The 144,179-nt window shown below is 38.1% G+C and overlaps 1 protein-coding gene and 1 pseudogene across 1 annotated transcript; both read right to left on the bottom strand.

Moving 5' to 3' along the window:
• Positions 1-39,603: 39,603 nt before the first annotated feature.
• Positions 39,604-139,739, bottom strand: LOC113714091 (flotillin-like protein 3; annotated as a pseudogene).
• LOC140016227 (protein DMP6-like) lies at positions 99,366-100,340 on the bottom strand. Its single transcript, XM_072069695.1, has one exon. The coding sequence runs from the start codon at positions 100,173-100,175 to the stop codon at positions 99,504-99,506; it is 672 nt and encodes a 223-aa protein (XP_071925796.1). The 5' UTR covers positions 100,176-100,340; the 3' UTR covers positions 99,366-99,503.
• Positions 139,740-144,179: the final 4,440 nt, after the last annotated feature.

Here is a 144,179-nt window from a genome sequence, read left to right as displayed (position 1 = left end):
CCAAGCAGCACTCGGTCAAGCCAGGACGTTTTACTATCCCTCAGGACAACCCTCACAGAGCTACACTCATGAAAGATTCACTCACAAATGAAAAACTTACAATGAACCTCACACCACTAAGACTACAAATATTCTTTTTGGAGTATTTTCTCACTAAAATCTCTCTAGATCTTTTGTATCTTCAGTGTGCCAAAGTTATATGAAATATCTGATCAACCACTATTTATATAGGACCAAGAAAGAGCCTCATTAAAGCTTCCAACGGATAGAAAGTAGCTGAAGAGTCAACTAGCCGTTGGAGTGTCGGACGTCCGATAGCCCTGTTTTATGCGTCCGACAGCAGGCAGTGAGTTTCAGAGATTTTCTTCAATTCTTTCGGACGTCCGGTGCAAGCTCTTTATGCGTCCGACAGCAAACAAACAGATTTGAGAAATTATCTTGTTTCTATCGGACGTCCGGTAGAGACATATTCAGCGCCCGATAGGTCCGATAGTTTCATCGACTTCGAAGGATCCTATCGGACGTCCGAAGCATGCGTCCGAAGTTGTGCAATGATTATCGGACGTCCGATCCTGACATCTTGAGCGTCCGACTGTTTCAGCATACTTTGTCATCTTTCAATTGTACTTGATCATGGAATCAAATAACTTCATAACTGAAAATATATCTTGAAGAAATATTAGTATCATCCATTTGTTTTGTAAACATCAAAATATAGGGATCAAGATCAACATTAGGCATGATATTTTTCTTAGCTTAGTTTCTTTTTCATTTGAAGAATATAATTTCTACTGTACATCAATGCACATTGCATGTTAACATGTGATTATTTTCCAAATTTTAGAAAGTCACTACAAGAAAATTGGTCTTCAATGACGACTTTTTTTAGTGACGATAGAAAGTCATCAAAAAAGGTGAGACTTTACTCATGACATCCCACCTCATCTTAATTGTCTGATTGATCCAACTAGTTAGTGACAACTTCAATATGTTGTCACAAGTGTATTCCTGCAAACAAACACTTGGAACATGGGAGAATACAATAGTGACAATGTGCTAAACCTCATCACTATTGGTAGTAGTATTCTATGACGACTTTTCTGGATTGTCAATGATGTTTATCAGTGACAACATACTATCGTCATTATAAAACACTGCAAGAAAATTGGTCATTAGTGACAACATTTCATAGTGACATCATAAAAGTCATCACTGATTGGGATCCTTTAGTCACAACATTGCAAGTCGTCACAACTGCCTTGTGGGAGTTTAGTCATCAGGGACAACTGTGGATTGTTTTCGATAACTAATTCCCACCAGTTGACTTTGAAAAGCGCGAGAACAATTAGGGAAAACAACAGTGACAACTAAGTTGTCACTATTTTCTATGTCTTTTCTTTGACAACTTTGCCTTGTCATGGCTATATTCGTGTACCCTCGGCACTAACAACTCTAAGTTGTCACTATAGCAATGTGTTGTAGATAGTGACAAAATTAGTCATCATCGAATTGTCTTAAATTTCATACTTTTCACTCACAATTTCTCTTGATCTTTTGTCTAATGATATTATTTCATTGTCGTATGATTACGAGCCTTATAATTAAGTTAATTTTCTTAATTTGGCAATTTAATAAGTTTCATTAAACTAGTCATAGAAATACAATTGAATAAACTTATTAGTTAAATTTAACTCGACATAAGCAAGAGTTTCCAAATTGGGAAGTGAGTGAAATAATTTATTGTATTGGTGTATTTATACATTTTTTTGGTTATTTTAAGGTGATGATTTAAGTATGAAGTTTTGTCTTGAATCCAATTAAATAAATTCTTTTAAAAATAAATATTTTTCTTATCTTATTCATTTGACTATTCAATACTTATTGCATACATTACAAATATTGGATACAGTTATTTTTATGATGTTTAAATTAGTTTAACTTATAAATTGATTAACAAAATAAGGACTATTGGGCATTAATTATTAGAACTTGCAAAATGAATGTTGATTTACAAAAGATCCAAGGTAATGCATGTTTCCCTTACAAATTAGTACTACTACTATATGCAAAATTGACAATTAACATGCATGAGTCATCAGAAATAAAATAACTAAAATAACTAAAATAACATGCATGACAATTAACATGTTGTTAAGAATTAACAGTATAAAATAACTAAAATGTACATTACTATGAGCTAAAAACAATACAATTTTCCTTCGTCCAAATTAATCAGATACGAGTGAGATATAAAATAAATACAATTCTAAACAAACTTATGTGAAAAAGATTAAGGTGTAGTGATGTGTTGCATTAGATTTGTAATTTCGGAAACTAATATATAGTTTTAATAGCAATATGAACTATTAGAACATGAACAGAAATACTTTTGCCACTTGTATTAATTTAACAAAAACTTACCACCCATCATGAAAAATTTTCGCAAAAAATGCTATTTTTTTTGGCTAACCCCGTATATGGGGGGGGCGCCACTCCAAAATTTATTTAGAAATCCAAAAGTTTGCGGTGGGCGAGGCTGACAATCTGCCAGTAACATAACAGCACTACGCAACCTATGCCAAACGTACATAAGGCATCTGTAACTTATCTAGGCGGGCTAACCCCTTTATATATTCCGGGATTTGAGAAGGAGAAAATCTCTGACAAGTATGCGTGGAACTTGCTAGATTTGCAAGGGCATCCGCAACTGCGTTTGCTTCCCTATAGGTGTGAGTAAAAATAATCTGCCGGCCTAGGGCTATGGTTTTGATGCGCGAGATAGTATTCCATAGTTTCCAAGGAACGCTTCCATTGCCAGTGACCATGTGCACCAAGACTTGAGAATCCATTTCGACGTGCAAACAGGGAAATGCAGCAGAGATGCATATGCCCTCTAGCAGCGCCAAGGCCTCTGCTTCCATATTTGTCATTGCTCCCAAAAACATTGAGAAACCGCTGAGGATGGTACCATCTGAATCACGTAGCACCCCTCCAGCTCCTGACGGTCCGGGATTTCCTAGGGACGAGCCATCAATATTGAGCTTCACACACCCGCTTGGCGGCATGACCCATGTGATCCTGCGCGGGAGCCTCTGTCTCCTCCGTGCCTTGCTAAGCAACAACCCCGATTGCACCAACTCCTTGTCGTCGTGCGCCATCTGGACGAAAGGGTGGGACTGGGAAATGCTGAGTAGCAAAACCTGTATATTCTGACAAACCTGTGTTGACGTCAACCTAACACCCTCGTACATTGCCACGTTCCTAGCCTTCCACAGTCCCCAACTGATGAGTGATGGCAGTACCCTACAAAATTCACCCCGAGCGGTACTTTGAGATTTGTAAAGCCACCATTGCTGCAAACGGCAGACGACACCATTGGAAGGCTGAATAGGTATTTGAAGGACCCTGGAGAAGAAATTCCGCACCTCTGTTGCAAGCGAGCAATCGGACAAGATGTGATCTTGAGACTCTTCGGTGGGCAGAACTGACCTTTGGAAGGGAGTTGGAAGCCAAACCTACGCAATGCTTCAGGGAAAGGCAAGTAGTTATTGAGCAGCTTCCACATGAAAATGGAAATTTTGCAAGGGTGCCAACAATCCCATATACACCTCCTTGAACCAAGGTACGCCCGCTGAGGCCGAATAGCATCCCATGCCGAGGAGACGGTAAACTCTCCGGAGGTTGTAAGGACCCAGGCTCGCCGAACTGTGTCATCTAACTCTGTAACCTGCGTGAATTGGTCCACCGTGTCGCGAACAGCCAGCATTCGTCTCCAGACTCTGGATCCTACCTGCTGCGCCCCGATGTGCATACTATATCTGGATCTCATGAAATCGGCCCATAGGGATGTGGAATTGCAATACCGCCACCACAGTTTACAGCTAAAAGCCCCCTGTATGTTCTCAAAGCAACGTAGCCCAAGCCCGTCCTCAGCTGTGGGGTAGCACAAGTGCTTCCAGGAGCACCAGTGGTGTTTTGGCCCGAACTCCGACTGGCCCCAAAAGAAGCCGGCCATTAGCCGTTCTAGGCTTTGGATCACCGCTTTGGGAGGATCCATGACCGCCAGGACATGCAAGGGAATGGCGGACAAAACATGCTTAATTAGGATCGAGCGACCTCCTTGTGTGAGAAGCTTCTTCTGCCAACCCGCCAACTTAGCAACAAACTTCTAAATCAAAAAGTGGAAGAACTCCCTTTTCCGACGACCAGCGTAGAGGTTGCACCCCAAATAAGAAAAAGGAAAGGAGCCATGCTTGAACCCTATTAGATACTGGATTTGGTGAATTTGGCCAGTGCCACACCGCTTTGACACTATAAAGAAACTCTTTTGCACATTGACCCATTGCCCCGCTCCATTCTAATAGAGCGTTAAGAAACGGAGCAGATTGGCCACTGATCTCCTATCTCCACGAGCAAATATGACAATATCGTCCGCGAAAGCCAAGTGTGTGATACTAGTGCAGCCTCTCGGCATTGCATAAGGAGCGACACTACCACCTGCCACCAGTGCATTTAAACCCCTACTAAGAGCCTCAGATGCCAAAATAAACAGAAGAGGGGACAGGGGGTCACCTTGCTTGATCCCGCGTGATGCCTGAAAAAAACCCCTCGACCTGCCATTTACCAAGACAGAAAACCAGCTTTGAGAGCGATTATTCAAAACGAGCGAAATAAATATATAATCGAAACCAAATTTTTGGAGGAGCCGCCGCAGAAATCCCCAGGACACTCTGTCGAAGGCCTTCATCATATCTAATTTGAAAATGCAATTGTGACCTCGAGCCTTCCGATTGATGGATGCCACCAGTTCTTGTGCTAGGAGGACATTTTCGGCTATATCCCGGCCTGGACAGAAAGCGGATTGTTCCTGAGAAATAATGCTTGGAAGGATGGCCCGCAATCTATTAGCTAACACCTTCGTAAAAATCTTGCTGACGAAGGTGCATAAGCTAATGGGACGAAAATCTGCAAACGTAGATGGGTTAGGCTTCTTTGGAAGCAAAACAATCAGTGTACTAGCAATGCCTTTCGGGATCGGTGTGCCAGCCATAAAGTCTCTAGCCGCTGCCCAAACATCAAACACCACAATATCCCAGCAGTGTCTGAAGAAGGCGCCTGTGTAGCCATCCGTACCTGGAGCACTATCCTTGTCGAGCTCGAAAACAACCCTTTTTACCTCCTCCATTGTTACCTCCCTTAGCAATTCCACATTCTGGTCTACGGTAACAAGCTCAGGGACATCGATTAGCAAATCGTCTATCCCCCCCACTTCTTCGGCTGTTAAGAGCCGTTGAAAAAAATCAACTGCCTCACGCGCAATTTGTTCCTCATCGTCAACCCATGCCCCCTCCCCATCTTTAATGCAGTGAATTGCAAGCTTCGTTCTTTTCTCCCGGTCAGAGGCATGGAAGAATTGTGCGTTATAGTCACCATCCTTCAACCATCGGAGACGCGTCTTTTGGCACCAGTATTCCTCTTGAACGCGTAAGCTTTGCAGTCGACGGCCTTGTGCGCAGTGAAGGGCCTCCCTCGCCTCTTCCGTTGGATTGGCTTCATATAGGACCTCCTTTTGCTGAACTTCAATCTCGTGTTGTCGAGCAGCTTGAAATATATCTCCAAATTGGTGTTTGCTCCAGTGCCTTAGCCATGTTTTCAACCTCTTTAGCATGAACGCCAAACGGTACATACCATACCCTTGTGTCGGCAGCTCCCAGTTACTGTGTACCGTTGATATTAACCCGGGGTTCGAAATCCAAAATGTTTGAAATTTGAATGGTTTTGGTACACTGGCACTGGCAGGCCGCATGCTCACTAACAATGGCGAGTGGTCGGAGCTGGTACGGTTGAGGTGCTGAACAGAAGTATTCGGCAAGAAGTCTAGCCACTGTTGGTTGACTAGCGTCCTGTCCAGTCGCTTCCAGATTCGAGTCCCTGCTCTAATACCGGACCATGTATAGGAGCTGCCGGTGAAAGGCAGTTCTTGTAGGCGGCAGTTAGAAATGACTATGTTAAAATCAGAGATTGCCCCAAGACCTTGAGGAGCCCTACCCGTGTATTCAACCAGTGTACTGATAACGTTAAAATCCCCTCCCACTAACCACGGCCGTGTGATCGATCTCGTGATAGAGCTTAATTTGGACCATAAGGTCTGCCTTTCGGCCCTGGTACACTTGGCATATATAAATGATGCATTAACAGTCTCGGTCCAGTTGTCATGCCCCGCCATAACATGGAGAAGTTGCTCCGAATTATATAACACAGTAAAATGAAAACCAGATCGCCAGAGCATCCAGATCTTATTCGATGAATTAAATAAGCAAAAATCGAAAGATAACTTTGCGCGCAAAACTTCTATATTAGATGCCTCGGCAAGAGGCTCCAAGAGTACTAAAACAACAATTTTATGAAGTTGGATTAACGCTCGCAAGCGACGGACAGAAGCGGTGTTTGCCGCTCCCCGACTGTTCCAAATGAGCATATTATGCATTAATGAGAGGGTGATGCGGTACCTCGATGGCCCTAGAAGCTTGCCGTGTTAGAATCTGTCGGGGCAGCAGAACATAGGCCCGCCTCTTCCTCGTCTTCCGTGAAAGCACCATGGTAAAACCCTCCTCATCGCGATCAACCCCTGGTTGGGGCAGCCTCGGCCTCAAGGCAGTGCTAAATTGCTTGAGGGAGTGAACCAAAGTTTCTCTATCAAGCGCAGCTGCTCCTGGCACGTCCTCTCCATCAGAGAGGGATCCATGGGCCAACGTCTTCTCTTGCTCATTTATCTTGAGCTGCGTATCGTCACAAATACCACCCAAGGCTGGTAGGATGTCAGTAACTTTCCATAATGCAGCCTCGGGCTCTTGCTGCTGCAGCACTGCCCTTTAGGCCACTGTTTGGGCAATTGTCGCCTCCAGCTCGCCCCACTTGCGCTGCGCATCAGTACACAGAAGCCCCAACTCTGGTGTGGCACCCATCTCAGGGCTTTGCTGCCTGATAGCGGCATGTGAAGCCTGTGTGTGGGTGATGGTAGCCCTCACCTCCTCCTGGCAGTGCCCGCCTACCCTGGGCTCAGTAGCACGCTGTCGCTGGTCAGGTTGCCCAGCCATGGCATCCCCCTTTGCTACTAGGCCAGCGGTAATTGCTGGACAGGCTTGCGCCCGCTTGCCACGCCAACAACCTGAGGAAGGGTGACCCTGTCGATGGCAAACGGAGCAATAAGACGGCAAGTTCTCGTAAGTTACCTTCTGCCAGAAACCATGGCTGCCTGCTGCAATCCAAACGCGCCCAGGCAGGTCCCTGGAGACATCCAAATCAACATAGATGGGAGCCACATTGGGACGGGCCAAGGTTGCCGTCGCCGAATCGACCTTCAGAGGGCTGCCAATTGCACTAGCAATGGAGAACAGCGCAACCTTGTTGAAGAAGTGAACAGGCAATTGTTCCAAAGCAATCCATACAGGTGCGTGGGAGGATTCACTGGCAAGCTGAAAGTCAGGAGCCCACTTGAAAACGCGCATGGGGAAATCAGCAATGTTTTAGAGGCCTTTCATCCAACACCGCAGGTAGTCTTCCTCCATCTCAAAGCGGATGAGGACATGCCGCTGGTCCAGAAGGCCGATGCTGAAACTGGACTGGAATCCAGTTGTTGAGAAGGATTTGCGCATAGCATCAAGGCTTGGCCGCCCATGAGAAAACTTCCCAACGATGGCGAACTTCAAGGGCGCAGCCATCTTAGCAATATCCTCCTCCGAGAACAGAATTGCTGGCTCCCCTTGGAACTGAGAGAGAGGTCTGATCTTGCACGGCGACAACGACGGCTGATCCTGAAGGACTTCAGCAAAGGACTTCTGTGACAGCCCCCTGTTAGCAGTATGCCCTAGAGCATTAATAATTATTGTCTTGATTAAAATAAAATGGCACTTCTTGATTCAATTATTCTTGGTTTAGAATTGATTGAATGTTGTCCATTATTATTTGTTAAGGTTCCATTCTCATGTGATGAGAATATGAGTGACGGAAAAACTTGGTACAAATAATATTAAATTGTTCCTAATCATAGGATTATTAATTGGGCAAGTTTAATCCAGAAGATTAGTCTCATATTTATTTTCTATGATTAATATGAGATATTAATGATAATAGAATGGCGAGTCTCATACCATTAAGTATGTGATACTAGAACAAATATGAGAGGCACTTGTGTGACAAGTCGGCTTGAACACTGACTAATTTAAATAATGAATCATTAGCTTATTAATGGCAATGATTCATTATTGATTGCAATGGTGCAAGTGATCCTCAGACCTGAGATGACACGGTTGGCTCATTCATGGGTGGTTAAAGTCTATCAATGCAGAAAATACTTGTTCTAATCACGGATGAGTATTGGCATATGGTACCTCTAATTAGTTATGCATGGAGCCAAGTGTTTATGCAAAATGGGATCTATTATTCCATCATGAATGGTTTGATATCTTATGAAATCTATCAATCTTAACTAAAGGAGTTCTTGGCCAAGACAAATTGATTCATGTGGATGATCAATTTTATAGTCAAGTAATTTGATAGATTAAGTCATACGATTGAGTTTTAGAGTTTGACATTATTACTAAACTGAACTCAATAGGGATATAGTAATAGAAGGATTTTTATGCAAAACAATTGCAGTCAAGGTTCACATAAAAGGATTCCAATCTTTTCATCACCGGTTGGGTGTCATGATATGCTGCTAGGCATCACTCATGAACTATGTTAACTTGAGGTATGTTTGGAGAACTTCTCAAGTGTTAGAAATGTTCTAACTAACGTTAATAGGCTAACGTTTATTACATTGCTAACTGGGTAATGGATCTAGATAGTCACACACAAAAGGATTTGAACTAATAGGGAAGTTGATTAGAATGGGTTTAGACTTTGATAAGGATGCTAGCACATCTTGAAACCCAAGCTAGACGGAATTTGGAGTTGGTATTTGAGTATGACTCAAATATTATAAAGATGAAAATAATAGTTAATATAATTATATTAATTGTGTTTATATTTTGATGTGATCAAAACTAAAACATGAATTAAATAATTGTATTCTGTTTTTTATTTGATCAAGATAAGAATAAAAAATATGAATTGGTTGTTATGATTTGATCAAGATGATATAAGATATTGATCTAATCAAAACAACTGTATAAATAAGCCTTATTGACAAAGAGTTGTTAAGGGGTCTACTAGGGTGAAAAACAATCACGATTGTTTTGGAAAAGAAAGAAAGCAACATTGTTGTTTCTTCACCACCGAAACAAAACTCCAAAATTCTGTTACCTATTAGTTTGAGTCTGTGTGGACGAACTAGAGGCCTGACGTGTGGAAGGCTTATTGCTGGAATTCAAACATCTACATCAGGCATCGCATATTCGTCTGAACAAGTAAGTACTTATTTGTTTTGAAATATCAAGGCCTGAATCAAATTGCAACTTCAAGCAAGAAGAACAAAACAAAACTGTTTGCTCATTCCGCTGCGCAAATAATTTTTCTTTCAGTGGTATCAGAGCCACCTTGCTTCGAGTTTGCGATTGATTATATTGGTTTCATTGGAAAATTGTTTAAACGAGAAAGAAAGGAAAAGAAACTAAACGACAATGTGCAGCACCTTTGCATGATGCCACAAAGGCTTCATATTGTTTCAGTTTTGGGCTTATCTTAAATGGGTTAAGATTACATTTCAAAAGGTTTCCTTCTAGTAAATAAGTATTCTTAAAATGTTAAGAATCTTAATTATTGAAACAAAATTGATTTCCTAAATGTTAGTAATTTAATTTTGAAAGGCAATGAAATTAAACGATTATCATTAAATGGAATAGTTTCGATAAATGTTAGCATGCCTTATTTAATATGAAATATTTAATTTTCATTTTTTGATATATGGCATGAAGGATAATCATGGGCTCAGGAAGACTAATTCAGTTGTTTTGTTGGGTTGTAATTATTCATTTAATTAACCATGATTATCTGAGTTTATTTATTTGCTTTTGATATATATATGTGATGCGTGTTCATCAAAAGATATTAATGAAAGAAAACCCACCTGTTTTTGATATTGTATCATGGCTTTCCACTGGATTAAGATCTAAAGAATATTTTACAATTTGTACTATTGGCTATGGACACATAGGGATAGTATAAATATGTAAGGGATATTCTTGTAGATTTTATAAAGCATGTGATGTTGTGGGTAGGATAATATATTAATTATCAAGATAGGAAACACCTGAGGTAATTGATATTCAAATTATCTTGCCTACTGTCTAGTGGATTTAATTTAACTAATATGATGGGCCAAGATTGGATACGCCTGAGGTCTTAAGTATTAGGAGCCAAGTCTCGGTTGGGGTATACATGAGATGTATTGACAAAGAGTTGTCACTTACAAAATATTATTATACCAATATAGGAATCACCTGAGGTATATTGAATATTTTATAAGAATCCCATCTCCCACTAGAGATCTTTTCAATAAAGATTTCTGTTTATCATTTTGGAAGTATGACATTCGAAAAAATTTAGTGGGAGGACCAGTTTGTTTTAAAGGCCAAAAACAAATTGGATCTATCAGGATAATTGCTAATCAATTTTGTTATTTTCTGCAGTTTCTAATATTTGGATATTATGGCACCCATGAACCCTCTCTCAACTATCCTAGAAAAAATACACTCACTGCGCCCAATTTCACTGATTGGCTGAGGAATCTAAGAATTGTTCTTAATTCCGAAAAAATTGGGTATATTTTAGAGACTCCAGTTCCTAATCCCTTGCCTGAAGGGGCGACTGAGCCGCAACAAACCACTTTTAGAAAGTGGGAGGAGGATGACATGCAAACTAGGTGCTACATGCTAGCGTCTATGAACAATGAATTGCAAAGGCAGCATGAAAAGATGGGGACTGCAAAAGATATTTTGCTTCACCTACAAGAATTGTATGGTGAACTGTCGCGTCTCATTTTTTGATAAATAAATAAATGGTTTAAAAAAAATGTATTTTTTGATTCGATTTTTGGTTGGAAAATGAATTTTGATTTAAAAGAAAAGTGGGCCTCAATGGGGGTTTTGAGAATGCGACGATTTGACCCAAAATTATAGTTTAAAAAGGGTTTTTTGAAATAAAAAATCAGAGTCGCCACTTGGTAATGAGTTAAGGTGTACCAAGTCACCTAAAAATGAATTTTTAAAGAAAAATAGGAAAAAGTAGTAAGAAACCCCTTTTAAACGACTCCTAGTCTACGTAAACCAACGAAAAAGATTCGAGAGTCACATTTGACGAAGGGGAAGGCAAGGATACAATCCAAGGCACCCCTTTGACCTAGCGAAGGCTAGTTGCGTGATTTAATCAAAGATTTTCTTGTTTTAACCAAAGAATTTATTACATTTGGATGTACTACATGAATGCAAACCCTAGACCTAGGGGTATTGGGGGGTAAAATTTCTCTCCAAAACTTGAGTGGTGCCAATCACATTAATTGTGAAGCCCAATGATGATCCTTTGGAGAGGTCACACATAATCCTAAATGACGTAAAAATGAGTGAAATGAATGCATGCCATGTGAAAATGTGAGTTTGTGTGAAGTGAAAAAGTAATAAAAAACAAGAGTGTGTAAGTGGAAGTGTGCAAATGGATGTACAAGATAAGGTGAGTAAAGTAATAATGTTAAAATGTATGTGAGATAACATAAAGTGCATGTGTGCGAGTGATATTATAAAGTGTAAGTAGTTGAGTGAAAACGTGCAAAATTTAAAGTAGTGTGAAGTGACAATGTGGAAAAAGGGTTAGAATATAAAGTAGAAGTGTATGTGATAGTGAATGAGTAGAATGCAGGAATCCTATAGGAATGCATCAAGACGGGAACGGGGAGTCCTAACTTTGTGACTTTAATTTTTCCTTTTGATTAGAAGGGAGAACTAGCGTGCTAAGACTATTTTGTAGCCACACTCGCTCGTTTCCCTTATCGAAAGGGGACTCTTCAAGCAAATGTACCCTATAACTAGCATGAGGTGCAAAAATCCTAAAATGAGGGGAAAAGGGGTTCGAGTAGCATGCCAAATGATATAAACTAGGAAAAATGCATGAAATGAAGTGAAACATGCAAGTATGGACTCACGAAAGGGGAATGGCCTATTGGGTCTAGCGTTGGACTAGCCCTTTCTATGAATTCCTAACGAAATAATGAGCCACAACTAGCATTGGGCTAGTGTGGTGACGTACATTCATCCATCACATTCATCCATGGCTATAGAAAGCAAGTAGACACGCCAAACACTCATAAACACGTAGCACATAACACTTAGCATGCTCGACTAGATGCAAGAACCTAATAAAGCAAATTAACACATAGCAACAAAAGCAAGCAATCAAGCTAATGAACCTATTACATTTGCTAGCTAGGCACACATTTTCAATAGGTCTTCATCAAGTGCTTTCCAAGCCCTATCTATTACAAGCCAAGAGGTGTACACATACCCCATAAATAAAAGAATGACTTAATAAAAAGCAAGAGTAAATGAAATAAAGGAATTAAAGAAAGGTAAGGAAAGCAAATTAGACATGCAATTCTCACTTAGCACGTTGGATCACATAGGAGAGACAAAAAAGGATAAAAAAAATTATACCTCCCTTGGAATGGTGTCCACATGAAAGAAAAAATGGCTTCAAAACAATAAAGAGGTCAAGGTACCACTTTAATTAAGAAAAATTAAAAAAATGTGCAAAACAAAGCTCACTTGATCGTAAAGCCCCTAAAGTTATGACTTAAGTGCAATTGAAACAAAGCATAGTAGTTAATTGAAGCCAACAAGCAATGAAGCTGTAAAATTAAAACTACCAAGGGCCAAATTGAGAAGTTTATTCAATTGATTGGGTCATAGCAGCATGAGTTAGAAGCCAAAGGGTCAAAATGTAATTTTGGAATACATTTGCATGCATGCAGTCAGCAATTTTCGGCCAAAAAAAACTGAAACCATTCCTTCAGCCATTTCTGCTATGGCCAGCATGCACAAACTTCAGCAACCCCAAGCAAACTTTCGGCAAAACATACAATTCATGCAGAACTTGGAATCGGCTCCACTCAACCATGTTAATCACCTCTCAAAATCACTTCAAATAAGTAGTTCAAACAATCAAAAAAATTTCAGCAAACCGAAGGTGAAACCTGCTGCATTTTTTCAAGCTCATGTCCCAGACAAATATTAAGCCATTAGTGTAACTAGATAATGCAAGACCTGAATCTTAACACAAGATCATGCAGCCAAAAGAACCTCTATTTCTACAAACCAAATCTTGCAGCCAAAAGAAAAACTTAAACAAAGCCGAAGTAGCTAAGTGGCAGCAAACTTATATCATGACTCACCATTCAATCACAAGACAGATCTCAGACAACCAATGCAAGCCGAAACAATCTCAAACAGGGTTTTAAGCAATTAACAAAACTCCTCCGAAACGCAAGTAATAGCTACTTGAGCCAAATGAACAAACAGGAACAAAGGTTTGCGGCAGCAGGCATAACAAAAGGCAGGCACCAAACGCAGTAGGCAATGGTGAGGATTTTTAGCAACTCTTCATACCAGAAATCAGAAGATGATTTAATGCATTTAAAATGCAAGCACATGAAACCAGGGAGAGGAAAAGTTCCAACAATCTTCCGAACACAAAAATGCAATAAAGGGACCTGACCATTTGCTCAACTTCAAACCAAAATTGCAGCAGAAAAACCAAGCAACGAAACAATGCAGAAAACTGTTCGTGAAGGGAAGCTAATGATTTTGTCCATGAACTCTCATCAAAAAGATTATAAACACAGGTTGATATCAATCCACAGGACTTAACATGACAAACCGTGGGAGAAAGAATCAGAAGAAATGCTAGGACTCAACTTGTTTTGAAATTCTGGTTTGACAAACTCTTGCAAAAGAAGAAACCACTTCAATCACCCTCCCATCATCCGACGCCAAAAGTTAAAGGAGACAGGATGCACATATTGAATGAAACTGCACCTAGAACTACTGTTAATGAGCATAAAATTCCATCTACTACTTCCAAATTGCAGCAAGCACGCGCAAGAGATAGCATCGAACAACAAGCAAGAAAATCCAAATGGGAAACAAACCATTCCAGCCACTTCAGCAACCCAAAAGACCGAAGCTTTTTCAGAAATGTTGTAACAAACCAGAAAACGACAAGCTTGTTGCAGCAGAAATTATTCTACGCTTATCCAATATTTGCAAAGTGCGACAACTATGAAAAATGCAGGAAAGATGTAAAGGAAGGAATCCACGGCAAGCATGCACATGATGCTCCATCAAATAACCAGCAATCCCAACACTTCAAACAACTAAAACAAAAACCAGCAGCCAAAGAGAGACAAAACTGTCCATGCGGCTGCAACAAGTTGAAAGATTCAATCTTGTTGCAGCAGAAACTCAAATCTAAGGATATCTAACTGGAAAGAGATAAGAATATTACCCTAATGACGAAATGAAACGTGAGATGACCCAGGAAAAAGGCTCAGATGGATCTGCCGGATCTTCGAAGGTGCGCCTGTGAGCTTTGGGGCTGCGGTGATGGCAGTGGTGATGGAGTCTCGACTTCAATGGCTGCTGCAGCTTCCTGAAGTTTTGAATTTGAATTCGGATGAAAGATGGAGAGAAAGTGGAAGCTTCGTCCCTCCGCCGCCGCTGGAATTCTCTCTTGCTGCTACCGAAAGTTCCCTTTTCCTCTCATTATTTCTTTCTGCCCAGAAACTCTATCTCTCTCTACTTTCCAATATCTCTTCCTCTCAGACATCCAGCCGTCCCTTCCTCACTCTATTTTCTTTCTTTAGCCGTAAACTTGCCCCCCTTTTCGCTCTCTCTCGTGCCGACTCCTCTGTTTCTTTCTTTTCTCTCCTGCAACCCCAGCCGTCATCCAAATCCCTTTGATGTTTTTCTATCTTAAACCCTCGCTGTTACCTTCACTCTCCCCCCCCCTCAACTCTCCCTTGCGGCTGCCTTTCTTTTTATATGGGACACTCAACCCTAAAACCTCAGCCATCTTTCCCAAATTTGCAGCCAAGGGGCTGACCAAGCCATCCTTTGCAAGCTGCGACACTATGCAGCTTGCATGCCGCGTATCTTCTCTTCTCCCTTTTTTTTTTAAAAACTTAAATAACAAAATTGAAAATAATAAAAATTAAAAACAAAAACAATTTAATTAACATTAGAAACAACAAAATGCAAATCCAATTTTCCCTTTTTTTCATTTTCCATCTTCATCGTTTTTTCTCGTTTTTCTCTTTTTTCTTTTTTCTTTTTTTTTATTTTCAAATTTTATGTTAGAAACTTAAAAATAAAAACTAAAAAACTAAAAAACTAAAAAGTGAATAAAACTTAACACGACAAATAAAACTAAGAAATAAATAGTAAATGAAATTACGCTAAAAATTTGGTGTCTACATGAACAATCCAGAACTGCCAGATATGAGATATCTAAGGAGTTGTTTAGAACTCGTCTGACTGAAGGAGCTGATGTGTCAGTTCATGTTCTCAAGATTATCAATATGATTGAGCATCTTGAAAACTTGGGTTTTTCCATGGATGCTAACCTTCAGACAGACTTGATTTTGCAGTCTCTACCAGATTCCTTTGCCCAATTCATTGTAAATTTTCACTTGAACAAGATTGAGGTATCACTTTCAGAACTTCATAACCATCTTGTTACTGCTCAGTCTACAATGAAAGGAAACGGAAAGGAAGCGGCTTTAATGATTGCTTCTTCTTCTGGAGAGTCCAAAAAGAAGAAGAAGAAATCAATTAAGTCTTCTCATCCTAAGCCTACAGGAGGTGTCTCTAAAAAGAAGGGCAACTTCAAGGTTGGTGCAAAATGTTTCCACTGCCAAATGGAAGGACATTGGAAGAGGAATTGTTCTAAGTACCTTGAGTCGATAAAGGACAAGGGAAAAGGAAAGACAAATGAAGGTAGAACCATTTCATGTTTCCTCAATCCTCTGTGTACAGTTAGCTCTCATACTACTTCTTGGGTTCTTGACTCAGGTGCATCATATCATGTTTGTGCATCTTTGCAGGAACTAACCAAAAGTAGAGTCCTTGGGAAGGACGAGGTGATCCTAAAGATTGGAAATGGAGCAACAGTTGCCGCTACTGCTATAGGATCTACTTCTTTAGCTTTATCTTCAGGACATGTTTTATTTCTAAATAATGTTTTATGTCTGCCAAACACCTTTACGAATATTATTTCTATTTCGGTTTTGACTGATGTAGGATATGAATTTTTATTCAAAGGTAATATTTGTAGGATTTATTACAATAATGATTGTATTGGTTTGGCGTACAAGAAAAATGGTTTATACCACATGTCTGATGATAAAGATGGAACTAATTTTGAAAATTTAAACGTCGTGACTAAATTTAACCTCAATCAAAAACATCTTTGGCATCTTAGACTGGGTCACATCGCGGGAGACAGAATTTCAAAGATGGAGAAAATGGGATTACTAAAACCCATGGGTTCTGAACCTTATCCAACTTGTGAACCTTGTATTCAAGGCAAAATGACTCGGTTGCCTTTTGCGGGACAAAGTATAAGAGCCAATGATATTCTAGAAATCATACATAGTGATGTATGTGGGCCATTTACCAAAGTGGCTAGAGGTGGATTTATTTATTTCATAACTTTTACTGACGATTACTCTCGGTATGGTTATGTGTACTTAATGAAGTACAAGCATGAATGCTTTGAAAAATTCAAAGAGTTCAAGGCTGAAGTAGAAAATCAGCTTGGTAAGAGTATTAAAACTCTCCGATCAGATTGAGGAGATGAATACTTAGACACTGGTTTCAGAGAATACCTTAAAGATCAAGGTATTATTTCTCAACTTACTCCTCCAAGAATGCCACAATTGAATGGCGTATCTGAAAGGAGGAACCGTACCTATATGGACATGGTTCGTTCCATGATGAGCTATACTGATATCCCTATTTCATTTTGGAATTATGCACTTCTTACAGCATGTTATATACTCAATAGAGTACCATCTAAGTCTGTCCCTACCACTCCTTATGAGATGTGGACTAGAAGAAAGCCAAGCCTTAATCATGTTAAAATTTTTGGTTGTCCTGCTCATATCAGGAAACTAAAGACAGACAAGTTGGAATCAAGATCTGTCAAAGGTCATTTTATTGGATATCCAAAGGATTGTATTGGATATCAATTTTATCTTCTAGATGAACAAATTGTTGTCATCAGTAGAGATGCTACCTTTCTTGAAAAAGAATTTATTCAAGAAGGTGGTGCGGGAAGGAGGATAGAGCTTGATGAAATTTCACGTGAGCAACAAAATGATCAGGAAAAGAATGATGTGCTTGGTAAAGAGCCAATGTCCATTGATAATAATGTCACAACACAAGAGCCTCGACGATCTAGTAGAGTGTCTCTTCCTACTCAAAGGTACGGGTATCTCCATGAGAATATGCAAGAATTATTCATACATGGAGACACTGATCATACAGATGATCCTACTACTTACGAAGAAGCTATATCTGATATAGATTCTTCAAAATGGCTAGAAGCTATGAAATCTGAAATGGATTCGATGTACACAAACCATGTGAAGACTCATAAAAACTATTATTTTATGCCTAATTTATGGCTTAATAAATTATTTAATTGGGTTTTATTTCCAAGGAATATTTTCTAGTCTTATTAGACCTAAATACATGGTAATGTAACTTCGTTATATTTTTAAAATGATTCGTTTCAAAAATTAATTTCCTAGAGCGCGTTTCGTAAAAATAGTGAATAGTGCTTGGAGATTTTATCCGCGTAGTAGCACAATAAGCTTGGAATATTGGAGACTTGTACTATGGTCCTAAAATAGGTAATTTTATGAATAAATATTCAAGTGATAGTTAGTAGTGCAATCGTTATAAGAATTTTTCGAAAGTTTCGCGTTATAGCGGTAAAATTGACGGTACGCGTTTTCACACGCGCGACTTCATTTGAGGGACTTTAGACCCTTATTTCGGGACAATTAAGAGTGAATAATATTTACATGAATATATATGCATTGGAGGTTTAGTGCACTAGCGAACCAAACGCGCGAGAAAAATCGAGTCCAAACGCATCCTAATTGCACTATTTCAAGTTGACTTTGAGATGGGTTTTGCACCACACAATGAATCTTACTTAGGAAGCCACAATTGAACCAACACCTTCTCTCTCCTCACTTCATTTGGCCGTGCAACAAGAAAGGAGAAGAGCTCTCCATTGTTCTTCATTTTTCATCTTCAATCCATGCACCAAAATTCATCCAAATCACACCAAACTTGGAGACCACTTAGCAAACCACTTGGAGACTATATCTAGCTAAGGAAGAGGGGAGCTTTCACGGTTTCTTGGAGCTTCAAGAGGGCCGAAAATTCTGACCTTGCAAACCAAAGGAGTAGGTAATGATCAACCCATGGATTCTTATCTTTTGGAGATTATATGGCAAGATTAAGCTCATGCATGCACTTAGTTACTTGATTATGGTGTAAAAATGTGATTGTGGGCTCTTGGAATTCCCACACTTGGGTTGTTGTTGCTGATGTGATAATTAATGGTGATTATATTGTTGGTTTAGTGATTATAATGATGCATTAGTGGTGGGTAATTAGTAGGAACTTCATTGGGTGCAAGAAGCAAAAACTTCCGATTCTACCCCTGTTTTATTCGGCCATTTTAAGGCCAGTTTTTAATGAACTAATGGCTTGAACTCGATGCTTATATGATGTATTAGAGGTGTGGAAAATTTCATTGAAAAATAACGAGGTTTGAATGGGCAAATGAATTTTTTTTAGAAACCAGCAAATCTGGAAACTGATTCGCGTATGACTCCGACCAGCAGTAGTATTTTGACTATAACTCTGTCCTCGGATGTCGAAATCATGTGCCGTCGGTGGCGTTTGAAACTAGACATTCCTAGATTTAATTTGGTATAAAATGCACGTTCTGATTCTTTGTGAGCAACCCGAACCAAATGTTTCAAGTTCGCTGTCCTGTTGCTCTGTTCGTCTGGAATGAAGTGGTCAGGCAGCAACTTGATGCCCGAATTTGAACCAGTTGGGTGCCGAATTTGGAAATGATTTCTTCTGTGATATTTTATTCCTATGAATGTATTTTCCAACGGCATAAGCCATGCTCAATTTCGAGCTATATTGACTGATTTGTGACTGAAACAAGTGGACTGCTCTGTTTTGGAAAACCCTAATGTTTGGACTGGTTTGGAACCAAATCTTGGAGTGAACTTGTTAGTTGATGTTTTTGATATTAAACACTTACCAAAGATATTATGGGTGTATCTTAGACCCTTATTTCACAAATGAACCATGGTTGGATAACTTTCTTGGTTAGACGATTGGAAATTGGGAAATGCAAGTCAAAGGCAGATTGCCTTAGGATTTTTCTTGAACTTTGGTGGGCTAATTAACTACCTTGCCGAAGGTATTTTTCCTCGAAATTTGATAGAGAGATACTTTCCATATAGTATTGGAATACTGCCAATTTTGGTACCAATTCGAGTTCGTTTCGATACCCAATTAAATTACTAAAGTTAGAGGTTCAAATCTGGAAAATTCTCATCCAGTCTTGAATTTGCTCAACTTTGAACTACCGTATCTCGGTACTCGAAACTCCGATTCTTGATCCGCTTGTTTTGTTATAAACTTCACTTGCAACACTAATTGAGCTGAAAATTTCAGAGGCCGGTTTGCAACGTGTGAATCGTGCCGAATTTCCAAAGTTGGCCGAAATCCAACTTAATTCTGCCATGAAAACCAACCCTGCGTCTTCAAGCTCATTTTTGACCACTTTTCACTTCGATTCATGGAAAAGTGTCTTCTAGGAACTTATAGTACTCTCTAAGAGGTTTCCAACGGTATAAAGTTTTCCAATTCTCAACTTATACCGAGCGAGTTATGATTTTTCAAAGATTCATCATAAAACTGAAAAATTTTCCAATTCCAAAGAAATAGAGTTTTTCAAAAACTCTTTGTTCTTTTGATATTCTTAAACGTTTTGCTTACGATTTTCAAGATAAAAACTCAAATATTATTGTACATAATAAAAGGCAAGTTGAACCTCGATTTACGTGTAATTGAGGTTCCTTTTTGCGAAATAATCCTTATATTGTACTAATGTACAATCTTCTTGATAAGTGTGAGGACCCGCAAATTTTCTACATTTTTTCCTCAAAAATGCCTTTTATTTGAAAATTATTATTTATTAAACCTCTACTATCTAATTGTTCAACTATAAGTGCAGATGAACCTAGAAAATAGGGTTTTCCGCTTCGGTTTCATGACTTGAGCAAAATTAGGGTTTTTCGATTTTTCCGCCGGATGAATTTTCGGTACTGGCCGAGGATCAATTTGATGATTAAAAGTGACTTTTAAATGAGAAATAATATGTGAGTAGTAGCCATGAGATAAGGTTAGTAAATGGAAAGTAAAAACCCTAGTACGTGAGTTTTAAGAAAAACGGCGCGAACCGGCGGGTCCCACGGACTACCGATTGAACCACCACTTGATCACCACTTTCTTGCCATACAAGTTTATCATTAATGGAGCAAAATATCTTCCCCCTCTTAGCCCTCCTATTGGCCGAAAATTAGAGGTTAGAAATGCAACAAGAGAGAGAAAAATTTGTGGTCAAGATTAGTCCAAGTGTTAGCCAAACTTGTGGCTAGAATTAATCCTTAGCTTTCCAACCTTCTTATAACACAAGCTTAGCTTAATTTCCTTCATTAATTCTGCATCTTGGCCGAAATAAGAGAGAGAGAGAGAGAGACAAAGAGAGTTCATCTCATTCTCCTTCATTTCTTCTCCAAATCTTGAAAAGTTTCTTCTATTCGCGCAAATCTACTCCGATTAAGTTGTTATCTAGCACAAAGGCTACCTACCGGTGTAATTTTCTTGAGGAACAAAGGCCTTGAACACTTGTTTCTAGTCTCCTTGGAAAGGTATACATGCTGGAACCTTGACTCTCCAATTAAATTCACGATTAGTTGCTAAATATGTCACATATGGTTGAATTATTGAGGTATGTGGTGAAATAGAGGCTTGGGTCATGATTTTCCATTTTATTGGAATATTTTTCAGCTTTCCTATGATTTTTCTAGTGCTTAAAATTTGGGGCTTTGATGTTTAAAGTTTAATATGGGAAGTTAAGATGGTGAAGCAAGCCAAAAACAAAGAAGTTAGCAATTGATTATAAGAATTCCAGATTTCTGGAATTTCATGTTTCACTTCTGTCCGGTTTTGTAGCCTTATCTTAGAGGCCGAATTGGCCTTAGGTCAAAGAAGGAAAGTTGTAGAGAATGGTATTTTATAGGTGCCTATATAATTTCAGCTCAATCGGAGCAACGTAGGATGTGAAAAGTCCAAAATACCCTCACTATTTTAAAAATTTCCCAGCAGTCCGTTTCATCAGTTAAGTCCAGTTTATCACGTTTTTTGACTAGTATTCATTCTGATTTAGCTTTTTGCCAAAACATGAAAGTTGTAGTATTCTGAATTATCTTTCAAATGCCTCTAAGAAAACCTGATTCGGACTTGTGTACTCTGAGATATGTCCATTACAGTGTAATGCATTTGAACAGCCGACGAATTGATTTCTGGTTTAGTAATTTGATAATTTGACCAAGTTAAATTAGAAAATGGACTAAGTGACCTTCATGAACATTGTAGCCCTGTGTCTTATCTTCGAAACGGCATAAGTTGCGTCTTAATCCAATAAGCGTAGCCTCGGATAAGTTATTTCCGCTTTCATACGTCAAATCTGTCTTTTGCTAAATTGAATTTCTGCACTTGTTATTTCTGTATTTCTTATTCTTATGATATTGTGAGCCTATGGAACGGCTCTTGACTTGAATTGCTTATGTGTGATGTTGGGTTGTGGTTGAGGAAAAATAATGAAGCCAAAATGGCTGGAAAATTAGGTAAACACAAAGGGCATGCTGCCCAAATTTTCGCCCGAAAGCTAAGGTTTATTTGAACTTGTAAAATACTATGACCGTTTTTCCATCTTAAAAACATGATCCTTCTTCAATTGGAAACTCCAAATGTTTACTTACTCTTACCAAATAAAGAGGAGTAGTTTAGGATTTTCTTGAGTATTTTGTCCTCTCTTTTTCATGAATTTCATTAAAACAATTAGTCTATAATATCTACTTGAATATAAGATAAGTTTCAACCACATAAACGATTCCGAAAATGGTATTTCCTAGTCTATCTAGTTGGATTTTGATTTGTCTTTAGTTCAAGTGTTTCCATTAGAAAATTTTATAACCCTTTTGAGTTGGTTTTATGTGTGGTCTATGAAACCCTAGTTATTTTTATCCACGAGTCCAAATGTCCACGTTCCACTTTAAAGTCTTTTTATACGTTCTACTCATCATGCGACGAGTCTCTTTGATTGCACCTAATTGGTTGTGACAAATGAGTGGTAATATTCTTTTCATTTAATCTTAGGTTTTCTCGGTGACTAAAGATAATATCCGGAAGGATATTTTGCACGTTGTTGTGCGTAAATAGGTGAGTGTTCTATATACGTTTTGTTCCTATGACTATGTGGATTGTTGGATCTATGTGGTTATTTGTGACTATTTGATTACATGTTACTTGTTTTCTATGATTTTTAAAATGAACTTTTGCTAGGTGTGCGTGTACTTTATCGCACTCGACCTAAATAAATATGAAATTTTCGGTGATTAAATGTTGAAATACTAGTTGCGCATGAATGTAAGCCTTTTGGCTGAACTGGGCCCTTGCCCTTGTTACCGATCGTCTCGAGCCAGAAGCGGACTTGGTCGAGCGATTAGGAACCTGGGTGAATTTGGTATACTCGAGTATTACCTTGTAGACCGGCCATGTCCGGGTAGGTGGAGTCCGGCCAACGTCCGGATGGGTGGAGTCCGGAAAGGGATGAATGAACGAACGCAGGCACGAGGGTTTTACTTCTCAAAAAGGAAATTTTCAAATAATTGGAGGAATAAGGGGAAATGTCAGGGGAACGAACGAACGAACAAAGAGCTCCTTGGGAGCCCGTATCCTTTTAATGAATGCATTATCATTGCTTTATATTGGACATGTTTTCTGGATTAATTGTTATTACATGACTACTGTTCCTTGTTTAATTACTTGTTTATATATATAGAACCTCACTGGGCTTTTTAGCTCATACCACGTCAATTGTTTTCCTTAGCAGGGGAAGGCGAGCAAGGACGAGCGTTCGGTATAGTCTAGTTGATCTAGTTCTTTGGCCTTGTAATGGTTCTCGCCCTAGTGCTTGGCACGGGCTGGTTGTATGAGGAATGAGAACCCTTGTATATTCGATGGTTGTACTTGAATGGTAAAAACTTTGAAGACTTCTGGTGTGTAGAAGTTTCTTATCTTTTACTTGAGCATCTATTGTCTATGGATGTATATACATGATTCGAGTTCCATAGTGAGTGAGTCCTGGCGAGAGCTGGGCAGGCGATCCGCCGAACCCTTTGGTACGCCTTAGGGGGAGGTGGGGTCGTCACAGGTGGTATCGGAGCTTAGGCTTCAAATCTTTGTAGTTTATCCTAGGCTGATGTTTAGGATACCAAACTGTGGGACCGGCTTGAAAGTTAAATGATTGCTTATAGCGATGTAATTTAGAGTCACTTCACGTGGTCTCTACAAAGGAGCAAGATAGGGCCAAGTGGTGTTATGGTCCTTACTATGTGATTGAGTAAAGACTTAAGTGCCCTTCTAGAAATGTAAGTTGTGAATCATGAATGTTATAAGTTGTATAACCTTTATCTTAATAATTGGAGGAAATTTGATATGTATGTTGGGTAGGAATCTCGAATGTGGTGATTTACTCTTGGGACCGGCCGGCTCGAGTTGTGAATTACCTACTTTGGATTCTCGTGCCCGAGTACTTCAGAGTTGAGGCGATGCTAGCTACTAGGTACTTGAGACTTGTATTTTGGAACATGAACAGGCTTTGTCCGACTAAAATGAATATAAGAAATCTACGGACATCTAGTGACTAGGAAGTGACGTGAGAGACCGGACGGGGTCATCTTAGCTGAGTCTGGAAAATATTGTAACCCAAAAGATTCTTGTGGTGAGATTGAAATGATTCTTAGTACATGATCAACTTTTGAGAACTATTTTTGATCTGATTAGTGCGAGTTGGAATTTCGAGGTCGAAATTCTTTTAAGGGGGAGAGGGTGTGAGGACCCGCAAATTTTCTACATTTTTTCCTCAAAAATGCCTTTTATTTGAAAATTATTATTTATTAAACCTCTACTATCTAATTGTTCAACTATAAGTGCAGATGAACCTAGAAAATAGGGTTTTCCGCTTCGGTTTCATGACTTGAGCAAAATTAGGGTTTTTCGATTTTTCCGCCGGATGAATTTTCGGTACTGGCCGAGGATCAATTTGATGATTAAAAGTGACTTTTAAATGAGAAATAATATGTGAGTAGTAGCCATGAGATAAGGTTAGTAAATGGAAAGTAAAAACCCTAGTACGTGAGTTTTAAGAAAAACGGCGCGAACCGGCGGGTCCCGCGCACTACCGATTGAACCACCACTTGATCACCACTTTCTTGCCATACAAGTTTATCGTTAATGGAGCAAAATATCTTCCCCCTCTTAGCCCTCCTATTGGCCGAAAATTAGAGGTTAGAAATGCAACAAGAGAGAGAAAAATTTGTGGTCAAGATTAGTCCAAGTGTTAGCCAAACTTGTGGCTAGAATTAATCCTTAGCTTTCCAACCTTCTTATAACACAAGCTTAGCTTAATTTCCTTCATTAATTCTGCATCTTGGCCGAAATAAGAGAGAGAGAGAGAGACAAAGAGAGTTCATCTCATTCTCCTTCATTTCTTCTCCAAATCTTGAAAAGTTTCTTCTATTCGCGCAAATCTACTCCGATTAAGTTGTTATCTAGCACAAAGGCTACCTACCGGTGTAATTTCCTTGAGGAACAAAGGCCTTGAACACTTGTTTCTAGTCTCCTTGGAAAGGTATACATGCTGGAACCTTGACTCTCCGATTAAATTCACGATTAGTTGCTAAATATGTCACATATGGTTGAATTATTGAGGTATGTGGTGAAATAGAGGCTTGGGTCATGATTTTCCATTTTATTGGAATATTTTTCAGCTTTCCTATGATTTTTCTAGTGCTTAAAATTTGGGGCTTTGATGTTTAAAGTTTAATATGGGAAGTTAAGATGGTGAAGCAAGCCAAAAACAAAGAAGTTAGCAATTGATTATAAGAATTCCAGATTTCTGGAATTTCATGTTTCACTTCTGTCCGGTTTTGTAGCCTTATCTTATAGGCCGAATTGGCCTTAGGTCAAAGAAGGAAAGTTGTATAGAATGGTATTTTATAGGTGTCTATATAATTTCAGCTCAATCGGAGCAACGTAGGATGTGAAAAGTCCAAAATACCCTCACTGTTTTAAAAATTTCCCAGCAGTCCGTTTCATCAGTTAAGTCCAGTTTATCACGCTTTTTGACTAGTATTCATTCTGATTTAGCTTTTTGCCAAAACATGAAAGTTGTAGTATTCTGAATTATCTTTCAAATGCCTCTAAGAAAACCTGATTCGGACTTGTGTACTCTGAGATATGTCCATTACAGTGTAATGCATTTGAACAGCCGACGAATTGATTTCTGGTTTAGTAATTTGATAATTTGACCAAGTTAAATTAGAAAATGGACTAAGTGACCTTCATGAACATTGTAGCCCTGTGTCTTAGCTTCGAAACGGCATAAGTTGCGTCTTAATCCGATAAGCGTAGCCTCGGATAAGTTATTTCCGCTTTCATACATCAAATCTGTCTTTTGCTAAATTGAATTTCTGCACTTGTTATTTCTGTATTTCTTATTCTTATGATATTGTGAGCCTATGGAACGGCTCTTGACTTGAATTGCTTATGTGTGATGTTGGGTTGTGGTTGAGGAAAAATAATGAAGCCAAAATGGCTGGAAAATTAGGTAAACACAAAGGGCATGCTGCCCAAATTTTCGCCCGAAAGCTAAGGTTTATTTGAACTTGTAAAATACTATGACCGTTTTTCCATCTTAAAAACATGATCCTTCTTCAATTGGAAACTCCAAATGTTTACTTACTCTTACCAAATAAAGAGGAGTAGTTTAGGATTTTCTTGAGTATTTTGTCCTCTCTTTTTCATGAATTTCATTAAAACAATTAGTCTATAATATCTACTTGAATATAAGATAAGTTTCAACCACATAAACGATTCCGAAAATGGTATTTCCTAGTCTATCTAGTTGGATTTTGATTTGTCTTTAGTTCAAGTGTTTCCATTAGAAAATTTTATAACCCTTTTGAGTTGGTTTTATGTGTGGTCTATGAAACCCTAGTTATTTTTATCCACGAGTCCAAATGTCCACGTTCCACTTTAAAGTCTTTTTATACGTTCTACTCATCATGCGACGAGTCTCTTTGATTGCACCTAATTGGTTGTGACAAATGAGTGGTAATATTCTTTTCATTTAATCTTAGGTTTTCTCGGTGACTAAAGATAATATCCGGAAGGATATTTTGCACGTTGTTGTGCGTAAATAGGTGAGTGTTCTATATACGTTTTGTTCCTATGACTATGTGGATTGTTGGATCTATGTGGTTATTTGTGACTATTTGATTACATGTTACTTGTTTTCTATGATTTTTAAAATGAACTTTTGCTAGGTGAGTGTGTACTTTATCGCACTCGACCTAAATAAATATGAAATTTTCGGTGATTAAATGTTGAAATACTAGTTGCGCATGAATGTAAGCCTTTTGGCTGAACTGGGCCCTTGCCCTTGTTACCGATCGTCTCGAGCCAGAAGCGGACTCGGTCGAGCGATTAGGAACCTGGGTGAATTTGGTATACTCGAGTATTACCTTGTAGACCGGCCATGTCCGGGTAGGTGGAGTCCGGCCAACGTCCGGATGGGTGGAGTCCGGAAAGGGATGAATGAACGAACGCAGGCACGAGGGTTTTACTTCTCAAAAAGGAAATTTTCAAATAATTGGAGGAATAAGGGGAAATGTCAGGGGAACGAACGAACGAACAAAGAGCTCCTTGGGAGCCTGTATCCTTTTAATGAATGCATTATCATTGCTTTATATTGGACATGTTTTCTGGATTAATTGTTATTACATGACTACTGTTCCTTGTTTAATTACTTGTTTATATATATAGAACCTCACTGGGCTTTTTAGCTCATACCACGTCAATTGTTTTCCTTAGCAGGGGAAGGCGAGCAAGGACGAGCGTTCGGTATAGTCTAGTTGATCTAGTTCTTTGGCCTTGTAATGGTTCTCGCCCTAGTGCTTGGCACGGGCTGGTTGTATGAGGAATGAGAACCCTTGTATATTCGATGGTTGTACTTGAATGGTAAAAACTTTGAAGACTTCTGGTGTGTAGAAGTTTCTTATCTTTTACTTGAGCATCTATTGTCTATGGATGTATATACATGATTCGAGTTCCATAGTGAGTGAGTCCTGGCGAGAGCTGGGCAGGCGATCCGCCGAACCCTTTGGTACGCCTTAGGGGGAGGTGGGGTCGTCACAATAAGTGGGTTAATTGTATGATTATTCGCTATTAAATTGCCAGGCGCGCAAGGAGACCTTCAAGAGGATCTCACCGCGGACACTTGAACTCCCAAAAAATAATTCTTATTGAATTGCTCGGTGAGTGTCAAGTGTGTGAATTTTGATACTTGTTTGATTGTGGTATTTGTTGAAAGTTTTAAAAATAAGGGCGGGTGCGTACTTTATCGCACTCGTTCTAATTTCAAATGAATGAATGGAATGTATTGAATGAATGAATGAAATGCAATGTTATGTCATGAATGCTTGTGTCGTTGGAGTGAACCTCCTCGACCTTCAAATGAATGGGGGACGCCCAAACTCATAGGCCAACCTTAGACTCGAGCCGGTAATGGGCTTGGTCGGGGACTGGGGCGAGCCATGAGATACACATAAGCTCGACCTAATAAGAGGTCTTGCTTGGCATACTCGTAGAGTATCGCCCAATAATAGACTTGTGGGCCCTTGGGGTGTACGGTGGACGGAGGAAAGTAAGTGGTGATCTACGGAAATGGAAATACCGACCCGGTTGACAGGAGGGTCAATGCGGGAAGGTATACGAATGATATCGGCAGATCGAGTGGAACTTAGCTCCTGAGAGCTACTATATCCTTGAATTGTTTCTGATTACTTTTCCTGTTTGAATGATTGATTATTGAAAAGACATGGCTTTATTTATTAAATTTGGATTTGTTATTTGACTAAGTGCTTGCTTGTGTGTTCTTGGCCTCACGAGCGTTTAGCTCACCCTATAGTTTTGTTTTCCTTAACAGGACCGAATCTTGGAGAAATATGAAGGAACCATCCGTTGTAATTTTGTTAAGACTCCTGTTATAAATTTTGACTAGGCCCTGATTTGGGTTGTACTTTTGGAAATTGTAAACTTGAAAAGTTTGGGGCCCTGATGTGTACTTTGAATTTAAGTCGTTTCATGATTATCCGATGTACTGGTTATACATTAAGTGACTTATTAAGCTTGAACGCTTCCGCATTATTGTATTCATGTTACTCTCATCGAAGTGTTTAGTTCGGTTTGAAATTGAATGGAATTGCTTGAGTCCTGGCGTGAGCTGGGCAGGCATCCGCGGATACCCTTTGGTCCGCCTTAGGGAGATGTGGGGCGTCACAAACCAAGTCTGGGAACTTGTGGAGCCACCCGAAAGTATAGTACCTATAGGGAACAAATGGGTCTATAAGAGAAAGATTGGTTCTGATGGCAAGGTCGAAACCTTCAAAGCTAGGCTAGTGGCGAAAGGGTATCGCCAAAGGCAGGGAATTGACTATAAGGAGACTTTCTCGCCTGTAGCCATGCTCAAATCCATTAGGATTTTATTAGCCATAGCAGCGTACCTTGATTATGAAATCTGGCAGATGGACGTCAAGACAGCTTTTCTTAATGGTTACATTGAGGAAAACGTTTATATGGATCAGCCCAAAGGTTTTGTATCTAAGGGTGAGCAACATAAAGTGTGCAAGCTTAAGAGATCTATCTATGGTCTTAAGCAAGCTTCGAGGAATTGCAATATCCGATTTGATGATGCAATCAAAACGTTTGGCTTCATTAGAAATGAGGATGAACCGTGTGTTTACAAAAAGGTCAGTGGGAATGCAGTCACTTTCCTAATTTTGTATGTTGATGACATCTTATTATTGGGCAATGACATAGGGATGCTTAGTTCTGTAAAATTATGGTTGTCAAACACCTTCTCTATGAAGGATTTGGGAGAAGCGACCTTTATTCTAGGAATTCGTCTCTATAGAGATAGAGCGAAAAGAACTATAGGGTTATCCCAGAGTCTTTATATAAACAAGATATTGAAAAAATTCAATATGCTTGAATCAAAGAAAGGACTGTTACCTGCTAGACATGGCATTCACCTATCGAAAAAGATGTCACCTCAGACATCTGAAGATAGAGAAAGAATGGCTAAGATACCATATGCTTCGGCAATTGGAAGTCTAATGTATGCAATGTTGTGTACAAGACCAGACATAGCTTACGCTGTTAGCATTACTAGTAGGTTTCAGTCTAATCCAGGTTTAGAACACTGGGTTGCAGTCAAGGCAATCTTTAAGTACTTAAGAAGGACTAAAGATATGATCTTGACTTATGGAGGAGGTGATTTAAGACTAGATGGTTTTACAGATTCTGATTTTCAATCAGATGTAGATGATAGAAAATCTATCTCTGGGTTCATTTTTCTCTGTAATGGAGGAGCAGTGAGTTGGAAAAGTTCCAAACAAGATATGACTGCTGATTCTTCTACGGAAGCTGAGTATATTGCTGCATCAAATGCAGCAAAGGAAGCTGTTTGGATGAGAAAGTTCGTCACAGAACTAGGAGTGGTTCCTACCATTGAATTGCCGGTACCTCTCTACTGTGACAATAATGGTGCAATAGCTCAGGCTAAGGAACCGAGGTCTCACTAGAAGTCCAAACATATTGAGCGTCGTTTCCATATTATCCAAGAGATAGTCGGAAGAGGTGATGTCACCGTGCACAAGATAGCTTCAGCTGGTAATGTAGCTGATCCGCTTACTAAGGCCATGACACAACGACAGTTAGATCACCATCTTGAGAAGATGGGACTCAAATATTGTATTGAATGGCTCTAGTGCAAGTGGGAGACTGTTAGCAGTATGCCCTAGAGCATTAATAATTATTGTCTTGATTAAAATAAAATGGCACTTCTTGATTCAATTATTCTTGGTTTAGAATTGATTGAATGTTGTCCATTATTATTTGTTAAGGTTCCATTCTCATGTGATGAGAATATGAGTGACGGAAAAACATGGTACAAATAATATTAAATTGTTCCTAATCATAGGATTATAATTGGGCAAGTTTAATCCAGAAGATTAGTCTCATATTTATTTTCTATGATTAATATGAGATATTAATGATAATAGAATGGCGAGTCTGTGACGACCCCACCTCCCCCTAAGGCGTACCAAAGGGTTCGGCAGACCGCCTGCCCAGCTCTCGCCAGGACTCACTCCCTATCTCAAACGAGTCATGTACACACATCCATGAACCATCAATAACATTCCCAATTCAAGCTTATAATTTACATTGATAGAAATCGAGGTACAAAGTCTCAATACACCAAACTAGTTCAAAACGAATACAATCCAAGTACAACATGTTCCATCCGAGGAATAGCGCGAGTACAAGTCAAAAATCAAACAACTAGTCTATGCTAGACTTTACATAACTCACACCTCGCTCGTACCCCTGAAAGGAAAACAAATGGAGTGGAATGAGCTAAAAGCCCAGTGAGGTTCCAAATAGCAAATTGACCATTATTTATAAGTACAAGTTTTTGATATAGCAAAGTAACGAGCATGAAGAGTTCATAAATGTGAGCAATAACACGTCAAGTAACAATCTTAAAATGAGCGAGTGTAGAAGTTTTTCAAAAGAAACAATAATCCAATAAACAATAATCACCCCAAAGTATAAGGATACGGATGGCTCTCAGGAGACAAGTTCCCATTCATCATCAGGAGCTTGATCACGTAGTAGTTGACACTCCGTCAACTTTCAAGTAAGTAACCAATCCAGTAGAACACCACTTACACGACTCTCCGTCCACCATTCACACCCCCTATTGGGCCCAAAATCCTCAATAAACACGGGTGGTAATACTCGAGTATACCGATTAGTCGAGGAGATATCACTCCACTCGACAATACAAGAGACCCAGGGTTCGTTACCCAATCGACCAAGCCCTTGCCGGCTCGACTAGAGTAACTCGCTACAGGGTTTCTGGAATTCCAGGAAGTGCGCGCATCATAAACAAGTATATCAAGTCAATTGCAACAATAAACAAGTATATCACGTAAGGGCAAGTGCGATAAAGTACACTCTTGCCCTTACAATTCACGTATATAACATGTAATCAGCTTGGTCACGTATCAAGTTCAAGTATCAAGTTCAATTCGGTATTTGAAAGCACTCACCAAAAGATATAGTGCCTTTACTGGTCACTTTCAGGTTATACTCCGGGTTCGGAGTCCAAATCTGCGATAAAACTCAGTTTGAGAACTTTGAAACATGACTTAGATTCGAAACTTAAACGTTTCGTTCAATAAAATTCAAGAAATTGGAATTCACTTGGATCGTAGTCGTGAAACACTTGCTCACTTTTTAAACGGTAAAACTTTGTAACTTTTATACTTGAAATCGTCATGCGAGTGGAAAATACAAGGAAAACATACTTCGAGCAATCATTATTTCATTTCTCAAGGGTACAAGTTCGGCCAAGTCCTTCCTTATATACCCCGAAACAAAAATACTCAAGTACCCTAGATGGTTCAAGTACTATTCATATCAATTCGACCCAAGTCGCAAGTGTATTTATATAGTCCTCGAGCGTAAATTCGGGCAGCATGCCCTTTGTGTTTACCTAATTTTCCAGCCATTTAGGCTTCATTATTTTTCTCAACCACAACCCAACATCACATATGTCAACAATTCATGTCCAGAGCCGTTCCATAGGCTCACAATATCATAATAACAAGAATCACAACAATGACAAGTGCAGAAATTCAACTTAGCACAAGACAGATTTGACGTACGAATGCGGAAATAACATATCCGAGGCTACGCTTATTGGATTGAGGTGTAACCTATGCCGTTTCAAAGCTAAGATATAGGGCTGCAATGTTTATGAAGGTCACTTAGTCCAGTTCCTAATGTAGCTTAGTCAAATCCTCAAATTACTAAACCAGAAACCAATTCGTCGGCTATATAACCGCATTACCCTGTAATGGTCATATCTCAGAGTACAAAAGTCCGAATCAGGTGTTCTTAGAGGCATTTGAAAGCTAAGTCAGAATACTACAACTTTCATGTTTTTGTAAAAAGCTAAATCAGTACGGAATCTAGTGAAAAAACGTAATAAACTGGACAAACGGAAGAAACAGACTGCTGAGGAAAAACTTAAAACAGTAAGGGTATTTTGGACTTTTCATGACCTACATTGCTCCGATTGAGTTGAAATTTTATAGGCACCTATAAAACACCATTCTCTACAACTTTCCTTCTTTGACCAAAGGCAATTCGGCCTCTAACATACAGATACAATTTCGGACAGAATGCTTGGGAAATTTTCCAGAAATCTGGAATTTTTAGCTCTAAGTGTAGTTTCCTCAAATTTCTGGTTCCAATCACCACTAAACAACCTTATATAACTTTAATTGCAACATTCATGCATCATACATCAACTTGAGCAGAAAATCAGGAACCCTAGTTCATCAAATAAATTGGGGAAAACCACTAAAACATGCTAATCATCCATAATCTCACCCTAAAATCAAGTTGCCCATCTTAATTTAACCAAATTAAAAGCAAAACTTGGAGAGATAATCTCTCTTACCTTGAGTAGAGGTCACTAAGAGTAGCACAAGCTCTCCCCTTCAAGAATCACACCACAACTCACTAGCTAGTCACTCAAGAACAAGTTTAATCGGTTTATTTTGTTTATTTTCTCACTAAGTTGTTGGATTTGAAGATGAAATGGAAGGTTTGCTCTCTTGTTTTTCCTCTCTCTCACTCACGGTTCTTCAGCAGCAAAATGAAGAGGAATGAAGCTAAGTGTTGGTCTTATAAGAAGGTTGGAAAGATAAGAAGTAATTCTAGCCACAAGTTTGTCTAACACTTGGTTGAATTACAACCACAAAATTTTCTCTTTCTTTCCTTGCATTTTAACCACTAAATTTCGGCCAATAGGAGAGCTAAGAGGGGGAAGATATTTTGCTCCATTAATGATAAACTTGTATGGCAAGAAAGTGGTGGTCAAGTGGTGCGTTCAATCGGTAGTGCGCGGGACCCGCCGGTTCGCGCCGTTTTTCTTAAAAACACACGTATTAGGGTTTTTACTTCCCATTCACTAACCTTATATCATTGCTACTAATCACATATTATTTCTCACTTAAAAGTCACTTTTAATCATCAAATTGATCCTCGGCCAGTACCGAAAATTCATCCGGCGGAAAAATTGCGAAACCCTAATTTTGCTCAAATCTTGAAACCGAAGCGGAAAACCCTATTTTCTAGGTTCATCTGCACTTATTGTTGAACAATTGGGTAGAAGGGCTTTAATAAATAATAATTTTCAAATAAAAGGAAATTTTTAAGAAAACGTGAGGAATTTTCCAATTCCAGTAATTAAAATTAGGGTTTCAATTAAAATAGGAGAGATTTAGGAAAATCGGTTAGTCACAAGTAAACTAGGGTTTTTGGCTACAATATTAGGGTTTCTAGTCTTTTAAACCAAAATAAGGTTTTAAATCAACCCAAAGAAATACACTTTAATATTTTCTTCACAAACAACCTCCTAATATTCGGGATGTTACAGAGTCTCATACCATTAAGTATGTGATACTAGAACAAATATGAGAGGCACTTGTGTGACAAGTCGGCTTGAACACTGACTAATTTAAATAATGAATCATTAGCTTATTAATGGCAATGATTCATTATTGATTGCAAGGGTGCATGTGATCCTCAGACCTGAGATGACACGGTTGGCTCATTCATGGGTGGTTAAAGTCTATCAATGCAGAAAATACTTGTTCTAATCACGGATGAGTATTGGCATATGGTACCTCTAATTAGTTATGCATGGAGCCAAGTGTTTATGCAAAATGGGATCTATTATTCCATCATGAATGGTTTGATATCTTATGAAATCTATCAATCTTGACTAAAGGAGTTCTTGGCCAAGACAAATTGATTCATGTGGATGATCAATTTTATAGTCAAGTAATTTGATAGATTAAGTCATACGATTGAGTTTTAGAGTTTGACATTATTACTAAACTGAACTCAATAGGGATATAGTAATAGAAGGATTTTTATGCAAAACAATTGCAGTCAAGGTTCACATAAAAGGATTCCAATCTTTTCATCACCGGTTGGGTGTCATGATATGCTGCTAGGCATCACTCATGAACTATGTTAACTTGAGGTATGTTTGGAGAACTTCTCAAGTGTTAGAAATGTTCTAACTAACGTTAATAGGCTAACGTTTATTACATTGCTAACTGGGTAATGGACCTAGATAGTCACACACAAAAGGATTTGAACTAATAGGGAAGTTGATTAGAATGGGTTTAGACTTTGATAAGGATGCTAGCACATCTTGAAACCCAAGCTAGACGGAATTTGGAGTTGGTATTTGAGTATGACTCAAATATTATAAAGATGAAAATAATAGTTAATATAATTATATTAATTGTGTTTATATTTTGATGTGATCAAAACTAAAACATGAATTAAATAATTGTATTCTGTTTTTTATTTGATCAAGATAAGAATAAAAAATATGAATTGGTTGTTATGATTTGATCAAGATGATATAAGATATTGATCTAATCAAAACAACTGTATAAATAAGCCTTATTGACAAAGAGTTGTTAAGGGGTCTACTAGGGTGAAAAACAATCACGATTATTTTGGAAAAGAAAGAAAGCAACATTGTTGTTTCTTCACCACCGAAACAAAACTCCAAAATTCTGTTACCTATTAGTTTGAGTCTGTGTGGACGAACTAGAGGCCTGACGTGTGGAAGGCTTATTGCTGGAATTCAAACATCTACATCAGGCATCGCATATTCGTCTGAACAAGTAAGTACTTATTTGTTTTGAAATATCAAGGCCTGAATCAAATTGCAACTTCAAGCAAGAAGAACAAAACAAAACTGTTTGCTCATTCCGCTGCGCAAATAATTTTTCTTTCAAACCCCACCTCCCCCTAGGGCGAACCAAAGGGTTCGGCGGACCGCCTGCCCAACTCTCGCCGGGGTTCAGTCGATCAAAGTACTAATAACTCAAATGAAGCAGAGGATATATCGTCCATTGTTTGGAGCGTAACCCTAAATAAAGCATAATCACTTCACCAACAATCCAAAAGCTTAGTATACATATAGCCAAATGTCAACTTACCACTCCACACATAAACTTACATAACATGAGTCGAACTTACAGGTTTAAGCTTACAGGAGTCAAAAGTAAGGTCTACTTAAGCAAAATGTTAGAATCTCAAATACCAGTCCAAAACAATGTAAAGCTAAGAAATCTCTTGATCAAATCCATCTCCGATCTGTTAAGGAAAACAAAGGGAATGGGGTGAGCTAAAGCTCAGTGAGGTTCCAAGTAAAACAAGTAAGCACATAGCCAAATAAGAGCACAAAAATAATCAAATAAATATCACACAGTAGGATAACAGTTTAATCACAGTTCGATTCAAGGATACGGGTGGCTTTCAAAAGCCAAAAATCCACTTGAGCTTGATCATAACTACCTCCTGTTGACACTCCGACAACATTTGTATGCACAGTATAAAAGGGTCCGTAGGACACCATTTTCACCAGTCTCCGTCCACCAATCAATCCCCTACCGGGCCCACACTTCATAACAGTAGTTTGGTAATACTCGAGTATACCGGTTTCAGTGAACAATAAACAGTCCTCAAGGTTTATCGGCATTCTCGACCAAACCCTTGCTGGCTCGATACAACCAACTCACCTATGAGGTTGGGTACCCAAACAGCAACAGTAGTTGAAGGGATATCACCCTAACAACTCATTCACAGTCACAAATAAAATTTCACATCACAGTGTAACAATATATAAAGCCTTAGTGGAAATCAAAGAAGGTCGAGTGTGATAAAGTACACACTCGCCTCCAACTTTAATTAAAACAGTGTTTGGCTCAGTCAATAGCACATCAAGGTTTTCACATATACAAGTATCCCACATAACAAGTAGCAGGTCGTGGAACACTCACCTGTCAAACAAAAGTCATTATCAACTTCAATTGATTCAGTTACAGTCACCTCCGTTTCCCGATCCTAGGGCAACGAATGAAAACGATAACAATAAGATTCGTCTCTCACTAAATTACAGGTTCATGAAGAAGCTAAGTAACTAAGGTAAGCTACTTAATCCTTCATGTAAATGAGGTCCAAAGTATAGTAAAAGTTCATGAAAATACATGTTTAGTGTTCATATGATTGCTTGGTAAGGAAAGGTTTCATTTAAATTCAAAGGTTTCATTTTCGGTTTGAACAGTGTCGGCCGGCCAGTCTCGGGAAAATGGTCACCGCTCATTGTAGGAGAGTCGGAATTAGGTTTCGTTAGTTGTGTTGGAAACTAGGTTTATAAGGCTAAATTTGTCTAGAAGAAACCATTACCAAAATCCCAACATAAGTGGCTCCAAATTAAGAAACCAAATGAAATTTCTGGACTGCCACGGATGAACAGTACCGCCCAGGCAGCCAACTTCCACGACTCGCCACGGATCGCTCAAGGCAAACCAGAAAATGAGCTTGGTACCATTTTAAAACTCTAAGCGTCTACTTTCAAATGCCGCAAATGGCACTCAAATCCGATCAGTGAGTAAAACGTTATGGCCTTTACAAGATTGCTGGACAGAAAATTCTGGACCTTGTCCAGTTTTGTTCCTTTGCTTGTAACTCAAAATTTACTCAACCAAATTGGCTAATTTTTTGTAGATAACCTACACACACATAACCCAACATATATCACTCACTTTTGTAGCCAAAATATGCATGAAACATCAAGGCAAAAACCGGACAGCAACCCCTAAATTTCGGTCTGCACACTTGAAATTTTCCAACTTTCACTCTTCTCATTATTTTCACCTTTTGCACATATCAAGTATTAAATCTAACTAAATAGGGCTTTAAAACATATCAATACTTCATAAATACACATGAATAAGGGCTGGACATTTCATCAAACACTTGGTGTGCATAATAACAATCCATCCACTACTTGTTTAATTCAAGGGGTTAACTTCCAATTCCAACCACAACAACTTGAAATTCATGATTAGAGCTTATAATAGATGATCTAACACATTTTAAAGAGTACTTACCTTACTTGCAAGGTGCTGAAATCACCAAGAAATCCACCAAAGTAGAGGCTTCAAGGTTTGATTCACCATTAGAACCAAAGAGAGTTTGTTTACAAACCCTAAATTTCTCTCTTTTGGATTTTGCCCTTGATTTGTTTAGGTAAGAAAACCTTGTTTATGGAGCTCTCTCTCTCTCTCTCTTGGCTAAGGGTTCGCCACTCTAAGGGAAAAAAAAGGTTTGTTTAGCTTTTATTTTGTCCCTTAATCCTTAGTCATCAAGCTCATGGTCAAGGTTTTGCCACATGGCTTCATTAATAGCCTAACCTTTCTTACCCTTTGACTAATGGTCTTCTTAACTTTCCAAATGTACCAATAATTGTTAAACATCTCTAATCCCTCACAAAAAAAATCTCTACTACTTAAAACAAGAAGACTTGGACAAATTCAAGTGGTGCATTAACTTAAACTAACTCAAGAAAATATTTTACTCCAAGTAAAATAAAATGGAATGTTATGCATGGAAATTATTATAGTATATAGAAAATGTATTGTAAGGGTATGTAATAAATGGTTTAGATCTTATAATAAGGCATGTAAATAAGAGAATTGTGTTTTCAAGGGAGGGTCAATACAAGGGATTTGTTGTAACACATTGTAAAATATAATGCTAGGCATATAAGAGGTGGTTTAAATCTTGATGCAAGGCATGTAGTTTGGGGAAATTGCACTTTAAAATGAGGGTTCTCACAACTTCAACTAGTAATTATACTCTAAGGTTGAAGTTCTAGAAATTACAAGTTTTGAATTCAAATCCCTTTTTGCCTTCCCCACTTCTTAGATCCAACCCACTCTTGCTAGAAAAATTTTCTTTTTTAAAAATTATACTTCAAAATTAAATCTGAAAACTTGATAGATATTCTAGTACTGGATGACTAATAGGGAGTCAATTAGGCCTGTTTTTGTTTGTTCAAAAAAAAATTAAAAAATATAGTGCGGGTCAATTAGGAAAACTATTCTTTTGTTGAGAATAGAAAAGCTCTCGCTCCACTCCTTTCTCGAACTTGCTCTCTCTCTCTCTCTCTCTCTCTCTCTCTCTCTCTCTCTCTCTACCTCTTTCTTTCACACTCCATAGAAAAGAAATAGAAAACAAGGATTCACTTTCCATTGATTCAAGAGTGCCTCTTGGGTGCTAAACATGAACCTTTCTTCATCAACTCTTTGCAACAAAAGGTAGGTTCTCTCATGCCTCTCCTTTTTTTCTCCCTAATTTTCCCCAATGTTGCTGTCCTAATTCCTTTGGCAAAAATTTGTGCCCAACTTTTTTGGGTATTATTTGAGTTATGGGTGAAATCACCTTCTTTTTCGCAAATTGTTGAGTTATCCATTCACATACCTCATCTCGCCTAATTCAGATGGTGATTTTTCTCACAATTTATTCCCTAATTTTCCCAACTTTCTGATTGTGTAATTACCCCTTTTTTCTCGCTAATTTCCCCCAATTGTCTTGCCCTAATTCCTTTGGCTGAAATTTCTGCCCAACTTTTTGGATGTTTGAGTTACATGTATTCTCGGATACAATAGAATTGTTTATAATCTAGTCAATTGGACATGTTGCTTTTGGTGTCTCCAGTGTAACATCATGGCTAGTCAATCTTTCTAAAAGTTATAAGGTTGACTGGTCATGATGCTACACATCTTTTCATATTTGGGTGGTTTGCTGTGGAAAATTCTAATACCCCTTGGAAAATTAGGTTATTAAGTAGAACTTTGTTGGTTTGTTCTTGGAAAATCAGGTTATTAAGTATGTTAGTTTGATTTGCCCAAATTATAGGATAAGGTTACCTTGTGGGATGATTGTTATGTACTTAGAGAAAAAAATGAGGACGAAAGGTTTTTCTTCCATTGGTTTATGTACTGAGTTAACTATAGTTTCTAGGGTGCTCGAATCTAGTTAGCTAGTTATGGAATTGTGTACTTCGCTGGTTTGTTCCATAGGTACTCTTCCAATACTTCAACAAGGAAACATGATACTTAGAGATTTATTTACTGATGGGAAATAATATTATTTACTGATAAATAGATGCTATCTCTTTGATGGCTGCATTTTCAGTTCTAGCTCCATCTAAGGCTCGTCCGCTACCAATTGACCAAATGTTGATCTTTGGTTGCGGTCCTTTAATAGCTTCAGCATTAATTTTGGCAATGTCTTTGAACATGCCTCTATTGATCATCAGATAATCTCTCAGAGCATGGTAGTTTCCACCTACTGAGTTCAACAGAGTGCTGATATAGACTCCTTGTGTCTTGCAAGAACCTTTAGTCCTTCAGCTTCTTTACATTTTGCACAGAGTTCTGCATCTATAGCTTTCTGCCTTGCATAACATTCAACTTGTGCTCCCACTCTTTGAGCCTCTGCAGCTTTAGCTTGCTGGTACAACACTGCCTCTGCTTCCTTTGCTTCTTGTAGAGCTTTGAATTTGTCTCTTGAACCTTAATCTCATAATCAATAGTAGCCTGGTTGAGTTCTTCAACCTTTAGCAGCTCAATCTTGGCCAACGCATTCATCCTCTCAACTTCCTTTTGCAATTCTGCCTTCCAAATAGCAACTACTTTTTGAGCCTCCACTTCTGCCATCTTTGCTTGCTCAGCCCACTTGGACTTCTTCGTATTGAGTTCAGCATTTGCTTCAGCAACTTCAGCTACCCTTTGATTCTCATAAATTTGCACTTCGGATTTCACCTTGATCTCCTATTTCTTCCCCTCACCTTCCCTTTGTATGGACAGTATCTTTTGTCTCAACATCAATCTTCGCAACATTTTGAAGTGTTAGTCCTGCCCTTTCCTTAGCACCGATCCCTCTCCTCATCTTTGCCTCAGCAACATCAACTTTTGCCTGATTTGCTGCCTCCATTTCAGTTTTTTGCCCAAGGTGTGAGAAATACTCGTGCCCTTGAACATCAACTAGTTGCTTAATGTTGGAATTATAGATCAAAAATCCAAATTGGTTGAGCTCAAGTTGGACCTTCTCAAGAACTTCCCTCTTGAAATCTTTTGTGCCTTAGAAGATCTCTTCCATGGTCATAGCAGCAGCAATAACATGCACTTCTTCCTCGATGATACCTTGAACAAACTCCTTAACATTCTGGGAATCACTCTTGTGATCGGACAACAGTTTTGCATACTTGACGAGGCTTTCATGGTGTGACAGCCCCACCTCCCCCTAAGGCGAACCAGAGGGTTCGGTGGGCCGCCTGCCCAGCTCTCGCCGGGACTCAGTCGATCACTACAATCCTCAAATGAATTACAATATAAATCTCAAATATACATCACATGGTCCACAAACATACATCCAAGTCTCCAATAATTACATGTCACAAATGCAGCGGAAACTGATTCCAATCGTGGAATGTATACTTACATCCATATCAATTTCAAATATTTATACAAGACCAACTCGTACATAAAATAGATCCAAACTTAAACTGTACACGATATAAGCCATCCAGTCACGTGAATAAGCACAACAAGCCCTTCCTTCGCCTTGAGCCCTGTGGGGGGGAATAAAACATTTTTGGGGTGAGCTAAAAGCCCAGTGAGTAACCAGTAAAATCAGTAATCAAATAGTTTTCACAAAAATTCATTTCATTGATGTCATGGTTCAGAAATCAGATGTACGTATTTTTGCTCTCGTGAGCCAGTGAAATCATTGTAATGTTTTAGAAGTTCAATAAGTAACCGGGGGTAAAAATGTAATTTTGTTACAGGTCAACATTTGCACAGTGAGAGTAAAACAAAAGCAGAAAATGACACCACATGGTAATTCCACAAAGCTCAATGAGCTAAAATCTCAATAAGGTTCCGAACATGAAATTTCATAACAAAGCCAACACATTAACCATCAATAATCAATAATTCAAGAAACATTTACAATGGAAAGCGATAGTAACATATTCATTAAAAGGATACCGCTCACATGGAGCTATTCATTTGTTCGTTCCCCTGACATTTCCCCTTATTCCTCCAATTATTTGAAAATTTCATTTTTATAAATAAACCCTCGTTCATCTTTTTATTCGTTCATCCCCTTTTCCGGACGTTGACCGGACTCCACCCATCCGACGTTGGCCGGACTCCACCCATCCGGACGTAGCCGGACTACAAGGTAATACTCGAGTATACCAAATTCACCCAGGGTCACCATATCGCCCGACCGAGTCCGCTTCTGGCTCGAGTCGATCGGTAACGAAGGGCAGTGGCCAGTTCAGCCAAAAGGCTTACATCATGCGCAACTAGCATTTAATCATTAATCATTGAAAATTCATATTTATTTAGGTCGAGTGCGATAAAATACACACTCGCCTAGAAAACTCGTTTTAACAATCATCGAAAGTACTTAACACATTTTCAATTAATAATGACAAGCCAATAAGTCAAGAATTACAGCAACCAAGGGACACTCATATGCAAGTACGCATGATATGCAAGGAAACAGTTCAAAAGTAACTTTTGGAAACAGTTTAAAAGTAAATAATGCAGGAAACGGTTCATAAAGAACTTCAGAAATAGTTTGAGGTCACTCACCTCAATGGCTCAGAAATCATCCATCATGTATCATTGCCTTGCTCAAACCCAAGTCTTAGATCACAAACTCAATGCAAACAAATCCTTTAAAAGTTCGGACAGCACTTCCCCTACATTTGCTAACTTTTCCAGCCATCATGGCTTCATTATTTCCTCAGCCAGTCCCAAAGGTACACACACAACAACAAGTTCATCCATAGCCATTCAGCAAGCTCCAAGTAATACTAGTGCAAGTCAAGCTAGGGGGAAAAAAATCCGGAAATGAAACTTAAGCTCAAAACCAGAAAAACAGTTTTGACGTCATTTTACGGTAATGGTACCAAAGGCGTTATGATTGGCGGAAGAAGGTCCAAGACCCACCGTTTCGAAGATAAGAGATAGGTCTACAACAATGTAGAAGGCCACTCAGTCCAAATCCTAGCACAACTAGGTCAAATGTGCCAAATACTCAACCGGAAACACCAAAAACAGGTTTACAAATCACATAATGCTGTAATTACTATAACTCAGTCTATACAGGTCCAAATGCTGAAATTCCAAAGGCATATGGTAGCTAAGACATCCAGCTACATTTCATCAGAAGACACCAACACCTAAATCCAAAGCAATTCCAGTCAAAATGGCCAAATACAGGTGCAGTTTTCGCATTCTGATCAACCCAGAACAGCAACAGTAAAATCGGCATATCTCACTCTACACTAATCCAAATGACCTGAAATTTTACAGGCACTTCAAACTCATCAATAACTACAACTTTCATGTTTTGAGCAAAGTCCAATTCGGCCTCTAACATGGTGAAATAAATTCGGGCAGAATGAAGAACTACAAAACCTAATTTTCTGAAATTTCTTCCAAAACAGAAATTGATTGCACTTAATCACTTTTTCCACCTCCTAGAGTCATTAAACATCATTTCCAATCATCATACATAACCACCCAATCATATCCCTATGAAAACAGAAAAATCCCCAAAAATAATAAAACTTCACCAATTCAACCAAACTCAAGAAATAATCCATGAAATTGCATCTTATAACACCACTAATCATGAATTGAACATCATTAGAGGAAGGAGAGGTGTTCATCCACCACTTACCTTAGCAAAACAAGAGGGAGAGCTACTTGTCACCTTAAGCTTCCAAACAACTTCACCAAACAACTCACTATCACTAAAAGAAGAGGTTTTATGGAGTAGAAACTAGATCAAGCAAGTGTTTTGGAGGATTTGAGCTAGATAATTGCCAAACTTTGAAGAGGTTTTTTCTTCCTTCTTTGCTAGAGAGAGAATCAGCCAAGAGGTTGAAGACAAGAATGAATTTTGTGTGATTTTTAATATATTTAAGCAATTGGTCAAAAAGTCGAGAAAATGAATAGTAAGTCATAAGCTATTTCCAATACAATGGTGACACTTGTCACCTCCATAAATGCAATCTTATCTTTTCTTTTTCCTCTCACATCAATCAATTCACATCCTCTACTTATCCCTTAACACCCGATAAATTTTACACAGTATCCGGAATTTAACCTAATTGGCCGAATTTTTCCGAACTTTTCGCACTTGTGGGTCCCACGTCCGTTATATATTCTTAATTTTCTAAAAACTCTCCAATACTAGGAAAATCATTTTTAAACTATTTTTGCTCATAAACTTTATCTGGGGAATTTTTCTAATCAAGAAAATGTAGAAAAACGGGCGATTAAAAAAAATAAACCCTAGAAAATTACAAAATTTCCGGGTTCTCAAACTCATTTTTTTTTCGGGGCGTCACAATCTCCCCTCCTTAAAAGAATGTCGTCCTCGACATTCTCACTTGTACCAATCAAGTTAAGACATCCCGCACAAATCTCTCAAGAGTCAAATCAAACCCACAGTCCGGCATCCTAAACTTCAAGCCTAGGATACACTACAAAGATCTGAAGCCTAGGCTCTGATACCAACTGTGACGGCCCCACCTCCCCCTAAGGCAAACCAGAGGGTTCGGTGGGCCGCCTGCCCAGCTCTCGCCGGGACTCAGTCGATCACTACAATCCTCAAATGAATTACAATATAAATCTCAAATATACATCACATGGTCCACAAACATACATCCAAGTCTCCAATAATTACATGTCACAAATGCAGCGGAAACTGATTCCAATCGTGGAATGTATACTTACATCCATACCAATTTCAAATATTTATACAAGACCAACTCGTACATAAAATAGATCCAAACTTAAACTGTACACGATATAAGCCATCCAGTCACGTGAATAAGCACAACAAGCCCTTCCTTCGCCTTGAGCCCTGTGGGGGGGGGAAATAAAACATTTTTGGGGTGAGCTAAAAGCCCAGTGAGTAACCAGTAAAATCAGTAATCAAATAGTTTTCACAAAAATTCATTTCATTGATGTCATGGTTCAGAAATCAGATGTACGTATTTTTGCTCTCGTGAGCCAGTGAAATCATTGTAATGTTTTAGAAGTTCAATAAGTAACCGGGGGTAAAAATGTAATTTTGTTACAGGTCAACATTTGCACAGTGAGAATAAAACAAAAGCAGAAAATGACACCACATGGTAATTCCACAAAGCTCAATGAGCTAAAATCTCAATAAGGTTCCGAACATGAAATTTCATAACAAAGCCAACACATTAACCATCAATAATCAATAATTCAAGAAACATTTACAATGGAAAGCGATAGTAACATATTCATTAAAAGGATACCGCTCACATGGAGCTATTCATTTGTTCGTTCCCCTGACATTTCCCCTTATTCCTCCAATTATTTGAAAATTTCATTTTTATAAATAAACCCTCGTTCATCTTTTTATTCGTTCATCCCCTTTTCCGGACGTTGACCGGACTCCACCCATCCGACGTTGGCCGGACTCCACCCATCCGGACGTAGCCGGACTACAAGGTAATACTCGAGTATACCAAATTCACCCAGGGTCACCATATCGCCCGACCGAGTCCGCTTCTGGCTCGAGTCGATCGGTAACGAAGGGCAGTGGCCAGTTCAGCCAAAAGGCTTACATCATGCGCAACTAGCATTTAATCATTAATCATTGAAAATTCATATTTATTTAGGTCGAGTGCGATAAAGTACACACTCGCCTAGAAAACTCGTTTTAACAATCATCGAAAGTACTTAACACATTTTCAATTAATAATGACAAGCCAATAAGTCAAGAATTACAGCAACCAAGGGACACTCATATGCAAGTACGCATGATATGCAAGAAAACAGTTCAAAAGTAACTTTTGGAAACAGTTTAAAAGTAAATAATGCAGGAAACGGTTCATAAAGAACTTCAGAAATAGTTTGAGGTCACTCACCTCAATGGCTCAGAAATCATCCATCATGTATCATTGCCTTGCTCAAACCCAAGTCTTAGATCACAAACTCAATGCAAACAAATCCTTTAAAAGTTCGGACAGCACTTCCCCTACATTTGCTAACTTTTCCAGCCATCATGGCTTCATTATTTCCTCAGCCAGTCCCAAAGGTACACACACAACAACAAGTTCATCCATAGCCATTCAGCAAGCTCCAAGTAATACTAGTGCAAGTCAAGCTAGGGGGAAAAAAAATCCGGAAATGAAACTTAAGCTCAAAACCAGAAAAACAGTTTTGACGTCATTTTGCGGTAATGGTACCAAAGGCGTTATGATTGGCGGAAGAAGGTCCAAGACCCACCGTTTCAAAGATAAGAGATAGGTCTACAACAATGTAGAAGGCCACTCAGTCCAAATCCTAGCACAACTAGGTCAAATGTGCCAAATACTCAACCGGAAACACCAAAAACAGGTTTACAAATCACATAATGCTGTAATTACTATAACTCAGTCTATACAGGTCCAAATGCTGAAATTCCAAAGGCATATGGTAGCTAAGACATCCAGCTACATTTCATCAGAAGACACCAACACCTAAATCCAAAGCAATTCCAGTCAAAATGGCCAAATACAAGTGCAGTTTTCGCATTCTGATCAACCCAGAACAGCAACAGTAAAATCGGCATATCTCACTCTACACTAATCCAAATGACCTGAAATTTTACAGGCACTTCAAACTCATCAATACCTACAACTTTCATGTTTTGAGCAAAGTCCAATTCGGCCTCTAACATGGTGAAATAAATTCGGGCAGAATGAAGAACTACAAAACCTAATTTTCTGAAATTTCTTCCAAAACAGAAATTGATTGCACTTAATCACTTTTTCCACCTCCTAGAGTCATTAAACATCATTTCCAATCATCATACATGACCACCCAATCATATCCCTATGAAAACAGAAAAATCCCCAAAAATAATAAAACTTCACCAATTCAACCAAACTCAAGAAATAATCCATGAAATTGCATCTTATAACACCACTAATCATGAATTGAACATCATTAGAGGAAGGAGAGGTGTTCATCCACCACTTACCTTAGCAAAACAAGAGGGAGAGCTACTTGTCACCTTAAGCTTCCAAACAACTTCACCAAACAACTCACTATCACTAAAAGAAGAGGTTTTATGGAGTAGAAACTAGATCAAGCAAGTGTTTTGGAGGATTTGAGCTAGATAATTGCCAAACTTTGAAGAGGTTTTTTCTTCCTTCTTTGCTAGAGAGAGAATCAGCCAAGAGGTTGAAGACAAGAATGAATTTTGTGTGATTTTTAATATATTTAAGCAATTGGTCAAAAAGTCAAGAAAATGAATAGTAAGTCATAAGCTATTTCCAATACAATGGTGACACTTGTCACCTCCATAAATGCAATCTTATCTTTTCTTTTTCCTCTCACATCAATCAATTCACATCCTCTACTTATCCCTTAACACCCGATAAATTTTACACAGTATCCGGAATTTAACCTAATTGGCCGAATTTTTCCGAACTTTTCGCACTTGTGGGTCCCACGTCCGTTATATATTCTTAATTTTCTAAAAACTCTCCAATACTAGGAAAATCATTTTTAAACTATTTTTGCTCATAAACTTTATCTGGGGAATTTTTCTAATCAAGAAAATGTAGAAAAACGGGCGATTAAAAAAAATAAACCCTAGAAAATTACAAAATTTCCGGGTTCTCAAACTCATTTTTTTTTCGGGGCGTCACAATCTCCCCTCCTTAAAAGAATGTCGTCCTCGACATTCTCACTTGTACCAATCAAGTTAAGACATCCCGCACAAATCTCTCAAGAGTCAAATCAAACCCACAGTCCGGCATCCTAAACTTCAAGCCTAGGATACACTACAAAGATCTGAAGCCTAGGCTCTGATACCAACTGTGACGGCCCCACCTCCCCCTAAGGCAAACCAGAGGGTTCGGTGGGCCGCCTGCCCATCTCTCGCCGGGACTCAGTCGATCACTACAATCCTCAAATGAATTACAATATAAATCTCAAATATACATCACATGGTCCACAAACATACATCCAAGTCTCCAATAATTACATGTCACAAATGCAGCGGAAACTGATTCCAATCGTGGAATGTATACTTACATCCATATCAATTTCAAATATTTATACAAGACCAACTCGTACATAAAATAGATCCAAACTTAAACTGTACACGATATAAGCCATCCAGTCACGTGAATAAGCACAACAAGCCCTTCCTTCGCCTTGAGCCCTGTGGGGGGGAATAAAACATTTTTGGGGTGAGCTAAAAGCCCAGTGAGTAACCAGTAAAATCAGTAATCAAATAGTTTTCACAAAAATTCATTTCATTGATGTCATGGTTCAGAAATCAGATGTACGTATTTTTGCTCTCGTGAGCCAGTGAAATCATTGTAATGTTTTAGAAGTTCAATAAGTAACCGGGGGTAAAAATGTAATTTTGTTACAGGTCAACATTTGCACAGTGAGAGTAAAACAAAAGCAGAAAATGACACCACATGGTAATTCCACAAAGCTCAATGAGCTAAAATCTCAATAAGGTTCCGAACATGAAATTTCATAACAAAGCCAACACATTAACCATCAATAATCAATAATTCAAGAAACATTTACAATGGAAAGCGATAGTAACATATTCATTAAAAGGATACCGCTCACATGGAGCTATTCATTTGTTCGTTCCCCTGACATTTCCCCTTATTCCTCCAATTATTTGAAAATTTCATTTTTATAAATAAACCCTCGTTCATCTTTTTATTCGTTCATCCCCTTTTCCGGACGTTGACCGGACTCCACCCATCCGACGTTGGCCGGACTCCACCCATCCGGACGTAGCCGGACTACAAGGTAATACTCGAGTATACCAAATTCACCCAGGGTCACCATATCGCCCGACCGAGTCCGCTTCTGGCTCGAGTCGATCGGTAACGAAGGGCAGTGGCCAGTTCAGCCAAAAGGCTTACATCATGCGCAACTAGCATTTAATCATTAATCATTGAAAATTCATATTTATTTAGGTCGAGTGCGATAAAGTACACACTCGCCTAGAAAACTCGTTTTAACAATCATCGAAAGTACTTAACACATTTTCAATTAATAATGACAAGCCAATAAGTCAAGAATTACAGCAACCAAGGGACACTCATATGCAAGTACGCATGATATGCAAGAAAACAGTTCAAAAGTAACTTTTGGAAACAGTTTAAAAGTAAATAATGCAGGAAACGGTTCATAAAGAACTTCAGAAATAGTTTGAGGTCACTCACCTCAATGGCTCAGAAATCATCCATCATGTATCATTGCCTTGCTCAAACCCAAGTCTTAGATCACAAACTCAATGCAAACAAATCCTTTAAAAGTTCGGACAGCACTTCCCCTACATTTGCTAACTTTTCCAGCCATCATGGCTTCATTATTTCCTCAGCCAGTCCCAAAGGTACACACACAACAACAAGTTCATCCATAGCCATTCAGCAAGCTCCAAGTAATACTAGTGCAAGTCAAGCTAGGGGGAAAAAAAATCCGGAAATGAAACTTAAGCTCAAAACCAGAAAAACAGTTTTGACGTCATTTTGCGGTAATGGTACCAAAGGCGTTATGATTGGCGGAAGAAGGTCCAAGACCCACCGTTTCGAAGATAAGAGATAGGTCTACAACAATGTAGAAGGCCACTCAGTCCAAATCCTAGCACAACTAGGTCAAATGTGCCAAATACTCAACCGGAAACACCAAAAACAGGTTTACAAATCACATAATGCTGTAATTACTATAACTCAGTCTATACAGGTCCAAATGCTGAAATTCCAAAGGCATATGGTAGCTAAGACATCCAGCTACATTTCATCAGAAGACACCAACACCTAAATCCAAAGCAATTCCAGTCAAAATGGCCAAATACAAGTGCAGTTTTCGCATTCTGATCAACCCAGAACAGCAACAGTAAAATCGGCATATCTCACTCTACACTAATCCAAATGACCTGAAATTTTACAGGCACTTCAAACTCATCAATACCTACAACTTTCATGTTTTGAGCAAAGTCCAATTCGGCCTCTAACATGGTGAAATAAATTCGGGCAGAATGAAGAACTACAAAACCTAATTTTCTGAAATTTCTTCCAAAACAGAAATTGATTGCACTTAATCACTTTTTCCACCTCCTAGAGTCATTAAACATCATTTCCAATCATCATACATGACCACCCAATCATATCCCTATGAAAACAGAAAAATCCCCAAAAATAATAAAACTTCACCAATTCAACCAAACTCAAGAAATAATCCATGAAATTGCATCTTATAACACCACTAATCATGAATTGAACATCATTAGAGGAAGGAGAGGTGTTCATCCACCACTTACCTTAGCAAAACAAGAGGGAGAGCTACTTGTCACCTTAAGCTTCCAAACAACTTCACCAAACAACTCACTATCACTAAAAGAAGAGGTTTTATGGAGTAGAAACTAGATCAAGCAAGTGTTTTGGAGGATTTGAGCTAGATAATTGCCAAACTTTGAAGAGGTTTTTTCTTCCTTCTTTGCTAGAGAGAGAATCAGCCAAGAGGTTGAAGACAAGAATGAATTTTGTGTGATTTTTAATATATTTAAGCAATTGGTCAAAAAGTCAAGAAAATGAATAGTAAGTCATAAGCTATTTCCAATACAATGGTGACACTTGTCACCTCCATAAATGCAATCTTATCTTTTCTTTTTCCTCTCACATCAATCAATTCACATCCTCTACTTATCCCTTAACACCCGATAAATTTTACACAGTATCCGGAATTTAACCTAATTGGCCGAATTTTTCCGAACTTTTCGCACTTGTGGGTCCCACGTCCGTTATATATTCTTAATTTTCTAAAAACTCTCCAATACTAGGAAAATCATTTTTAAACTATTTTTGCTCATAAACTTTATCTGGGGAATTTTTCTAATCAAGAAAATGTAGAAAAACGGGCGATTAAAAAAAATAAACCCTAGAAAATTACAAAATTTCCGGGTTCTCAAACTCATTTTTTTTTCGGGGCGTCACAATCTCCCCTCCTTAAAAGAATGTCGTCCTCGACATTCTCACTTGTACCAATCAAGTTAAGACATCCCGCACAAATCTCTCAAGAGTCAAATCAAACCCACAGTCCGGCATCCTAAACTTCAAGCCTAGGATACACTACAAAGATCTGAAGCCTAGGCTCTGATACCAACTGTGACGGCCCCACCTCCCCCTAAGGCAAACCAGAGGGTTCGGTGGGCCGCCTGCCCATCTCTCGCCGGGACTCAGTCGATCACTACAATCCTCAAATGAATTACAATATAAATCTCAAATATACATCACATGGTCCACAAACATACATCCAAGTCTCCAATAATTACATGTCACAAATGCAGCGGAAACTGATTCCAATCGTGGAATGTATACTTACATCCATATCAATTTCAAATATTTATACAAGACCAACTCGTACATAAAATAGATCCAAACTTAAACTGTACACGATATAAGCCATCCAGTCACGTGAATAAGCACAACAAGCCCTTCCTTCGCCTTGAGCCCTGTGGGGGGGAATAAAACATTTTTGGGGTGAGCTAAAAGCCCAGTGAGTAACCAGTAAAATCAGTAATCAAATAGTTTTCACAAAAATTCATTTCATTGATGTCATGGTTCAGAAATCAGATGTACGTATTTTTGCTCTCGTGAGCCAGTGAAATCATTGTAATGTTTTAGAAGTTCAATAAGTAACCGGGGGTAAAAATGTAATTTTGTTACAGGTCAACATTTGCACAGTGAGAGTAAAACAAAAGCAGAAAATGACACCACATGGTAATTCCACAAAGCTCAATGAGCTAAAATCTCAATAAGGTTCCGAACATGAAATTTCATAACAAAGCCAACACATTAACCATCAATAATCAATAATTCAAGAAACATTTACAATGGAAAGCGATAGTAACATATTCATTAAAAGGATACCGCTCACATGGAGCTATTCATTTGTTCGTTCCCCTGACATTTCCCCTTATTCCTCCAATTATTTGAAATTTTCATTTTTATAAATAAACCCTCGTTCATCTTTTTATTCGTTCATCCCCTTTTCCGGACGTTGACCGGACTCCACCCATCCGACGTTGGCCGGACTCCACCCATCCGGACGTAGCCGGACTACAAGGTAATACTCGAGTATACCAAATTCACCCAGGGTCACCATATCGCCCGACCGAGTCCGCTTCTGGCTCGAGTCGATCGGTAACGAAGGGCAGTGGCCAGTTCAGCCAAAAGGCTTACATCATGCGCAACTAGCATTTAATCATTAATCATTGAAAATTCATATTTATTTAGGTCGAGTGCGATAAAGTACACACTCGCCTAGAAAACTCGTTTTAACAATCATCGAAAGTACTTAACACATTTTCAATTAATAATGACAAGCCAATAAGTCAAGAATTACAGCAACCAAGGGACACTCATATGCAAGTACGCATGATATGCAAGAAAACAGTTCAAAAGTAACTTTTGGAAACAGTTTAAAAGTAAATAATGCAGGAAACGGTTCATAAAGAACTTCAGAAATAGTTTGAGGTCACTCACCTCAATGGCTCAGAAATCATCCATCATGTATCATTGCCTTGCTCAAACCCAAGTCTTAGATCACAAACTCAATGCAAACAAATCCTTTAAAAGTTCGGACAGCACTTCCCCTACATTTGCTAACTTTTCCAGCCATCATGGCTTCATTATTTCCTCAGCCAGTCCCAAAGGTACACACACAACAACAAGTTCATCCATAGCCATTCAGCAAGCTCCAAGTAATACTAGTGCAAGTCAAGCTAGGGGGAAAAAAAATCCGGAAATGAAACTTAAGCTCAAAACCAGAAAAACAGTTTTGACGTCATTTTGCGGTAATGGTACCAAAGGCGTTATGATTGGCGGAAGAAGGTCCAAGACCCACCGTTTCGAAGATAAGAGATAGGTCTACAACAATGTAGAAGGCCACTCAGTCCAAATCCTAGCACAACTAGGTCAAATGTGCCAAATACTCAACCGGAAACACCAAAAACAGGTTTACAAATCACATAATGCTGTAATTACTATAACTCAGTCTATACAGGTCCAAATGCTGAAATTCCAAAGGCATATGGTAGCTAAGACATCCAGCTACATTTCATCAGAAGACACCAACACCTAAATCCAAAGCAATTCCAGTCAAAATGGCCAAATACAAGTGCAGTTTTCGCATTCTGATCAACCCAGAACAGCAACAGTAAAATCGGCATATCTCACTCTACACTAATCCAAATGACCTGAAATTTTACAGGCACTTCAAACTCATCAATACCTACAACTTTCATGTTTTGAGCAAAGTCCAATTCGGCCTCTAACATGGTGAAATAAATTCGGGCAGAATGAAGAACTACAAAACCTAATTTTCTGAAATTTCTTCCAAAACAGAAATTGATTGCACTTAATCACTTTTTCCACCTCCTAGAGTCATTAAACATCATTTCCAATCATCATACATGACCACCCAATCATATCCCTATGAAAACAGAAAAATCCCCAAAAATAATAAAACTTCACCAATTCAACCAAACTCAAGAAATAATCCATGAAATTGCATCTTATAACACCACTAATCATGAATTGAACATCATTAGAGGAAGGAGAGGTGTTCATCCACCACTTACCTTAGCAAAACAAGAGGGAGAGCTACTTGTCACCTTAAGCTTCCAAACAACTTCACCAAACAACTCACTATCACTAAAAGAAGAGGTTTTATGGAGTAGAAACTAGATCAAGCAAGTGTTTTGGAGGATTTGAGCTAGATAATTGCCAAACTTTGAAGAGGTTTTTTCTTCCTTCTTTGCTAGAGAGAGAATCAGCCAAGAGGTTGAAGACAAGAATGAATTTTGTGTGATTTTTAATATATTTAAGCAATTGGTCAAAAAGTCAAGAAAATGAATAGTAAGTCATAAGCTATTTCCAATACAATGGTGACACTTGTCACCTCCATAAATGCAATCTTATCTTTTCTTTTTCCTCTCACATCAATCAATTCACATCCTCTACTTATCCCTTAACACCCGATAAATTTTACACAGTATCCGGAATTTAACCTAATTGGCCGAATTTTTCCGAACTTTTCGCACTTGTGGGTCCCACGTCCGTTATATATTCTTAATTTTCTAAAAACTCTCCAATACTAGGAAAATCATTTTTAAACTATTTTTGCTCATAAACTTTATCTGGGGAATTTTTCTAATCAAGAAAATGTAGAAAAACGGGCGATTAAAAAAAATAAACCCTAGAAAATTACAAAATTTCCGGGTTCTCAAACTCATTTTTTTTTCGGGGCGTCACAATCTCCCCTCCTTAAAAGAATGTCGTCCTCGACATTCTCACTTGTACCAATCAAGTTAAGACATCCCGCACAAATCTCTCAAGAGTCAAATCAAACCCACAGTCCGGCATCCTAAACTTCAAGCCTAGGATACACTACAAAGATCTGAAGCCTAGGCTCTGATACCAACTGTGACGGCCCCACCTCCCCCTAAGGCAAACCAGAGGGTTCGGTGGGCCGCCTGCCCATCTCTCGCCGGGACTCAGTCGATCACTACAATCCTCAAATGAATTACAATATAAATCTCAAATATACATCACATGGTCCACAAACATACATCCAAGTCTCCAATAATTACATGTCACAAATGCAGCGGAAACTGATTCCAATCGTGGAATGTATACTTACATCCATATCAATTTCAAATATTTATACAAGACCAACTCGTACATAAAATAGATCAAAACTTAAACTGTACACGATATAAGCCATCCAGTCACGTGAATAAGCACAACAAGCCCTTCCTTCGCCTTGAGCCCTGTGGGGGGGAATAAAACATTTTTGGGGTGAGCTAAAAGCCCAGTGAGTAACCAGTAAAATCAGTAATCAAATAGTTTTCACAAAAATTCATTTCATTGATGTCATGGTTCAGAAATCAGATGTACGTATTTTTGCTCTCGTGAGCCAGTGAAATCATTGTAATGTTTTAGAAGTTCAATAAGTAACCGGGGGTAAAAATGTAATTTTGTTACAGGTCAACATTTGCACAGTGAGAGTAAAACAAAAGCAGAAAATGACACCACATGGTAATTCCACAAAGCTCAATGAGCTAAAATCTCAATAAGGTTCCGAACATGAAATTTCATAACAAAGCCAACACATTAACCATCAATAATCAATAATTCAAGAAACATTTACAATGGAAAGCGATAGTAACATATTCATTAAAAGGATACCGCTCACATGGAGCTATTCATTTGTTCGTTCCCCTGACATTTCCCCTTATTCCTCCAATTATTTGAAAATTTCATTTTTATAAATAAACCCTCGTTCATCTTTTTATTCGTTCATCCCCTTTTCCGGACGTTGACCGGACTCCACCCATCCGACGTTGGCCGGACTCCACCCATCCGGACGTAGCCGGACTACAAGGTAATACTCGAGTATACCAAATTCACCCAGGGTCACCATATCGCCCGACCGAGTCCGCTTCTGGCTCGAGTCGATCGGTAACGAAGGGCAGTGGCCAGTTCAGCCAAAAGGCTTACATCATGCGCAACTAGCATTTAATCATTAATCATTGAAAATTCATATTTATTTAGGTCGAGTGCGATAAAGTACACACTCGCCTAGAAAACTCGTTTTAACAATCATCGAAAGTACTTAACACATTTTCAATTAATAATGACAAGCCAATAAGTCAAGAATTACAGCAACCAAGGGACACTCATATGCAAGTACGCATGATATGCAAGAAAACAGTTCAAAAGTAACTTTTGGAAACAGTTTAAAAGTAAATAATGCAGGAAACGGTTCATAAAGAACTTCAGAAATAGTTTGAGGTCACTCACCTCAATGGCTCAGAAATCATCCATCATGTATCATTGCCTTGCTCAAACCCAAGTCTTAGATCACAAACTCAATGCAAACAAATCCTTTAAAAGTTCGGACAGCACTTCCCCTACATTTGCTAACTTTTCCAGCCATCATGGCTTCATTATTTCCTCAGCCAGTCCCAAAGGTACACACACAACAACAAGTTCATCCATAGCCATTCAGCAAGCTCCAAGTAATACTAGTGCAAGTCAAGCTAGGGGGAAAAAAAATCCGGAAATGAAACTTAAGCTCAAAACCAGAAAAACAGTTTTGACGTCATTTTGCGGTAATGGTACCAAAGGCGTTATGATTGGCGGAAGAAGGTCCAAGACCCACCGTTTCGAAGATAAGAGATAGGTCTACAACAATGTAGAAGGCCACTCAGTCCAAATCCTAGCACAACTAGGTCAAATGTGCCAAATACTCAACCGGAAACACCAAAAACAGGTTTACAAATCACATAATGCTGTAATTACTATAACTCAGTCTATACAGGTCCAAATGCTGAAATTCCAAAGGCATATGGTAGCTAAGACATCCAGCTACATTTCATCAGAAGACACCAACACCTAAATCCAAAGCAATTCCAGTCAAAATGGCCAAATACAAGTGCAGTTTTCGCATTCTGATCAACCCAGAACAGCAACAGTAAAATCGGCATATCTCACTCTACACTAATCCAAATGACCTGAAATTTTACAGGCACTTCAAACTCATCAATACCTACAACTTTCATGTTTTGAGCAAAGTCCAATTCGGCCTCTAACATGGTGAAATAAATTCGGGCAGAATGAAGAACTACAAAACCTAATTTTCTGAAATTTCTTCCAAAACAGAAATTGATTGCACTTAATCACTTTTTCCACCTCCTAGAGTCATTAAACATCATTTCCAATCATCATACATGACCACCCAATCATATCCCTATGAAAACAGAAAAATCCCCAAAAATAATAAAACTTCACCAATTCAACCAAACTCAAGAAATAATCCATGAAATTGCATCTTATAACACCACTAATCATGAATTGAACATCATTAGAGGAAGGAGAGGTGTTCATCCACCACTTACCTTAGCAAAACAAGAGGGAGAGCTACTTGTCACCTTAAGCTTCCAAACAACTTCACCAAACAACTCACTATCACTAAAAGAAGAGGTTTTATGGAGTAGAAACTAGATCAAGCAAGTGTTTTGGAGGATTTGAGCTAGATAATTGCCAAACTTTGAAGAGGTTTTTTCTTCCTTCTTTGCTAGAGAGAGAATCAGCCAAGAGGTTGAAGACAAGAATGAATTTTGTGTGATTTTTAATATATTTAAGCAATTGGTCAAAAAGTCAAGAAAATGAATAGTAAGTCATAAGCTATTTCCAATACAATGGTGACACTTGTCACCTCCATAAATGCAATCTTATCTTTTCTTTTTCCTCTCACATCAATCAATTCACATCCTCTACTTATCCCTTAACACCCGATAAATTTTACACAGTATCCGGAATTTAACCTAATTGGCCGAATTTTTCCGAACTTTTCGCACTTGTGGGTCCCACGTCCGTTATATATTCTTAATTTTCTAAAAACTCTCCAATACTAGGAAAATCATTTTTAAACTATTTTTGCTCATAAACTTTATCTGGGGAATTTTTCTAATCAAGAAAATGTAGAAAAACGGGCGATTAAAAAAAATAAACCCTAGAAAATTACAAAATTTCCGGGTTCTCAAACTCATTTTTTTTTCGGGGCGTCACAATCTCCCCTCCTTAAAAGAATGTCGTCCTCGACATTCTCACTTGTACCAATCAAGTTAAGACATCCCGCACAAATCTCTCAAGAGTCAAATCAAACCCACAGTCCGGCATCCTAAACTTCAAGCCTAGGATACACTACAAAGATCTGAAGCCTAGGCTCTGATACCAACTGTGACGGCCCCACCTCCCCCTAAGGCAAACCAGAGGGTTCGGTGGGCCGCCTGCCCATCTCTCGCCGGGACTCAGTCGATCACTACAATCCTCAAATGAATTACAATATAAATCTCAAATATACATCACATGGTCCACAAACATACATCCAAGTCTCCAATAATTACATGTCACAAATGCAGCGGAAACTGATTCCAATCGTGGAATGTATACTTACATCCATATCAATTTCAAATATTTATACAAGACCAACTCGTACATAAAATAGATCCAAACTTAAACTGTACACGATATAAGCCATCCAGTCACGTGAATAAGCACAACAAGCCCTTCCTTCGCCTTGAGCCCTGTGGGGGGGAATAAAACATTTTTGGGGTGAGCTAAAAGCCCAGTGAGTAACCAGTAAAATCAGTAATCAAATAGTTTTCACAAAAATTCATTTCATTGATGTCATGGTTCAGAAATCAGATGTACGTATTTTTGCTCTCGTGAGCCAGTGAAATCATTGTAATGTTTTAGAAGTTCAATAAGTAACCGGGGGTAAAAATGTAATTTTGTTACAGGTCAACATTTGCACAGTGAGAGTAAAACAAAAGCAGAAAATGACACCACATGGTAATTCCACAAAGCTCAATGAGCTAAAATCTCAATAAGGTTCCGAACATGAAATTTCATAACAAAGCCAACACATTAACCATCAATAATCAATAATTCAAGAAACATTTACAATGGAAAGCGATAGTAACATATTCATTAAAAGGATACCGCTCACATGGAGCTATTCATTTGTTCGTTCCCCTGACATTTCCCCTTATTCCTCCAATTATTTGAAATTTTCATTTTTATAAATAAACCCTCGTTCATCTTTTTATTCGTTCATCCCCTTTTCCGGACGTTGACCGGACTCCACCCATCCGACGTTGGCCGGACTCCACCCATCCGGACGTAGCCGGACTACAAGGTAATACTCGAGTATACCAAATTCACCCAGGGTCACCATATCGCCCGACCGAGTCCGCTTCTGGCTCGAGTCGATCGGTAACGAAGGGCAGTGGCCAGTTCAGCCAAAAGGCTTACATCATGCGCAACTAGCATTTAATCATTAATCATTGAAAATTCATATTTATTTAGGTCGAGTGCGATAAAGTACACACTCGCCTAGAAAACTCGTTTTAACAATCATCGAAAGTACTTAACACATTTTCAATTAATAATGACAAGCCAATAAGTCAAGAATTACAGCAACCAAGGGACACTCATATGCAAGTACGCATGATATGCAAGAAAACAGTTCAAAAGTAACTTTTGGAAACAGTTTAAAAGTAAATAATGCAGGAAACGGTTCATAAAGAACTTCAGAAATAGTTTGAGGTCACTCACCTCAATGGCTCAGAAATCATCCATCATGTATCATTGCCTTGCTCAAACCCAAGTCTTAGATCACAAACTCAATGCAAACAAATCCTTTAAAAGTTCGGACAGCACTTCCCCTACATTTGCTAACTTTTCCAGCCATCATGGCTTCATTATTTCCTCAGCCAGTCCCAAAGGTACACACACAACAACAAGTTCATCCATAGCCATTCAGCAAGCTCCAAGTAATACTAGTGCAAGTCAAGCTAGGGGGAAAAAAAATCCGGAAATGAAACTTAAGCTCAAAACCAGAAAAACAGTTTTGACGTCATTTTGCGGTAATGGTACCAAAGGCGTTATGATTGGCGGAAGAAGGTCCAAGACCCACCGTTTCGAAGATAAGAGATAGGTCTACAACAATGTAGAAGGCCACTCAGTCCAAATCCTAGCACAACTAGGTCAAATGTGCCAAATACTCAACCGGAAACACCAAAAACAGGTTTACAAATCACATAATGCTGTAATTACTATAACTCAGTCTATACAGGTCCAAATGCTGAAATTCCAAAGGCATATGGTAGCTAAGACATCCAGCTACATTTCATCAGAAGACACCAACACCTAAATCCAAAGCAATTCCAGTCAAAATGGCCAAATACAAGTGCAGTTTTCGCATTCTGATCAACCCAGAACAGCAACAGTAAAATCGGCATATCTCACTCTACACTAATCCAAATGACCTGAAATTTTACAGGCACTTCAAACTCATCAATACCTACAACTTTCATGTTTTGAGCAAAGTCCAATTCGGCCTCTAACATGGTGAAATAAATTCGGGCAGAATGAAGAACTACAAAACCTAATTTTCTGAAATTTCTTCCAAAACAGAAATTGATTGCACTTAATCACTTTTTCCACCTCCTAGAGTCATTAAACATCATTTCCAATCATCATACATGACCACCCAATCATATCCCTATGAAAACAGAAAAATCCCCAAAAATAATAAAACTTCACCAATTCAACCAAACTCAAGAAATAATCCATGAAATTGCATCTTATAACACCACTAATCATGAATTGAACATCATTAGAGGAAGGAGAGGTGTTCATCCACCACTTACCTTAGCAAAACAAGAGGGAGAGCTACTTGTCACCTTAAGCTTCCAAACAACTTCACCAAACAACTCACTATCACTAAAAGAAGAGGTTTTATGGAGTAGAAACTAGATCAAGCAAGTGTTTTGGAGGATTTGAGCTAGATAATTGCCAAACTTTGAAGAGGTTTTTTCTTCCTTCTTTGCTAGAGAGAGAATCAGCCAAGAGGTTGAAGACAAGAATGAATTTTGTGTGATTTTTAATATATTTAAGCAATTGGTCAAAAAGTCAAGAAAATGAATAGTAAGTCATAAGCTATTTCCAATACAATGGTGACACTTGTCACCTCCATAAATGCAATCTTATCTTTTCTTTTTCCTCTCACATCAATCAATTCACATCCTCTACTTATCCCTTAACACCCGATAAATTTTACACAGTATCCGGAATTTAACCTAATTGGCCGAATTTTTCCGAACTTTTCGCACTTGTGGGTCCCACGTCCGTTATATATTCTTAATTTTCTAAAAACTCTCCAATACTAGGAAAATCATTTTTAAACTATTTTTGCTCATAAACTTTATCTGGGGAATTTTTCTAATCAAGAAAATGTAGAAAAACGGGCGATTAAAAAAAATAAACCCTAGAAAATTACAAAATTTCCGGGTTCTCAAACTCATTTTTTTTTCGGGGCGTCACAATCTCCCCTCCTTAAAAGAATGTCGTCCTCGACATTCTCACTTGTACCAATCAAGTTAAGACATCCCGCACAAATCTCTCAAGAGTCAAATCAAACCCACAGTCCGGCATCCTAAACTTCAAGCCTAGGATACACTACAAAGATCTGAAGCCTAGGCTCTGATACCAACTGTGACGGCCCCACCTCCCCCTAAGGCAAACCAGAGGGTTCGGTGGGCCGCCTGCCCATCTCTCGCCGGGACTCAGTCGATCACTACAATCCTCAAATGAATTACAATATAAATCTCAAATATACATCACATGGTCCACAAACATACATCCAAGTCTCCAATAATTACATGTCACAAATGCAGCGGAAACTGATTCCAATCGTGGAATGTATACTTACATCCATATCAATTTCAAATATTTATACAAGACCAACTCGTACATAAAATAGATCAAAACTTAAACTGTACACGATATAAGCCATCCAGTCACGTGAATAAGCACAACAAGCCCTTCCTTCGCCTTGAGCCCTGTGGGGGGGAATAAAACATTTTTGGGGTGAGCTAAAAGCCCAGTGAGTAACCAGTAAAATCAGTAATCAAATAGTTTTCACAAAAATTCATTTCATTGATGTCATGGTTCAGAAATCAGATGTACGTATTTTTGCTCTCGTGAGCCAGTGAAATCATTGTAATGTTTTAGAAGTTCAATAAGTAACCGGGGGTAAAAATGTAATTTTGTTACAGGTCAACATTTGCACAGTGAGAGTAAAACAAAAGCAGAAAATGACACCACATGGTAATTCCACAAAGCTCAATGAGCTAAAATCTCAATAAGGTTCCGAACATGAAATTTCATAACAAAGCCAACACATTAACCATCAATAATCAATAATTCAAGAAACATTTACAATGGAAAGCGATAGTAACATATTCATTAAAAGGATACCGCTCACATGGAGCTATTCATTTGTTCGTTCCCCTGACATTTCCCCTTATTCCTCCAATTATTTGAAAATTTCATTTTTATAAATAAACCCTCGTTCATCTTTTTATTCGTTCATCCCCTTTTCCGGACGTTGACCGGACTCCACCCATCCGACGTTGGCCGGACTCCACCCATCCGGACGTAGCCGGACTACAAGGTAATACTCGAGTATACCAAATTCACCCAGGGTCACCATATCGCCCGACCGAGTCCGCTTCTGGCTCGAGTCGATCGGTAACGAAGGGCAGTGGCCAGTTCAGCCAAAAGGCTTACATCATGCGCAACTAGCATTTAATCATTAATCATTGAAAATTCATATTTATTTAGGTCGAGTGCGATAAAGTACACACTCGCCTAGAAAACTCGTTTTAACAATCATCGAAAGTACTTAACACATTTTCAATTAATAATGACAAGCCAATAAGTCAAGAATTACAGCAACCAAGGGACACTCATATGCAAGTACGCATGATATGCAAGAAAACAGTTCAAAAGTAACTTTTGGAAACAGTTTAAAAGTAAATAATGCAGGAAACGGTTCATAAAGAACTTCAGAAATAGTTTGAGGTCACTCACCTCAATGGCTCAGAAATCATCCATCATGTATCATTGCCTTGCTCAAACCCAAGTCTTAGATCACAAACTCAATGCAAACAAATCCTTTAAAAGTTCGGACAGCACTTCCCCTACATTTGCTAACTTTTCCAGCCATCATGGCTTCATTATTTCCTCAGCCAGTCCCAAAGGTACACACACAACAACAAGTTCATCCATAGCCATTCAGCAAGCTCCAAGTAATACTAGTGCAAGTCAAGCTAGGGGGAAAAAAAATCCGGAAATGAAACTTAAGCTCAAAACCAGAAAAACAGTTTTGACGTCATTTTGCGGTAATGGTACCAAAGGCGTTATGATTGGCGGAAGAAGGTCCAAGACCCACCGTTTCGAAGATAAGAGATAGGTCTACAACAATGTAGAAGGCCACTCAGTCCAAATCCTAGCACAACTAGGTCAAATGTGCCAAATACTCAACCGGAAACACCAAAAACAGGTTTACAAATCACATAATGCTGTAATTACTATAACTCAGTCTATACAGGTCCAAATGCTGAAATTCCAAAGGCATATGGTAGCTAAGACATCCAGCTACATTTCATCAGAAGACACCAACACCTAAATCCAAAGCAATTCCAGTCAAAATGGCCAAATACAAGTGCAGTTTTCGCATTCTGATCAACCCAGAACAGCAACAGTAAAATCGGCATATCTCACTCTACACTAATCCAAATGACCTGAAATTTTACAGGCACTTCAAACTCATCAATACCTACAACTTTCATGTTTTGAGCAAAGTCCAATTCGGCCTCTAACATGGTGAAATAAATTCGGGCAGAATGAAGAACTACAAAACCTAATTTTCTGAAATTTCTTCCAAAACAGAAATTGATTGCACTTAATCACTTTTTCCACCTCCTAGAGTCATTAAACATCATTTCCAATCATCATACATGACCACCCAATCATATCCCTATGAAAACAGAAAAATCCCCAAAAATAATAAAACTTCACCAATTCAACCAAACTCAAGAAATAATCCATGAAATTGCATCTTATAACACCACTAATCATGAATTGAACATCATTAGAGGAAGGAGAGGTGTTCATCCACCACTTACCTTAGCAAAACAAGAGGGAGAGCTACTTGTCACCTTAAGCTTCCAAACAACTTCACCAAACAACTCACTATCACTAAAAGAAGAGGTTTTATGGAGTAGAAACTAGATCAAGCAAGTGTTTTGGAGGATTTGAGCTAGATAATTGCCAAACTTTGAAGAGGTTTTTTCTTCCTTCTTTGCTAGAGAGAGAATCAGCCAAGAGGTTGAAGACAAGAATGAATTTTGTGTGATTTTTAATATATTTAAGCAATTGGTCAAAAAGTCAAGAAAATGAATAGTAAGTCATAAGCTATTTCCAATACAATGGTGACACTTGTCACCTCCATAAATGCAATCTTATCTTTTCTTTTTCCTCTCACATCAATCAATTCACATCCTCTACTTATCCCTTAACACCCGATAAATTTTACACAGTATCCGGAATTTAACCTAATTGGCCGAATTTTTCCGAACTTTTCGCACTTGTGGGTCCCACGTCCGTTATATATTCTTAATTTTCTAAAAACTCTCCAATACTAGGAAAATCATTTTTAAACTATTTTTGCTCATAAACTTTATCTGGGGAATTTTTCTAATCAAGAAAATGTAGAAAAACGGGCGATTAAAAAAAATAAACCCTAGAAAATTACAAAATTTCCGGGTTCTCAAACTCATTTTTTTTTCGGGGCGTCACAATCTCCCCTCCTTAAAAGAATGTCGTCCTCGACATTCTCACTTGTACCAATCAAGTTAAGACATCCCGCACAAATCTCTCAAGAGTCAAATCAAACCCACAGTCCGGCATCCTAAACTTCAAGCCTAGGATACACTACAAAGATCTGAAGCCTAGGCTCTGATACCAACTGTGACGGCCCCACCTCCCCCTAAGGCAAACCAGAGGGTTCGGTGGGCCGCCTGCCCATCTCTCGCCGGGACTCAGTCGATCACTACAATCCTCAAATGAATTACAATATAAATCTCAAATATACATCACATGGTCCACAAACATACATCCAAGTCTCCAATAATTACATGTCACAAATGCAGCGGAAACTGATTCCAATCGTGGAATGTATACTTACATCCATATCAATTTCAAATATTTATACAAGACCAACTCGTACATAAAATAGATCCAAACTTAAACTGTACACGATATAAGCCATCCAGTCACGTGAATAAGCACAACAAGCCCTTCCTTCGCCTTGAGCCCTGTGGGGGGGAATAAAACATTTTTGGGGTGAGCTAAAAGCCCAGTGAGTAACCAGTAAAATCAGTAATCAAATAGTTTTCACAAAAATTCATTTCATTGATGTCATGGTTCAGAAATCAGATGTACGTATTTTTGCTCTCGTGAGCCAGTGAAATCATTGTAATGTTTTAGAAGTTCAATAAGTAACCGGGGGTAAAAATGTAATTTTGTTACAGGTCAACATTTGCACAGTGAGAGTAAAACAAAAGCAGAAAATGACACCACATGGTAATTCCACAAAGCTCAATGAGCTAAAATCTCAATAAGGTTCCGAACATGAAATTTCATAACAAAGCCAACACATTAACCATCAATAATCAATAATTCAAGAAACATTTACAATGGAAAGCGATAGTAACATATTCATTAAAAGGATACCGCTCACATGGAGCTATTCATTTGTTCGTTCCCCTGACATTTCCCCTTATTCCTCCAATTATTTGAAATTTTCATTTTTATAAATAAACCCTCGTTCATCTTTTTATTCGTTCATCCCCTTTTCCGGACGTTGACCGGACTCCACCCATCCGACGTTGGCCGGACTCCACCCATCCGGACGTAGCCGGACTACAAGGTAATACTCGAGTATACCAAATTCACCCAGGGTCACCATATCGCCCGACCGAGTCCGCTTCTGGCTCGAGTCGATCGGTAACGAAGGGCAGTGGCCAGTTCAGCCAAAAGGCTTACATCATGCGCAACTAGCATTTAATCATTAATCATTGAAAATTCATATTTATTTAGGTCGAGTGCGATAAAGTACACACTCGCCTAGAAAACTCGTTTTAACAATCATCGAAAGTACTTAACACATTTTCAATTAATAATGACAAGCCAATAAGTCAAGAATTACAGCAACCAAGGGACACTCATATGCAAGTACGCATGATATGCAAGAAAACAGTTCAAAAGTAACTTTTGGAAACAGTTTAAAAGTAAATAATGCAGGAAACGGTTCATAAAGAACTTCAGAAATAGTTTGAGGTCACTCACCTCAATGGCTCAGAAATCATCCATCATGTATCATTGCCTTGCTCAAACCCAAGTCTTAGATCACAAACTCAATGCAAACAAATCCTTTAAAAGTTCGGACAGCACTTCCCCTACATTTGCTAACTTTTCCAGCCATCATGGCTTCATTATTTCCTCAGCCAGTCCCAAAGGTACACACACAACAACAAGTTCATCCATAGCCATTCAGCAAGCTCCAAGTAATACTAGTGCAAGTCAAGCTAGGGGGAAAAAAAATCCGGAAATGAAACTTAAGCTCAAAACCAGAAAAACAGTTTTGACGTCATTTTGCGGTAATGGTACCAAAGGCGTTATGATTGGCGGAAGAAGGTCCAAGACCCACCGTTTCGAAGATAAGAGATAGGTCTACAACAATGTAGAAGGCCACTCAGTCCAAATCCTAGCACAACTAGGTCAAATGTGCCAAATACTCAACCGGAAACACCAAAAACAGGTTTACAAATCACATAATGCTGTAATTACTATAACTCAGTCTATACAGGTCCAAATGCTGAAATTCCAAAGGCATATGGTAGCTAAGACATCCAGCTACATTTCATCAGAAGACACCAACACCTAAATCCAAAGCAATTCCAGTCAAAATGGCCAAATACAAGTGCAGTTTTCGCATTCTGATCAACCCAGAACAGCAACAGTAAAATCGGCATATCTCACTCTACACTAATCCAAATGACCTGAAATTTTACAGGCACTTCAAACTCATCAATACCTACAACTTTCATGTTTTGAGCAAAGTCCAATTCGGCCTCTAACATGGTGAAATAAATTCGGGCAGAATGAAGAACTACAAAACCTAATTTTCTGAAATTTCTTCCAAAACAGAAATTGATTGCACTTAATCACTTTTTCCACCTCCTAGAGTCATTAAACATCATTTCCAATCATCATACATGACCACCCAATCATATCCCTATGAAAACAGAAAAATCCCCAAAAATAATAAAACTTCACCAATTCAACCAAACTCAAGAAATAATCCATGAAATTGCATCTTATAACACCACTAATCATGAATTGAACATCATTAGAGGAAGGAGAGGTGTTCATCCACCACTTACCTTAGCAAAACAAGAGGGAGAGCTACTTGTCACCTTAAGCTTCCAAACAACTTCACCAAACAACTCACTATCACTAAAAGAAGAGGTTTTATGGAGTAGAAACTAGATCAAGCAAGTGTTTTGGAGGATTTGAGCTAGATAATTGCCAAACTTTGAAGAGGTTTTTTCTTCCTTCTTTGCTAGAGAGAGAATCAGCCAAGAGGTTGAAGACAAGAATGAATTTTGTGTGATTTTTAATATATTTAAGCAATTGGTCAAAAAGTCAAGAAAATGAATAGTAAGTCATAAGCTATTTCCAATACAATGGTGACACTTGTCACCTCCATAAATGCAATCTTATCTTTTCTTTTTCCTCTCACATCAATCAATTCACATCCTCTACTTATCCCTTAACACCCGATAAATTTTACACAGTATCCGGAATTTAACCTAATTGGCCGAATTTTTCCGAACTTTTCGCACTTGTGGGTCCCACGTCCGTTATATATTCTTAATTTTCTAAAAACTCTCCAATACTAGGAAAATCATTTTTAAACTATTTTTGCTCATAAACTTTATCTGGGGAATTTTTCTAATCAAGAAAATGTAGAAAAACGGGCGATTAAAAAAAATAAACCCTAGAAAATTACAAAATTTCCGGGTTCTCAAACTCATTTTTTTTTCGGGGCGTCACAATCTCCCCTCCTTAAAAGAATGTCGTCCTCGACATTCTCACTTGTACCAATCAAGTTAAGACATCCCGCACAAATCTCTCAAGAGTCAAATCAAACCCACAGTCCGGCATCCTAAACTTCAAGCCTAGGATACACTACAAAGATCTGAAGCCTAGGCTCTGATACCAACTGTGACGGCCCCACCTCCCCCTAAGGCAAACCAGAGGGTTCGGTGGGCCGCCTGCCCATCTCTCGCCGGGACTCAGTCGATCACTACAATCCTCAAATGAATTACAATATAAATCTCAAATATACATCACATGGTCCACAAACATACATCCAAGTCTCCAATAATTACATGTCACAAATGCAGCGGAAACTGATTCCAATCGTGGAATGTATACTTACATCCATATCAATTTCAAATATTTATACAAGACCAACTCGTACATAAAATAGATCAAAACTTAAACTGTACACGATATAAGCCATCCAGTCACGTGAATAAGCACAACAAGCCCTTCCTTCGCCTTGAGCCCTGTGGGGGGGAATAAAACATTTTTGGGGTGAGCTAAAAGCCCAGTGAGTAACCAGTAAAATCAGTAATCAAATAGTTTTCACAAAAATTCATTTCATTGATGTCATGGTTCAGAAATCAGATGTACGTATTTTTGCTCTCGTGAGCCAGTGAAATCATTGTAATGTTTTAGAAGTTCAATAAGTAACCGGGGGTAAAAATGTAATTTTGTTACAGGTCAACATTTGCACAGTGAGAGTAAAACAAAAGCAGAAAATGACACCACATGGTAATTCCACAAAGCTCAATGAGCTAAAATCTCAATAAGGTTCCGAACATGAAATTTCATAACAAAGCCAACACATTAACCATCAATAATCAATAATTCAAGAAACATTTACAATGGAAAGCGATAGTAACATATTCATTAAAAGGATACCGCTCACATGGAGCTATTCATTTGTTCGTTCCCCTGACATTTCCCCTTATTCCTCCAATTATTTGAAAATTTCATTTTTATAAATAAACCCTCGTTCATCTTTTTATTCGTTCATCCCCTTTTCCGGACGTTGACCGGACTCCACCCATCCGACGTTGGCCGGACTCCACCCATCCGGACGTAGCCGGACTACAAGGTAATACTCGAGTATACCAAATTCACCCAGGGTCACCATATCGCCCGACCGAGTCCGCTTCTGGCTCGAGTCGATCGGTAACGAAGGGCAGTGGCCAGTTCAGCCAAAAGGCTTACATCATGCGCAACTAGCATTTAATCATTAATCATTGAAAATTCATATTTATTTAGGTCGAGTGCGATAAAGTACACACTCGCCTAGAAAACTCGTTTTAACAATCATCGAAAGTACTTAACACATTTTCAATTAATAATGACAAGCCAATAAGTCAAGAATTACAGCAACCAAGGGACACTCATATGCAAGTACGCATGATATGCAAGAAAACAGTTCAAAAGTAACTTTTGGAAACAGTTTAAAAGTAAATAATGCAGGAAACGGTTCATAAAGAACTTCAGAAATAGTTTGAGGTCACTCACCTCAATGGCTCAGAAATCATCCATCATGTATCATTGCCTTGCTCAAACCCAAGTCTTAGATCACAAACTCAATGCAAACAAATCCTTTAAAAGTTCGGACAGCACTTCCCCTACATTTGCTAACTTTTCCAGCCATCATGGCTTCATTATTTCCTCAGCCAGTCCCAAAGGTACACACACAACAACAAGTTCATCCATAGCCATTCAGCAAGCTCCAAGTAATACTAGTGCAAGTCAAGCTAGGGGGAAAAAAAATCCGGAAATGAAACTTAAGCTCAAAACCAGAAAAACAGTTTTGACGTCATTTTGCGGTAATGGTACCAAAGGCGTTATGATTGGCGGAAGAAGGTCCAAGACCCACCGTTTCGAAGATAAGAGATAGGTCTACAACAATGTAGAAGGCCACTCAGTCCAAATCCTAGCACAACTAGGTCAAATGTGCCAAATACTCAACCGGAAACACCAAAAACAGGTTTACAAATCACATAATGCTGTAATTACTATAACTCAGTCTATACAGGTCCAAATGCTGAAATTCCAAAGGCATATGGTAGCTAAGACATCCAGCTACATTTCATCAGAAGACACCAACACCTAAATCCAAAGCAATTCCAGTCAAAATGGCCAAATACAAGTGCAGTTTTCGCATTCTGATCAACCCAGAACAGCAACAGTAAAATCGGCATATCTCACTCTACACTAATCCAAATGACCTGAAATTTTACAGGCACTTCAAACTCATCAATACCTACAACTTTCATGTTTTGAGCAAAGTCCAATTCGGCCTCTAACATGGTGAAATAAATTCGGGCAGAATGAAGAACTACAAAACCTAATTTTCTGAAATTTCTTCCAAAACAGAAATTGATTGCACTTAATCACTTTTTCCACCTCCTAGAGTCATTAAACATCATTTCCAATCATCATACATGACCACCCAATCATATCCCTATGAAAACAGAAAAATCCCCAAAAATAATAAAACTTCACCAATTCAACCAAACTCAAGAAATAATCCATGAAATTGCATCTTATAACACCACTAATCATGAATTGAACATCATTAGAGGAAGGAGAGGTGTTCATCCACCACTTACCTTAGCAAAACAAGAGGGAGAGCTACTTGTCACCTTAAGCTTCCAAACAACTTCACCAAACAACTCACTATCACTAAAAGAAGAGGTTTTATGGAGTAGAAACTAGATCAAGCAAGTGTTTTGGAGGATTTGAGCTAGATAATTGCCAAACTTTGAAGAGGTTTTTTCTTCCTTCTTTGCTAGAGAGAGAATCAGCCAAGAGGTTGAAGACAAGAATGAATTTTGTGTGATTTTTAATATATTTAAGCAATTGGTCAAAAAGTCAAGAAAATGAATAGTAAGTCATAAGCTATTTCCAATACAATGGTGACACTTGTCACCTCCATAAATGCAATCTTATCTTTTCTTTTTCCTCTCACATCAATCAATTCACATCCTCTACTTATCCCTTAACACCCGATAAATTTTACACAGTATCCGGAATTTAACCTAATTGGCCGAATTTTTCCGAACTTTTCGCACTTGTGGGTCCCACGTCCGTTATATATTCTTAATTTTCTAAAAACTCTCCAATACTAGGAAAATCATTTTTAAACTATTTTTGCTCATAAACTTTATCTGGGGAATTTTTCTAATCAAGAAAATGTAGAAAAACGGGCGATTAAAAAAAATAAACCCTAGAAAATTACAAAATTTCCGGGTTCTCAAACTCATTTTTTTTTCGGGGCGTCACAATCTCCCCTCCTTAAAAGAATGTCGTCCTCGACATTCTCACTTGTACCAATCAAGTTAAGACATCCCGCACAAATCTCTCAAGAGTCAAATCAAACCCACAGTCCGGCATCCTAAACTTCAAGCCTAGGATACACTACAAAGATCTGAAGCCTAGGCTCTGATACCAACTGTGACGGCCCCACCTCCCCCTAAGGCAAACCAGAGGGTTCGGTGGGCCGCCTGCCCATCTCTCGCCGGGACTCAGTCGATCACTACAATCCTCAAATGAATTACAATATAAATCTCAAATATACATCACATGGTCCACAAACATACATCCAAGTCTCCAATAATTACATGTCACAAATGCAGCGGAAACTGATTCCAATCGTGGAATGTATACTTACATCCATATCAATTTCAAATATTTATACAAGACCAACTCGTACATAAAATAGATCCAAACTTAAACTGTACACGATATAAGCCATCCAGTCACGTGAATAAGCACAACAAGCCCTTCCTTCGCCTTGAGCCCTGTGGGGGGGAATAAAACATTTTTGGGGTGAGCTAAAAGCCCAGTGAGTAACCAGTAAAATCAGTAATCAAATAGTTTTCACAAAAATTCATTTCATTGATGTCATGGTTCAGAAATCAGATGTACGTATTTTTGCTCTCGTGAGCCAGTGAAATCATTGTAATGTTTTAGAAGTTCAATAAGTAACCGGGGGTAAAAATGTAATTTTGTTACAGGTCAACATTTGCACAGTGAGAGTAAAACAAAAGCAGAAAATGACACCACATGGTAATTCCACAAAGCTCAATGAGCTAAAATCTCAATAAGGTTCCGAACATGAAATTTCATAACAAAGCCAACACATTAACCATCAATAATCAATAATTCAAGAAACATTTACAATGGAAAGCGATAGTAACATATTCATTAAAAGGATACCGCTCACATGGAGCTATTCATTTGTTCGTTCCCCTGACATTTCCCCTTATTCCTCCAATTATTTGAAATTTTCATTTTTATAAATAAACCCTCGTTCATCTTTTTATTCGTTCATCCCCTTTTCCGGACGTTGACCGGACTCCACCCATCCGACGTTGGCCGGACTCCACCCATCCGGACGTAGCCGGACTACAAGGTAATACTCGAGTATACCAAATTCACCCAGGGTCACCATATCGCCCGACCGAGTCCGCTTCTGGCTCGAGTCGATCGGTAACGAAGGGCAGTGGCCAGTTCAGCCAAAAGGCTTACATCATGCGCAACTAGCATTTAATCATTAATCATTGAAAATTCATATTTATTTAGGTCGAGTGCGATAAAGTACACACTCGCCTAGAAAACTCGTTTTAACAATCATCGAAAGTACTTAACACATTTTCAATTAATAATGACAAGCCAATAAGTCAAGAATTACAGCAACCAAGGGACACTCATATGCAAGTACGCATGATATGCAAGAAAACAGTTCAAAAGTAACTTTTGGAAACAGTTTAAAAGTAAATAATGCAGGAAACGGTTCATAAAGAACTTCAGAAATAGTTTGAGGTCACTCACCTCAATGGCTCAGAAATCATCCATCATGTATCATTGCCTTGCTCAAACCCAAGTCTTAGATCACAAACTCAATGCAAACAAATCCTTTAAAAGTTCGGACAGCACTTCCCCTACATTTGCTAACTTTTCCAGCCATCATGGCTTCATTATTTCCTCAGCCAGTCCCAAAGGTACACACACAACAACAAGTTCATCCATAGCCATTCAGCAAGCTCCAAGTAATACTAGTGCAAGTCAAGCTAGGGGGAAAAAAAATCCGGAAATGAAACTTAAGCTCAAAACCAGAAAAACAGTTTTGACGTCATTTTGCGGTAATGGTACCAAAGGCGTTATGATTGGCGGAAGAAGGTCCAAGACCCACCGTTTCGAAGATAAGAGATAGGTCTACAACAATGTAGAAGGCCACTCAGTCCAAATCCTAGCACAACTAGGTCAAATGTGCCAAATACTCAACCGGAAACACCAAAAACAGGTTTACAAATCACATAATGCTGTAATTACTATAACTCAGTCTATACAGGTCCAAATGCTGAAATTCCAAAGGCATATGACTTGTCACCTTAAGCTTCCAAACAACTTCACCAAACAACTCACTATCACTAAAAGAAGAGGTTTTATGGAGTAGAAACTAGATCAAGCAAGTGTTTTGGAGGATTTGAGCTAGATAATTGCCAAACTTTGAAGAGGTTTTTTCTTCCTTCTTTGCTAGAGAGAGAATCAGCCAAGAGGTTGAAGACAAGAATGAATTTTGTGTGATTTTTAATATATTTAAGCAATTGGTCAAAAAGTCAAGAAAATGAATAGTAAGTCATAAGCTATTTCCAATACAATGGTGACACTTGTCACCTCCATAAATGCAATCTTATCTTTTCTTTTTCCTCTCACATCAATCAATTCACATCCTCTACTTATCCCTTAACACCCGATAAATTTTACACAGTATCCGGAATTTAACCTAATTGGCCGAATTTTTCCGAACTTTTCGCACTTGTGGGTCCCACGTCCGTTATATATTCTTAATTTTCTAAAAACTCTCCAATACTAGGAAAATCATTTTTAAACTATTTTTGCTCATAAACTTTATCTGGGGAATTTTTCTAATCAAGAAAATGTAGAAAAACGGGCGATTAAAAAAAATAAACCCTAGAAAATTACAAAATTTCCGGGTTCTCAAACTCATTTTTTTTTCGGGGCGTCACAATCTCCCCTCCTTAAAAGAATGTCGTCCTCGACATTCTCACTTGTACCAATCAAGTTAAGACATCCCGCACAAATCTCTCAAGAGTCAAATCAAACCCACAGTCCGGCATCCTAAACTTCAAGCCTAGGATACACTACAAAGATCTGAAGCCTAGGCTCTGATACCAACTGTGACGGCCCCACCTCCCCCTGAGGCGAACCAGAGGGTTCGGCGGGCCGCCTGCCCAGCTCTCGCCGGGACTCAGTCGTTCACTACAATCCTCAAATGAATTACAATATAAATCTCAAATATACATCACATGGTCCACAAACATACATCCAAGTCTCCAATAATTACATGTCACAAATGCAGCGGAAACTGATTCCAATCGTGGAATGTATACTTACATCCATATCAATTTCAAATATTTATACAAGACCAACTCGTACATAAAATAGATCCAAACTTAAACTGTACACGATATAAGCCATCCAGTCACGTGAATAAGCACAACAAGCCCTTCCTTCGCCTTGAGCCCTGTGGGGGGGGAAATAAAACATTTTTGGGGTGAGCTAAAAGCCCAGTGAGTAACCAGTAAAATCAGTAATCAAATAGTTTTCACAAAAATTCATTTCATTGATGTCATGGTTCAGAAATCAGATGTACGTATTTTTGCTCTCGTGAGCCAGTGAAATCATTGTAATGTTTTAGAAGTTCAATAAGTAACCGGGGGTAAAAATGTAATTTTGTTACAGGTCAACATTTGCACAGTGAGAGTAAAACAAAAGCAGAAAATGACACCACATGGTAATTCCACAAAGCTCAATGAGCTAAAATCTCAATAAGGTTCCGAACATGAAATTTCATAACAAAGCCAACACATTAACCATCAATAATCAATAATTCAAGAAACATTTACAATGGAAAGCGATAGTAACATATTCATTAAAAGGATACCGCTCACATGGAGCTATTCATTTGTTCGTTCCCCTGACATTTCCCCTTATTCCTCCAATTATTTGAAAATTTCATTTTTATAAATAAACCCTCGTTCATCTTTTTATTCGTTCATCCCCTTTTCCGGACGTTGACCGGACTCCACCCATCCGACGTTGGCCGGACTCCACCCATCCGGACGTAGCTAAAAGCAGTCAACAATATTTTTGTCAAGAAGTGCAATAGACGCAAAAACCAACAGTGACAAAAACCCATGCAAGAAATCCAATGGACCTATCTTTTTCTTTGCAGCTTCTTCAGGGGAAATGGTCACAGTTCTATCAATAGGATAGAAGCCCTTGAATGTCGCAAAACCGAAGAAAACGTTACCCTTTCCATCCTTGAAACTGTCTGTAAAGCTAAGAATGAAGCACGAAAGCGCACACAGAGCCAAGAGAACAGCTGTCATGGTTTTGAAAGCTACGTCGCAATCGCCTTGATTGGAAAGTATTGGAGATAAGAGCCGAAAAGCAAGGACTGTTCCTGCAGGAAGACGGCTAGCGAGGTAGGCTGTGCCCTTGAATGTTGAACAGATTGCTTGCCGGATTGAAGTGTTTTGATTGGTTTGGGGAGTGGTGGTTGAATCTGGTTTTTGGGAGGCTAAAAGGGGAGTTTTTGCATCGCCACCGCTGGTTGGTGGAGATGCTGGAGTTTCTACTTTGACATCCATGGGAGGCGATTTTGGAGGTTTTTTCAGACTTCCTTCAAGTGCTCAAATGGTTAGTTTGTCAGAGAGTTGGGGATGCATTTTATAGGGAATGAATTCTGTGAGTTTCGAAGAAATCTGTGATTTTCAAAGTCGAACGAGCAAGAAGTTGGTCTTGTAAAGGTTCTCATTTTCCTTGGCTCGAGAAATTTAATTTTGTCCAATTCAAATAGCTCGGAAACGAAAAGAAGCTCATCACCGGCTTAATAATTTAATTTTTTTTAATATATTTCCTTCAGCACAAAGAATAGCCACTTTATTGAAGTGACATTTTGAAATTTTAAAGTTACATATTGTTTATGCACGACAATAACCCAGAGTGATTTTTATATGGTTGGAAGAAATTGTCAGCTCCACTTATATTAGGTAAATGATATTTATGCAACATTGAAATTTTCAAATTGAGTACGCCAAAATAACTTGTTTTTGAAGCTGAGTTTTTTTTTTTTTTTTTATGAATCTTCAGAAAATTGTTGGAATTATGAAAGTTAATCAGACAAGTTAATTTAAATTGATCACTTCAATTTTTAATCCTAAAAATTTGACACATAATATAGCTTTTTTTTTAAAAAAAAAATTAATCCTAAGGTGATTGATCACTTCAAGTTTTAATTTAGATTTTAAGGAGTTGATCCAATGTGCTTTTTTGGGCTTTTAATTTCTTGGAAGTTAGTATCGTGTGCTTCTCTGCTTCTCTCTAGAACTAATCTAATCAAAATCCCCTCCAAATTTTTTCATGGGAAAGAGACCAGAAAAATATGGTATTTCCCCTGGGAGAGGAATCCTCTCTCTAGCTTTTAGGTTTCTTTGTTTAAATAAGTTCTTTTCTAGGATTTTCAAGTGCGAAATTCTTCTCCCTTAGAATCTCATAATGAGAGTTCCTTCTTTTTTAGATTATTCTAGTGAGAGTTTTATTTTCTCCTAAGTTATTTCTTTTTAGTTATTGAATCTTTATAAGAAATTTGAGATTTTATAAATCTATAATTTCTTCATTTATTATTTTTAGATTTAAATTTTTCTTTGAACTTGAACCAATTTTTAGTTACATCTAATTGTTAAAAGACATATATAGACCTATTGGGTTAAAAATGATTCATTTAGATGAAAGATGATATACTCAACCTTCGATGTTATCTATTTATTTGAATTGATTTTTCAGCTCAATTGTAATTATTGATTTTCAGATATATATGTATTTATGTCATGTTTCATTTGATGTATTTGCTCGCTGCAGATTTTAAGGACGAAGTTATCATTTCTACGAAGCAAACAAAGAAAAAAAAAAAAGAAAATTCAGGAAGTTGATCACAGTGGAACTCTTAATATTCAACTCTCTTAGTTCTGGTTGTTAATTCAAATCAAACCAGGGTATTGACCAAGACCAACAGGTACATTTGATTGGAGTAAAATTGCACATGGTTGAAGGGATTTGGAATAACTAAGAATACGACAGTGATGAGGACCGTTTAATCCATGATACATATACATCAGTTCATAACTCTGCCGTAGATGATTCATACAGCCTATTATATGTGGCAATTGGAGTCTTGACTTATCAAGTTCCAACAAGCACGCAAGTGGACCCGGCCCCCTTTCCGTTATGAAGTTTTCTCGATACACCCTTGAGTTTATGCCACTTGTCTTTGTAACTGTCAGTGGTTCCATGTCAGTTTTATCTTAACTACCAGAGAATTTCAGGTTTGTCAACAAGCCTGAGCTGTCCAACTATGATTCTGACGTAGTTTTAAAAGGTAACTTTTAATTTTAAAAGATATTTTAAAATATATTTTAAAAATTCTGTCAACATAAAAAATATATCTACAATTTAAAAATATATATATATATTATTATAATAAAATATTTTCAAAAATAACTAATTCAAACGGAGTTAAAATCTTTCAAATTGATAGTGAATTGGGCTAAAGTATGCAGGGAAGTTCAAAGAAGTTGGAAAAGTTAATCAATTCTCATGTCTTACTTTTCCAATCTGTCTTTTGTTTACATCCGTGAGAAGTACGAAACGCGAATGACAACACGGTGAACCTAAAAAGTTCAGAGTTGTGAAACGTGTAATAAATTATGATACGATCGCATTATCGCTACTATCTGTTTCCTCTTTTTTTTTCCCTTCAAAAATGATGCCGGTATTAATAGTCGCCTCAATTGAAAATTCATGAACTCATTTTCCTGGAACTCCAACGTATCCAAAAGTGTCTGGAAGTCCCTGTAAGAGGCTTCCAGAAGTTGATAAAACAGGTTGTTTGCGGTCAAAGTTTGTGATAGCATGCAGGAAACTTCTTTCTTCAATTAGTAAAAGAGAAAATGAAAACAATAATATGTAAATAAATAAAAATGAGAAAAAAAAAGATCGCTATATTTAAAAAATGGCACTAACATAGTGGATCAGTGAACAAATTTAAAAGAGGTTATGTAGCCTTTCGCTTCATGAAATAAGATCGGATTTAGAAAGAAAGGATGATCACATGGTAAAAAGTGAGGCTGCATTTAGAAAGGAAAACAGGAAAGCTTTTGGGTTATATGAGAAAAAAAAAAACTGAAAAGACAATTGAAAATCATTTAGGGTCTGTTTGGTTGGAAGTAAAATGTTTTCCTTGGGAAAATATTTTCCGTGGAAATAATTTTCCATGAAAATCATTTCCCTTTCATCATTTTCAGGTGTTTGGTTAGTTTATTGAAAATATTTTCTTACTTCATTTTTCTGGTGTTTGTTTAACTTTTGAAATATTTTCACTTTTATCTCTATCTTTACTTTCTACACATTATAACTACATACTTCTTCCCATGTAAAATAAGAAAACTTATCTCATTGTTTAACTTTAAAAAAATCTTGGAGAAATGTATATATGAATAAAAAATATCTCCTTAAGCAATAAACAAATTGCTGGCCACTTGGTGTCAAATATCAATCACATGCAATGCTTATTGTGACATATATCTTGCACTCTCACTGCTGAAAGTTTCTCTAGAAAAGAATGTTCTTATTATACATAATTAATTACTAGCATAGAATGAGCAGGATGAAGTTTTTTTTTTTTAATTTTGAATATACTAGGGGGAGGGTTGGGTTGGGTTGGGTGGTACGGGGGAGAGAATGTAAGGAAAAGGTCTTGGGTTCGAATCCTCCTGTTTACACTAAAAAAAAAAAAGAACATACTACAAGATGTTTTCAGTAAATTTGGAACATATTACAGGCGGGATGCATGCATTTCAGAAAACAACTTCAGTAAGTTTGGAAGGGAAGTTGTTTTCCATAAGATGAGTGAAAATATTTTACATAGGAAAATGTTTTCAGTAACTTTTGTGCAACCAAACACGGGAAATTAGGAAAATATTTTCCTGGAAAACATTTTCACCTGAAACAAACGGACCCTTACTTCAAGTATTGATTGAAGAAAACACGGTGAACAACTTGTGCAAGCAATTGCTAAAAACACACACACACACAACTGACTACAACCTACTTGCGTGGCTCACCAATATGAAACCATAAAATGGCAGCCATCAATGACAAACTAGGAATTGCCAAAAGAAAAACTTCCAGAAACCAAAGAAAATCTGACTCATAAAGCAACATCATCATCCTTTAACTGATGCCACTTTGCACAATTCCATGAGATTTTTTTTCCAACAAAATCAACCAAAGATCAACAACCATAAAGTTAGAGAAATTCTCAACGAAACACCAATGTTTTGATCATGATATATTCAGGTGCAACTTTTAATTATTCGATTGAAACCACCTTAGCATCCTCAAAATTTATAACGATTTGAGAATCAGAAATGCCACTATACAATGGTTTTTGATAACCACCAGTATTCTTCATTATTGTTACCACCGTGTACGGTGTAATCACATCTAGCTCAGCAAAGGAGAAGTTACTCCAAAGTTCATTTGGGTTCTCACCAAGCTGCTATCTGGAGATCTTCCTGCCTCATTTCCAGATAATTAAACTATGAGATTCCCAAAAAATGAAGCCCTTCTTTCTTTATTTATTTTTTTCCCAAAGAGGAAAAGCGCCACTCACTAAATTGTGTGGTTAATAGAATATGTAAATCGGTGGGATTCCTTCAATTTAGCAATAGTCTGCAGTACAAGATTATTCGTGCTATGCCAATGTAAATTAAAGCCAAAAGGGTGATCAATTAAAACATTAATTTGAATTAAAAAAAGGAAAAACCAAAAAAGGAAATAAAGCGTGGACTCTGCTGTTGATATCCTTCCAGTATGAGATTATCAAAGCTATGTCGTTGTGCATTACAAAATTTTCCCTTCCACAGCTTAGAATCACTTGTCAGATTCTTTCTTCTACACTCTAGCTCTATCAGCTTATTAGCAAATAATAATCTTACAAACTTACAACAACATGATTAAAATTTAAATCAAAATAGGTCTTTCATTGTAATAAGAACACATTCAGCCTTTCTCGTGTCAACCTTGGCAGAGCTTCTCCGAAATCACAAATAATTAAATAAATAAGCCAATGACTAGTTTCAGAGTAAATAAAAATTTTAAGGAAATTGGAAATATTTTGTTTCTTTATAACCAAAAAGAAGAAAAAACTTACAGTATCGGACCTGGACTTGGAATGAAAAGGAAGGGGAAAAAAACTTTTGATAGCAAAATAGGCAAAACATTCATGGAGAGGAGTAGCAAACTTCAGCAATCAAATAGCAAAAATTCCTAAAAATGAGGGAAACGAATGTACAATAGCAATAAGGTTGTTCTTTAGATGTTTCTCCTGCTCTCCATAAAATGATTCTTAAATTTTCTACATAAAATTGAGCAAAAATACCATATTATTACAGTAAAATAAATAAACATCTACCTAGATACTCGTCTAACATAAAAGGATAGAAAGAGAGAGCTCACCAAACCCAAAAAAAAAATAACAGAATCAAGCCATAGCAAAAAGCAAGAGTACGTATAATGAAAAATGAAACACCAAAAAATTAGATAAAAAACATATCTTTCCTATACCTTACAAATAGAACCAAAAACATCAAAATTATTCAGAAAATTGAAAACAAACTTACGCGAAAGGTTTAGAAGAGCTTTCTATTCCCGTTTATTCCGTTTCTCGATGTCAGGTGCATGACAACTGAATAAAGATCCAATTTGCTTTTTACATCCTTTAAAAATCACAAAGTATGTTGATAAGAAAATTCAGATAATTAAACAAAAAAATTGAAAACAAACTTTCGTGAAGAAGAGCTTTCTATTTCCCGTATTTCCGTTTCTCACCGTCAGGTGCTTGACAATTGAATAAACATCCAATTTTCTTTTTACATCCTTTAAAAATCACAAAGTATGTTGATAAGAAAATAGAAAAAATCATAGATAACTAGCCCCAACTCAAAGAAAATATTAAAATAGACATGAATATGGAGAGATAGAGTCACTGTGTTTAGAGAATCACGGAAGAGGAGTTTTTTTTTTTTTTTTTGGTCGAAACGGAAGAGGAGATTTACCGGTGTAGTTTTTCCAAAGGAGCCTAACTGATTCATCTAGTAATTCCCGTTACTACAATAAGGGAAATGATTTTTCACCGCCCTACTTTGATGCTAGATCTATAAGTAACAATTAACAGTAATGGTAGTTCCATACAAGATAACATCAGAGAAAAATGTCTTTCTTTCTTCAGTTTTTTTTTTTTTTTGGACTCCATTTCTTAATTTCGGTATTTCAATTGCAACAAATGGAAGAGAAAATTATGATTTGAGAACAACTAGCCTCTTGCCATTAAAACTTAATTTCAAATTAACAAACAAGTAAAAATTATGTCTGCTGTATTTACTTGGCTTTATATTTTTAGTTATCTATTCTAATAAAACTGAAAAATCTTTTATTTGGCAATATAAAGGCTTTTCACTAACCATCAATTTTAGAGGATAATTGAAGAACATTGTATCAGTTGTTCTTGGCAAAAGAAAATATACCTTCATAAGTAGTTCTATATATACTTCGAACTGCAGAACAATATCATGGTTTAATATAAAATGTAAATACTAAGAAATTGGTTTTTTATTGTGTGACAGCCCCACCTTCCCCTAAGGCGAACCAAAGGGGTTAGCGGACTGCCTGCCCAGCTCTCGCCAGGACTAACGGTACGGTTTACGTCAATCTAAAACGTTCCGGAACATAACATCGCGCGCAAACAAGTCAAAACACGAAATAAAATAAAACGAAAGAAAAACCGGAAGCCGAAATTTATCTAAACCATAGCCAAGCATATATATACAATGGAAATCAACATTTACAACCATAATGGCATGCCAAAACTATTCATTAAGGAGTACACATTCGATTTGCCTATCAAAAGGAAATGAACCCGTTATACATTAGGGTTTCACTTCAAGAGCTATACAAAAGACATTTACAAGCTCGGTATGGCAATTGACTATCCAGTCCATTTTCAAAAGCAATTATATCCCTGTAAGGAAAACAAATAACACGGAATGAGCCAAAGCCCAGTGGTATACCACCCAATAAGCAATCAAAGTCATATAAGAATGAACCTTCATTTAAAGTGCACAAATAAGCAATGAAGCAAAACAGTAAAAGGATACGGTCGGCTCTCAAGAGCCCAATTCCACGCTTGTAATCTTGATCCAACCCCATTGACCCTCCGTCAATGTTAAAAGTACCAAACCGTAGACTACACTTTACTTCCATTCCTTCCACCTATCATACCCCAACCGGGCCCGCACTCCATTCAGTAATATTTTTGGTAATACTCGAGTTTACCGGAACCAAGGGTCTCATTACCACAAGGTTCCCCAGTACAGTCCCCGTGGCATGATAATTTTCACGACCAAGCCCTCGCCGGCTCGATCCAATTAACTACCATGCGGGGTTGAGCTCATAAATGCAGTAAAGCCATTGGATACTCGTCCAACGACACCAAATTAGTTTCCATGAATGGAATGCAGTATTTCATATATCCAGTGCAGTATTTCAGTAAAACAATCAATAGCCACGAATAAAGTCATGAGGGGTGAGGGCGATCAAGTACACCCTCACCTCAATCATTTCCAATAACCAAATAAGCCTTCAAGGCATCAAATACACATAGCACAAAGCCACATTATAACAAGTAAGTGAGTAGTATACTCACCAAGTAAGTAAGTGGTATTTCATGTACCACGATCACCAAGCCGTCGTGCACTACCTTCAAGCCCTAGAACATATAACACATACAATGAGACTCGATAACGAGTCATATAGCAACGCTAAACACAACCCCAATAGGGTTTCATATACATAAGTGTGCATAATAGCAAACCAGAAATTCGAAAATGGCCTTAGCCATGGCCCCCATATAGAAAACTGTTTTACACTCATTATGCGGTAATGGCACAACTCTCATTACGAATATCGGTTGGGGGTGTAAGACCCACCGTTTCGAAGCTATGGAACAGGGCTACAATAATGTAGAAGACCACTCAATCCAGTTCCTAGCTTAACTAGGTCGAAAATGCCAAATACTAACCCAGAATTCCTAAAACAGGTTCGCAAAACACAAAAAACTGTAATCGGTATATCTCAGTCCTTACAAGTCCAAATGCCGAAATTCCAAAGGCATATGTTAGCTAAGACACTCAGCTACATTTCATAAGAAGACACCAACTCCAAAATCCAAACCAATTCCAGTCAAAATAGCCAATTACTATCGCAGTTTTCGCATTCTGCTCAAAGCAGAACAGCTACAGTAATTTCGTCATAACTCATTCTACATTAATCCAAATGACCTGAAATTTTGTAGGAACATCAACCTCATCAATACCTACAACTTTCATGTTTTGAGCAAAGTCAAATTCGGCCTCTAACATAGTGATCTAAAACCGGACAGAATTGGGGCTTCAAGAACCCTAACTTTCCAATTTTCCATCCAAATCCAAAATTAGTTGCATTTAACCACATTTGACATCCACTAGAGCCATTTCCAACCATTACAATTCATCATACAAGCCCCCAACATCAAGATCATATTAAACCAGAAAAATTCCCAATAAAATAAAAACTTCACCATAACAAGCCAAATCAAGAAATAAATCACATTTTCACACACTCATGCCACTTCTAAGCATCATATGACCATTATTAGAGGTAGTAGGGTGTTCAAGCAACACTTGCCAAGAAATCAAGAGAAAGAGGGATGTAGGACACCTTTGCTCTTCAAACAAAGTTCACCAAACAACTTGCTAGCACTAGAAGGAAGAAATTTATGGAGTAAAAACTAAGTTAAGCAAGTGGTTTAGTTGATTTGAGCTTGGAGTTGGCTAGAATATTGAAGAGTTTTGTCTTTCTTCTTGCTTAGGGAGGGCCGGCCATGGAGGAAGAAAATGAGAGAATTTTTGGTGAATTTTTTGAAGATATTTACTTATTTGGGTCAAAAGTCAAAAAATGTCAAAAGGTGAATAGTAACTCTTAAAGTAAGACTAATGACATGGTGACAAGTGGCACTACATTAAATGCAATCTTATCATTTCTTTTCTCTCTCACATCAATCACTTCACACACACTACTTATCTCTTAACACCCGATAAATTTATAACAGTATCCGAAACTTAACCTTATTGGCCGAATTTTTCCGAACTTTTCGCACTAGTGGGTCCCACGTCCATTATTTATCCTTAATTTTCTAAAAACTCGCCAATGCTAGAAAAATCATCTTAAAACTATAATTGCTCATAAAATCCTCTCAAAAAATATTTCTAAGCCAGAAAATGCAAAGTTATGGAATTAAAGGGGAAATAACCCTAGGAAAAATAATTAGGGTTTTACGGGCTCTCACACTCTCCCCCCCTTAAAAGAATTTCGTCCTCGAAATTTCTCACCTTAATTCCCGAAAAGGTTTGGGTATTTCTTTCGCATTTCCTCTTCCATCTCCCAAGTAGCTTCCTCCACTCCGTGGTTTCTCCATAGCACTTTCACTAGCGGAATTTTCTTGTTTCTGAGCTCTTTGACCTTTCGATCGAGTACTTGAACCGGTTTCTCTTCGTAGGCCAGTGATTCATCTACTTCGATATCCTCCGGTTGTAAAACATGAGATGGGTCAGGATGGTACTTCTTTAGCATCGAGACGTGAAATACATCGTGGATTCGAGATAGACTGGATGGCAGTTCCAATCGATACGCGACCGCTCCAACCCTCTGAAGGATCTTGTAGGGTCCGACGTACCGTGGTTGAAGCTTCTTTCCTTTCCCCGTTGTCAGACTTCGTAAGGGTGTGATCTTAAGAAATACTTGATCTCCAACTTCAAATTCTAAATCCTTCCTTCGGTTATCCGCGTAGCTCTTCTGGCGACTCTGGGCGGTTTGAAGCCGTTGCCTTATCAACTTGACCTTCTCGTGAGCCTCTTCCATCCATGGAATAGTCGTCGGGTCCAGTGCCTTCTTTTCACCAACTTCGTCCCAGTAAATCGGTGAGCGACACTTGCGTCCGTAAAGAGCTTCGTACGGAGCCATTTGAATCGACGAATGAAAGCTATTGTTGTACGCGAACTCCACCAAGGTCATGTGCTGACCCCAACTGCCTCCAAAGTCCAAGATGCACGTTCGCAGCATGTCCTCGAGAGTTTGAATTGTCCGTTCTGACTGGCCATCCGTCTGAGGATGATAAGTAGTGCTCAAGTTGAGTTTCGTCCCCAGGGTTTCTTGGAACTTCTGCCAAAATCGCGACACAAACCGTGGATCCCGATCGGAAACGATGCTCACAGGAACACCGTGTAGTCTTACTACTTCGTCCATGTACAGTCGGGCCAACTGATCCATTGAGTACTTCATGTTCACCGGCAAGAAATGGGCCGATTTGGTTAATCGATCAACGATCACCCAAACGGCATCGTGTCCCCTTTGCGTCCTTGGTAAACCTGAAACGAAGTCCATAGTGATGTTTTCCCACTTCCACTCGGGTATCTCCAAGGGTTGTAACAAACCCGATGGTTTTTGATGCTCCGCCTTCACTTGCTGGCAAATGAGACATTTCTGCACGTACTGCACGATTTCCCTCTTCATATTATCCCACCAGTAAGTTCCTTTTAGGTCTTGATACATCTTGCTGCTACCCGGATGGATTGTATACTTGGACCGATGAGCTTCCTCTAGAATTTCTGCTTTCAATGACTCGTCCTTTGGTACTACAATTCGATTCCGATACTTCAGAAGACCCTCAGGACTTAAATTGAAGTCCGTAGTTTCTCCCTTTTCCAATTTCTCTCTCCACTTCCGAACCATCACATCCTCGCCTTGCGCCTCTTTTATATGTTCCAGTAGAGTGGATGTAACCCTAATATTGCCAAATATCACCTTATAGCTCCCAAGACAGGGTTTCCACTCGCACACGAATTCTAGTAAATCCCATTCCTTAATCATTAGCCCTGCTACTTGCACTTTACGACTCAAGGCATCCGCTACTACATTTGCCTTTCCCGGATGGTAGTTGATTGTACAATCGTAGTCCTCTAGAAATTCCATCCATCGCCGTTGTCTCATATTCAGTTCCTTCTGGGAAAAGAGGTACCTAAGACTCTTGTGATCCGAAAACACTTCGAAGGTCACCCCATATAGGTAATGCCTCCACTTTTTCAAAGCAAACACAACTGCAGCTAATTCTAGATCGTGAGTCGGATAGTTCTGCTCGTGAAGCTTCAATTTCCTAGAGGCAAAAGCAATCACATTCCGGTTCTGCATCAAAACACATCCCAATCCTTCTCGCGACGCGTCTGCATATACTGCAAACCCGTCCACTCCATTTGGCAAGACCAGTACTGGAGCCATGGTCAATCTTTTCTTTAATTCCTGAAAACTCGTTTCGCATCGGCCGTTCCAGATAAACTGGCCATGTTTCTTTGTCAAGTCAGTTAGAGGTCCTGCCAGTTTGAAAAAATCCTTAATGAACCTTCGGTAGTACCCAGCTAGCCCTAGAAAGCTACGAATTTCCGTGGGGGTTTCTGGCCTCTTCCAATTTGTCACGGCCTCAACCTTCGCCGGGTCCACCGAAATACCTTCATGAGAGATCACGTGCCCTAGAAATGCCACTTTCTCCAACCAGAACTCGCATTTGCTAAACTTGGCGTATAGCTGATGTTCCCTCAAGGTCTGCAACACCACTCTCAAATGTTCCTCATGCTCCTCACGTGACTTAGAGTAGACCAAAATGTCGTCAATGAACACCACGACAAACCGGTCTAGATAGGGTTTAAAAACCCTATGCATTAGGTCCATGAAGGCGGCGGGAGCATTAGTCAATCCAAAGGGCATAACGGCGAACTCGTAATGCCCGTATCTCGAGTTGAAAGCAGTTTTCGGAATGTCCTCCTTCCTAATCAACAACTGGTAGTATCCCTGTCGGAGGTCCAACTTCGAGAAGACCACTGCTCCTTGCAGCTGGTCAAACAACTCGTCGATGTGGGGCAGTGGATACTTATTCTTGATCGTCATGTTGTTCAGCCCCCTATAGTCAATACACATCCTCAAAGTTCCATCCTTTTTCTTCACGAATAGAACAGGAGCTCCCCAAGGAGACTCACTCTCGTGGATGAATCCCCGCTCCAAAAGGTCTTGTAATTGCAACTTAAGCTCTTTAAGTTCTGCAGGCGCCATTCGGTAAGGGGTTTTGGAGATAGGTGCGGTTCCAGGTAAAAGATCTATTCGGAATTCTATCTCCCTTTCCGGAGGTAAGGCCACTAACTCATCAGGAAACACATCCGGAAATTCCCTCACTATGGCCACGTCTTCCACTTTTAACTTATCCGTAGGGGTATTAATTAAGAAGGCCAAAAATCCTTGCGCCCCTCTACTTATCAATTTCCTAGCTCGAATGCCCGAAATGAGAGCAGATGAGGCTAACCTACCCCTTATATCTAACCTTAAGGTTGCCTCGCCAGGAATGCGAAATTCAACTATTTTCGTTTTACAGTCCAGTTGGGCGTTATATTTGGCTAACCAGTCCATTCCCAAAATCACGTCGTACCCTGTAATGGACAAGCTAATCAGGTCTCCTAAAAACCTCCTTTCACCTACCCATACGTCGCAATCCCTATAAACCATACTAGTCACCAAACGTTGACTCCCCGTAGGTGTACTAACCTCTAAGTCATATGGTAAGCTAGCAGGTTTTATATCGATGCCACACATGAAATCAGGGTTAACAAACGAATGAGTGGCACCAGGATCAATTAAAACTTTGGCAAAGCGGTGGAAAATAGGGATCGTACCTTCCACCACCTCGGAAGACTCTGGGATCTGGTGAGGCTCTAAGGAATATACCCTAGCCGGCACTTTTGGTTTGGATCCGTCTCCCTTGGCCGGTCCAGTATTGGTCCTCGACGGTAGTTGGCTCCCCTTTCCGTCTTGTTTCAGGACCGGACATGTAGCCAGCTGATGGTCTGCACTTCCACACCGCAGACATTTCCCCAATTTCCTCCAGCAATTGTCCTCTGTGTGGTTTGTCTTCCCACAGTGTCCACAGGGACCACGAGGTGCAGAAGCCGAGCCACTCTGAACGTTTCCCCTCGGTCCTCGCACAGCTTGTCCACCCCTAAACGGAGTCCCTCTACCTGCTCCGGACTGTCGACCACCACCCATGCCTCGTCCAATTTTGGAGGGAGTGCTCTTCTCACCCTGTCCAGAAGTACTCCCAGGAAAGCCACGCTTCTTGGCTTGGAAATTTCGGACCTGAAGCCGTGCACTCTCAACCCGTTGGGCTTTTTCCATTGCCTCGCTAAACGTGATAATTTGAGCCGCCACGAGGTCCTTCTGGATCTCAACGTTCAAGCCCTGAATGAAGCGCCTCACTCGTCGTTGCTCAGTCATGATTAACTCTGGCGCGAATTTGGACAGGCGGGTAAACTGGCTCTCATACTCCGCCACCGTCTGAGCCCCTTGCCGGAGCCGGATAAACTCGTCCTCCTTCCTCTCCTGAACTAGAGGAGGGAAAAACTTGGCATTAAATTCCCGGATGAAGTTCACCCACGTTCTCGGAGTCTGCTCTCGCTCCCATTTTTGTCTAATCACGTTCCACCAGGAACGGGCAGCCCCTTCAAGTTGAAACACGGCAAAAGTGACCTGCCGTTCGTCCGGGTAGTGTAGGGCCGCGAATATATCAACCATTTTCTCCAGCCATTTCTCGGCGACGTCAGGGTCGGGTCCCCCAATAAACTTTGGTGGGGAAAACTTTTGAAAACGCTCAAGAGCTCTATCCTCGCTCTCAACGTGGTTACCAGGATTTCCGGGGTTAGGGTTTGGGTTTTGGCCCTGTTGTTGCACTACTTGTGCAAGTAGGTTGGTCATTTGCTGCATAGCAGCAGCTATTTGCACATTAGGGTCTATTTGGGGTTCAGGATTCGGTCCAGTAGAAGCTTCCCCCGTTTCCCTAACTGGTGTGGGTTGCCTAATACCGCGCCCACGTCCCCGACCACTTCGCGTTCCTTCCATAAGATATACTTGGTCTAGGCAAGATTACTAAACCAAAGCAGTAACAAAGCATATAAGTAGCAAATAAACTTTCACTTAGCACATAACGATGCATTTCAAACAAGATCAAAAGCACACATATATACGAGCCAAACATATATACAAGCAGTCAGTCAGGTAAGGCCAAAGCACGTACGTACACAAAAGATCCACCTGAGGATAGGCCTATCAAAAGAGATTTACACGTAGCTAACTCTACATCCAAAACGGTTAGCTAAGGCTCTATCCCTATCCCTATGTACACACAAGAGCCACCACTAGCCAAAAGAAGCCTCTAAGATCAAGGCCTAATCAGTCGCCGGGGTCTGAGACCCAGGCGATGGGGTAGACTCCTCCCCAGCCTCGGCCCCAGCATACGAGGCCTCGTCACTAGACTCCTCGAGTCCGTCGTCGCATAGGTTAAGGATCGCCTCAGCACGACCCCTGACCTTACGAGCTCGCTTAGTCTCGCGCTCGCGTGCATCTCTCAACTGATCACATAGATCATCAACTCTTTCCTCGACCTCTTGCACGTCATATTCTAGCTCTTTAATACGCGAGGCTTGCTTCTCATTGGTCGCCTTAGCCTGAGTCACCTCAGCTTCCAACGCAGCAACCACAGCTTCCAGCTTAGTATTTTCCTTAGCAAACTCCTCGCGTTCCTTTGCCACCGATAAAACTAGTGTATTTGGGTAGGCAAAGTTTCTACGACACCCACACTGTCGAACGCGGCTGGCCGGGCTCGAACGGACCACGGCCCCCTTCTGCCTAAGTTGATACTTAATCGGCGGCAACGTGCTATGAGGACGATCTCCTGCCGGACGGTCACTCGGGTCACCACTGGCATCCATCCTATAGCAAAGGAATAAATAACATGAATAACCTTAAAACCCATAATCAATAAAACCCTCAAGTCGAGCACTTCTATTACACCCAGGCTAATTCAAACCTAGGCTCTGATACCACCTGTGACAGCCCCACCTTCCCCTAAGGCGAACCAAAGGGGTTAGCGGACTGCCTGCCCAGCTCTCGCCAGGACTAACGGTACGGTTTACGTCAATCTAAAACGTTCCGGAACATAACATCGCGCGCAAACAAGTCAAAACACGAAATAAAATAAAACGAAAGAAAAACCGGAAGCCGAAATTTATCTAAATCATAGCCAAGCATATATATACAACGGAAATCAACATTTACAACCATAATGGCATGCCAAAACTATTCATTAAGGAGTACACATTCGATTTGCCTATCAAAAGGAAATGAACCCGTTATACATTAGGGTTTCACTTCAAGAGCTATACAAAAGACATTTACAAGCTCGGTATGGCAATTGACTATCCAGTCCATTTTCAAAAGCAATTATATCCCTGTAAGGAAAACAAATAACACGGAATGAGCCAAAGCCCAGTGGTATACCACCCAATAAGCAATCAAAGTCATATAAGAATGAACCTTCATTTAAAGTGCACAAATAAGCAATGAAGCAAAACAGTAAAAGGATACGGTCGGCTCTCAAGAGCCCAATTCCACGCTTGTAATCTTGATCCAACCCCATTGACCCTCCGTCAATGTTAAAAGTACCAAACCGTAGACTACACTTTACTTCCATTCCTTCCACCTATCATACCCCAACCGGGCCCGCACTCCATTCAGTAATATTTTTGGTAATACTCGAGTTTACCGGAACCAAGGGTCTCATTACCACAAGGTTCCCCAGTACAGTCCCCGTGGCATGATAATTTTCACGACCAAGCCCTCGCCGGCTCGATCCAATTAACTACCATGCGGGGTTGAGCTCATAAATGCAGTAAAGCCATTGGATACTCGTCCAACGACACCAAATTAGTTTCCATGAATGGAATGCAGTATTTCATATATCCAGTGCAGTATTTCAGTAAAACAATCAATAGCCACGAATAAAGTCATGAGGGGTGAGGGCGATCAAGTACACCCTCACCTCAATCATTTCCAATAACCAAATAAGCCTTCAAGGCATCAAATACACATAGCACAAAGCCACATTATAACAAGTAAGTGAGTAGTATACTCACCAAGTAAGTAAGTGGTATTTCATGTACCACGATCACCAAGCCGTCGTGCACTACCTTCAAGCCCTAGAACATATAACACATACAATGAGACTCGATAACGAGTCATATAGCAACGCTAAACACAACCCCAATAGGGTTTCATATACATAAGTGTGCATAATAGCAAACCAGAAATTCGAAAATGGCCTTAGCCATGGCCCCCATATAGAAAACTGTTTTACACTCATTATGCGGTAATGGCACAACTCTCATTACGAATATCGGTTGGGGGTGTAAGACCCACCGTTTCGAAGCTATGGAACAGGGCTACAATAATGTAGAAGACCACTCAATCCAGTTCCTAGCTTAACTAGGTCGAAAATGCCAAATACTAACCCAGAATTCCTAAAACAGGTTCGCAAAACACAAAAAACTGTAATCGGTATATCTCAGTCCTTACAAGTCCAAATGCCGAAATTCCAAAGGCATATGTTAGCTAAGACACTCAGCTACATTTCATAAGAAGACACCAACTCCAAAATCCAAACCAATTCCAGTCAAAATAGCCAATTACTATCGCAGTTTTCGCATTCTGCTCAAAGCAGAACAGCTACAGTAATTTCGTCATAACTCATTCTACATTAATCCAAATGACCTGAAATTTTGTAGGAACATCAACCTCATCAATACCTACAACTTTCATGTTTTGAGCAAAGTCAAATTCGGCCTCTAACATAGTGATCTAAAACCGGACAGAATTGGGGCTTCAAGAACCCTAACTTTCCAATTTTCCATCCAAATCCAAAATTAGTTGCATTTAACCACATTTGACATCCACTAGAGCCATTTCCAACCATTACAATTCATCATACAAGCCCCCAACATCAAGATCATATTAAACCAGAAAAATTCCCAATAAAATAAAAACTTCACCATAACAAGCCAAATCAAGAAATAAATCACATTTTCACACACTCATGCCACTTCTAAGCATCATATGACCATTATTAGAGGTAGTAGGGTGTTCAAGCAACACTTGCCAAGAAATCAAGAGAAAGAGGGATGTAGGACACCTTTGCTCTTCAAACAAAGTTCACCAAACAACTTGCTAGCACTAGAAGGAAGAAATTTATGGAGTAAAAACTAAGTTAAGCAAGTGGTTTAGTTGATTTGAGCTTGGAGTTGGCTAGAATATTGAAGAGTTTTGTCTTTCTTCTTGCTTAGGGAGGGCCGGCCATGGAGGAAGAAAATGAGAGAATTTTTGGTGAATTTTTTGAAGATATTTACTTATTTGGGTCAAAAGTCAAAAAATGTCAAAAGGTGAATAGTAACTCTTAAAGTAAGACTAATGACATGGTGACAAGTGGCACTACATTAAATGCAATCTTATCATTTCTTTTCTCTCTCACATCAATCACTTCACACACACTACTTATCTCTTAACACCCGATAAATTTATAACAGTATCCGAAACTTAACCTTATTGGCCGAATTTTTCCGAACTTTTCGCACTAGTGGGTCCCACGTCCATTATTTATCCTTAATTTTCTAAAAACTCGCCAATGCTAGAAAAATCATCTTAAAACTATAATTGCTCATAAAATCCTCTCAAAAAATATTTCTAAGCCAGAAAATGCAAAGTTATGCAATTAAAGGGGAAATAACCCTAGGAAAAATAATTAGGGTTTTACGGGCTCTCACATATTGGCCAACTCAGATAAATATACCTTTAAAATTAGAAAATGTGTCACTATTTCTAATTTCACTTTTCACTAGCGAACCATATTAAAATGATGTAAACATAATTATTACTTATGTTTCTAAGGACAGTGTGCATCGTTAAGGAATTGGTTTGTACAACCAAATAACAAAATTGAAATGTAAAAATTTACTGCATTGATGAAATAAAATTGCTCTAGCCAACTTAGGAATCTTGATTATATTTACTTGTAAAATAAGGAAGTGCTTCAGTGCTTCTAAAGTTTTTCACTAACAAACTGTTATAAAAAGAAAATTATTATGAAATAATCAAATAATTATGGATATCTATCACATTCATCTCATCCCTTAAATAATAACAATTTATTACTATTCTGATAAGAATTATAGTTAGTTGATGTACCTTGAACTCTTCTATACTCCCCTATAAATAGGGGTCACCCTCTCTTGTATCTAATATAGAGAACTCAAGTTCATTTGAGTGAATAAAAAAATAGTTCTTTTTTCTTGACTATTTTTCTCTTTTCTTTTTCTTGTGTTCGTTAATTTTCCTGATTTTCTTAGTGCAGTGCCCACTATATAAATAACACATATTTTACATCATATTAGTATTAGTTTTATAACATGTTATCAATACAAGACTACCAAAGTTCCACCAATATTAGATCAAACATTGGGCACTTCTTTGGGCAATTTTTGGCAAATTTTTGAGTAATATTTCTCGCTTTTAATTCATTTCATAGTCGTTATGGCTAAGATTATAAAACAGGAATTTATACCTCTTGATATTTTTGGAAAGAACTACTTATCATGGACAATGGATTTGGATGTAAAAATCCATCTTGAATTCATGGGTCTAGAAAAAACTATTGCTAAAGATAATGATGCAACAACCCAAGATTGTGCCAAAGTCATGATATTCCTCCGTCATCACCTTAATTAAGGAATAAAAATAGAATATCTTACGGTCAAGAATCCAATTGACCTTTGGATTAATTTGAAAGAAATGTTTGACCACCTGAAGTTGGACATTCTTTCAAAAGTTAGATATGATTGGCTCCACCTACAATTGCAAGATTTCAAAACTGTTAGTGAATATAATTCGACCATGCTTAGAATTACCTCTCAATTAAATTATGTAGTGAAATTGAGATTGATGAGGATATGTTGGAAAAAACATTTTTTTACCTTTCATGTCTCGAATGTGCTTTTGCAACAACAATATCAAGATAAAGGATTTAAAAATATTCTGAACTCATTGCACATATTCTATTGGTTTTTTATAAACTAAATAAAGAGATAAATACATTTTCAAATTTTCCAATCACACATTAACTAATACAATAAGTACTTTGGGAACTTTTAGATATTTCAATGAAAATCCATACTTGTTCGTCGCTGTAAAATATTACTTGAATAAAAATGGTCATTGTACACACACAAAATTTATATATAAAAAAAGCGATACATTGGCTGGATTTTCATACTTGACAGAGCATAATAGTGTCTTAGGCGTAGACTAACACAATAGATGGGATACAAAATTCGTTTTAGAATTTATTAAGCTACAGATTTGATCACTATGCCAAATCAATATCAAAGCCCTGTTTTATTGAGAATTTTCAGATGATAACAAGATTTGGAATTAATACAAAGGTGGGGTAAAAAAAGAATAAATAAAAATTTAAGGGATTAAATAATGAATTTCCTGTTTCGGCTTTCTTCTTCACATATTTGAAGTCCCTTCGATTAGTCATGCATCACTTCCCTCCCTGTCGGGCTATGGCACGCCAAAGTCCATTCTCTCCTGTGAACACGAACTCGAGGACTCCTCAAATTACATCAACCATAGAATAGATGTTATTTACGTAACTCCACCAATTCATAGTATGACATATCTCTCATTTATTAGTTGCAATTTAATGTAGATGAATAGTAGTCATTTGTGTGATTGGGCAATACTGATGGCTCTTCCATTCTCTCCTTAGTCTTCTGACTTTTTCCTGCATGACTGAGATAAAGCTGTACAGCATCACAAATTTCTGGCCAAAGCCATATAGTTGAGGAGCATTTATTGTGTGAACATACACAACTAAGCGGATTAATAAAATTGAACATTAGTTGTTTGGGAAAAAATATTTTAGATGTAATTTCTAATTTTTATTCATTTTGTGAAGTGATAATGAAAGCTTAGGACCAAAATTTGAAACATTCATTGAATGAAAAAACTAAAAAGAAAGACATATTATTGAATATGAGAAAATCATAATTAGTTTATTTCAATTAGGAAATTAATGAGAGTTCAGAGTATCATTTGAATCTTTAGTATGAAAATTTCTTTTCTTATATACAAAGAATAGATATTGATATGTCAAAACTCTTGAATCACGAAATGTAATAAAAAAAGTAAAGAGCAAAATGATAAATTCGTTAATGTAATGTACTTTATTTCCTAAGAGAATTGTGAATCATAACTATCAAATTGTAAGCATTTATGTTATATTGTTTCTATTTTTCATAATATTTGCATATTGAAATTACCTTAATGTAAAATAAGAATATTCATGTTGTAATTGTCAGATTTGTAATTTTTCCAAGGAAATATGATAAAAGTATATTAATTATCTCAGGTAAGATTATCAATACCATATGATAGATAGAAACTTTCCAAGTTTAAGTGATGCATTTACATATTTAAATTGAAATTAAAATGCTATTGCATTAAAGTTTTGTTGTTTCCTTTCAAGATTTGTAAATATGTTTTTAATTTTAAGTGGTATATTATAGATATCTTATGTTTATATTAGATAGGATTAGTATATTTAAGTAGGGCTGGTATATGATAGGTAATAAATTTCAAAATCTACGTAATATAATTATGGTTGCATCCATTCAAATGTTAAAAGATTTTGTTATGACTAAATAATTCAAAACTCTAAAAGAATAGAATGAGAAGTTGAAGGGTCAATGGAGGCTTAGGCTAAAAAGTTCCAACTAGCATTTTGTATGTATGCATGTATATGAATATGTATATGTGTATATATATATATATGTGTGTGTGTGTGTGTGTGTGTCTGTATATATGTGTGTGTGTGTATATATATAGATATAGAGCACAAATTAACATGCTAGGCTTATATTAAATTTGAGTCTAATAAGGACCAAACTCTGTTACGATTTAAATCGAACCTAATATTTAGATTCAAACTCAACTCAACCCAATTAAAGATTAGACTCATTGGATTTTTTATTTGTCAAAACTCAAGTTGATCCAACCCCATCAACAATCCTATGAGAAAATCATGCTGAGAATGAGCGAGCACAGCAACTGGCATATTTGTGGAAATGGCTTCAACCGGCTAGTCAAATAATAGCACGTAATTTTAGCCAATGTTTTAAAAACCAGACCGTTAATTGAACCGGTAAAGTGAAAGGGTCGAGGTTCAACCGGTCGGACCTGTTCAATCCTGGTTCAATGAATTTTAAAAAAATAATTTATATAAATATATATATACACAAAATAAGACATGTAATGGACTAATTTAATATTTTATATGATGAAAAGTTTACTATTTTTTAATAACTTGGATTTTTTAAAATAATTTTTTAAAATTATAAGTTAAAACAAATAAATTTCATCTCAATTTTAATTATATCTAAATCCAACCCAGAAATATCACAATATTTTGAAATTATACAAAATTCACGTCTATGAGAATTTAGACATTGTGAACTTAAATTTTAATTTACGTTTTGGGATTTAGAGATTGCAATTTAAAAAAGGAAGTTTGGAATTCGAAGGAAGTCAAGAGAATCAAAAATAGAAATGTAAACTTGATAAGAAACAAAAAATAAGATAAAAGTGAGTGGTTGTGGCATTAAATAATTTGGGTTAAAGAAAAATAATTCTTTTTTAATTTTTTTCAATTTAATGGACAAAAACAAAATTAAAAGATGGAAGAAAACATCAATAAATTAAAAATAAAGAGGTTTGATTAAAAAAGGAGTGATAAAAGAAAAGAGGATAGAGAGAGAGAGAGAGAGAGAGAGAGAAAGAGAGTTGAAGATTAAAAAGAAAGAGCCATGAGAAAATGAGATTTTATAAGAAAAATGAATATTTTTTTTATATAAATAAGTTATATAAAAAACTAATAAGATGTGATGGTGTAACGGTTAATACATTAGTCTTCTATTACAAAGGTCTTGAGTTCGAATCTTGATAGTTGTATTTTGCAAAACTTTAAAAAAAAAAAGGGGAAAGTTGAAAACCGGAAAACCGCTGGTTCAATCCGGTTCGATGATTTTCATAGTTCAACTGGGTTTTGACCGATTTTCTGCCAAAGTCAACAATGGCATAGAATCGGACCGATGCTATGGCCGGTTCGCGGTTCAACCGATCGAACCGGCCGGTCGGATCCGATTTTCAAAACATTGATTTTAGCACGTAACATATATGATTCAAAGGCAAGGAGAACTTGTAGTATAGACATATAACGTTTTGTTATAAACAACATTTTTGCTATAAAACACATGTATCCCACAAAAATTGTTTTTCCATCTACCAGGCCTAATTTTGGCCTTGGGCGTGAAAGGTTGTTTGGGTTCATAGTTGAAAATTTTGCGCATTTACCATTTCATTTAGAGAAAATTGCACCAATCATTGCTTACATATTGTGTAAGTGAAATTGTAGTCATCCAAAATAAAAACGATTAGTTTTAATCTCTAGCATATAAAATTGCTCGTCTTGTCCTTTGATATCTTTTCCGGTCAATTTTGGTCGGAACGAGTCATTGACCCATCATGTGCTCTATATTTAAAGGGTAAGCAAGTCACTTATTGGATTGACCCAAACGCAGAGGACCAGTGGTTGATTCCTTGGACAAAGACTAGCCACATCATTAAGTTGGACTTAAATACCAAACAGTGTATAAAATTCTGATTTCCTAATTTTAGTTATTTTTTTTCCCTTTTTTCATGATATACTCAAGAAAGGGTGAAATCACATCGGATCCTCCAAGCAAAACCAAGATATTTTCTCCCGTTCCATAGAGAGTTGAGAAGAGATATATGGAGGCTGAAGCACAGGATGATTTCAAATCCCACAAACAAAAACAAAAAATATAAGGGAAGGCTGAGGTTTTTGATTTGCAAGGAATTGGAGGACCACCCAATTGAGGGCTTAACGCCTTTACCTCACATTCTCCATTGAATTCTCCTATTGGATTCTCGAGTACCAATCAGCTAAATACAATTTTTCTTTACCTTGTGATTTTGCTGCATCCACCCCAAATTCCTTTTCTCGTGACCTAATTTTTAAATTGAAATCTTCTTGTAAAATCTTGTGGCCAATTCCACTCCTACATCTCCTCTCATGCCGCTGTCGCCACTGCCACCACGACCACCCACAAAGCAATTGAAAATTCCTTGGAAGGAAGAAGAGAACTCAGCCAAGCTCCACCACCATTGAAATAGATTTATTTGTCCGCATCTATAATTTCAAGTTGGTTAATTTGATTTTATTGTTTGAATTTGAAGTTTTTACAAATTTTTTTATTTAGGTGCGGAAATTTTTTTTATAACTTTTGTTAGCAGAAAGAGAGAAAGCTAAGGGATTTAGATTTTTTTAAAGGACATTTAGGTATTAAAATCTAAACTGGCTATTTTATACTCCCTCCGTCCCACTTTGATAGTCCTGTTTTCCGTTTTCGTCTGTCCCAAATTGTAGTCCACTTTTCAATTGAAACATGTAGTTGTATTTTAATTTTCCTAAAATACCTTTATTCAATGTAAGTTGTTGTTATTATAAACCTACCCTATTTAATGAGAGTTGATTCTTTTTTTACCATCAATTCAAGTTCCCATAAAGTTGTACTCTAATTAATGTGAGGGTATTTTAGAAGAATGGCTACCTAAATTGATTGTTCCAACAAAATTAACTGCTTTTTATTTCCTTTTTCGTCTGTCCCAAATTGTAGTCCACTTTTCAATTGAAACATGTAGTTGTATTTTAATTTTCCTAAAATACCTTTATTCAATGTAAGTTGTTGTTATTATAAACCTACCCTATTTAATGAGAGTTGATTCTTTTTTTACCATCAATTCAAATTCCCATAAAGTTGTACTCTAATTAATGTGAGGGTATTTTAGAAGAATGACTACTTAAATTGATTGTTCCAACAAAATTAACTGCTTTTTATTAAACTGTGTGAAAAAAGAATCAGAACTATCAAAGTGGGACGAAACGAGTATTTATTAGTTCGACATTTATTATTTGACTTGGTTGGGCATTACGTTAATATGTAAATGAGTAGCCACAGGTATATAATCCAAATTTTCAAGTGCTTTGATTGAATAAATTGATCCTTTATATTTGCATCAATGCAATAAGTGACTTTTCAATTTACCCCTTTAAAGTGAGGGGTCCATGGCTCATTTAGTCAAAATTGACCTAAAAAGGCATCGGAGGACAAAACAGAAGCACATTTAATATGCTAGGGACTATAATTCTACAGACTCGATATGTGAGGATGAATGGTGCGAGTTTCCATTTCATTTATGAGTTGCAACTTATGCCCATGTTTTATTCCAGGCTATGCAAGTTATTGGTTTCAAGAGAAGACAAATAAAACCAACGAGTAGTGAAGAAATTGAAAGCTAAACAAAACAAAAAGAAATTCGGATTTTCTTACGAGGTATCTCAAATAAAACAAATACTTATAAATAGTTTATTCTTAACTAACTTTCTGTTCTCCGTATGTTGTCAATTTAAGTACGCAAAATTTTATAAAGCATAGGAAAGTCCGTTAAAATAAGTAACTTTGCTTTCTTTTCACTAAGAAACTAATACTAGAGGAGGATTATTGGGAACATATTGACTTTTTCTCCTGACAAACATAATCCGGCAGATCAAATATCAACTTAATGACATTATCTAGGATGGGGGAAAAAGAATAAAGAATGAAGCAAAAACTAGTAGTTATCCATTGCCCTAAAATTACCTTCAAGCTTCAACGATTTCTTTAAAGATAGAAGACATACAAATTTTGAGTTAATATTAGAATCCAAGATCAACAAGTTTACTTTCGAGCTGTACTTGTTCTTTTGTCATATGGGACTTATGATATTAAGGCTTTATTGAATTTATCACAATAAACTTTGAATAACAGCTTTAAAATATTTGGACCAGAGTGTGAGAAACTTTTGTAGTTTTGGTTATATTTTACTATAAAAGAATCAAGAAAAAATTGGTGAATACAATATTTTCCAATTGTGGAGAGCAACATTTATTCATCATTCAAAAACATATTGACAATAATAATTGGAGATATAATTGAAATGGAAAACAATAATCTAGGCAAATTTCCCGAAGCCAATCTGTTTGTTTACGAAGATTTGACACCATCTGGGTCAGCACCAAAGCCAATTCCATGCCTTTGTGTGGGAAATGCAACAAATAAAATACTGCAGACCACCCCATTTGCAACAGGCAACACCGAAATGATCTCTTTGATTTCAACTGAAGGCGTGGGATAAAAGCAGTCAACAATATTTTTGTCAAGAAGTGCAATAGACGCAAAAACCAACAGTGACAAAAACCCATGCAAGAAATCCAATGGACCTATCTTTTTCTTTGCAGCTTCTTCAGGGGAAATGGTCACAGTTCTATCAATAGGATAGAAGCCCTTGAATGTCGCAAAACCGAAGAAAACGTTACCCTTTCCATCCTTGAAACTGTCTGTAAAGCTAAGAATGAAGCACGAAAGCGCACACAGAGCCAAGAGAACAGCTGTCATGGTTTTGAAAGCTACGTCGCAATCGCCTTGATTGGAAAGTATTGGAGATAAGAGCCGAAAAGCAAGGACTGTTCCTGCAGGAAGACGGCTAGCGAGGTAGGCTGTGCCCTTGAATGTTGAACAGATTGCTTGCCGGATTGAAGTGTTTTGATTGGTTTGGGGAGTGGTGGTTGAATCTGGTTTTTGGGAGGCTAAAAGGGGAGTTTTTGCATCGCCACCGCTGGTTGGTGGAGATGCTGGAGTTTCTACTTTGACATCCATGGGAGGCGATTTTGGAGGTTTTTTCAGACTTCCTTCAAGTGCTCAAATGGTTAGTTTGTCAGAGAGTTGGGGATGCATTTTATAGGGAATGAATTCTGTGAGTTTCGAAGAAATCTGTGATTTTCAAAGTCGAACGAGCAAGAAGTTGGTCTTGTAAAGGTTCTCATTTTCCTTGGCTCGAGAAATTTAATTTTGTCCAATTCAAATAGCTCGGAAACGAAAAGAAGCTCATCACCGGCTTAATAATTTAATTTTTTTTAATATATTTCCTTCAGCACAAAGAATAGCCACTTTATTGAAGTGACATTTTGAAATTTTAAAGTTACATATTGTTTATGCACGACAATAACCCAGAGTGATTTTTATATGGTTGGAAGAAATTGTCAGCTCCACTTATATTAGGTAAATGATATTTATGCAACATTGAAATTTTCAAATTGAGTACGCCAAAATAACTTGTTTTTGAAGCTGAGTTTTTTTTTTTTTTTTTATGAATCTTCAGAAAATTGTTGGAATTATGAAAGTTAATCAGACAAGTTAATTTAAATTGATCACTTCAATTTTTAATCCTAAAAATTTGACACATAATATAGCTTTTTTTTTAAAAAAAAAATTAATCCTAAGGTGATTGATCACTTCAAGTTTTAATTTAGATTTTAAGGAGTTGATCCAATGTGCTTTTTTGGGCTTTTAATTTCTTGGAAGTTAGTATCGTGTGCTTCTCTGCTTCTCTCTAGAACTAATCTAATCAAAATCCCCTCCAAATTTTTTCATGGGAAAGAGACCAGAAAAATATGGTATTTCCCCTGGGAGAGGAATCCTCTCTCTAGCTTTTAGGTTTCTTTGTTTAAATAAGTTCTTTTCTAGGATTTTCAAGTGCGAAATTCTTCTCCCTTAGAATCTCATAATGAGAGTTCCTTCTTTTTTAGATTATTCTAGTGAGAGTTTTATTTTCTCCTAAGTTATTTCTTTTTAGTTATTGAATCTTTATAAGAAATTTGAGATTTTATAAATCTATAATTTCTTCATTTATTATTTTTAGATTTAAATTTTTCTTTGAACTTGAACCAATTTTTAGTTACATCTAATTGTTAAAAGACATATATAGACCTATTGGGTTAAAAATGATTCATTTAGATGAAAGATGATATACTCAACCTTCGATGTTATCTATTTATTTGAATTGATTTTTCAGCTCAATTGTAATTATTGATTTTCAGATATATATGTATTTATGTCATGTTTCATTTGATGTATTTGCTCGCTGCAGATTTTAAGGACGAAGTTATCATTTCTACGAAGCAAACAAAGAAAAAAAAAAAAGAAAATTCAGGAAGTTGATCACAGTGGAACTCTTAATATTCAACTCTCTTAGTTCTGGTTGTTAATTCAAATCAAACCAGGGTATTGACCAAGACCAACAGGTACATTTGATTGGAGTAAAATTGCACATGGTTGAAGGGATTTGGAATAACTAAGAATACGACAGTGATGAGGACCGTTTAATCCATGATACATATACATCAGTTCATAACTCTGCCGTAGATGATTCATACAGCCTATTATATGTGGCAATTGGAGTCTTGACTTATCAAGTTCCAACAAGCACGCAAGTGGACCCGGCCCCCTTTCCGTTATGAAGTTTTCTCGATACACCCTTGAGTTTATGCCACTTGTCTTTGTAACTGTCAGTGGTTCCATGTCAGTTTTATCTTAACTACCAGAGAATTTCAGGTTTGTCAACAAGCCTGAGCTGTCCAACTATGATTCTGACGTAGTTTTAAAAGGTAACTTTTAATTTTAAAAGATATTTTAAAATATATTTTAAAAATTCTGTCAACATAAAAAATATATCTACAATTTAAAAATATATATATATATTATTATAATAAAATATTTTCAAAAATAACTAATTCAAACGGAGTTAAAATCTTTCAAATTGATAGTGAATTGGGCTAAAGTATGCAGGGAAGTTCAAAGAAGTTGGAAAAGTTAATCAATTCTCATGTCTTACTTTTCCAATCTGTCTTTTGTTTACATCCGTGAGAAGTACGAAACGCGAATGACAACACGGTGAACCTAAAAAGTTCAGAGTTGTGAAACGTGTAATAAATTATGATACGATCGCATTATCGCTACTATCTGTTTCCTCTTTTTTTTTCCCTTCAAAAATGATGCCGGTATTAATAGTCGCCTCAATTGAAAATTCATGAACTCATTTTCCTGGAACTCCAACGTATCCAAAAGTGTCTGGAAGTCCCTGTAAGAGGCTTCCAGAAGTTGATAAAACAGGTTGTTTGCGGTCAAAGTTTGTGATAGCATGCAGGAAACTTCTTTCTTCAATTAGTAAAAGAGAAAATGAAAACAATAATATGTAAATAAATAAAAATGAGAAAAAAAAAGATCGCTATATTTAAAAAATGGCACTAACATAGTGGATCAGTGAACAAATTTAAAAGAGGTTATGTAGCCTTTCGCTTCATGAAATAAGATCGGATTTAGAAAGAAAGGATGATCACATGGTAAAAAGTGAGGCTGCATTTAGAAAGGAAAACAGGAAAGCTTTTGGGTTATATGAGAAAAAAAAAAACTGAAAAGACAATTGAAAATCATTTAGGGTCTGTTTGGTTGGAAGTAAAATGTTTTCCTTGGGAAAATATTTTCCGTGGAAATAATTTTCCATGAAAATCATTTCCCTTTCATCATTTTCAGGTGTTTGGTTAGTTTATTGAAAATATTTTCTTACTTCATTTTTCTGGTGTTTGTTTAACTTTTGAAATATTTTCACTTTTATCTCTATCTTTACTTTCTACACATTATAACTACATACTTCTTCCCATGTAAAATAAGAAAACTTATCTCATTGTTTAACTTTAAAAAAATCTTGGAGAAATGTATATATGAATAAAAAATATCTCCTTAAGCAATAAACAAATTGCTGGCCACTTGGTGTCAAATATCAATCACATGCAATGCTTATTGTGACATATATCTTGCACTCTCACTGCTGAAAGTTTCTCTAGAAAAGAATGTTCTTATTATACATAATTAATTACTAGCATAGAATGAGCAGGATGAAGTTTTTTTTTTTTAATTTTGAATATACTAGGGGGAGGGTTGGGTTGGGTTGGGTGGTACGGGGGAGAGAATGTAAGGAAAAGGTCTTGGGTTCGAATCCTCCTGTTTACACTAAAAAAAAAAAAGAACATACTACAAGATGTTTTCAGTAAATTTGGAACATATTACAGGCGGGATGCATGCATTTCAGAAAACAACTTCAGTAAGTTTGGAAGGGAAGTTGTTTTCCATAAGATGAGTGAAAATATTTTACATAGGAAAATGTTTTCAGTAACTTTTGTGCAACCAAACACGGGAAATTAGGAAAATATTTTCCTGGAAAACATTTTCACCTGAAACAAACGGACCCTTACTTCAAGTATTGATTGAAGAAAACACGGTGAACAACTTGTGCAAGCAATTGCTAAAAACACACACACACACAACTGACTACAACCTACTTGCGTGGCTCACCAATATGAAACCATAAAATGGCAGCCATCAATGACAAACTAGGAATTGCCAAAAGAAAAACTTCCAGAAACCAAAGAAAATCTGACTCATAAAGCAACATCATCATCCTTTAACTGATGCCACTTTGCACAATTCCATGAGATTTTTTTTCCAACAAAATCAACCAAAGATCAACAACCATAAAGTTAGAGAAATTCTCAACGAAACACCAATGTTTTGATCATGATATATTCAGGTGCAACTTTTAATTATTCGATTGAAACCACCTTAGCATCCTCAAAATTTATAACGATTTGAGAATCAGAAATGCCACTATACAATGGTTTTTGATAACCACCAGTATTCTTCATTATTGTTACCACCGTGTACGGTGTAATCACATCTAGCTCAGCAAAGGAGAAGTTACTCCAAAGTTCATTTGGGTTCTCACCAAGCTGCTATCTGGAGATCTTCCTGCCTCATTTCCAGATAATTAAACTATGAGATTCCCAAAAAATGAAGCCCTTCTTTCTTTATTTATTTTTTTCCCAAAGAGGAAAAGCGCCACTCACTAAATTGTGTGGTTAATAGAATATGTAAATCGGTGGGATTCCTTCAATTTAGCAATAGTCTGCAGTACAAGATTATTCGTGCTATGCCAATGTAAATTAAAGCCAAAAGGGTGATCAATTAAAACATTAATTTGAATTAAAAAAAGGAAAAACCAAAAAAGGAAATAAAGCGTGGACTCTGCTGTTGATATCCTTCCAGTATGAGATTATCAAAGCTATGTCGTTGTGCATTACAAAATTTTCCCTTCCACAGCTTAGAATCACTTGTCAGATTCTTTCTTCTACACTCTAGCTCTATCAGCTTATTAGCAAATAATAATCTTACAAACTTACAACAACATGATTAAAATTTAAATCAAAATAGGTCTTTCATTGTAATAAGAACACATTCAGCCTTTCTCGTGTCAACCTTGGCAGAGCTTCTCCGAAATCACAAATAATTAAATAAATAAGCCAATGACTAGTTTCAGAGTAAATAAAAATTTTAAGGAAATTGGAAATATTTTGTTTCTTTATAACCAAAAAGAAGAAAAAACTTACAGTATCGGACCTGGACTTGGAATGAAAAGGAAGGGGAAAAAAACTTTTGATAGCAAAATAGGCAAAACATTCATGGAGAGGAGTAGCAAACTTCAGCAATCAAATAGCAAAAATTCCTAAAAATGAGGGAAACGAATGTACAATAGCAATAAGGTTGTTCTTTAGATGTTTCTCCTGCTCTCCATAAAATGATTCTTAAATTTTCTACATAAAATTGAGCAAAAATACCATATTATTACAGTAAAATAAATAAACATCTACCTAGATACTCGTCTAACATAAAAGGATAGAAAGAGAGAGCTCACCAAACCCAAAAAAAAAATAACAGAATCAAGCCATAGCAAAAAGCAAGAGTACGTATAATGAAAAATGAAACACCAAAAAATTAGATAAAAAACATATCTTTCCTATACCTTACAAATAGAACCAAAAACATCAAAATTATTCAGAAAATTGAAAACAAACTTACGCGAAAGGTTTAGAAGAGCTTTCTATTCCCGTTTATTCCGTTTCTCGATGTCAGGTGCATGACAACTGAATAAAGATCCAATTTGCTTTTTACATCCTTTAAAAATCACAAAGTATGTTGATAAGAAAATTCAGATAATTAAACAAAAAAATTGAAAACAAACTTTCGTGAAGAAGAGCTTTCTATTTCCCGTATTTCCGTTTCTCACCGTCAGGTGCTTGACAATTGAATAAACATCCAATTTTCTTTTTACATCCTTTAAAAATCACAAAGTATGTTGATAAGAAAATAGAAAAAATCATAGATAACTAGCCCCAACTCAAAGAAAATATTAAAATAGACATGAATATGGAGAGATAGAGTCACTGTGTTTAGAGAATCACGGAAGAGGAGTTTTTTTTTTTTTTTTTGGTCGAAACGGAAGAGGAGATTTACCGGTGTAGTTTTTCCAAAGGAGCCTAACTGATTCATCTAGTAATTCCCGTTACTACAATAAGGGAAATGATTTTTCACCGCCCTACTTTGATGCTAGATCTATAAGTAACAATTAACAGTAATGGTAGTTCCATACAAGATAACATCAGAGAAAAATGTCTTTCTTTCTTCAGTTTTTTTTTTTTTTTGGACTCCATTTCTTAATTTCGGTATTTCAATTGCAACAAATGGAAGAGAAAATTATGATTTGAGAACAACTAGCCTCTTGCCATTAAAACTTAATTTCAAATTAACAAACAAGTAAAAATTATGTCTGCTGTATTTACTTGGCTTTATATTTTTAGTTATCTATTCTAATAAAACTGAAAAATCTTTTATTTGGCAATATAAAGGCTTTTCACTAACCATCAATTTTAGAGGATAATTGAAGAACATTGTATCAGTTGTTCTTGGCAAAAGAAAATATACCTTCATAAGTAGTTCTATATATACTTCGAACTGCAGAACAATATCATGGTTTAATATAAAATGTAAATACTAAGAAATTGGTTTTTTATTGTGTGACAGCCCCACCTTCCCCTAAGGCGAACCAAAGGGGTTAGCGGACTGCCTGCCCAGCTCTCGCCAGGACTAACGGTACGGTTTACGTCAATCTAAAACGTTCCGGAACATAACATCGCGCGCAAACAAGTCAAAACACGAAATAAAATAAAACGAAAGAAAAACCGGAAGCCGAAATTTATCTAAACCATAGCCAAGCATATATATACAATGGAAATCAACATTTACAACCATAATGGCATGCCAAAACTATTCATTAAGGAGTACACATTCGATTTGCCTATCAAAAGGAAATGAACCCGTTATACATTAGGGTTTCACTTCAAGAGCTATACAAAAGACATTTACAAGCTCGGTATGGCAATTGACTATCCAGTCCATTTTCAAAAGCAATTATATCCCTGTAAGGAAAACAAATAACACGGAATGAGCCAAAGCCCAGTGGTATACCACCCAATAAGCAATCAAAGTCATATAAGAATGAACCTTCATTTAAAGTGCACAAATAAGCAATGAAGCAAAACAGTAAAAGGATACGGTCGGCTCTCAAGAGCCCAATTCCACGCTTGTAATCTTGATCCAACCCCATTGACCCTCCGTCAATGTTAAAAGTACCAAACCGTAGACTACACTTTACTTCCATTCCTTCCACCTATCATACCCCAACCGGGCCCGCACTCCATTCAGTAATATTTTTGGTAATACTCGAGTTTACCGGAACCAAGGGTCTCATTACCACAAGGTTCCCCAGTACAGTCCCCGTGGCATGATAATTTTCACGACCAAGCCCTCGCCGGCTCGATCCAATTAACTACCATGCGGGGTTGAGCTCATAAATGCAGTAAAGCCATTGGATACTCGTCCAACGACACCAAATTAGTTTCCATGAATGGAATGCAGTATTTCATATATCCAGTGCAGTATTTCAGTAAAACAATCAATAGCCACGAATAAAGTCATGAGGGGTGAGGGCGATCAAGTACACCCTCACCTCAATCATTTCCAATAACCAAATAAGCCTTCAAGGCATCAAATACACATAGCACAAAGCCACATTATAACAAGTAAGTGAGTAGTATACTCACCAAGTAAGTAAGTGGTATTTCATGTACCACGATCACCAAGCCGTCGTGCACTACCTTCAAGCCCTAGAACATATAACACATACAATGAGACTCGATAACGAGTCATATAGCAACGCTAAACACAACCCCAATAGGGTTTCATATACATAAGTGTGCATAATAGCAAACCAGAAATTCGAAAATGGCCTTAGCCATGGCCCCCATATAGAAAACTGTTTTACACTCATTATGCGGTAATGGCACAACTCTCATTACGAATATCGGTTGGGGGTGTAAGACCCACCGTTTCGAAGCTATGGAACAGGGCTACAATAATGTAGAAGACCACTCAATCCAGTTCCTAGCTTAACTAGGTCGAAAATGCCAAATACTAACCCAGAATTCCTAAAACAGGTTCGCAAAACACAAAAAACTGTAATCGGTATATCTCAGTCCTTACAAGTCCAAATGCCGAAATTCCAAAGGCATATGTTAGCTAAGACACTCAGCTACATTTCATAAGAAGACACCAACTCCAAAATCCAAACCAATTCCAGTCAAAATAGCCAATTACTATCGCAGTTTTCGCATTCTGCTCAAAGCAGAACAGCTACAGTAATTTCGTCATAACTCATTCTACATTAATCCAAATGACCTGAAATTTTGTAGGAACATCAACCTCATCAATACCTACAACTTTCATGTTTTGAGCAAAGTCAAATTCGGCCTCTAACATAGTGATCTAAAACCGGACAGAATTGGGGCTTCAAGAACCCTAACTTTCCAATTTTCCATCCAAATCCAAAATTAGTTGCATTTAACCACATTTGACATCCACTAGAGCCATTTCCAACCATTACAATTCATCATACAAGCCCCCAACATCAAGATCATATTAAACCAGAAAAATTCCCAATAAAATAAAAACTTCACCATAACAAGCCAAATCAAGAAATAAATCACATTTTCACACACTCATGCCACTTCTAAGCATCATATGACCATTATTAGAGGTAGTAGGGTGTTCAAGCAACACTTGCCAAGAAATCAAGAGAAAGAGGGATGTAGGACACCTTTGCTCTTCAAACAAAGTTCACCAAACAACTTGCTAGCACTAGAAGGAAGAAATTTATGGAGTAAAAACTAAGTTAAGCAAGTGGTTTAGTTGATTTGAGCTTGGAGTTGGCTAGAATATTGAAGAGTTTTGTCTTTCTTCTTGCTTAGGGAGGGCCGGCCATGGAGGAAGAAAATGAGAGAATTTTTGGTGAATTTTTTGAAGATATTTACTTATTTGGGTCAAAAGTCAAAAAATGTCAAAAGGTGAATAGTAACTCTTAAAGTAAGACTAATGACATGGTGACAAGTGGCACTACATTAAATGCAATCTTATCATTTCTTTTCTCTCTCACATCAATCACTTCACACACACTACTTATCTCTTAACACCCGATAAATTTATAACAGTATCCGAAACTTAACCTTATTGGCCGAATTTTTCCGAACTTTTCGCACTAGTGGGTCCCACGTCCATTATTTATCCTTAATTTTCTAAAAACTCGCCAATGCTAGAAAAATCATCTTAAAACTATAATTGCTCATAAAATCCTCTCAAAAAATATTTCTAAGCCAGAAAATGCAAAGTTATGGAATTAAAGGGGAAATAACCCTAGGAAAAATAATTAGGGTTTTACGGGCTCTCACACTCTCCCCCCCTTAAAAGAATTTCGTCCTCGAAATTTCTCACCTTAATTCCCGAAAAGGTTTGGGTATTTCTTTCGCATTTCCTCTTCCATCTCCCAAGTAGCTTCCTCCACTCCGTGGTTTCTCCATAGCACTTTCACTAGCGGAATTTTCTTGTTTCTGAGCTCTTTGACCTTTCGATCGAGTACTTGAACCGGTTTCTCTTCGTAGGCCAGTGATTCATCTACTTCGATATCCTCCGGTTGTAAAACATGAGATGGGTCAGGATGGTACTTCTTTAGCATCGAGACGTGAAATACATCGTGGATTCGAGATAGACTGGATGGCAGTTCCAATCGATACGCGACCGCTCCAACCCTCTGAAGGATCTTGTAGGGTCCGACGTACCGTGGTTGAAGCTTCTTTCCTTTCCCCGTTGTCAGACTTCGTAAGGGTGTGATCTTAAGAAATACTTGATCTCCAACTTCAAATTCTAAATCCTTCCTTCGGTTATCCGCGTAGCTCTTCTGGCGACTCTGGGCGGTTTGAAGCCGTTGCCTTATCAACTTGACCTTCTCGTGAGCCTCTTCCATCCATGGAATAGTCGTCGGGTCCAGTGCCTTCTTTTCACCAACTTCGTCCCAGTAAATCGGTGAGCGACACTTGCGTCCGTAAAGAGCTTCGTACGGAGCCATTTGAATCGACGAATGAAAGCTATTGTTGTACGCGAACTCCACCAAGGTCATGTGCTGACCCCAACTGCCTCCAAAGTCCAAGATGCACGTTCGCAGCATGTCCTCGAGAGTTTGAATTGTCCGTTCTGACTGGCCATCCGTCTGAGGATGATAAGTAGTGCTCAAGTTGAGTTTCGTCCCCAGGGTTTCTTGGAACTTCTGCCAAAATCGCGACACAAACCGTGGATCCCGATCGGAAACGATGCTCACAGGAACACCGTGTAGTCTTACTACTTCGTCCATGTACAGTCGGGCCAACTGATCCATTGAGTACTTCATGTTCACCGGCAAGAAATGGGCCGATTTGGTTAATCGATCAACGATCACCCAAACGGCATCGTGTCCCCTTTGCGTCCTTGGTAAACCTGAAACGAAGTCCATAGTGATGTTTTCCCACTTCCACTCGGGTATCTCCAAGGGTTGTAACAAACCCGATGGTTTTTGATGCTCCGCCTTCACTTGCTGGCAAATGAGACATTTCTGCACGTACTGCACGATTTCCCTCTTCATATTATCCCACCAGTAAGTTCCTTTTAGGTCTTGATACATCTTGCTGCTACCCGGATGGATTGTATACTTGGACCGATGAGCTTCCTCTAGAATTTCTGCTTTCAATGACTCGTCCTTTGGTACTACAATTCGATTCCGATACTTCAGAAGACCCTCAGGACTTAAATTGAAGTCCGTAGTTTCTCCCTTTTCCAATTTCTCTCTCCACTTCCGAACCATCACATCCTCGCCTTGCGCCTCTTTTATATGTTCCAGTAGAGTGGATGTAACCCTAATATTGCCAAATATCACCTTATAGCTCCCAAGACAGGGTTTCCACTCGCACACGAATTCTAGTAAATCCCATTCCTTAATCATTAGCCCTGCTACTTGCACTTTACGACTCAAGGCATCCGCTACTACATTTGCCTTTCCCGGATGGTAGTTGATTGTACAATCGTAGTCCTCTAGAAATTCCATCCATCGCCGTTGTCTCATATTCAGTTCCTTCTGGGAAAAGAGGTACCTAAGACTCTTGTGATCCGAAAACACTTCGAAGGTCACCCCATATAGGTAATGCCTCCACTTTTTCAAAGCAAACACAACTGCAGCTAATTCTAGATCGTGAGTCGGATAGTTCTGCTCGTGAAGCTTCAATTTCCTAGAGGCAAAAGCAATCACATTCCGGTTCTGCATCAAAACACATCCCAATCCTTCTCGCGACGCGTCTGCATATACTGCAAACCCGTCCACTCCATTTGGCAAGACCAGTACTGGAGCCATGGTCAATCTTTTCTTTAATTCCTGAAAACTCGTTTCGCATCGGCCGTTCCAGATAAACTGGCCATGTTTCTTTGTCAAGTCAGTTAGAGGTCCTGCCAGTTTGAAAAAATCCTTAATGAACCTTCGGTAGTACCCAGCTAGCCCTAGAAAGCTACGAATTTCCGTGGGGGTTTCTGGCCTCTTCCAATTTGTCACGGCCTCAACCTTCGCCGGGTCCACCGAAATACCTTCATGAGAGATCACGTGCCCTAGAAATGCCACTTTCTCCAACCAGAACTCGCATTTGCTAAACTTGGCGTATAGCTGATGTTCCCTCAAGGTCTGCAACACCACTCTCAAATGTTCCTCATGCTCCTCACGTGACTTAGAGTAGACCAAAATGTCGTCAATGAACACCACGACAAACCGGTCTAGATAGGGTTTAAAAACCCTATGCATTAGGTCCATGAAGGCGGCGGGAGCATTAGTCAATCCAAAGGGCATAACGGCGAACTCGTAATGCCCGTATCTCGAGTTGAAAGCAGTTTTCGGAATGTCCTCCTTCCTAATCAACAACTGGTAGTATCCCTGTCGGAGGTCCAACTTCGAGAAGACCACTGCTCCTTGCAGCTGGTCAAACAACTCGTCGATGTGGGGCAGTGGATACTTATTCTTGATCGTCATGTTGTTCAGCCCCCTATAGTCAATACACATCCTCAAAGTTCCATCCTTTTTCTTCACGAATAGAACAGGAGCTCCCCAAGGAGACTCACTCTCGTGGATGAATCCCCGCTCCAAAAGGTCTTGTAATTGCAACTTAAGCTCTTTAAGTTCTGCAGGCGCCATTCGGTAAGGGGTTTTGGAGATAGGTGCGGTTCCAGGTAAAAGATCTATTCGGAATTCTATCTCCCTTTCCGGAGGTAAGGCCACTAACTCATCAGGAAACACATCCGGAAATTCCCTCACTATGGCCACGTCTTCCACTTTTAACTTATCCGTAGGGGTATTAATTAAGAAGGCCAAAAATCCTTGCGCCCCTCTACTTATCAATTTCCTAGCTCGAATGCCCGAAATGAGAGCAGATGAGGCTAACCTACCCCTTATATCTAACCTTAAGGTTGCCTCGCCAGGAATGCGAAATTCAACTATTTTCGTTTTACAGTCCAGTTGGGCGTTATATTTGGCTAACCAGTCCATTCCCAAAATCACGTCGTACCCTGTAATGGACAAGCTAATCAGGTCTCCTAAAAACCTCCTTTCACCTACCCATACGTCGCAATCCCTATAAACCATACTAGTCACCAAACGTTGACTCCCCGTAGGTGTACTAACCTCTAAGTCATATGGTAAGCTAGCAGGTTTTATATCGATGCCACACATGAAATCAGGGTTAACAAACGAATGAGTGGCACCAGGATCAATTAAAACTTTGGCAAAGCGGTGGAAAATAGGGATCGTACCTTCCACCACCTCGGAAGACTCTGGGATCTGGTGAGGCTCTAAGGAATATACCCTAGCCGGCACTTTTGGTTTGGATCCGTCTCCCTTGGCCGGTCCAGTATTGGTCCTCGACGGTAGTTGGCTCCCCTTTCCGTCTTGTTTCAGGACCGGACATGTAGCCAGCTGATGGTCTGCACTTCCACACCGCAGACATTTCCCCAATTTCCTCCAGCAATTGTCCTCTGTGTGGTTTGTCTTCCCACAGTGTCCACAGGGACCACGAGGTGCAGAAGCCGAGCCACTCTGAACGTTTCCCCTCGGTCCTCGCACAGCTTGTCCACCCCTAAACGGAGTCCCTCTACCTGCTCCGGACTGTCGACCACCACCCATGCCTCGTCCAATTTTGGAGGGAGTGCTCTTCTCACCCTGTCCAGAAGTACTCCCAGGAAAGCCACGCTTCTTGGCTTGGAAATTTCGGACCTGAAGCCGTGCACTCTCAACCCGTTGGGCTTTTTCCATTGCCTCGCTAAACGTGATAATTTGAGCCGCCACGAGGTCCTTCTGGATCTCAACGTTCAAGCCCTGAATGAAGCGCCTCACTCGTCGTTGCTCAGTCATGATTAACTCTGGCGCGAATTTGGACAGGCGGGTAAACTGGCTCTCATACTCCGCCACCGTCTGAGCCCCTTGCCGGAGCCGGATAAACTCGTCCTCCTTCCTCTCCTGAACTAGAGGAGGGAAAAACTTGGCATTAAATTCCCGGATGAAGTTCACCCACGTTCTCGGAGTCTGCTCTCGCTCCCATTTTTGTCTAATCACGTTCCACCAGGAACGGGCAGCCCCTTCAAGTTGAAACACGGCAAAAGTGACCTGCCGTTCGTCCGGGTAGTGTAGGGCCGCGAATATATCAACCATTTTCTCCAGCCATTTCTCGGCGACGTCAGGGTCGGGTCCCCCAATAAACTTTGGTGGGGAAAACTTTTGAAAACGCTCAAGAGCTCTATCCTCGCTCTCAACGTGGTTACCAGGATTTCCGGGGTTAGGGTTTGGGTTTTGGCCCTGTTGTTGCACTACTTGTGCAAGTAGGTTGGTCATTTGCTGCATAGCAGCAGCTATTTGCACATTAGGGTCTATTTGGGGTTCAGGATTCGGTCCAGTAGAAGCTTCCCCCGTTTCCCTAACTGGTGTGGGTTGCCTAATACCGCGCCCACGTCCCCGACCACTTCGCGTTCCTTCCATAAGATATACTTGGTCTAGGCAAGATTACTAAACCAAAGCAGTAACAAAGCATATAAGTAGCAAATAAACTTTCACTTAGCACATAACGATGCATTTCAAACAAGATCAAAAGCACACATATATACGAGCCAAACATATATACAAGCAGTCAGTCAGGTAAGGCCAAAGCACGTACGTACACAAAAGATCCACCTGAGGATAGGCCTATCAAAAGAGATTTACACGTAGCTAACTCTACATCCAAAACGGTTAGCTAAGGCTCTATCCCTATCCCTATGTACACACAAGAGCCACCACTAGCCAAAAGAAGCCTCTAAGATCAAGGCCTAATCAGTCGCCGGGGTCTGAGACCCAGGCGATGGGGTAGACTCCTCCCCAGCCTCGGCCCCAGCATACGAGGCCTCGTCACTAGACTCCTCGAGTCCGTCGTCGCATAGGTTAAGGATCGCCTCAGCACGACCCCTGACCTTACGAGCTCGCTTAGTCTCGCGCTCGCGTGCATCTCTCAACTGATCACATAGATCATCAACTCTTTCCTCGACCTCTTGCACGTCATATTCTAGCTCTTTAATACGCGAGGCTTGCTTCTCATTGGTCGCCTTAGCCTGAGTCACCTCAGCTTCCAACGCAGCAACCACAGCTTCCAGCTTAGTATTTTCCTTAGCAAACTCCTCGCGTTCCTTTGCCACCGATAAAACTAGTGTATTTGGGTAGGCAAAGTTTCTACGACACCCACACTGTCGAACGCGGCTGGCCGGGCTCGAACGGACCACGGCCCCCTTCTGCCTAAGTTGATACTTAATCGGCGGCAACGTGCTATGAGGACGATCTCCTGCCGGACGGTCACTCGGGTCACCACTGGCATCCATCCTATAGCAAAGGAATAAATAACATGAATAACCTTAAAACCCATAATCAATAAAACCCTCAAGTCGAGCACTTCTATTACACCCAGGCTAATTCAAACCTAGGCTCTGATACCACCTGTGACAGCCCCACCTTCCCCTAAGGCGAACCAAAGGGGTTAGCGGACTGCCTGCCCAGCTCTCGCCAGGACTAACGGTACGGTTTACGTCAATCTAAAACGTTCCGGAACATAACATCGCGCGCAAACAAGTCAAAACACGAAATAAAATAAAACGAAAGAAAAACCGGAAGCCGAAATTTATCTAAATCATAGCCAAGCATATATATACAACGGAAATCAACATTTACAACCATAATGGCATGCCAAAACTATTCATTAAGGAGTACACATTCGATTTGCCTATCAAAAGGAAATGAACCCGTTATACATTAGGGTTTCACTTCAAGAGCTATACAAAAGACATTTACAAGCTCGGTATGGCAATTGACTATCCAGTCCATTTTCAAAAGCAATTATATCCCTGTAAGGAAAACAAATAACACGGAATGAGCCAAAGCCCAGTGGTATACCACCCAATAAGCAATCAAAGTCATATAAGAATGAACCTTCATTTAAAGTGCACAAATAAGCAATGAAGCAAAACAGTAAAAGGATACGGTCGGCTCTCAAGAGCCCAATTCCACGCTTGTAATCTTGATCCAACCCCATTGACCCTCCGTCAATGTTAAAAGTACCAAACCGTAGACTACACTTTACTTCCATTCCTTCCACCTATCATACCCCAACCGGGCCCGCACTCCATTCAGTAATATTTTTGGTAATACTCGAGTTTACCGGAACCAAGGGTCTCATTACCACAAGGTTCCCCAGTACAGTCCCCGTGGCATGATAATTTTCACGACCAAGCCCTCGCCGGCTCGATCCAATTAACTACCATGCGGGGTTGAGCTCATAAATGCAGTAAAGCCATTGGATACTCGTCCAACGACACCAAATTAGTTTCCATGAATGGAATGCAGTATTTCATATATCCAGTGCAGTATTTCAGTAAAACAATCAATAGCCACGAATAAAGTCATGAGGGGTGAGGGCGATCAAGTACACCCTCACCTCAATCATTTCCAATAACCAAATAAGCCTTCAAGGCATCAAATACACATAGCACAAAGCCACATTATAACAAGTAAGTGAGTAGTATACTCACCAAGTAAGTAAGTGGTATTTCATGTACCACGATCACCAAGCCGTCGTGCACTACCTTCAAGCCCTAGAACATATAACACATACAATGAGACTCGATAACGAGTCATATAGCAACGCTAAACACAACCCCAATAGGGTTTCATATACATAAGTGTGCATAATAGCAAACCAGAAATTCGAAAATGGCCTTAGCCATGGCCCCCATATAGAAAACTGTTTTACACTCATTATGCGGTAATGGCACAACTCTCATTACGAATATCGGTTGGGGGTGTAAGACCCACCGTTTCGAAGCTATGGAACAGGGCTACAATAATGTAGAAGACCACTCAATCCAGTTCCTAGCTTAACTAGGTCGAAAATGCCAAATACTAACCCAGAATTCCTAAAACAGGTTCGCAAAACACAAAAAACTGTAATCGGTATATCTCAGTCCTTACAAGTCCAAATGCCGAAATTCCAAAGGCATATGTTAGCTAAGACACTCAGCTACATTTCATAAGAAGACACCAACTCCAAAATCCAAACCAATTCCAGTCAAAATAGCCAATTACTATCGCAGTTTTCGCATTCTGCTCAAAGCAGAACAGCTACAGTAATTTCGTCATAACTCATTCTACATTAATCCAAATGACCTGAAATTTTGTAGGAACATCAACCTCATCAATACCTACAACTTTCATGTTTTGAGCAAAGTCAAATTCGGCCTCTAACATAGTGATCTAAAACCGGACAGAATTGGGGCTTCAAGAACCCTAACTTTCCAATTTTCCATCCAAATCCAAAATTAGTTGCATTTAACCACATTTGACATCCACTAGAGCCATTTCCAACCATTACAATTCATCATACAAGCCCCCAACATCAAGATCATATTAAACCAGAAAAATTCCCAATAAAATAAAAACTTCACCATAACAAGCCAAATCAAGAAATAAATCACATTTTCACACACTCATGCCACTTCTAAGCATCATATGACCATTATTAGAGGTAGTAGGGTGTTCAAGCAACACTTGCCAAGAAATCAAGAGAAAGAGGGATGTAGGACACCTTTGCTCTTCAAACAAAGTTCACCAAACAACTTGCTAGCACTAGAAGGAAGAAATTTATGGAGTAAAAACTAAGTTAAGCAAGTGGTTTAGTTGATTTGAGCTTGGAGTTGGCTAGAATATTGAAGAGTTTTGTCTTTCTTCTTGCTTAGGGAGGGCCGGCCATGGAGGAAGAAAATGAGAGAATTTTTGGTGAATTTTTTGAAGATATTTACTTATTTGGGTCAAAAGTCAAAAAATGTCAAAAGGTGAATAGTAACTCTTAAAGTAAGACTAATGACATGGTGACAAGTGGCACTACATTAAATGCAATCTTATCATTTCTTTTCTCTCTCACATCAATCACTTCACACACACTACTTATCTCTTAACACCCGATAAATTTATAACAGTATCCGAAACTTAACCTTATTGGCCGAATTTTTCCGAACTTTTCGCACTAGTGGGTCCCACGTCCATTATTTATCCTTAATTTTCTAAAAACTCGCCAATGCTAGAAAAATCATCTTAAAACTATAATTGCTCATAAAATCCTCTCAAAAAATATTTCTAAGCCAGAAAATGCAAAGTTATGCAATTAAAGGGGAAATAACCCTAGGAAAAATAATTAGGGTTTTACGGGCTCTCACATATTGGCCAACTCAGATAAATATACCTTTAAAATTAGAAAATGTGTCACTATTTCTAATTTCACTTTTCACTAGCGAACCATATTAAAATGATGTAAACATAATTATTACTTATGTTTCTAAGGACAGTGTGCATCGTTAAGGAATTGGTTTGTACAACCAAATAACAAAATTGAAATGTAAAAATTTACTGCATTGATGAAATAAAATTGCTCTAGCCAACTTAGGAATCTTGATTATATTTACTTGTAAAATAAGGAAGTGCTTCAGTGCTTCTAAAGTTTTTCACTAACAAACTGTTATAAAAAGAAAATTATTATGAAATAATCAAATAATTATGGATATCTATCACATTCATCTCATCCCTTAAATAATAACAATTTATTACTATTCTGATAAGAATTATAGTTAGTTGATGTACCTTGAACTCTTCTATACTCCCCTATAAATAGGGGTCACCCTCTCTTGTATCTAATATAGAGAACTCAAGTTCATTTGAGTGAATAAAAAAATAGTTCTTTTTTCTTGACTATTTTTCTCTTTTCTTTTTCTTGTGTTCGTTAATTTTCCTGATTTTCTTAGTGCAGTGCCCACATAGCCATTCAGCAAGCTCCAAGTAATACTAGTGCAAGTCAAGCTAGGGGGAAAAAAAATCCGGAAATGAAACTTAAGCTCAAAACCAGAAAAACAGTTTTGACGTCATTTTGCGGTAATGGTACCAAAGGCGTTATGATTGGCGGAAGAAGGTCCAAGACCCACCGTTTCGAAGATAAGAGATAGGTCTACAACAATGTAGAAGGCCACTCAGTCCAAATCCTAGCACAACTAGGTCAAATGTGCCAAATACTCAACCGGAAACACCAAAAACAGGTTTACAAATCACATAATGCTGTAATTACTATAACTCAGTCTATACAGGTCCAAATGCTGAAATTCCAAAGGCATATGGTAGCTAAGACATCCAGCTACATTTCATCAGAAGACACCAACACCTAAATCCAAAGCAATTCCAGTCAAAATGGCCAAATACAAGTGCAGTTTTCGCATTCTGATCAACCCAGAACAGCAACAGTAAAATCGGCATATCTCACTCTACACTAATCCAAATGACCTGAAATTTTACAGGCACTTCAAACTCATCAATACCTACAACTTTCATGTTTTGAGCAAAGTCCAATTCGGCCTCTAACATGGTGAAATAAATTCGGGCAGAATGAAGAACTACAAAACCTAATTTTCTGAAATTTCTTCCAAAACAGAAATTGATTGCACTTAATCACTTTTTCCACCTCCTAGAGTCATTAAACATCATTTCCAATCATCATACATGACCACCCAATCATATCCCTATGAAAACAGAAAAATCCCCAAAAATAATAAAACTTCACCAATTCAACCAAACTCAAGAAATAATCCATGAAATTGCATCTTATAACACCACTAATCATGAATTGAACATCATTAGAGGAAGGAGAGGTGTTCATCCACCACTTACCTTAGCAAAACAAGAGGGAGAGCTACTTGTCACCTTAAGCTTCCAAACAACTTCACCAAACAACTCACTATCACTAAAAGAAGAGGTTTTATGGAGTAGAAACTAGATCAAGCAAGTGTTTTGGAGGATTTGAGCTAGATAATTGCCAAACTTTGAAGAGGTTTTTTCTTCCTTCTTTGCTAGAGAGAGAATCAGCCAAGAGGTTGAAGACAAGAATGAATTTTGTGTGATTTTTAATATATTTAAGCAATTGGTCAAAAAGTCAAGAAAATGAATAGTAAGTCATAAGCTATTTCCAATACAATGGTGACACTTGTCACCTCCATAAATGCAATCTTATCTTTTCTTTTTCCTCTCACATCAATCAATTCACATCCTCTACTTATCCCTTAACACCCGATAAATTTTACACAGTATCCGGAATTTAACCTAATTGGCCGAATTTTTCCGAACTTTTCGCACTTGTGGGTCCCACGTCCGTTATATATTCTTAATTTTCTAAAAACTCTCCAATACTAGGAAAATCATTTTTAAACTATTTTTGCTCATAAACTTTATCTGGGGAATTTTTCTAATCAAGAAAATGTAGAAAAACGGGCGATTAAAAAAAATAAACCCTAGAAAATTACAAAATTTCCGGGTTCTCAAACTCATTTTTTTTTCGGGGCGTCACAATCTCCCCTCCTTAAAAGAATGTCGTCCTCGACATTCTCACTTGTACCAATCAAGTTAAGACATCCCGCACAAATCTCTCAAGAGTCAAATCAAACCCACAGTCCGGCATCCTAAACTTCAAGCCTAGGATACACTACAAAGATCTGAAGCCTAGGCTCTGATACCAACTGTGACGGCCCCACCTCCCCCTAAGGCAAACCAGAGGGTTCGGTGGGCCGCCTGCCCATCTCTCGCCGGGACTCAGTCGATCACTACAATCCTCAAATGAATTACAATATAAATCTCAAATATACATCACATGGTCCACAAACATACATCCAAGTCTCCAATAATTACATGTCACAAATGCAGCGGAAACTGATTCCAATCGTGGAATGTATACTTACATCCATATCAATTTCAAATATTTATACAAGACCAACTCGTACATAAAATAGATCCAAACTTAAACTGTACACGATATAAGCCATCCAGTCACGTGAATAAGCACAACAAGCCCTTCCTTCGCCTTGAGCCCTGTGGGGGGGAATAAAACATTTTTGGGGTGAGCTAAAAGCCCAGTGAGTAACCAGTAAAATCAGTAATCAAATAGTTTTCACAAAAATTCATTTCATTGATGTCATGGTTCAGAAATCAGATGTACGTATTTTTGCTCTCGTGAGCCAGTGAAATCATTGTAATGTTTTAGAAGTTCAATAAGTAACCGGGGGTAAAAATGTAATTTTGTTACAGGTCAACATTTGCACAGTGAGAGTAAAACAAAAGCAGAAAATGACACCACATGGTAATTCCACAAAGCTCAATGAGCTAAAATCTCAATAAGGTTCCGAACATGAAATTTCATAACAAAGCCAACACATTAACCATCAATAATCAATAATTCAAGAAACATTTACAATGGAAAGCGATAGTAACATATTCATTAAAAGGATACCGCTCACATGGAGCTATTCATTTGTTCGTTCCCCTGACATTTCCCCTTATTCCTCCAATTATTTGAAATTTTCATTTTTATAAATAAACCCTCGTTCATCTTTTTATTCGTTCATCCCCTTTTCCGGACGTTGACCGGACTCCACCCATCCGACGTTGGCCGGACTCCACCCATCCGGACGTAGCCGGACTACAAGGTAATACTCGAGTATACCAAATTCACCCAGGGTCACCATATCGCCCGACCGAGTCCGCTTCTGGCTCGAGTCGATCGGTAACGAAGGGCAGTGGCCAGTTCAGCCAAAAGGCTTACATCATGCGCAACTAGCATTTAATCATTAATCATTGAAAATTCATATTTATTTAGGTCGAGTGCGATAAAGTACACACTCGCCTAGAAAACTCGTTTTAACAATCATCGAAAGTACTTAACACATTTTCAATTAATAATGACAAGCCAATAAGTCAAGAATTACAGCAACCAAGGGACACTCATATGCAAGTACGCATGATATGCAAGAAAACAGTTCAAAAGTAACTTTTGGAAACAGTTTAAAAGTAAATAATGCAGGAAACGGTTCATAAAGAACTTCAGAAATAGTTTGAGGTCACTCACCTCAATGGCTCAGAAATCATCCATCATGTATCATTGCCTTGCTCAAACCCAAGTCTTAGATCACAAACTCAATGCAAACAAATCCTTTAAAAGTTCGGACAGCACTTCCCCTACATTTGCTAACTTTTCCAGCCATCATGGCTTCATTATTTCCTCAGCCAGTCCCAAAGGTACACACACAACAACAAGTTCATCCATAGCCATTCAGCAAGCTCCAAGTAATACTAGTGCAAGTCAAGCTAGGGGGAAAAAAAATCCGGAAATGAAACTTAAGCTCAAAACCAGAAAAACAGTTTTGACGTCATTTTGCGGTAATGGTACCAAAGGCGTTATGATTGGCGGAAGAAGGTCCAAGACCCACCGTTTCGAAGATAAGAGATAGGTCTACAACAATGTAGAAGGCCACTCAGTCCAAATCCTAGCACAACTAGGTCAAATGTGCCAAATACTCAACCGGAAACACCAAAAACAGGTTTACAAATCACATAATGCTGTAATTACTATAACTCAGTCTATACAGGTCCAAATGCTGAAATTCCAAAGGCATATGGTAGCTAAGACATCCAGCTACATTTCATCAGAAGACACCAACACCTAAATCCAAAGCAATTCCAGTCAAAATGGCCAAATACAAGTGCAGTTTTCGCATTCTGATCAACCCAGAACAGCAACAGTAAAATCGGCATATCTCACTCTACACTAATCCAAATGACCTGAAATTTTACAGGCACTTCAAACTCATCAATACCTACAACTTTCATGTTTTGAGCAAAGTCCAATTCGGCCTCTAACATGGTGAAATAAATTCGGGCAGAATGAAGAACTACAAAACCTAATTTTCTGAAATTTCTTCCAAAACAGAAATTGATTGCACTTAATCACTTTTTCCACCTCCTAGAGTCATTAAACATCATTTCCAATCATCATACATGACCACCCAATCATATCCCTATGAAAACAGAAAAATCCCCAAAAATAATAAAACTTCACCAATTCAACCAAACTCAAGAAATAATCCATGAAATTGCATCTTATAACACCACTAATCATGAATTGAACATCATTAGAGGAAGGAGAGGTGTTCATCCACCACTTACCTTAGCAAAACAAGAGGGAGAGCTACTTGTCACCTTAAGCTTCCAAACAACTTCACCAAACAACTCACTATCACTAAAAGAAGAGGTTTTATGGAGTAGAAACTAGATCAAGCAAGTGTTTTGGAGGATTTGAGCTAGATAATTGCCAAACTTTGAAGAGGTTTTTTCTTCCTTCTTTGCTAGAGAGAGAATCAGCCAAGAGGTTGAAGACAAGAATGAATTTTGTGTGATTTTTAATATATTTAAGCAATTGGTCAAAAAGTCAAGAAAATGAATAGTAAGTCATAAGCTATTTCCAATACAATGGTGACACTTGTCACCTCCATAAATGCAATCTTATCTTTTCTTTTTCCTCTCACATCAATCAATTCACATCCTCTACTTATCCCTTAACACCCGATAAATTTTACACAGTATCCGGAATTTAACCTAATTGGCCGAATTTTTCCGAACTTTTCGCACTTGTGGGTCCCACGTCCGTTATATATTCTTAATTTTCTAAAAACTCTCCAATACTAGGAAAATCATTTTTAAACTATTTTTGCTCATAAACTTTATCTGGGGAATTTTTCTAATCAAGAAAATGTAGAAAAACGGGCGATTAAAAAAAATAAACCCTAGAAAATTACAAAATTTCCGGGTTCTCAAACTCATTTTTTTTTCGGGGCGTCACAATCTCCCCTCCTTAAAAGAATGTCGTCCTCGACATTCTCACTTGTACCAATCAAGTTAAGACATCCCGCACAAATCTCTCAAGAGTCAAATCAAACCCACAGTCCGGCATCCTAAACTTCAAGCCTAGGATACACTACAAAGATCTGAAGCCTAGGCTCTGATACCAACTGTGACGGCCCCACCTCCCCCTAAGGCAAACCAGAGGGTTCGGTGGGCCGCCTGCCCATCTCTCGCCGGGACTCAGTCGATCACTACAATCCTCAAATGAATTACAATATAAATCTCAAATATACATCACATGGTCCACAAACATACATCCAAGTCTCCAATAATTACATGTCACAAATGCAGCGGAAACTGATTCCAATCGTGGAATGTATACTTACATCCATATCAATTTCAAATATTTATACAAGACCAACTCGTACATAAAATAGATCAAAACTTAAACTGTACACGATATAAGCCATCCAGTCACGTGAATAAGCACAACAAGCCCTTCCTTCGCCTTGAGCCCTGTGGGGGGGAATAAAACATTTTTGGGGTGAGCTAAAAGCCCAGTGAGTAACCAGTAAAATCAGTAATCAAATAGTTTTCACAAAAATTCATTTCATTGATGTCATGGTTCAGAAATCAGATGTACGTATTTTTGCTCTCGTGAGCCAGTGAAATCATTGTAATGTTTTAGAAGTTCAATAAGTAACCGGGGGTAAAAATGTAATTTTGTTACAGGTCAACATTTGCACAGTGAGAGTAAAACAAAAGCAGAAAATGACACCACATGGTAATTCCACAAAGCTCAATGAGCTAAAATCTCAATAAGGTTCCGAACATGAAATTTCATAACAAAGCCAACACATTAACCATCAATAATCAATAATTCAAGAAACATTTACAATGGAAAGCGATAGTAACATATTCATTAAAAGGATACCGCTCACATGGAGCTATTCATTTGTTCGTTCCCCTGACATTTCCCCTTATTCCTCCAATTATTTGAAAATTTCATTTTTATAAATAAACCCTCGTTCATCTTTTTATTCGTTCATCCCCTTTTCCGGACGTTGACCGGACTCCACCCATCCGACGTTGGCCGGACTCCACCCATCCGGACGTAGCCGGACTACAAGGTAATACTCGAGTATACCAAATTCACCCAGGGTCACCATATCGCCCGACCGAGTCCGCTTCTGGCTCGAGTCGATCGGTAACGAAGGGCAGTGGCCAGTTCAGCCAAAAGGCTTACATCATGCGCAACTAGCATTTAATCATTAATCATTGAAAATTCATATTTATTTAGGTCGAGTGCGATAAAGTACACACTCGCCTAGAAAACTCGTTTTAACAATCATCGAAAGTACTTAACACATTTTCAATTAATAATGACAAGCCAATAAGTCAAGAATTACAGCAACCAAGGGACACTCATATGCAAGTACGCATGATATGCAAGAAAACAGTTCAAAAGTAACTTTTGGAAACAGTTTAAAAGTAAATAATGCAGGAAACGGTTCATAAAGAACTTCAGAAATAGTTTGAGGTCACTCACCTCAATGGCTCAGAAATCATCCATCATGTATCATTGCCTTGCTCAAACCCAAGTCTTAGATCACAAACTCAATGCAAACAAATCCTTTAAAAGTTCGGACAGCACTTCCCCTACATTTGCTAACTTTTCCAGCCATCATGGCTTCATTATTTCCTCAGCCAGTCCCAAAGGTACACACACAACAACAAGTTCATCCATAGCCATTCAGCAAGCTCCAAGTAATACTAGTGCAAGTCAAGCTAGGGGGAAAAAAAATCCGGAAATGAAACTTAAGCTCAAAACCAGAAAAACAGTTTTGACGTCATTTTGCGGTAATGGTACCAAAGGCGTTATGATTGGCGGAAGAAGGTCCAAGACCCACCGTTTCGAAGATAAGAGATAGGTCTACAACAATGTAGAAGGCCACTCAGTCCAAATCCTAGCACAACTAGGTCAAATGTGCCAAATACTCAACCGGAAACACCAAAAACAGGTTTACAAATCACATAATGCTGTAATTACTATAACTCAGTCTATACAGGTCCAAATGCTGAAATTCCAAAGGCATATGGTAGCTAAGACATCCAGCTACATTTCATCAGAAGACACCAACACCTAAATCCAAAGCAATTCCAGTCAAAATGGCCAAATACAAGTGCAGTTTTCGCATTCTGATCAACCCAGAACAGCAACAGTAAAATCGGCATATCTCACTCTACACTAATCCAAATGACCTGAAATTTTACAGGCACTTCAAACTCATCAATACCTACAACTTTCATGTTTTGAGCAAAGTCCAATTCGGCCTCTAACATGGTGAAATAAATTCGGGCAGAATGAAGAACTACAAAACCTAATTTTCTGAAATTTCTTCCAAAACAGAAATTGATTGCACTTAATCACTTTTTCCACCTCCTAGAGTCATTAAACATCATTTCCAATCATCATACATGACCACCCAATCATATCCCTATGAAAACAGAAAAATCCCCAAAAATAATAAAACTTCACCAATTCAACCAAACTCAAGAAATAATCCATGAAATTGCATCTTATAACACCACTAATCATGAATTGAACATCATTAGAGGAAGGAGAGGTGTTCATCCACCACTTACCTTAGCAAAACAAGAGGGAGAGCTACTTGTCACCTTAAGCTTCCAAACAACTTCACCAAACAACTCACTATCACTAAAAGAAGAGGTTTTATGGAGTAGAAACTAGATCAAGCAAGTGTTTTGGAGGATTTGAGCTAGATAATTGCCAAACTTTGAAGAGGTTTTTTCTTCCTTCTTTGCTAGAGAGAGAATCAGCCAAGAGGTTGAAGACAAGAATGAATTTTGTGTGATTTTTAATATATTTAAGCAATTGGTCAAAAAGTCAAGAAAATGAATAGTAAGTCATAAGCTATTTCCAATACAATGGTGACACTTGTCACCTCCATAAATGCAATCTTATCTTTTCTTTTTCCTCTCACATCAATCAATTCACATCCTCTACTTATCCCTTAACACCCGATAAATTTTACACAGTATCCGGAATTTAACCTAATTGGCCGAATTTTTCCGAACTTTTCGCACTTGTGGGTCCCACGTCCGTTATATATTCTTAATTTTCTAAAAACTCTCCAATACTAGGAAAATCATTTTTAAACTATTTTTGCTCATAAACTTTATCTGGGGAATTTTTCTAATCAAGAAAATGTAGAAAAACGGGCGATTAAAAAAAATAAACCCTAGAAAATTACAAAATTTCCGGGTTCTCAAACTCATTTTTTTTTCGGGGCGTCACAATCTCCCCTCCTTAAAAGAATGTCGTCCTCGACATTCTCACTTGTACCAATCAAGTTAAGACATCCCGCACAAATCTCTCAAGAGTCAAATCAAACCCACAGTCCGGCATCCTAAACTTCAAGCCTAGGATACACTACAAAGATCTGAAGCCTAGGCTCTGATACCAACTGTGACGGCCCCACCTCCCCCTAAGGCAAACCAGAGGGTTCGGTGGGCCGCCTGCCCATCTCTCGCCGGGACTCAGTCGATCACTACAATCCTCAAATGAATTACAATATAAATCTCAAATATACATCACATGGTCCACAAACATACATCCAAGTCTCCAATAATTACATGTCACAAATGCAGCGGAAACTGATTCCAATCGTGGAATGTATACTTACATCCATATCAATTTCAAATATTTATACAAGACCAACTCGTACATAAAATAGATCCAAACTTAAACTGTACACGATATAAGCCATCCAGTCACGTGAATAAGCACAACAAGCCCTTCCTTCGCCTTGAGCCCTGTGGGGGGGAATAAAACATTTTTGGGGTGAGCTAAAAGCCCAGTGAGTAACCAGTAAAATCAGTAATCAAATAGTTTTCACAAAAATTCATTTCATTGATGTCATGGTTCAGAAATCAGATGTACGTATTTTTGCTCTCGTGAGCCAGTGAAATCATTGTAATGTTTTAGAAGTTCAATAAGTAACCGGGGGTAAAAATGTAATTTTGTTACAGGTCAACATTTGCACAGTGAGAGTAAAACAAAAGCAGAAAATGACACCACATGGTAATTCCACAAAGCTCAATGAGCTAAAATCTCAATAAGGTTCCGAACATGAAATTTCATAACAAAGCCAACACATTAACCATCAATAATCAATAATTCAAGAAACATTTACAATGGAAAGCGATAGTAACATATTCATTAAAAGGATACCGCTCACATGGAGCTATTCATTTGTTCGTTCCCCTGACATTTCCCCTTATTCCTCCAATTATTTGAAATTTTCATTTTTATAAATAAACCCTCGTTCATCTTTTTATTCGTTCATCCCCTTTTCCGGACGTTGACCGGACTCCACCCATCCGACGTTGGCCGGACTCCACCCATCCGGACGTAGCCGGACTACAAGGTAATACTCGAGTATACCAAATTCACCCAGGGTCACCATATCGCCCGACCGAGTCCGCTTCTGGCTCGAGTCGATCGGTAACGAAGGGCAGTGGCCAGTTCAGCCAAAAGGCTTACATCATGCGCAACTAGCATTTAATCATTAATCATTGAAAATTCATATTTATTTAGGTCGAGTGCGATAAAGTACACACTCGCCTAGAAAACTCGTTTTAACAATCATCGAAAGTACTTAACACATTTTCAATTAATAATGACAAGCCAATAAGTCAAGAATTACAGCAACCAAGGGACACTCATATGCAAGTACGCATGATATGCAAGAAAACAGTTCAAAAGTAACTTTTGGAAACAGTTTAAAAGTAAATAATGCAGGAAACGGTTCATAAAGAACTTCAGAAATAGTTTGAGGTCACTCACCTCAATGGCTCAGAAATCATCCATCATGTATCATTGCCTTGCTCAAACCCAAGTCTTAGATCACAAACTCAATGCAAACAAATCCTTTAAAAGTTCGGACAGCACTTCCCCTACATTTGCTAACTTTTCCAGCCATCATGGCTTCATTATTTCCTCAGCCAGTCCCAAAGGTACACACACAACAACAAGTTCATCCATAGCCATTCAGCAAGCTCCAAGTAATACTAGTGCAAGTCAAGCTAGGGGGAAAAAAAATCCGGAAATGAAACTTAAGCTCAAAACCAGAAAAACAGTTTTGACGTCATTTTGCGGTAATGGTACCAAAGGCGTTATGATTGGCGGAAGAAGGTCCAAGACCCACCGTTTCGAAGATAAGAGATAGGTCTACAACAATGTAGAAGGCCACTCAGTCCAAATCCTAGCACAACTAGGTCAAATGTGCCAAATACTCAACCGGAAACACCAAAAACAGGTTTACAAATCACATAATGCTGTAATTACTATAACTCAGTCTATACAGGTCCAAATGCTGAAATTCCAAAGGCATATGGTAGCTAAGACATCCAGCTACATTTCATCAGAAGACACCAACACCTAAATCCAAAGCAATTCCAGTCAAAATGGCCAAATACAAGTGCAGTTTTCGCATTCTGATCAACCCAGAACAGCAACAGTAAAATCGGCATATCTCACTCTACACTAATCCAAATGACCTGAAATTTTACAGGCACTTCAAACTCATCAATACCTACAACTTTCATGTTTTGAGCAAAGTCCAATTCGGCCTCTAACATGGTGAAATAAATTCGGGCAGAATGAAGAACTACAAAACCTAATTTTCTGAAATTTCTTCCAAAACAGAAATTGATTGCACTTAATCACTTTTTCCACCTCCTAGAGTCATTAAACATCATTTCCAATCATCATACATGACCACCCAATCATATCCCTATGAAAACAGAAAAATCCCCAAAAATAATAAAACTTCACCAATTCAACCAAACTCAAGAAATAATCCATGAAATTGCATCTTATAACACCACTAATCATGAATTGAACATCATTAGAGGAAGGAGAGGTGTTCATCCACCACTTACCTTAGCAAAACAAGAGGGAGAGCTACTTGTCACCTTAAGCTTCCAAACAACTTCACCAAACAACTCACTATCACTAAAAGAAGAGGTTTTATGGAGTAGAAACTAGATCAAGCAAGTGTTTTGGAGGATTTGAGCTAGATAATTGCCAAACTTTGAAGAGGTTTTTTCTTCCTTCTTTGCTAGAGAGAGAATCAGCCAAGAGGTTGAAGACAAGAATGAATTTTGTGTGATTTTTAATATATTTAAGCAATTGGTCAAAAAGTCAAGAAAATGAATAGTAAGTCATAAGCTATTTCCAATACAATGGTGACACTTGTCACCTCCATAAATGCAATCTTATCTTTTCTTTTTCCTCTCACATCAATCAATTCACATCCTCTACTTATCCCTTAACACCCGATAAATTTTACACAGTATCCGGAATTTAACCTAATTGGCCGAATTTTTCCGAACTTTTCGCACTTGTGGGTCCCACGTCCGTTATATATTCTTAATTTTCTAAAAACTCTCCAATACTAGGAAAATCATTTTTAAACTATTTTTGCTCATAAACTTTATCTGGGGAATTTTTCTAATCAAGAAAATGTAGAAAAACGGGCGATTAAAAAAAATAAACCCTAGAAAATTACAAAATTTCCGGGTTCTCAAACTCATTTTTTTTTCGGGGCGTCACAATCTCCCCTCCTTAAAAGAATGTCGTCCTCGACATTCTCACTTGTACCAATCAAGTTAAGACATCCCGCACAAATCTCTCAAGAGTCAAATCAAACCCACAGTCCGGCATCCTAAACTTCAAGCCTAGGATACACTACAAAGATCTGAAGCCTAGGCTCTGATACCAACTGTGACGGCCCCACCTCCCCCTAAGGCAAACCAGAGGGTTCGGTGGGCCGCCTGCCCATCTCTCGCCGGGACTCAGTCGATCACTACAATCCTCAAATGAATTACAATATAAATCTCAAATATACATCACATGGTCCACAAACATACATCCAAGTCTCCAATAATTACATGTCACAAATGCAGCGGAAACTGATTCCAATCGTGGAATGTATACTTACATCCATATCAATTTCAAATATTTATACAAGACCAACTCGTACATAAAATAGATCAAAACTTAAACTGTACACGATATAAGCCATCCAGTCACGTGAATAAGCACAACAAGCCCTTCCTTCGCCTTGAGCCCTGTGGGGGGGAATAAAACATTTTTGGGGTGAGCTAAAAGCCCAGTGAGTAACCAGTAAAATCAGTAATCAAATAGTTTTCACAAAAATTCATTTCATTGATGTCATGGTTCAGAAATCAGATGTACGTATTTTTGCTCTCGTGAGCCAGTGAAATCATTGTAATGTTTTAGAAGTTCAATAAGTAACCGGGGGTAAAAATGTAATTTTGTTACAGGTCAACATTTGCACAGTGAGAGTAAAACAAAAGCAGAAAATGACACCACATGGTAATTCCACAAAGCTCAATGAGCTAAAATCTCAATAAGGTTCCGAACATGAAATTTCATAACAAAGCCAACACATTAACCATCAATAATCAATAATTCAAGAAACATTTACAATGGAAAGCGATAGTAACATATTCATTAAAAGGATACCGCTCACATGGAGCTATTCATTTGTTCGTTCCCCTGACATTTCCCCTTATTCCTCCAATTATTTGAAAATTTCATTTTTATAAATAAACCCTCGTTCATCTTTTTATTCGTTCATCCCCTTTTCCGGACGTTGACCGGACTCCACCCATCCGACGTTGGCCGGACTCCACCCATCCGGACGTAGCCGGACTACAAGGTAATACTCGAGTATACCAAATTCACCCAGGGTCACCATATCGCCCGACCGAGTCCGCTTCTGGCTCGAGTCGATCGGTAACGAAGGGCAGTGGCCAGTTCAGCCAAAAGGCTTACATCATGCGCAACTAGCATTTAATCATTAATCATTGAAAATTCATATTTATTTAGGTCGAGTGCGATAAAGTACACACTCGCCTAGAAAACTCGTTTTAACAATCATCGAAAGTACTTAACACATTTTCAATTAATAATGACAAGCCAATAAGTCAAGAATTACAGCAACCAAGGGACACTCATATGCAAGTACGCATGATATGCAAGAAAACAGTTCAAAAGTAACTTTTGGAAACAGTTTAAAAGTAAATAATGCAGGAAACGGTTCATAAAGAACTTCAGAAATAGTTTGAGGTCACTCACCTCAATGGCTCAGAAATCATCCATCATGTATCATTGCCTTGCTCAAACCCAAGTCTTAGATCACAAACTCAATGCAAACAAATCCTTTAAAAGTTCGGACAGCACTTCCCCTACATTTGCTAACTTTTCCAGCCATCATGGCTTCATTATTTCCTCAGCCAGTCCCAAAGGTACACACACAACAACAAGTTCATCCATAGCCATTCAGCAAGCTCCAAGTAATACTAGTGCAAGTCAAGCTAGGGGGAAAAAAAATCCGGAAATGAAACTTAAGCTCAAAACCAGAAAAACAGTTTTGACGTCATTTTGCGGTAATGGTACCAAAGGCGTTATGATTGGCGGAAGAAGGTCCAAGACCCACCGTTTCGAAGATAAGAGATAGGTCTACAACAATGTAGAAGGCCACTCAGTCCAAATCCTAGCACAACTAGGTCAAATGTGCCAAATACTCAACCGGAAACACCAAAAACAGGTTTACAAATCACATAATGCTGTAATTACTATAACTCAGTCTATACAGGTCCAAATGCTGAAATTCCAAAGGCATATGGTAGCTAAGACATCCAGCTACATTTCATCAGAAGACACCAACACCTAAATCCAAAGCAATTCCAGTCAAAATGGCCAAATACAAGTGCAGTTTTCGCATTCTGATCAACCCAGAACAGCAACAGTAAAATCGGCATATCTCACTCTACACTAATCCAAATGACCTGAAATTTTACAGGCACTTCAAACTCATCAATACCTACAACTTTCATGTTTTGAGCAAAGTCCAATTCGGCCTCTAACATGGTGAAATAAATTCGGGCAGAATGAAGAACTACAAAACCTAATTTTCTGAAATTTCTTCCAAAACAGAAATTGATTGCACTTAATCACTTTTTCCACCTCCTAGAGTCATTAAACATCATTTCCAATCATCATACATGACCACCCAATCATATCCCTATGAAAACAGAAAAATCCCCAAAAATAATAAAACTTCACCAATTCAACCAAACTCAAGAAATAATCCATGAAATTGCATCTTATAACACCACTAATCATGAATTGAACATCATTAGAGGAAGGAGAGGTGTTCATCCACCACTTACCTTAGCAAAACAAGAGGGAGAGCTACTTGTCACCTTAAGCTTCCAAACAACTTCACCAAACAACTCACTATCACTAAAAGAAGAGGTTTTATGGAGTAGAAACTAGATCAAGCAAGTGTTTTGGAGGATTTGAGCTAGATAATTGCCAAACTTTGAAGAGGTTTTTTCTTCCTTCTTTGCTAGAGAGAGAATCAGCCAAGAGGTTGAAGACAAGAATGAATTTTGTGTGATTTTTAATATATTTAAGCAATTGGTCAAAAAGTCAAGAAAATGAATAGTAAGTCATAAGCTATTTCCAATACAATGGTGACACTTGTCACCTCCATAAATGCAATCTTATCTTTTCTTTTTCCTCTCACATCAATCAATTCACATCCTCTACTTATCCCTTAACACCCGATAAATTTTACACAGTATCCGGAATTTAACCTAATTGGCCGAATTTTTCCGAACTTTTCGCACTTGTGGGTCCCACGTCCGTTATATATTCTTAATTTTCTAAAAACTCTCCAATACTAGGAAAATCATTTTTAAACTATTTTTGCTCATAAACTTTATCTGGGGAATTTTTCTAATCAAGAAAATGTAGAAAAACGGGCGATTAAAAAAAATAAACCCTAGAAAATTACAAAATTTCCGGGTTCTCAAACTCATTTTTTTTTCGGGGCGTCACAATCTCCCCTCCTTAAAAGAATGTCGTCCTCGACATTCTCACTTGTACCAATCAAGTTAAGACATCCCGCACAAATCTCTCAAGAGTCAAATCAAACCCACAGTCCGGCATCCTAAACTTCAAGCCTAGGATACACTACAAAGATCTGAAGCCTAGGCTCTGATACCAACTGTGACGGCCCCACCTCCCCCTAAGGCAAACCAGAGGGTTCGGTGGGCCGCCTGCCCATCTCTCGCCGGGACTCAGTCGATCACTACAATCCTCAAATGAATTACAATATAAATCTCAAATATACATCACATGGTCCACAAACATACATCCAAGTCTCCAATAATTACATGTCACAAATGCAGCGGAAACTGATTCCAATCGTGGAATGTATACTTACATCCATATCAATTTCAAATATTTATACAAGACCAACTCGTACATAAAATAGATCCAAACTTAAACTGTACACGATATAAGCCATCCAGTCACGTGAATAAGCACAACAAGCCCTTCCTTCGCCTTGAGCCCTGTGGGGGGGAATAAAACATTTTTGGGGTGAGCTAAAAGCCCAGTGAGTAACCAGTAAAATCAGTAATCAAATAGTTTTCACAAAAATTCATTTCATTGATGTCATGGTTCAGAAATCAGATGTACGTATTTTTGCTCTCGTGAGCCAGTGAAATCATTGTAATGTTTTAGAAGTTCAATAAGTAACCGGGGGTAAAAATGTAATTTTGTTACAGGTCAACATTTGCACAGTGAGAGTAAAACAAAAGCAGAAAATGACACCACATGGTAATTCCACAAAGCTCAATGAGCTAAAATCTCAATAAGGTTCCGAACATGAAATTTCATAACAAAGCCAACACATTAACCATCAATAATCAATAATTCAAGAAACATTTACAATGGAAAGCGATAGTAACATATTCATTAAAAGGATACCGCTCACATGGAGCTATTCATTTGTTCGTTCCCCTGACATTTCCCCTTATTCCTCCAATTATTTGAAATTTTCATTTTTATAAATAAACCCTCGTTCATCTTTTTATTCGTTCATCCCCTTTTCCGGACGTTGACCGGACTCCACCCATCCGACGTTGGCCGGACTCCACCCATCCGGACGTAGCCGGACTACAAGGTAATACTCGAGTATACCAAATTCACCCAGGGTCACCATATCGCCCGACCGAGTCCGCTTCTGGCTCGAGTCGATCGGTAACGAAGGGCAGTGGCCAGTTCAGCCAAAAGGCTTACATCATGCGCAACTAGCATTTAATCATTAATCATTGAAAATTCATATTTATTTAGGTCGAGTGCGATAAAGTACACACTCGCCTAGAAAACTCGTTTTAACAATCATCGAAAGTACTTAACACATTTTCAATTAATAATGACAAGCCAATAAGTCAAGAATTACAGCAACCAAGGGACACTCATATGCAAGTACGCATGATATGCAAGAAAACAGTTCAAAAGTAACTTTTGGAAACAGTTTAAAAGTAAATAATGCAGGAAACGGTTCATAAAGAACTTCAGAAATAGTTTGAGGTCACTCACCTCAATGGCTCAGAAATCATCCATCATGTATCATTGCCTTGCTCAAACCCAAGTCTTAGATCACAAACTCAATGCAAACAAATCCTTTAAAAGTTCGGACAGCACTTCCCCTACATTTGCTAACTTTTCCAGCCATCATGGCTTCATTATTTCCTCAGCCAGTCCCAAAGGTACACACACAACAACAAGTTCATCCATAGCCATTCAGCAAGCTCCAAGTAATACTAGTGCAAGTCAAGCTAGGGGGAAAAAAAATCCGGAAATGAAACTTAAGCTCAAAACCAGAAAAACAGTTTTGACGTCATTTTGCGGTAATGGTACCAAAGGCGTTATGATTGGCGGAAGAAGGTCCAAGACCCACCGTTTCGAAGATAAGAGATAGGTCTACAACAATGTAGAAGGCCACTCAGTCCAAATCCTAGCACAACTAGGTCAAATGTGCCAAATACTCAACCGGAAACACCAAAAACAGGTTTACAAATCACATAATGCTGTAATTACTATAACTCAGTCTATACAGGTCCAAATGCTGAAATTCCAAAGGCATATGGTAGCTAAGACATCCAGCTACATTTCATCAGAAGACACCAACACCTAAATCCAAAGCAATTCCAGTCAAAATGGCCAAATACAAGTGCAGTTTTCGCATTCTGATCAACCCAGAACAGCAACAGTAAAATCGGCATATCTCACTCTACACTAATCCAAATGACCTGAAATTTTACAGGCACTTCAAACTCATCAATACCTACAACTTTCATGTTTTGAGCAAAGTCCAATTCGGCCTCTAACATGGTGAAATAAATTCGGGCAGAATGAAGAACTACAAAACCTAATTTTCTGAAATTTCTTCCAAAACAGAAATTGATTGCACTTAATCACTTTTTCCACCTCCTAGAGTCATTAAACATCATTTCCAATCATCATACATGACCACCCAATCATATCCCTATGAAAACAGAAAAATCCCCAAAAATAATAAAACTTCACCAATTCAACCAAACTCAAGAAATAATCCATGAAATTGCATCTTATAACACCACTAATCATGAATTGAACATCATTAGAGGAAGGAGAGGTGTTCATCCACCACTTACCTTAGCAAAACAAGAGGGAGAGCTACTTGTCACCTTAAGCTTCCAAACAACTTCACCAAACAACTCACTATCACTAAAAGAAGAGGTTTTATGGAGTAGAAACTAGATCAAGCAAGTGTTTTGGAGGATTTGAGCTAGATAATTGCCAAACTTTGAAGAGGTTTTTTCTTCCTTCTTTGCTAGAGAGAGAATCAGCCAAGAGGTTGAAGACAAGAATGAATTTTGTGTGATTTTTAATATATTTAAGCAATTGGTCAAAAAGTCAAGAAAATGAATAGTAAGTCATAAGCTATTTCCAATACAATGGTGACACTTGTCACCTCCATAAATGCAATCTTATCTTTTCTTTTTCCTCTCACATCAATCAATTCACATCCTCTACTTATCCCTTAACACCCGATAAATTTTACACAGTATCCGGAATTTAACCTAATTGGCCGAATTTTTCCGAACTTTTCGCACTTGTGGGTCCCACGTCCGTTATATATTCTTAATTTTCTAAAAACTCTCCAATACTAGGAAAATCATTTTTAAACTATTTTTGCTCATAAACTTTATCTGGGGAATTTTTCTAATCAAGAAAATGTAGAAAAACGGGCGATTAAAAAAAATAAACCCTAGAAAATTACAAAATTTCCGGGTTCTCAAACTCATTTTTTTTTCGGGGCGTCACAATCTCCCCTCCTTAAAAGAATGTCGTCCTCGACATTCTCACTTGTACCAATCAAGTTAAGACATCCCGCACAAATCTCTCAAGAGTCAAATCAAACCCACAGTCCGGCATCCTAAACTTCAAGCCTAGGATACACTACAAAGATCTGAAGCCTAGGCTCTGATACCAACTGTGACGGCCCCACCTCCCCCTAAGGCAAACCAGAGGGTTCGGTGGGCCGCCTGCCCATCTCTCGCCGGGACTCAGTCGATCACTACAATCCTCAAATGAATTACAATATAAATCTCAAATATACATCACATGGTCCACAAACATACATCCAAGTCTCCAATAATTACATGTCACAAATGCAGCGGAAACTGATTCCAATCGTGGAATGTATACTTACATCCATATCAATTTCAAATATTTATACAAGACCAACTCGTACATAAAATAGATCCAAACTTAAACTGTACACGATATAAGCCATCCAGTCACGTGAATAAGCACAACAAGCCCTTCCTTCGCCTTGAGCCCTGTGGGGGGGAATAAAACATTTTTGGGGTGAGCTAAAAGCCCAGTGAGTAACCAGTAAAATCAGTAATCAAATAGTTTTCACAAAAATTCATTTCATTGATGTCATGGTTCAGAAATCAGATGTACGTATTTTTGCTCTCGTGAGCCAGTGAAATCATTGTAATGTTTTAGAAGTTCAATAAGTAACCGGGGGTAAAAATGTAATTTTGTTACAGGTCAACATTTGCACAGTGAGAGTAAAACAAAAGCAGAAAATGACACCACATGGTAATTCCACAAAGCTCAATGAGCTAAAATCTCAATAAGGTTCCGAACATGAAATTTCATAACAAAGCCAACACATTAACCATCAATAATCAATAATTCAAGAAACATTTACAATGGAAAGCGATAGTAACATATTCATTAAAAGGATACCGCTCACATGGAGCTATTCATTTGTTCGTTCCCCTGACATTTCCCCTTATTCCTCCAATTATTTGAAATTTTCATTTTTATAAATAAACCCTCGTTCATCTTTTTATTCGTTCATCCCCTTTTCCGGACGTTGACCGGACTCCACCCATCCGACGTTGGCCGGACTCCACCCATCCGGACGTAGCCGGACTACAAGGTAATACTCGAGTATACCAAATTCACCCAGGGTCACCATATCGCCCGACCGAGTCCGCTTCTGGCTCGAGTCGATCGGTAACGAAGGGCAGTGGCCAGTTCAGCCAAAAGGCTTACATCATGCGCAACTAGCATTTAATCATTAATCATTGAAAATTCATATTTATTTAGGTCGAGTGCGATAAAGTACACACTCGCCTAGAAAACTCGTTTTAACAATCATCGAAAGTACTTAACACATTTTCAATTAATAATGACAAGCCAATAAGTCAAGAATTACAGCAACCAAGGGACACTCATATGCAAGTACGCATGATATGCAAGAAAACAGTTCAAAAGTAACTTTTGGAAACAGTTTAAAAGTAAATAATGCAGGAAACGGTTCATAAAGAACTTCAGAAATAGTTTGAGGTCACTCACCTCAATGGCTCAGAAATCATCCATCATGTATCATTGCCTTGCTCAAACCCAAGTCTTAGATCACAAACTCAATGCAAACAAATCCTTTAAAAGTTCGGACAGCACTTCCCCTACATTTGCTAACTTTTCCAGCCATCATGGCTTCATTATTTCCTCAGCCAGTCCCAAAGGTACACACACAACAACAAGTTCATCCATAGCCATTCAGCAAGCTCCAAGTAATACTAGTGCAAGTCAAGCTAGGGGGAAAAAAAATCCGGAAATGAAACTTAAGCTCAAAACCAGAAAAACAGTTTTGACGTCATTTTGCGGTAATGGTACCAAAGGCGTTATGATTGGCGGAAGAAGGTCCAAGACCCACCGTTTCGAAGATAAGAGATAGGTCTACAACAATGTAGAAGGCCACTCAGTCCAAATCCTAGCACAACTAGGTCAAATGTGCCAAATACTCAACCGGAAACACCAAAAACAGGTTTACAAATCACATAATGCTGTAATTACTATAACTCAGTCTATACAGGTCCAAATGCTGAAATTCCAAAGGCATATGGTAGCTAAGACATCCAGCTACATTTCATCAGAAGACACCAACACCTAAATCCAAAGCAATTCCAGTCAAAATGGCCAAATACAAGTGCAGTTTTCGCATTCTGATCAACCCAGAACAGCAACAGTAAAATCGGCATATCTCACTCTACACTAATCCAAATGACCTGAAATTTTACAGGCACTTCAAACTCATCAATACCTACAACTTTCATGTTTTGAGCAAAGTCCAATTCGGCCTCTAACATGGTGAAATAAATTCGGGCAGAATGAAGAACTACAAAACCTAATTTTCTGAAATTTCTTCCAAAACAGAAATTGATTGCACTTAATCACTTTTTCCACCTCCTAGAGTCATTAAACATCATTTCCAATCATCATACATGACCACCCAATCATATCCCTATGAAAACAGAAAAATCCCCAAAAATAATAAAACTTCACCAATTCAACCAAACTCAAGAAATAATCCATGAAATTGCATCTTATAACACCACTAATCATGAATTGAACATCATTAGAGGAAGGAGAGGTGTTCATCCACCACTTACCTTAGCAAAACAAGAGGGAGAGCTACTTGTCACCTTAAGCTTCCAAACAACTTCACCAAACAACTCACTATCACTAAAAGAAGAGGTTTTATGGAGTAGAAACTAGATCAAGCAAGTGTTTTGGAGGATTTGAGCTAGATAATTGCCAAACTTTGAAGAGGTTTTTTCTTCCTTCTTTGCTAGAGAGAGAATCAGCCAAGAGGTTGAAGACAAGAATGAATTTTGTGTGATTTTTAATATATTTAAGCAATTGGTCAAAAAGTCAAGAAAATGAATAGTAAGTCATAAGCTATTTCCAATACAATGGTGACACTTGTCACCTCCATAAATGCAATCTTATCTTTTCTTTTTCCTCTCACATCAATCAATTCACATCCTCTACTTATCCCTTAACACCCGATAAATTTTACACAGTATCCGGAATTTAACCTAATTGGCCGAATTTTTCCGAACTTTTCGCACTTGTGGGTCCCACGTCCGTTATATATTCTTAATTTTCTAAAAACTCTCCAATACTAGGAAAATCATTTTTAAACTATTTTTGCTCATAAACTTTATCTGGGGAATTTTTCTAATCAAGAAAATGTAGAAAAACGGGCGATTAAAAAAAATAAACCCTAGAAAATTACAAAATTTCCGGGTTCTCAAACTCATTTTTTTTTCGGGGCGTCACACATGGTCATCGACTCTTGGACCTATGGTAAAGACAATAGGAAAGAGGAAAGGTACTTCTCAGCACTCATTGCATTGACCTGAAGGGTGTAGTTAACTAGTGTTACATCAATCATTTTGCATATTTGAAATGGTTGGACAACTACCTTCTTTGTGATCTTTATGTCACCAATGGAAGCCCTAGTGATTGCAAGAAACTCAGTTGCCTTCACAACAAGATACATTTTTACGTAGTTATTGCTACTACTTTTCCTCCTTTGATCTTTGGAATGAGGGAACAACTTTTTGTTCTCAAAAAAATGGCAGAAGAAGCTTTTATAATCATACGAAATGTACGACTTCTAGGTGATTTAGAAGTCAGTAGCAAGGGGTGATTTAAGAAATTTATTGATGGCTTTAATTTTATCAAGTCTAATAATGGTTCCTGTTTTTTGGTTAGTCAATTGTTTCTGCAGATGCACTAGATATGTTTTCCTTTGTTAAGAGAGAACTAAATTCCAGGCTCAAAGTTGTTGATTATTATGTTTTTTCATTTTTCAATGAATTTATTACTAAACTAATAATTGGCAGTGCATTGCTTTTGATACGAGTGAATTTCTCAAGTCAATTGGAGTCTTTACCGAATTTTGGTGTTTTCTGCCCTTGCTTTTGGCTTTACTAAGTTAGTCTCTTAATTGAGTTTTGTGGTAGGTTAAAAAAAAAACTAGGGTAGTTTCTTTCTCTGCCCAGAGTGCATGATAAGTAGAGTTGGTGTTATATTATCTTTTGGTTAGTCAACCAACAAGTGGAACGTCATGTCTATTGTACTTCACTTCACATATGCCTACCTAAAATTTTGTTGACTTTCTAATCATATTTTGCATCTTAAGCTAATATCCAGATGATACCTTGAAAGAAATGACTTTTTTTGGACAAATCCTCAATTTTCTTTTCCTTAAGTTTTACTTGTCACCTACTAATTATCATACTACTTGATTGCAGGTATATACTATTCATCCAAACCTTTTAGGGATCACCAATTACTACTTGATTGAAGAACAATGGAGACCAAATAATCTTTTGCGCATGAAGTGTTTTCGATAGTAGATTTACTTTAAGACTTGGATTGCTTTCGTAGAGCTCTCTTGACTTTCACGTGATGTTTGGGCTACATACTACTTATCAAAGTATTTGTAGGGTGTTGTTAAACTTAAACATCATATTTCAATGTTTAATATGATATTTTTGGCATTTACTAATGTAATGAATATTTTTGTTGTTAATCGACAAGCTTTGTTGTTTTTATTGACAACAAAAGGTTGATTGACTCTAGCATGGAAAATGTGTATGCCGTTGTTAATAAATCGGATTTCTCCATTCACATGTTGTCACTAAAAGGTGACTAGAATGACAACTTTATATTGTCACTAAACCACAAGCGTACAGTGACAACAAAATCCGAGCCGTCACTAAAATTATGTCAGTTGGTGACAAGAATTGTCATCACTTAACTATGTTGTTTATTGACGACTTTTAAGGTTGTCACTGTCACTTTTACCGATGGACATTCAGTGACGATTGCATAGTTGTCAATAAAAGTTATTAGCAACGACTTTTCTTTTTTCTGCGACAAGAGCTGATTGTCACTAATGACCAATTTTCTTGTAATGAGTACAGTTTTCTTGTTTTTGTCAAATAAATAGAAAGTCATCCAAACAAAAAGTTTTGCAATTAAAAGGCTTAAACTGAGGCAAATTTTTGTAATACATTTGTGGGATTTCGTCCAAGAGTCAAGTAATATACCTTCAAATCTATTGTTCAAAATTTAACTTCGATAAGACCGCTTCTTTCATGAGCAGTAATTGCATCATTTTTCAGAATAAAGTAAGAAATTTTTTGTCAAAATTCAAGTGTGTGTCGTACTTTGGCAAATCCCTTTTGTGCAGGTGTTTATGACTGAGATCGAGAAAGAAACGCAGGTCAAAATCTTGTAAATTTGAAGGTCAACCACAAATAAAAAAGGACAATAATACTATATTACAAATTGGAGGATTAGCTTATCCATTCAGAATAAGTACATACTTCAAAAAAAGGGCAATAAAAAAAAAGATAAGTCCAGTTAGATTTAAACTAGGGCAATTTTTTTTAGTTTTTATCAAACCTACACTGGGGCAAATTTTGAAAAATATGATTTCAAAACTATCTCAAACCCATTCTATGATCTGCTTTCCAGTATTAATCTTTTTTATTATGGCCTCCATCTTTTGCAATATTTTGAAAAAAAATTTCTTAATCAAATGGCAAATAATGTAAATACACATTCACCAATATTGCAAGGAAAGGATTGTCTCATTCATGCTATCAATTTTGAAACATATTTCTGAATCGATAGAGGCTGTTATTAAAATTGTTCATTAGGTGAAAACTCGAAAGGGAGCCTTTTCAAAAAAGAAAAAGAAAAGGGAGAAAGAAGGAAGAAGAAAAAAAAAGAAGAAGGAAAAACGAAAAGAAAAGACAAAAAAAAGGAAGAAAGAGAAAAAACAAAAAAAAAGAAAAATAGGTGGGGTAATCTTAGTGAAAACTCGAAAGGGCGCTGAGGTAGGGTTTTAGAGTATAAAGAATCATGAATGGAAAGTGGAAGATCAATTATTGAATAGCTGGTGACTATATTCATTTAGGTTTCTCTTTGCACTGTTGTTCTTTTGACAACACTGAATTTCAGAAAGGTGATGTCAGAAGGAGTTAAATGTGGCATTTTTTCTCATCACAGACTGCCCATTCGAATTTGTATCTGATTCATCTAGAGTCTCTAAGTCATTTTTCATAAACTCAATAAAGATCTTTTTTTGATAAATATCATTTTTTCCTCTGTTTTGTGTCATTGTATGAAATAATCTTGTTTAAAACTTTTATATGTTTTTCATTGAATTTTGCCTAAAGACACCTTGTAATTTATTATAATGGCAGGTGTGAGGAACCGAAAATTATTTTAAATTTTATCCTGTTTTTGAAAAATTAATTTATATTTTCTTTTAATTTTACTTTACTTGCTTATTTGCTAGACTTAATTTGACAATGATTTTAGAGGTTAGGTTAAGATTTTTATCATTTCCCTTTTTATATTTTGGTACACGTTAAGTTTCATAGAGTAGTATAGTAATTTGACCGACTAGTGAGATGTGCGCGTTGTATTTGTTGGATGAGAACGGGTGTGGTGCTAGAGGAATTATCTGATTAAAAGTGTTAAGAGAGTATTAGAGAAAAACAATAAAGATTAGCTATAAGAAACACAGGAGAGACAAAGGGATAGACATTTCTCCTTTTATTGCCAATTGTCAACAAGTCTACCAAGTTTGACTAAGATTTGACCAAGACTAAGCTTTCCTCTTATCTTCATTAAGCTTCCATTTCAACCAAAACTCCATTTTTATCTTGGGATAGCTGAATTTAGAGAGGAGAAGAAAATAAACCAACCTCTAGCCTTGATTCCTTGCTCAATCCATGAGAAATCCAAACACTAACCCTAATCCACACTGATTAATCTTGAGCTAAGCTTGGAGAGAAGCTTTTGGTGGAGTTACCTGAGGAAGAAAGCCCTTGTTTTTGTATTTTTCCTTGGAGGTTTGAAGGTATGAAGCTAAAGAACTTGCTTCTCTTTCTATTCTTGCAATTTATTGGGTATATGACTTGAATATGGAAGTTTTGTGGTTGATTTTGTGAGAACCCGTATTTCCTAATATTTTTTTCCTAGGATTTTTCCCCTTAATTGCATGTTTTCTGCATTTTCTGGCTTAGGAATATTTTCTTGGTGGATTTTATGAGTAATTATAGTTTTTAGATGATTTTCCTAGCATTGGGTAGTTTTTGAAAAATTACGGAGAGATTATGGACGTGGGACCCACTAGTGCGAAAAGTTCAGAAAAATTTGGCCAATAAGGTTAAGTTTCGGATACTGTGTAAAATTTATCGGGTGTTAAGAGATAAGTAGAGAATGTGAAGTGATTGATGTGAGAGGGGGAAAGAAGGATAGGATTGCATTTAAAGAGGTGCCAAGTGTCACTATATCATTGGGTGGACTTTATGGAACACTATTCACCTTTTTGACTTTTTCCCATTAAGTTAAATATCTCAAAAAAATCAATAAAATTCACTCTTTTCTTCTCCTCCATGGCCGGTTCTCCCTTGAGCAAAGAAGAAAGAAATTCTTCACCATTTTAGCTTCCATTTGGCTCAATCTTCCAAAAACAATTGCCTAAACTAGTTTCTACTCCATAAAATCCCTCCATTTGGTGCTAGTGAGTGTTTTGGTGAAGGTTTTTGGAGAAGCTAAGGTGTTCTACAACTTTCTTTCTCTTGTTTACTTGGTAAGTGGTGATTGACTATCCTCCTATACTTAATGATGTTTAATTTGTGCCTAGTGGTGGCTAAAGTGATGATATTTGTGGTTTATTTCTTGGTTTGAGATGAATTGGTGAAGTTTTCAATTTATTGGAGATTTTTCTGGTTTAATGTGATCATGATGTTGTGGTTATTTATGATGGTTGGTAATGAGGGGTAATGACTCTAGTAGGTGTGAATTATTGATAATTGCAACCAATTTTGGGTTTGGATTGAAATGTGAAAAGTTAGGGTTTCATAACCCCCTTTTCTGTCCGGTTTTGGATCATATGGTTAGAGGCCGAATT

This window comes from Coffea arabica, chromosome 10c, assembly GCF_036785885.1.
Source record: "Coffea arabica cultivar ET-39 chromosome 10c, Coffea Arabica ET-39 HiFi, whole genome shotgun sequence".
Taxonomy (NCBI): Eukaryota; Viridiplantae; Streptophyta; class Magnoliopsida; order Gentianales; family Rubiaceae; genus Coffea; species Coffea arabica.
The sequence above is the reverse complement of the archived record's forward strand: the minus strand, read 5'-3'. Positions and strand labels throughout refer to the sequence as shown.

What these genes read in the sequence shown, in the direction of transcription:
- LOC140016227 (XM_072069695.1), bottom strand. Translation starts at nt 100,175, where the DNA reads ATGGATGTCAAAGTAGAAACTCCAGCATCTCCACCAACCAGCGGTGGC.